The sequence below is a fragment of the Panthera leo genome, chromosome B3 (assembly GCF_018350215.1).
Source record: "Panthera leo isolate Ple1 chromosome B3, P.leo_Ple1_pat1.1, whole genome shotgun sequence".
Classification (NCBI taxonomy): domain Eukaryota; kingdom Metazoa; phylum Chordata; class Mammalia; order Carnivora; family Felidae; genus Panthera; species Panthera leo.
The window spans coordinates 71637903-71776398 of record NC_056684.1 but is presented as its reverse complement, the minus strand read 5'-3'; the positions used below and the strand labels follow the sequence as shown (position 1 = coordinate 71776398).

The 138496-nt window shown below is 38.3% G+C and overlaps 2 protein-coding genes and 1 pseudogene across 12 annotated transcripts; 2 read left to right on the top strand and 1 right to left on the bottom strand.

Annotated features, from left to right (window-relative positions):
• The first annotated feature begins 42220 nt into the window (after nucleotides 1-42220).
• Nucleotides 42221-96878, top strand: HNRNPC (heterogeneous nuclear ribonucleoprotein C). 11 transcript variants are annotated; one of them, XM_042942633.1, is made up of 11 exons: nucleotides 42222-42376; nucleotides 43000-43045; nucleotides 46405-46568; nucleotides 46899-46924; nucleotides 68911-69188; nucleotides 74637-74751; nucleotides 75350-75397; nucleotides 95192-95352; nucleotides 95893-96006; nucleotides 96249-96409; nucleotides 96509-96878. In XM_042942633.1, exons 5-11 carry the CDS (start codon nucleotides 68948-68950, stop codon nucleotides 96590-96592), a joined length of 924 nt encoding a protein of 307 aa, XP_042798567.1. In that variant the 5' UTR covers nucleotides 42222-42376; nucleotides 43000-43045; nucleotides 46405-46568; nucleotides 46899-46924; nucleotides 68911-68947; the 3' UTR covers nucleotides 96593-96878. The 11 variants fall into 11 exon arrangements, with proteins under 11 accessions (XP_042798574.1, XP_042798572.1, XP_042798567.1 ...); XM_042942640.1 differs by lacking the exon at nucleotides 46405-46568 and having other exon boundaries at nucleotides 42221-42376; nucleotides 74637-74712; nucleotides 96252-96409; XM_042942638.1 differs by lacking the exon at nucleotides 46405-46568 and having other exon boundaries at nucleotides 42221-42376; nucleotides 96252-96409.
• A 13869-nt stretch (nucleotides 96879-110747) lies between these two features.
• Nucleotides 110748-111077, bottom strand: LOC122221268 (annotated as a pseudogene).
• An 11785-nt stretch (nucleotides 111078-122862) lies between these two features.
• LOC122221267 (olfactory receptor 5AU1) lies at nucleotides 122863-123869 on the top strand. Its single transcript, XM_042940586.1, has one exon. It carries the CDS (start codon nucleotides 122878-122880, stop codon nucleotides 123811-123813), a length of 936 nt encoding a protein of 311 aa, XP_042796520.1. The 5' UTR covers nucleotides 122863-122877; the 3' UTR covers nucleotides 123814-123869.
• Nucleotides 123870-138496: the final 14627 nt, after the last annotated feature.

Genomic DNA, 138496 nt, shown 5'->3' with positions numbered 1-138496 from the left:
ACCATACACTTTTCCCCCAAAATTTATTATTTTTTTATTAAAAATTATTTTTAATGTTTATTTATTTTTGAGAGAGACAGAGCATGAGCAGGAGAGGGGCAGAGAAAGAGGGAGACACAGAATCTGAAGCAGACTCCAGGGTCTGAGCTGTCAGCACAGAGCCCGGCACGGGGTTTGAATTCACGAACCATGAGATCATGACCTGAACTGAAGTAGGATGGTCAACCAACTGAGCCACCCAGGCACCTCTAATTTTTATTTCTTTTTAGAGAGAGAGCATACAAGCAGGGGAGGGACAGAGAAAGAGAGAGAGAGAGAATCCCAAGGAGGCTTTATGCCCAGCGTGTGGAGCCCAGTGTGGAGCTTGATCTCATGACTATGAGATCATGACCTGAGCCAAAATCAAGAGTTGGAGGCTTAACTGACTGAGCCACCCAGGCATCCCTATCATTATTCATCTTCACGCTCAAACTGTCCCAGATTCAGCCAGTGTGAGCCCTTCCAGCTGGTTCTGGTGTCCTTTTAAAATATCTTCATGGGGGGCACCTGGGTGGTTCAGTCGGTTAAGTGTCTGACTTCTGCTCAGGTCATGTTATCACAGTCTGTGAGTTTGAGCCCCGCATCAGGCTCTGTGCTGACAGCTCAGAGCCTGGAGCCTGCTTTGGATTCTGTGTCTCCCTCTCTCTCTGCTCCTCCCCTGCTCATGCTCTGTCTCTGTCTCAAAAACAAATAAAAACATTTTTTGGGGCGCCTGGATGGCTCAATCGGTTAGGCATCCGACTTCAGCTCAGGTCATGATCTCGTGGTCCGTGAGTTCGAGCCCCGCATCGGGCTCTGGGCTGATGGCTCAGAGCCTGGAGCCTGCTTCCGATTCTGGGTCTCCCTCTCTCTCTGCCCCTCCCCCATTCATGCTCTCTCTCTGTCTCAAAAATAAATAAATGTTAGGGGCGCCTGGGTGGCTCAGTCGGTTAAGCATCCGACTTCGGCTCAGGTCATGATCTCACGGTCTGTGAGTTCGAGCCTCGCGTCGGGCTCTGTGCTGACAGCTTGGAGCCTGGAGCCTGCTTCCGATTCTGTGTCTCCCTCTCTCTCTGCCCCTCCCCTGCTCATGCTCTGTCTCTCTCTGTCTCAAAAATAAATAAAACATAATTTATTAAATAAATAAATAAAAATAAAAAAATAAATAAACGTTAAAGATTTTAAAATAAAAATAAATAAATAAAAACATTTTTTAAAAATTAAAAAAAATAAAATATCTTCATGGGAGCACTTCTTGATCTCAGGGTGTGAGTTCAAGCCCAATGTTCGGCATGGAGCTAACTTAAAAAAAAAAAAAAAGACAAAAAAACCTATCGGGGGGACCTGGCTGTCTCAGTTGGTAGAACATGTGACTCTTGATCCTGGGTCTTGAGTTCAAGCCCCACATTGGGTGTAGAGATTACTTAAAAACAAACAAACAAACAAACCAAAAACTAAGATCTGGGTGACATGAAAAGATATTCAACATCACTAATAATCAGGGAAATGCAAATTAAAGCCACAATGAGATATATCACCTTATATCTGTCAGAATGGCTAGTATCAAAAAGACAAGAAATATCAAGTGTCGGTGTAGATGTGGAGAAAAAGGAACCCTCATGCAACGTTGGTGGGAACACAAATTGATGTAGACACTGTGGAAAACAGTATGGAGTTATCTCAAAAAATTAAAAATAGAATTACCATATGATACAGTAATTCAGCTACTGGGTATTTACCATAAAAAAAACAAAAACACTAGTTTCAAAAGATATATGCACTTCTTATGTTTACTTCAGCATTATTTAGAATAGCCAAGATATGGGAACAATGCAGGGAGCCTGGGTAGCTCAGTCGGTTAAGTGTCCAACTCTTGATTTTGGCTTAGGTCATGATCCCAGGGTCATGGAATTGAGCCCCACACTGGGCTCTGTGCTGAGCGTGGAGCACACCGAGGATTCTTTCTCTCTCTCCCTCTGCCCCTTTTCCTAGCTCTAAAATTAAAAATAATAATAATAAGGAAACAACCCAAGATAGATGAATGGATAAAGGAGATGTGGTATGTATATAGGGGTGCCTGGGTGGCTCAGTCGGTTGACTGTCCAACTTCAGCTCAGGTCATGATCTTGTGGTTCATGAGTTCAGGCCCCATGTCAGGGCTCTGTGCTGACAGCTCAGAGCCTGGAGCCTGCTTTGAATTCTGTGTCTCTTCCTCTCTCTGCCCCTCCCTGTCTTGTGCTCTTTGTCTCTGTCTCTCTCTCAAAAAGAAATAAACATTTAAAAAAAAAAGATATGATATATACATTGGAATATTACTCAGCCATAAAAATAAGATCTTGCCATTTGTAACAACTTGGATGAGCCTAGAAGGTATTATTAATGACATAAGTCAGGTAAAGACAAATACAATATGATTTTACTTATATGTGCAATCCAAAAAAAAAAAAAAAAAAAGCAGTAACAAACCCATAAATACAGAGAACCAACTGGTGAGTGGAAGGGGTAGAAGGATGGGCAAAATGGAGGAAGGAGAGTGGGAGTTATGGAATGAATAAGTCACAGGGATGAAAGGTACAACATAGGGAATACAGTCAATGGTGTTGAATAGTGACAGATGGTAGCTACACTTGTAATGAGCACAGATAGTGTAAGTAAAGAGATCATGAATCACTATGCTGTACACCTAAAACTAATGAAACATTGTATGTCAACTATACTTCAATTAAAAAAAAAGTTTCTCAGGGCACCTGGGTGGCTCAGTCAGTTGAGTGTCCGACTTTGGCTCAGGTTATGATCTCACGGTTTGTGAGTTCAAGACCCATGTTGGGCTCTGTTCTGACAGCTCAGAGCCTTGGGCCTGCTTTGGATTCTGTGTTTCCTTTCTCTCTCTACCCCTCCCCTGCTTGTGCACACTCTCTCTCTCTCTCTCTCAGAAATAAACATTAAAAATTTTTTTAAAAAGTTTTTTTTCCTCCAAAGTATCTAAAATAAATTCAATATTGCTTAGAATGGAGGGAATAAAATAGATATAACTTCCAAACCAATGAACTTACAAAATAATGCAGCTGATTGCTAGGCCACTTAGCTTAATAGAAAAGAAAGTATGGTCACTAGGAAGAAAAAAATTTTTTAATGTTTATTTATTTTGAGAGAGAGTGTGTGTGAGCAAGAGAGGGGAAGAGAGGGAGAGAGAGAATCCCAAGCAGGCTCTACACTGTCAGCACAGAGCCCAATGTGGAGCTCAATCCCATGACACTGGGATCATGACCTGAGCCGAAAACAAGAGTAGGACACTTAATTCACTGAGCCACCCAGGAGCCCCCAAGGAAGACAATTTTTAACATGACCATAAGCCTTTATGAAAATCTACATTTATAACAAGCACGTTACTTCATTTACTTTTAACTATTACATAAATAACAGGAATAAAATTGGACACAGTTTATAATAAAACTTATAAAAATTTCTTTTTCCACAAAATCAATATGTAAATCCTTCATTCTGGCACCTTCTTCTGAATAAACATTAAGTTATTTTGGCTCTTTGGTCATGTGGATGGCCTCAAAATTGACTAGACTCTCTAGGTGGTTAATTCCTGCACAGGGTTTTCAGTCACTAATACTATGACTTTTCTGACTTTGAAAATTATTTCAGTCAGTTCGCATTTCAGTTCATGGAAGAGTTAAAGGTTTGAGAAGCACAAAATCCCCAGTTGTGCACTGCTAAAGAGCATTATGAACAAATAGATTTTTCCCTTATTAAAATATTATGATCCATTTAGCATCAGTAACTGAACAAGCTCTAGACATCTCTCATCTAGACATCTTTGTTACCTCCTGGCTTGACTAGGTCCTCCTTTTTTTTTTTTTTTTTAATTGAACATGTTTTATTGCTAATGTCTTACACAAATGAAAACCCAACCCAAAATTTATTGGATGTAGTTAAACACAGAGCTAATGGGTAAATTTATAGCTGTAAATGTCTGCATTCAAAAAGAAGATCTCAAATCAAACCTTGAGAAATTAGAAAAAGAAGAGGAAGCTAAACCCAAAGCAAGCAGAAGGAAGGAAAAAACAAAGAGTAGAGCAAGTATAAATCAAACAAGAAGCAGAAAAATAGTGAAAATTAATAAAACAAATATTGGTTCTTGGAGAGATAAACAAAGTTAACAAAACTTTAGCTAGACTGACCAAGATTTAAGAGAGAAGACTCAAATTGCTAAAATCAGGAATGAACAAAGTGACATCATACTAACTTAAAGAATGAAAAGAACTATATGGAAATACTACAAACAATTGTATGTCAACAAATTAGATAACACAGGTGCAGAGGACAGTTTCCTAGAAAGACACAAATTACTAAAATTGACTCAAGAGGAAACAGAAAACCTGAACAGACATATGAGACTGAATTTTTAATAAAAAACATTCCACCAAGAAAATCTCAAGCCCAGATGACTTCACTGATGAATTCTACCAAATATTTAAAGAAGAGTTAACATCAATCCTTCACAAAGCCTTCCAAAAAATAGAACAAGCAACACTTCCCAACTTATTACATGAGTTTGAAACCAAAGACATCACAAGAAAGAAAACATAGATCAGTATCTCTTATAACCACAGACACAAAATCCTCAACAAAAAAATATCAAACTGAATCAACCAACACATAAAAAGTCTTTTAACCAGGGGCACTTGGGTTGCTCAGTCAGTTGAACATATGGCTCAGGTCATGATCTCATGGTGTCTGAGTTTGAGTCCCACATCAGGCTCATTGCTGTCAGCATGGAGCCCAATTCAGATGCTCTGTTCACCCTCTCCCAGCCCCTCCCCGACTTGTGCTCTCTCTCTTTCAAAAATAAATAAAACATTAAAAAACAAAAAATGGCTGTTAATCATACCAAAAAGAATTTATCCCAGGAATACAGCTTGGTTTAAAATATGAAAAATCAATCTAATATGCCATATTAATATACTAAAAGACAAAACGACATCATATCAATGGTCACAGAAAAAAAATTGACAAATCCAACATCCTTTCATGATAAAAACATTCAATCAACTACTAATAGAAAGAAACTTCCTCAAACTGATAAGGGCAATCTACAAAAGACTCAGGGCTAAAATCATGCTTAACAGATCTAAAGCTCTCCCACTGAGATCAGGAAAATGACAAGGATGTCCATTCTTGCCACTTTATTTAACATTTTACTGGAGGTTCTATCCATGGAAATTAGGCATGAAAAAGAAAATACACCCAAATTAGAAAAGACAAAGTAAAACTATGTGTATTAACAGATAACATGATGATGTATATAGAAAATCCTAAGGAATCCACTAAAAAAAAAAAAGTTATTAGATGGGCACCTGGCTGGCTCAGTTGAATAAGCCTCCAATTCCGGATTTTGGCTCAGGTCATGATCTCACAGTTTGTGAGATTGAGCCCTGCCTTGGGCTCACAGTGTGGAGCCTGCTTGGGATTCTCTCTCTCTCTCCCTTCCTCTCTCTCTGCTCCTCCTCTGCTCATATGTGCACTCTCTCTGTCTCTGTCTCTCAAAATAAATAAACTTAAAAAAAAAACTACTAGAAGTAATATACGAGGTGAGTAAAGTTTTCAGGTGTAGGATCAATGCACAAGATTAATGATATTCCTATCTACTAAACAATCTGAAGACTAAATTAAGATAACAAATCAATTTACAATAGCATAAAAAAATAAATGGGGATAAATGTAACAGGTATAAAATTTGTACACTGAAATATATAAAACATCATTTAAAGGAATTAAAAATGTTTAAATAATTAGGAAGACATCCCGTGTTCATGGATTTAAAGACCTAATATTGATAAGATGGCAATATTTCCACAATTCATGTACAAATTAATGCAGTCCCTATCAAAATCCCAGTTTGCTTTTTTTCCCCCCCCACACATTGACGAGCTGATCCTAAAGTTCATATGGAAATTCAAGGAATACAGAATAGCTAAAATAACCTTGAAAAAGAACAAAGCTGTAGGATTCACACATCCTGATTTCAAAACTTACTACAAAGCTATAAGAATCAAGACAGCACAGGGGCACCTGGGTGGCTCAGTCGGTTAAGCATCTGACTTAGGCTCAGGTCGTGATCTCATGGTTCGTGAATTCAAGCCCTGCATTGGACTCTGTGCTGACAGCTCAGAGCCTGGAGCCTGCTTTGGATTCTGTGTGTCCCTCTCTCTCTCTGTCCCCCACCACCCCTGCCAGCCTGTTTGTTCTTTCTCTTTCTCTCTCTCTCTCTCTCAAAAATAAACAAACATTAAAAAATTGGATAAAGGATCTAAGGAGACATTCTTCCAAAGAAGCTAAACAAGTGAATGATAAATACATGAAAGATGTTCAGTGTGATTATTCATTAGGGAAGTGTAAATCAAAACCACAAAAGAATAAATTTTTAAAAACAACCTAAGAGGGGTGCCTGGGTGGCTCAGTTGGCTAAGTGTCTGATTCTTGGTTTGGGCTCAGGTCATGATATTGCAGTCCCTGAGATCAAGCCCTGCATCAGGCTCTGTGCTGACAGTGTGGAGCCTGCTTGGGATTCTCTCCCTCCCCTACTTGCACTGTCTCTATCTCTCTCAAAATCAATAAATAAGCATTAAAACACACACACACACACACACACACACACACACACACGAGATCACTTCAATAACAAGTGAGGATATGAAAAAATTGGAACTTTCATACATTGTTGGTAGGAACATAAAAGGGTACAACTGCTTTAAAAATAGTTTGGCAATTCTTCAAAACGTTAAACACAGAGCTACCATATGACCTAGCAATTCCACTTCTGGGTATATAAGAAAAATGAAAACATGTCCACCCAAAAATTTGTACACAAATGTTCATAGCAGCATTATTCATAACAGCCCCCAAGTGAAAATAATCCAAATGTTCATCAACCTATGAATATATAAACAAATGTGGTATGCCCATAAAATGAAATATTATTATGCAACAAAAAGGAATGGAGGTATTGATAAATGCTATAACATGGATGAACTTTGGAAACATGCTAAGTGAAAGAAGCCAGACACACAAAAAATATATGATTTCTTCTACACAAAATGTCCAGACCAGGCAAATGGATAGAGACTGAAAGCAGATGAGTGATTATGAGAGGCAGGCTGTGGGGACATGGGGACAGGGTTTCTTTTTTTTTAAGTTTATTTTGAGAAAGAGAGAGTACACAAGCACACAGGGGAGGAGCAGGGAGAGAGGGAGAGAGAGAATTCCAAGCAGGCCCTGTGCTGTTAGTGCAAAGCCTGAAGTGGGGCTTGAATTCATACTGTGAGACCATGATCTGAGCTGAAATCAAGAGTCTGACATAACCGCCTGAGCCACCCAGGTGCCCCAATAAAGGGTTTCTTTTTGGGGTAATTAAATGTTCTAAAATTAGTGGGTATGAATTCAAAACTATCAATATAGTAAAAATTACTGAATTGTACAATTTGAAAGAGTGAATTTTATGGCATGTAAATTATATCCCAATAAAACTGTAATGTGTAATACATACAACATACATTATATATGTATGATTATAAAAATGTTAATATATACATCTCACATATATAAATGAGGAAATAAATAGTTTGAAGAATAATGAAGTGTACACATACATACTAGCTGAAGAAACAGAACATTACTAATACACTAAGAACCCTCTGTAAGTTCCCACACATCCTATTCCCTTCTTCCCCCAGAGGTGACTATTATCATGAAGGCTATATCATTAGTAACTGCTGTATATTTCTTTTTTTAATTAATTTTTTAATGTTTATGTTTATAAGGTTTATTTAATGTTTATTTATGTTTATAATAAATGTTTATTTATTTAATGTTTTTTAATATTTATTTTGAAAGAGAGAGAGAGAGAGAAAGAGCAAGCACATGGGCAAGGGAGGGACAGAGACAAAGAATCCCAAGCAGGCTCTAAACTGGCAGATGCAGGGCTCAATCTCATGACTGTAAGATCATGACCTGAGCTGAAATCAAGAGTTGGATGCTTAACTGACTAAGCCACCCAGGCACACCTGCCTTACATATCTTTATAATTTTATAAAGGAAATTAGAGCCACGGGGCCAGCCTGGTGGGCCATAGATGCATGATTGTGAATTGGGAGAGATAAAATGGGCAACGTAGGCTTGGGTGGGAGGGATCCCCTTCTGTGAAGAGACAAAGGGAAGAGAAAGACAGGCTGGGGAAGTGTAGGACAGTATCTGGACAAGTGAAGAACCACAGACCAGGATGGACAAAGATCCAATCTCTAACTGCCGGGCTTTCTCCAGACTGGGGCCGGCTGCCCTGTTTGCACACCTGGGGAGGAAGGGAGCCAGCCCTGGGCTCAGTAACTAGTCCAGAGGAGTGGTCCGCAGTGGGGGAAAGCAATCCCCTCCTTGGAGTGCTGTAGGAAGAAGGTATATAACCTTTCAAAGTACAAAGACTGCCGGCGCCACCAGCCAGAGGCCATATATCTGCAGCGCAGAGCAGCACTTCCCCAGAACTAGGGCGCACAGAGCAGGACTCTTTAAGACATTGAGGTTTGAATCCCAGCTGAGCGCCAGGGAGGTGCGGGAGTGGGCGGAGCAAGACAAACTGCCTCATTCGCACCCCTGGCACTAGGAGGACGGCCTTAACACAGTGGCTTGGGACACCCGGTCCGTGGAGGAGAGACTTGGGTGTCGCTATTTTACTCCCCATCACCAACAAGGTGGGGCCTCAAGGAATGGACAGTGGGCCCACAGTGGAGGCGGACCCGCTTACACCAAACCACGCCCCTCCACGCCTGGTAATTTCGAATCTACTGGAGCAGGATTGATGATGACCAACCAGACAGCCCCTCCTCCAGGCCAGTGGTTTTACCAGTTCCAAGGCACCCAGCGGTTTTACATTTCCTGATTTAATTCTTGGACAATTCTTATTATATATACACATTTTTCTTTACCTTTCTTTCCTCCTTCTTATTTCTTCCCTCCTCTAGTCTGGTTATTCTGGTTGTTGGTTTGTTTAAGCAGACATATTTAATCTATTCTCTTTATACCTGTTCTGTATCTCCTTCTTTAATTCCCCGCTGCCCCCTCTCTCTGGATTAAGCTGTATAGTTTCTCTGCTGGATCAATTTTCTTTTCTTTTCTTTTTCCCTGCCCCTATCATTTCTCTCTTTGTATGGGAAAAGGCCTCTTCCATTAACAATGCTCCCACCCAGTGTTTTGCTGTAGCTGGTGTTTTGGGGTTTTTTTTTCTGTTTTTGTTTGTTTTCTTTTCCAGGGCTACTTCAACAGCAAGTCAAAGCGAACTGGTGGAGGGTCCAAAACAACACTACAAGTAAAGAGATAAAGGAACCAGAGTCACAACGACACAGAGCAAGTAACACACTCCGATAAACACCTAGTGAAAGGCCAGGCCTTAGACAATGTATGACCCCTCTTTAATATAGTAGTGCTTGCAGGTACAGGACACATAACAAGCTTTTAAAACACATAAGGGACAGAAAACTAGCCAAAATGACAAAATGGAAGAATTCTCATCAAAAGAAATTCCAGGAAGAAATGATAGCTAAATAATTGTTCACAACAGATATAAACAATATAACTGAACAAGATTTTAGAATAATAGTCATAAGATTAATTGCTGGGCTTGAAAAAATCATAGAAGACAGCAGAGAATCTATTGCTACAGAGATCAAGGAACTAAAAATTAGTCATGGTGAATTAAAAAAAAATTTTTTTTTAATGTTTATTTACTTTTGACAGAGAGAGCATGAGCAGGGGAGGGGCAGAGAGAGAGGGAAACACAGAATCGAAAGCAGGCTCCAGGCTCTGAGCTGCCAGCACAGAGCCCGACACAGGGCTCGAACTCACAGACCGCGAGATCATGACCTGAGCCGAAGTCAGACGCTCAACCGACTGAGCCACCCAGGTGCCCCAGTCATGATGAATTTAAAAATGTTGTCAATGAGGTGCAAAGTAAACTAGAGGTGGTGACAGTGAGGATTAAAGAGGAAAAAGAGGAAATAAGTGAAACAGAAGATAAAATTATGGAAAAAGAGGAAGCTGAGAAAAAGAGATAAAAAAATTCTAGAACATGAGGGGAGAATCAGAGAACTAAGTGATTCAATGAAATGTAATAATACCCACATCTTAGGAGTTTCAGAAGAAGAAGAGAGAGAGAAAGGGGCGGAAGGTGTACTTGAACAAATCATAGCTGAGAACTTCCCCAATCTGGGGAAGGAAACAGACATTGATATCTGCGAGGCACAGAGAACTCCCTTCAGACATAATAGGAATCATGCTTCTGCATGACATATCATAGTGAAACTGGTAAAATACAAATATAAAGGGAGAATTCTGAAAGCAGCTAGGAAAAAATGGGCCTTAATCTACAAGGACAGACACATAAGGGTGGTAAGCAGACCTATCTACTGAAACTTGGCAGGCCAGAAGGGAGTGGCAGGAAAAATTCAATGTGCTGAATAGGAAAAATATGTAGCCAAGAATCTTTTATCCAACAAGCCTGTCATTCAAAATAGAAGGAGAGATAAAGATTTTCCCAGACAAAAACTGAAGGAGTTCATCACCACTAAACCAGCCCTACAAGAGATCCTAATGGGGGCTCTGTGGGTGGAATGTTGCAAAGACCACAAATGACCAGAGACATCACTACAAGCATGAAGCCTACAGATAACACAATGACTCTAAATCCACATCTTTCAATAATAACATCAAATGTAAATGAACTAAATGCTCCAATAAAAAGACACAGGGTATCAGAATGGACAAAAAACAAGACCCATCTATTTGCTCTCTACAAGAGGCCTATTTTAGACCTGAGGACACCTTCAGATTGAAAGTGAGGGGATGGAGAACCATCTATCATGCTACTGGAAGTCAAAAGAAAGCTAGAGTAGCCATACTTATATCGGATAAACTAGATTTTAAACTAAAGTCTGTAACAAGAGATGAAGAAAGGCATTATAGCATAATTATGGAGTCTATCTTTCAAGAAGAGCTAATAATTATAAATGTTTATGCACCCAATTCGGTGGCACCCAAATATATAAAACAATTAATCACACACATAAGCAGTCTTATTAGTAAGAATGTGGTAATTGCCGGAGACTTTAATACTCCATTTACAACAATAGATAATCTACACAGAAAATCAATAAGGAAACAATGGCCCTGAATGATACACTGGACCAGATGGACTTGATAGATATATTAAGAGCTTTTCATCCTAAAGCAGCAGAATACACATTCTTCTTGAGTGCACATGGAACATTCTCCAAGATATATCACATACTGGGTCACAAAACAGCCCTCAATAAATATAAAAGAATTGAGATTATGCCATGCACATTTTCAGATCACAGTGCAATGAAACTTGAAATCAACCACAGGAAAAAATTTGGAAAACCTCCAAATGCATGGAGGTTAAAGAACATCCTACTAAAGAATGAATGGGTCAACCAGGCAATTAAAGAAGAAATTAAAAAATACATAGAAACAAATGAAAATGAAAACACAACAGTCCAAACCCTTTGGGATGCAGCAAAGGCAGTCCTAAGAGGAAAATACATTGCAACCCAGGCCTATTTCAAGAAACAAGAAAAATCCCAAATCCAAAGTCTAATAGTACACCTAAAGGAACTAGAAGCAGAACAACAAAGAAACCCCAAGACCAGCAGAAGAAGAGAAATAATAAAGATCAGAGCAGGAATAAACAATATAGAAAAAAAAAAAACAACAATAGTGGATCAGATCAATGAAACTAAGAGCTGTGTTTTGAAAAAATAAACAAAATTGATAAACCTCTAGCCAGGCTTCTCAAAAAGAAAAGAGAGAGGACCCAAATAGATAAAATCACAAAAATTGAATTATTACAACAAATCCCTCAGAAATACAAGCAATTATCAGGGAATACTATGAAAAATTATATGCCAACAAAATGGACAACCTGGAAGTAATGGAAAAATTCCTAAACACCCACACACTTCCAAAACTCAAATAGTAAAAAATAGAAAATTTGAACAGACCCATAACTAATGAAGAAGAAATTGAATCAGTCATCAAAAATCTCCCAACAAATAAGAGTCCTGGACCAGATGGCTTCCCTGGGGAATTCTACCTGACATTTAAAGAGATAAATGTCTGGTAGATAATACCTTTCCTTCTCAAGCTGTTCCAAAAAATAGAAAGGGAAGGAAAATGTCCAGACTTGTTCTATGAAGCCAGCATTACTTTGATTTCCAAACCAGACAGAGACCCAGCAAAAAAAAAGAGAACTACAGACCAATATCCCTGATGAGTATGGGTGCAAAAATTCTCAACAACATACTAGCAAATCGAATTCAACAGCATATAAAAAGAATTATTCACCATGATCAAGTGGGATTCATTCCTGGGCTGCAGGGCTGGTTCAGTTTTCACAAATCAATCAGTGTGATACATCACATTAATAAAAGAAAGGATAAGAACCATATGATCCTGTCAGTAGACACAGAAAAAGCATTTAGCAAAATACAGCATCCTTTCTTAATAAAAACCCTCAAGAAAGTTGGGATAGAAGGAACATACCTAAACATCATAAAAGTCATATATGAAAAGCCCACAGCTAATATCATCCTCAGTGGGGAAAACTGAGAGCTTCCCCCCCAGATCAGGAACATGACAGGGATGTCCGCTGTCACCACTGTTGTTTAACATAGTTTTGGAAGTCCTAGCATCAGCAATCAGACAACAAAATGAAATAAAAGGCATCAAAATTGGCAAAGAAGAAGTCAAACTTTCACTTTTCATGGACGACATGATATTCTAGATGGAAAACCCAAAAGACTCCACCAACAGGCTGCTAGAACTGATCCATGGATTCAGCAAAGTCGCAGGGTTCAAAATCAATGTACAGAAATTGGTTGCATTTCTATACACCAATAATGAAGCAACAGAAAAAGAAATCAAGAAATTGATCCCATTTACAATTGCACCAAGAACCATAAAATACCTAGGAATAAACCTAACCAAAGATGTAAAAGACCTGTATGCTGAAAACTATAGAAAACTTATGAAAGAAACTGAAGAAGATACAAAGAAATGGAAAAACATTCCATGCTCATGGATTTGAAGAATAAGTATTGTTAAAATGTCAATACTACCCAAAGCGATCTACACATTCAATGGAATCCCAATCAAAATTGGACCAGCATTCTTCTCAAAGCTAGAACAAGCAATCCTAAAATTTGTATGGAACCACAAAAGATCCCAAATAGCCAAAGTAATGTTGAAAAAGAAAACCAAAGTGGGAGGCGTCATAATCCCAGACTTTTGTCTCTACTACAAAGCTGTAATCATCAAGACAGCATGGTATTGGCACAAAAACAGACACATAGACCAATGGAATAGAATAGAAAACATAGAATTAGACCCACAAATTTATGGCCAAGTAATCTTTGACAAAGCAGGAAAGAGTATCCAATGGAAAAAAGACAGTCTCTTTAGCAAATTGTGCTGGGAGAACTGGACAGCAACATGCAGAACAATGAAACTAGACCACTTTCTTACATCATACACAAAAATAAACTCCAAATGGATTAAAGACCTAAATGTGAGACAGGATACCATCAAAACCCTAGAGAAGAAAGCAGGTGACAACTTCTTTGACCTCAGCTGCAGCAATTTCTTGCCTGACACATCTCCAAAGGCAAAAGAATTAAAAGCAAAAATGAACTATTGGGACCTCATCAAGATACAAATCTTCTGAACTGCAAAGGAAACAATCAACAAAACTAAAAGGCAACTGACGGAATGGGAAAAGGTATTTGCAAATGACATATCAGACAAAGGGCTAGAATCCAAAATCTATAAAGAACTCACCAACCTCCACACCTGAAAAACAAATAATCCAGTGAAGAAATGGGCAAAAGATATGAATAGACACTTTTCCAAAGAAGACATCCAGTTGGCCAACAGATACATGAAAAGATGCTCAACATCACTCATGATCAGGGAAATACAAATCAAAATCACACTGAGATACCACCTCATGCCAGTCAGAGTGGCTAAAATGAACAAATCAGGAGACTATAGATGCTGGTGAGGATGTGGAGAAACAGGAACCCTCTTGCGTTGCTGGTGGGAATGCAAACTGGTGCAGCCACTCTGGAAAACAGTGTGGAGGTTCCCCCAAAAATTAAAAATAGAGCTATCCTATAACCCAGCAATAGCACTACTAGGAATTTATCCAAAGGATACAGGAGTGCTGATGCATAGGGGCACATGTACCCCAATGTTTACAGCAGCACTTTCAACAATAGACAAAATATGGAAAGAGCCTAAATGTCCATCAACTGATGAATGTGGTTTATATATACAAAGGAATACTACTTGGCAATGAGAAAGAATGAAATCATGCCATTTGTAGCAACATGGATAGAGCTGGAAGGTATTATACTAAGTGAAATAAGTCAGTCAGATAAAGAGAGAGATCATATGTTTTCACTCATATGTGGATCTTGAGAAACAACAAAACCATGGGAGAGGGAAGGGGGAAAATAGTTACAAACAGAGAGGGAAGGAGGCAAACCATAAGAGACTCTTAAATACTGAGAACAAACTGAGGGTGGATGGGGGGTGGGGGAGAGGGGAAGATGGGTGATGGGCATTGAGGAGGGCACTTGTTGGGATGAGCACTGTGTGTTTTATATAAGCGATGAACACGAGAATCTACCCCCAAAAACCAAGAGCACACTTTGCATACTGTATATTAGCCAATTTGACAATAAATTATATTAAAAAATAAATAAAATAAATATGGAGAACAAACTGAGGGTTACTGGAGGGGTTGTGGGAGGGGGGATGGGATAAATGGGTAAGGGGCACTAAGGAATCTACTCCTGAAATCGTTGTACTATACGCTAATTTGGATGTAAATTAAAAAAAAACAAAATGAGGGTTGATGGGGGGTAGGAGGGAGGGGAGGGTGCGTGATGGGTATTGAGGAGGGCACCTTTTGGGATGAGCACTGGGTGTTGTATGGAAACCAATTTGACAATAAATTTCATATATTGAAAAAAATAAAATAAAACCATTTCCAAGGCAAAAAAAAAAAATTAAAAGGAAAGAAAAAAAAGTTAAAATTAATAAATAAATAAAAATTTGGAAAAAAAATAAAAGTGGCACAAACAGGAAAAAAAAGAGAGACTTTTATTATACATATATGTATATTATACATATATATTATACATACATTATACATATGTATGTTATACATATGTATACACATTATACATATATACATATTTTATTATACATATACATATTTTATTATACATATACGTATATATATATACACAAGGTGCACGGGCATGTGTGCATGCATACATACATACGTACAATGTATACATATATATACACACATACATACGATGTACATATATATATCTTTATTTATTCTTTAGAGAGAGACAGGGCGTGAGCAGGGGAGGGGCAGAGAGAGAGGGAGACACAGAATCCGAAGCAGGCTCCAGGCTCTGAGCGATCAGCCCAGAGCCCGACGTGGGGCTCAAACCCACAAAGAGCAAGATCATGACCTGAGCTGAAGTTGGACGCTCAACCAACTGAGCCACCCAGGCACCCAGAGACTTATTTTATTATAAAAAATACATTTGTTATTTCATTTTATGAATGCATATCAATGTATATTCATTTTCTGAACTATGGACATTCATGTTGTTTCCATTTTTTTGTCTTATGAATAACACTGCTATGAACATTCTGGTATAGGTCTCCTGGTACACATATGCAAAATTTTCTGCAAATTTTTTATCCAGAAGTAAAGTCTTACATTCAACTTTACTAGATAATGCCAAGCTTTCATCCAAAGTGACTGCATCATTCATACACCCATGGCAGTGGGTAAAGTGCCCTACCTTTGAAAAAAAAATATTTTTTTAAGCTGTCTTTCTTTCGAGAGAGACAGAGACAGCACGAGTGGGGAATGAGCAGAGAGAGATGGGGAGAGAGTGAATCCCAAGCAGGTGCCATGTTGTCAATGCAGAGACTGATGTGGGGCTTGAACTCACGAATTGTGAGATCATGACCTGAGCTGAAACCAAGAGTCAGACACTTAACCAACTGAGCCACCCAGGCACCCCTTTTTCTTAATGTTTATTTATTTATCTTGAGAAAGACAGTGAGAGCATGAGTAAGGGAGGGGTAGAGAGAGGGAGAGACAAAAAATCCCAAGCAGGCTCCACGCTGTCAGCGTAGAGCCCAATGAGGGGCTTGATCCCACAAACCACACCAACCATAAGATCATGACCTAAGCTGAAATCAAGAGTCAGACACTTAACTGACTGAGGTGCCCCTGAAAATTTTTTATAGAAGTAAAATCAAGTGAAAATAAAATCAATAGTAGCTATGATTAAGATTGAGGGGTGGGAGAGTAGGAACAAAGTTAACAAAAATATCTTAAGGTGTGTGTGTAAGCTCTTGTGGGCTGTGCTATTTCATCTCAAGTCGCCCACCTCTGCTCAGTGAGACTGAAGGACTAATTACATGGATAGAGGAATGAAACCATTCATTTGTTCTCAGCTTTTGTTGTGGTGGCATTTAGCTTTACCTCCTAAATCCACACAGTAAAACTTTTATTATAAGAATTAAGGAATAAAATTTTAAGAAGATTGAGGAAAAGAGTTAAGAGCAAAGCAGTCACTATGAAGGCTAGCAAGCTGCCCCACAATGACAGACTGAACATTGTTTTAACTCTAAAAGGTTTCCATCTTCAGGCACTGAATTTACCTTTTGATGCTGGTACCATCAGAGGTGTCCGTCTATGTCTGTACTAGGTCCTTTGATGTATTGTCCTCAGGAGATATGATGTCGTATCAGTTCCCAAGATATAGGACATCCCACAGGACACTGAAATAAAGGAAAAGTCCAGTCAATTATATGCAACTTTAGGATGTCTTCTGTAGGCTGTACTTAGGTTGTAGGAGGAATTTATCAACATCTTCATGATGGTACAAGACACACTAGCATTTTGCGGGGATGGTGTTGACCACTCTTTACTAAAGAGTAAGACTAAGTGGTGCCTGGCTGTTTCAGTCAGTAGAGCATGTGGCTCTTGATCTCAGGGTTGTGAGTTCAAGCCCCACATTGGGAATAGAGATTACTTAAAATAAAATAAAATGAAAAAAATACTTTGGGGTGCCTGGCTTGCTCAGTTGGTAAAGCATGCAACTATTGACCTCAGGGTTGTGAATTCAAGCCCCATGTTGGGTATGGAGTATATTAAAAAAAAAAAAAGAGTAAGATTAAGCATTCAGTAATAATGATGTTACTTACTTAAAATGAAATCAATTTTTCTGATTATAGAATTGATGCATATCATTTAGGGTCATTTTTTTAAGTGTCTGCTCATCCTGCAAGCCAATGATCACTGCTTTCTCTAAGAAATAAGCCTCTGACCCCGGCCTCCTGACTCCATTTATAGGGATTGACCCTCCAGTAACCAGTTTATACTCTATGATCCAGTACCCATTGTCACTGTTCATTGGACTAGGGGTAGACAACTGACCAAACTGGGCCAATCAGATTCTCTTTCTCAGGTGGTTGGAAATGGGACCAAGAGAGTTAAATTAGCCTCTTTGGATGGCTAGAACTATTATGTCAACTTGCAAGTTCTGGTATGGCCATATTCTGCTCTGTAGCCTGAGACATAGCATGAGTGGGGGAGGGGCAGAGAGAGAGGGAGACCCAGAATTCCAAGTAGGCTCCAGGCTCTGAGCTGTCAGCACAGAGCCTGACGCAGGGCCAGAACTCACGGACTGCAAGATCATGACCTGAGCCGAAGTCGGATGCTCAACCGACTGAGCAACCCAGGTGCCCCCAGAGTGACCTTTATAAAACAATCCAGGTCATAGCATTTCCTGATTAAAATTCCCTAATGGATTTACCTTACAATTAAAATAAAATCTAAACTCCTTACCATGGCTGACACAGCCCTCCACTATCTAACCATCTTCCTATTTCTCAGATCCATACCTTGAACATGACCTCCTCTAGCAAACCACACTCCTGGACACTGGCCTCCCCTCTGCTCCCACAACTGTCCAGCTCCTTGCCCTAAGCCCTCTGTACTTTAGAGTAATGCTCTTTCCCTTGCTCTTTACATGGCTGTTTCCATCTCATCCTTTAGTCTCTCAGCATCTTTTCCTCTGCCAAGAGGACTTTCTATGACCTTCATAACTAAAGTGAGCACTTCCTCAGTTATAGTCTGTTGTGTGTCCCTGTTTATTTCCCTTGTAACACTTACCATACTCAAAACTACCTCCATCTTTTATATTTATTGTCTGTCTCCTCTCAGTAAAATAGGAGGACGTTGAAGGCAGAAAATTGGTTTATTTTGTTTACCTCTATTTCCCAGTGCTCAAATAGCTCCTGGAACATAGAACGTTTCTAATAAATATATGTTGAATAAATGAATAGATGAATGAGTAAACAGATCAAGAAAGAGAATGACACTGAGCGGCTGAGATAAGTCAAAAAGTCCTGGAAGCTTTCTGTTCTTGATTCTAGTCTTTTACAAGGCCAGTCTCTGTTCTTGCTCTTAGGTTCTGGAGGAGAGTCCAATGTCCTGTACAAAAAATACCCACTTTTTGCTGAAGCTAGCTTGACTTGTCAACTAAAGAGGCTTGTTACAAGCTTACTTTGAACAGAGAATTGTAATAGAGAAATTCTGTCACTGGGAGAGAATATTGATATTTGTTGATCTACTTTCCAAACAATTTAACTTGAACTGGATCATTCATATTCCATTCTGTAATGTTTCATTTTTTTAAAACCATAATAAGTGGAGAACATTTTTCTAATGACATATTTTTAAATGAATCTATACAGATTTTATAGCATGCCTATTTTAAAGAAACTAAACAATCACCCAAAAGTTGATGTGTTTTCACAAGTTAGACAATAATCCTAAGATCAGGACAGAATGGAAGCAATCAAGGAAACCATTTTGTTTTAAAGTAAATCTCACATTTAAGTAGCTTTTCAAGTTTGCTAAATTATCTCGTCTTCCCAGCCTCCTATTGTAGAGAAGTAACATGAAGGAAAAGGTGAGGTGACTGCATTAGAGCCCTTGTTCTCTGGACCTAAAGCCATTTGTAAAAATATAACTGTAGTGGAAGATGAAATGCTGTAGTTCTTGGGGCGACTGGGTGGCTCAGTCAGTTAAGCGGCCGACTTTGGCTCAGGTCATGATCTCGCGGTCCGTGAGTTCAAGCCCTGTGTCGGGCTCTGTGCTGACAGCTCAGAGCCTGGAGCCTGTTTCAGATTCTGTGTCTCCCTCTTGCTGACCCTCCCCTGTTCATGCTCTGTCTCTCTCTGTCTCAAAAGTAAATAAAAACGTTAAAAAAAATTTTTAAAAAATAAAAAAATTTAAAAAAATAATAAAAAAAAGAAATGCTGTAGTTCTTTACTGAGTTCAGAGAAGACTGTCCTCATTTATGATCATTCCAAAATACACCACCAAAGACTTATAGCATGGTGGATCAACTGAAAAGTACCAAAATTAAAGTAAAAGAAGCTCCAATAAAGAAACACGGGTTCTCAGAATGCAGTAAAGAAAACCCAGGAGAGATGGTCAGTAGAGGTGTGATTAAAGGAACATCCAAATCCAATGAAGTCACCAGAGTTAATCTCTCAGGAAAAACGGATTGGAGAGGAGATGTAAGTAAGGAGGGTTTATCAGTTGTTTGAACCCAATGGAATGAAAAACTAAAAGAATTCCCTTGAAGTAATATTCAGAATTGCAGTGCACTGGGACAAAGGTAGGGTGAGGGAGAACAAAGAATAACCCTTTAACAGTGATAGATGCATGAAGCCAGCTCGATGACGCCAGCAATTAAAATTAAACAGCCAGCTCCTCTACCTCTGATTTTATCCTCATCTCTGATTAAATTTGGAGGGAATGAACTGTAAATAGTGGCTATAATCAAAAGTGTAAGAATAAGAAAGACATGGATTCACATCTGTCCTTTATGTGTGACCAGGGACAAGTTAGTTAACCTCTTTCCTTAGCTTCCTTATCTATAAAACAGGGATGAAATACTAACCTCATGTGGTTACAAGGATCCACGAAGATGATACCTATAAAAAGGGAAGCATAATGGTTGGCATTTAGTACAGGCTCCGAATTAGTGAAATGCTAGCCGTTTTGTTGTGTCCACTGAACTAATCTCTGGCCAATTGGTAAGTGTACATTGTATTTATCTGTATATGTTAATGATTTATATGATGGTATATGTAATTTTCTTGCGTGTTGACTAATAGGAGTCAGTTTTCTATAGTGCTTATATATCATGTCTCTCCTCACTAGTCCATAAGCTCTTTTGAGGACACCGCTGTATACAGAGTACTTAATACAGTGCCTGGTACATGCAAATGTATAATAATTTTTCAGCAGATATTATGACATTGGATTGTAGCAGAAATTGTTTCCCTTTCTGAAATTGTTTTTAATAATTTCACGAAGTTTTGTATTAATTCCCTTCCATACTCAAGAACATAGTGAAGTGAAAGCCACAGTGGTGTCTCCCACTTGAGTAGGAGAGGGGAGGGATAAGAAAAATTCAAAAATCAAGTGAAAAATCTGCTCCAAGGAAAAAAATAATCTGCTCAAAGGAATGCCAGTATCATTTCAGTAGCAATAGGAAAAGATGCTGCAAAAACATTCCCCTCTTTTAAAAATTAATGCATTAACTAGGTCTGCATGACAAAATATAGAAGTAGGATTTTAACTAGTTCAAATTGAATATGGATTGGGAATCCAAGTCTTCTCACATTATAAGGGACTAACTTTAGCAGGCCCCAAATAGTCAAGTCCCTGAAATGGGGGCTGCAGTTGGGCTCCTTTGAGTTGAAAGTCTGGAGGAAGGAAGAGACAAATTATGAAAATACCTTTATTTAAGTTTATTTATTTAAGTAATCCCTACACCAGGGGCGCGTGGGTGGCTTAGTCGGTTAAGCATCTGACTTTGGCTCAGGTCATGATCTCATGGTTTGTGGGTTTGAGCCCCATGTCAGGTTCTGTGCTGACAGCTCAGAGCCTGGAGCCTGCTTCGGATTCTGTGTCTCCCTCTCTCTCTCTGCCCCTTCCCTACTTGCATTCTGTCTGTCTCTCTCTCTCTCTCTCTCTCTCTCTCTCTCAAAAATAAACATTAAAAAAAATTTTTAAGTAATCCCTACACCCAATGTGGGGCTTGAACTCACAATCCTGATACCAAGAGCCACATGCTCCTCTGACTGAGCCAGCCAGTGCCCCAATAGACTTTTATTTATTTTTTAATATTTATTTATTTTGAGAGAGAGAGAGAGAGAGCATGCATGCAAGAGCGGGAGAGACAGAAAAAGAGAGAATCCCGAGCCCGACTTGGAGCTCGATCTCACACACTGTGAGATGATGACCTGAGCTGAAATCAAGAGTTGGATGTTGGGGCACCTGGGTGGCTCAGTCAGTTAAGCGTCCAACTTCAGCTCAGGTCATGATCTCATGGTTTGTGAGTTCCAGCCCCACATCAGGCCCTGTGCTGACAGCTCCGAACCTGGAGCCTGCTTCAGATTCTGTGTCTCCCTTTCTCTCTGCCCCTCCCCCACTCACACTTTGTCTCTCAAAAAGGAATAAATGTTTAAAAAAAAATTTTAAAAGAGTTGGATGCATAACCGACTGAGCCACATAGTCTCCACCACCTCCACAGACTCTTAAATACAATATTTTTACAGTGAGTGAGAGAACTCAGGAGGAGCTGATCTTTTACGTAAGAGGATAGAAACAAATGAGATGTGTAAGTATTGTGAAAGAAACTTGGAACAGAGATAAAGGGAGAAATGTACAGGCTCTGTAACTGTAGCATTTGTTGTATGAGTGCTCAGAAAAGATAACCGGAATTCCTGGAATTTGGATTGAACTTAATTTGACAAGTATTAACTGTGTGCCCATTTTGTGTAGTTGCTACAGGGAGAAGAAAAATTGAGCTCTTGCTCTTAGGAGATGAATAATTGAGACAAAAAATGAGAAAAGCACACACTTAACTAAGGCAAAATATAAAAAGTCAATCAGAGAAGAACAAAGCAAAATGAGAATGTAAAGAAGATTGAGATTCCCATTCACTTGAAGGATCAGATAAAGCTTTGTGGAATGGGGACTGTTGGTGTCTGGGAGAGATTTTGGCAGGTAGAGATAGAGTATCCGACACACAGAGGGCACTCTGAATAGTGTCAGGGGCGAGCAAAGAGCAGGGTGGTCTTGGACAGTAGTGGGTAGCTGTGCTGAGCTGGAGAAAGAGAGCTGTGGGAATTTAAGTGAAAGGAGGCATAGTTTGGAAGACCTTGCATAGAAGTCAGAGGAGTTTTATTCATTCTGCAGACATTTGGCAGCAATTATATATTTTGAGCACAAGAGCAGTAGGGTTAGAGCTGTGGCAGAGCTTTAGGAAGATTTCTCTGGTATTAGTGACTTAGTGAGACTGGCAGAGGGGAGGAAAGGGATACTTCTGTGGTTCAGACAAGTGGCCTTGAAATAGGAAGGAGGATGGCAGGGGGATGGAAGAGTGGGATGGATCACAAAGACACTGAGGGAGGAGAAAGAAAAGTCTTGCCAACTAGTTAGATGTGGAATGGAGTCAAGAGGGTGATAGGATTAAAGATGACCTAGTGACATGATGCCTGCATGCCTGGGAGACTGGCAGGATAATATCCAATGAATAAACTTATTTTACTGTTCTCAAAACTACCCTAGGCAAAGAAATGGGAGACTATGTGTATTACATATAAACTTACAGTTCTTGGGCGCCTGAGTGGCTCAGTCGGTTAAGCATTCGACTTCAGCTCAGGTCATAATCTCACAGTTTGTGGGTTTGAGCCCCACATCGGGCTCTGTGCTGACAGCTCAGAGCCTGGAGCCTGCTTTGGATTCTGTGTTTCCCTCTCTCTCTCTGCCCCTCCCTTGCTCACACTCTGTCTCTGTCTCTCTCTCTCTCAAAAATAAATAAACATTAAAAAAAAATTTTTTTTAACTTACAGTTCTTGCTTCCTCCAGAGAGTTCACTGTAAATTCTTTTCTGACTGTTCTGGTGTCCTCTGGTCCTCTAGAATCCTCTTGTCCTCCTGGCTCGTTAAGAGAGGAATTAATACAGTTCTGTTCAGCTATTAAGATATTAACCCTTTGTAGAACAGAGCTTGAAGGCTGTGCTTTTTCTCTATGCATGCTGTAGCTGAAGAAAGTATAGCTACCAGATTCCTTACCAGTTTCTCAACTAAAACCAAAACTGAAAACATTTATCTGATTTGAGATTAAACAGAAATTTGTTGGTATTGGGAAAATGATCTTTAAATCTCTTCCTAAAGGGCAACCGCAGTGGGAGAATTTCTGAATCCCTGAGATCTCTTTGAAGAGAACAAACCCTGCTCCATTGGTGGAATCAGTATCTGCTCAATCCACATATGCCATAAAGTAAAAGAATGTATATCTCCCATTTCAGTGTGATGATAGTTTCCAAACCAAACATTGGGCTGTGATTATGCAACAGAACTTGATATTTGAAAATAGATGTTCTTAAAAATTCTGCATGGGTGGTCATTGCATTCATACCATATATTAAGTGGTATACAGTCCCAATTGTCACATGAAATCCTCTCCTTCATGTACACTGTGTGTAGGCAATGGGAAATTCCATTCTGGTTACTGTCATGAAGTACAGGGATTCCTGAAAGAGTGAACTCATGATTAGTGGTCCTTGTGTAACTTCCCCTATATCCTATGAAGTAATTAATAATAAACTAAATTAAATTAAATTAAATTAAATTAAATTAAATTAAAAACGAAAGTGAGGGAGGAGCACCTGGGTGGCTCAGTCAGTTAAGCATCTGACTTTGGCTCAGGTCATGATCTCACAGTTGATGAGTTTGAGCCCATATCAGGCTCTGTGCTAGCAGCTCGGAGCCTGGAGCCTGCTTTGGATTCTGTGTCTCCCTCTCTCTCTGCCCCTCCCCTGCTCACACTCTGTCTCTCTCAAAAATAAACAAACATTAAAAAAATTTTTAATGAAAATGAGGGAGATAAATAGTAAGTATAGAAATAATCTAGAACAGGCGTGCCTGGGTGGCTCAGTAGGTTCAGCATCCAGCTCTTGGTTTCGGCTCAGGTCATGATCTCACTGTTCCTGAGTTCAAACCCCAAACTGGACTCTATGCTGAAGTGCTAGAGCCTGCTTGGGACTCTTTCTCTCCCTCCCTCTTTCTCTGCCCCTGCTCTGCTCTGTCTCTCTCTCAAAATAAATAAATAAACTTAAAAAAAAAGAAATGATCTGGAACACACGAATTTCCCAGTGAAAATAAGAAAATCAACAATGTTTTCCCAGGTTTTAAGTGACAGAATTAAAAACCGGCCTTTTCTGTACCTAAGATTGCTTCCTGCCCAAGCTATTTCACAATAAATCTTAGGTTTTCTCTCCTTTTTTGGATGATCTAACCAGAGATAATGCTGGGCAAAATTCTGAAGCAGGCCAAGTTTGTGTTTGGTGATTTTGCTCTTTTCTGTATCTCTGATTTTTGTTGTTTTTTAAAACATTTTCTCCTGCCCCTTTCAGGCAACCAGTTACCTCCTGCTTTTTTCCTTGATATCCTCATTACATCTTAGAGTGAATTTAGACCATGTGATATTTTTTTCACCAGGCTTAATGTACTTTTAAATGTGGAATGTGGGGCACATGGTGGCTCAGTCAGTTAAGCTTCTGACTTCAGCTCAGGTCATGATCTCGTGGGTCCTGAGTTTGAGCCCCGAATCGAGCTCTAATCTATGAGCTCACAGAGCTAAGCCCTCCTCAGATCCTCTGTCTCCCTCTCTCTTTGCCCCTCCCACACATGTTCTCTCTCTCTCTCTCTCTCTCTCTCTCTCTCAAAAATAAATAAATAAACATTAAAAAAAGTGGAATGTAAAGCCTTGTTGTTAAAGGAATCTCAGTCATCACAAAGGAGTTGGACAGACAACATTTTTCTCATTACAAAAGTACTGTGTCCATGGTAGACATGAACAGAAAAAGAAGAAACTGAAACATACTAATAATCCTATCACCCAAAGATAATCATTGTTATCACTTTAGTTTGTATATGTATAAAAGTATACATTATATTTAAAATAAAAATAGGATCTTTTTTAATATTTAAAAAATTCTAACTGCAATAAAATACACATAAAATTTACAGTCTTAACTGTTTTTAAAGGTACAGTTCAGTAGTGTTAAATAATGTTAAAAAACAAAATTTGAGTAAATTTTGAAGATCTTACTTATGAGGCGCCTGGGTGGCTCAAGTCCATTGAGCATCCAACTTCAGCTCAGGTCAGGTCATGACCTCGCAGTTCATGGGTTTGAGCCCTGCGTCGGGCATGCTGCTGTCAGTGCAAAGCCTGCTTCATATCCTCTGTCTCCCTCTCTGCTCCTCTCCTGTGCTCTCTCTCAAAAATAAATTTTTTAAAAAATATATCTATTTCATAGATGAAAATATGAACGCACTGTCCTGTTAATTTGCATTTCTTTGCTCTTTAATGTGAACTTTAAAAGTATTATTACTGTTTCTTTCTTTTTTAAAATATTTTTTTGAGTATACCGACACACAATGTTACATTAGTTTCAACGATACAACATAGTGATTCAACATCTCTATACCTTATGTTTACAAGTATAGCTACCATCTGTCATCATGCAAGGCTATTACAATACCATTAACTACATTCCCTATGTTGCACCTTCTTTTCATGTGACTTACTCATTCCATAACTGGAAACCTTCTTCTCAGAATTCCCTTCCCCCATTTAACCCATCCCTCCTATTTTATGTTTAAGAGTCCCTGATGTATTAAGGATACTAAATTTTTGCACGTTTCTGCTTGGGTTATTTATTTCTGTTTTAAGTGTAAGTATTTTGAAACAGATTTAAGAATGTATTCTTTAAAAGCACGGAGGGGCGCCTGGGTGGCTCAGTTAGTCAAGCGTTGGACTTTGGCTCAGGTCATGATTTCACAGTTCATGAGTTCCAGCCCCATTGGGGCTGTCTGCTGTCAGCACGGAACCTGCTTTGGATCCTCGGTCCCCTTCTCTCTCTGCCCCTCCCTTCTTTATTCTTTCTCTCTCACTCTCTCTCAAAAATAAACATTAATAAAAATAAAATCATGGAAAAGTTTTATGTACTAGATCTATGCTGTTCAAAACGGTACTCACTAAGCCACATGTGCTTATTAGGTACTTGGAAGTGTAGCTAATGTGACTAAGGGAATAAATCTTTAATGTTGTTTCCCTTTTTCCTTCCAGTTTCAAAAAATAACTTTATTGAGGTATAGTTTACACATGGCTACTTCATATGTAAAATACGATGTTTTTAAAACACTTTTTAAAAATATTTATTTTTGACAGAGAAAGAGTGCGAGTTGAGGAGGGAAAGAGAGAGAGGGAGACACAGAATCCAGAGCAGGCTCCAGAAGCTCTGAGCTGTCAGCACAGAGCCCGACGAGGGGCTCAAACGCATGGACTACGAGATTATGAGAAGTAAGATGCACAACCGACTGAGCCACCCAGGTGCCCCTACTTTATATTTAAATTCAAAGGGCACCTCACTGGCTCAGTCAGAAGAGCATGCAATTCTTGATCTCAGGATCTACTCCCCTGTCGGGAGTAGAGACTATTTACTTACATACATATATAAATAAGCTTTAATTTTAATTTTGAAAACTGATACGTGATTCAGTTATCAGAAACCTTACTCACACAGGCTTTATTTTACTTTTTTAAAAAAAATCTTTTAAATTTTTTTGTCTTTTGAGAGAGAGTGAGTGTGAGCGCACAAGCAGGGGAAGAGCAGAGAGAGGACGAGAGGGAATCCTAAGCAGGCTCCAGGCTGTCAGCACAGAGCCTGATGCATGCCTTGATCTCATGAACTGTGAAAGTATGACCTGAGCTGAAATCAAGAGTTGGATGCTTAACCAACTGAACCACCCAGATGCCCCACTTACTCATTGTTTCTTTTAAGTAGGCTTCACACTCAACATGGGGCTCCAACTCACAACCCTGAGAATAAAAGTGGGATGCTCTACTGGCTAAGCCAGCCAGGCACCCCACGCACACACTTTGTAAGTCTTTCTTTTTCTTTCGAGGACTCAAATAAAAGGGAAGGGAGTTTTGCCAATTTAAAAATTGAATTACTTCATTTTTTGGTGTTGGGTTGTATAAATTGTTTATATATTTTGGACACTAACCCAAACCGGATATGTCATTTGCAAACATCTTCTCCCATTCAGGAGACTGTATTTTATTGATTGTTTCCTTCACTGTGAAGAAGGCTTTTATTTTGATATAGTCCTAATAGTTTATTTTTGCTTTTGTTTCCCTTGCCTCAGAAGACAGATCTAGAAAGAAGTTGGTATAGTCAATGTCAAAGAGGCAGTTGTCTATGTTCTCCTCTAGGATATTTATGGTTCGAGGTCTCACATTTAGGCCTTTAACCCATTTTGAGTTTATTTTTGTGTATGGTGTAAGGAAGTGGTCCAGTTGCATTCTTTTGCATTTAGCTGTCCAGTTTTCTCAACACCGTTTAAGAAACAGTCTTCTTCCCATTGCATATTCTTGCCTGCTTTGTTGAAGATTAATTGACCATATAATTGTGGGTTTATTTCTAGGCTTTCTACTCTGTTCTATTGATCTAAGTGTCTATTTTCGTGCCAGTACCATACTATTTTGATTACTACAGTTTTGTAATGTAACTTAAAGAATAAGATTGTGATACCTCCACTTTGTTTTTCTAGATTGCTTTTGTTACCACAAAAACAGACACTCAGATCAATAGAACATAATAGAGAACCCAGAAATGGACGCACAAACATATGGCCAACTAATTGTTGACAAAGCAAGAAAGAACATCCAATGGAATAAAGACAGTCTCTTCAGCAAGTGGTTCTCGGAAAACTGGACAGTGACATGCAGAAAAATGAACCTGGACCACTTTCTTACACCATACACAAAAATAAACTCAAAATGGATGAAAGACCTAAATGTAAGACAGGAAGCCATAAAAATCCTCAAGGAGAAAGCAGGCAAAAACCTCTCTGACCTTGGCTGCAGCAACTTCTTACTCAACATGTCTCCAGAGGCAAGGGAAACAAAAGAAAAATGAACTATTGGGACCACATCAAAATAAAAAGCTTCTGCACAGTGAGGGAAACAATCAGCAAAACTAAAAGGCAACCGACAGAATGGGAGAAGATATTTGCAAACAACATATCAGATAAAAGACTAGTAACCGAAAATCTGTAAAGAACCTATCAAACTCAACACCCAAAAAACAAATAATCCAGTGAAGAAATGGGCAAAAGACATGAATAGACACTTCTCCAAAGAAGACATCCAGATGGCCAACCGACACATGAAAAAATGCTCAACATCACTCATCATCAGGGAAATACAAATCAAGACCACAATGAGATACCACCTCACACCTGCCAGAATGGCTAACATTAACAACTCAGGCAACAAAAGATGTTGGTGAGGATGCAGAGAAAGAGGATCTCTTTTGCATTGCTGGTGGGAATGCAAGCTGGTGCAGCCACTCTGGAAAACAGTATGGAGGTTCTTCAAAAAATTAAAAATAGAACTACCTTACAACCCAGCAATTGCACTACTAGGCATTTATCCAAGGGATACATGTATGCTGTTTCAAAGGGGCACATGCACCCCAATATTTACAGCAGCACTATCAACAATAGCCAAAGTATGGAAAGAGCCCAATTGTCCATCAATGGATGAACAGATAAAGAAGATGTGGTATATACATACACTGGAGTATTACTCAGCAATCAAAAAGGATGAAATCTTGCCATTTGCAACGTGGATGGAACTAGAGGGTATTATGCTAAGTGAAATTAGTCAGAGAAAAGACAAATATCAGATGACTTCACTCATATGAAGACTGTAAGACACAGAACATATGAACACAAGGGAAGGGAAGCAAAAGTAATATAAAAACAGGGAGGAGGACAAAACATAAGAGACTCTTAAATATGGAGAACAAACAGGGTTACTGAAGGAGTTGTGGGATGGGGGATGGGCTAAATGGTAAGGGGCATTAAGGAATCTACTCCTGAAATCATTGTTGCACTATAGACTAACTTGGATGTAAATTTAAAAAATTAAATTAAAAAAAAGGTTGCTTTTGTTATTCGGGGGCTTTTGTGGTTCTATACAAATTTAAGGATTGTTTGTTCTTGTTCTGTGAAAAAAGCTGTTGGTATTTTTATAGGGATTGCATTAAATGTGCAGATTGCTTTAGGTATTATGGACATTTTAACAATATTTGGTCTTCGAATTCATAAGCATGGAATGTCTTTCCATTTCTTGTTTCATCTTCAATTTATTTCATCTTTTTTTTTAAGTTTATTTATTTATTTTTGAGAGAGTGTGTTTTGGGGAGGGGCAGAGAGAGTCCCAAGCAGGCTCTGTGATCTCAGTGCAGAGCCCAATGTGGGGCTCTATCTCATGGACATTGATATCAGGACCAGAGCCTAAATCAAGAGTTGGATGTTTAACCAACTGAGCCACCCAGGTGCCCCCATCATTGTTTTATAGCTTTCAGAGTATAGGTCTTTCATCTCTTTGGTTAAGTTTATTCCTAGGTATTTTAGAAAGACAAATACCATATGATTTCACTTTGTGAAATCTGTGAGATTTAAGAAAGAGCAAACAAAGGGGAAAAAAAAAGAGACAAATCAAAAAACAGACTCTCAATTACAGAGAACAAACAGATGATTTCCATAGGGGAGGTGGATGTGAGGGATGGGTGAAATAGTGAAGGGAATTAAGAGTACACTTATCTTAATGGGCACTAATACATGGAACTATTGAATCACTATTTGTGCATCTGAAACTAATATAACACTGTATGTTGAGTACACTAGGATTAAATAAAAAATATTTTTAAAGGGAAGGAACTTTTTTTTTTAATTTTTTTTTAGCATTTATTTATTTTTGAGACAGAGAGAGACAAAGCATGAACGGGGGAGGGTCAGAGAGAGGGAGACACAGAATCTGAAACAGGCTCCAGGCTCTGAGCTGTCAGCACAGAGCCCGACGCGGGGCTCGAACTCACGGACCGTGAGATCATGACCTGGGCCGAAGTCGGCCGCTTAACCGACTGAGCCACCCAGGCGCCCCAGGAACTTTTTTTTTTAATGTAGTTTTGAGAGAAAGAGAGACAGAACGTGAGCAGGGGAGGGGCAGAGAGAGAGGGAGACACAGAATTTGAAGCAGGCTTCAGGCTCTGAGCTGTCAGCACAGAGCCCAACATGGGGCTTGAACTCACAAACTTGTGAGATTATGACCTGAGACAAACCAAGAGTCAGACACCTAGGGCCAAAACCAAGAGTCAGATGCCTAACTAAGTGAGCCACCCAGGCACCACAAAAAGGGAAGGGACTTTAATGATCTCTCCTCCATTGCTCAGATCTGCCAATTCAAATTCATGCTACCTTAATTATATATTTTATATATATATATATATATATATATATATATATATATATATATATATAATTATATATATAATATATAATGCCAAATTCAGCATTTTTTTCATTTTAAAATTTACCATTTTTTAACTCCTACTATTCTATTTTCACCACTCTTTAGAAAAGAGCAGCAGTCAGGGTTCTTTGGACAATGAAGAAGTGAGCAGGGGAGTGTGTTCTGAGGTTTTAGGCATCTGAGCATAAATGGAAGTGATGAAAATGGCAGGATTCTGGGGGTGGAGTTGTGGAATAGGTAGTACTCAAAGATAAGAGTACACATTCTATTGGAAATGTTCCTCAGGCATTAAGAGACATCTCTCAAACTGTGTTTTAAAAAATCCCTGGGTAAACTTTAAAGTGGTCAGTAGTGTGAAAGATAATTACTATGTAAAATATAATTTCATAACTGAAAGGATCTGGGCCAGTTCACATGGTATTTTTATAACATTTTGATGGGTGCTTACAAGGTTAATTTCTACTTTAATAGTAAAATAAGTACTAATGATGAAATGTAAGGCTTGTCAACTGAAATGTACTCTGTACGCTGTATAAAGATTAGCCTAATGAAACATTACCAGAGGATAAAATCTTGTGCTTCAGAGCCAGAAGGAGAACAGATGGCGAGTGTGTTTAAAGAAGGCTTAACCTACAAGAAACCAGATTCAGGTCATTGCTGGGATGAAAATTACAAGAGGAGCAAAGACGACAAAGGAAAAGATGGAGAAAAACATTTGGTAGGAGGGGAAAAAAACAAATTGAGGAAACAAAGAAATATAAAGTTTTTTTTTAAGGAAGTTTTTTAAGTGAAAATATTTTCACAATATCTCCTTGAAGAGGCGAAGGGCCTATATTACACAGGTTCCAAAGTACCCCATACTTATCTTTAGTAGCACTTAATGCAATTTACTATAAGTAATTAATTATTCACGTAACACTTGACTCTGTTCTGTAGGTCAGGAACCACAGCTATTTATTTATTTCTGTGTTCTTATGACCTGGCATAGTACTTGGCACAATGCTTATTACATAGCATGTACTTCATAAACATTTGTTGAATAAATGGATAGGATTTTTCCACCTTGGCAAACTATGAATAACTGTATAATGGTTGTATGCACACATTCAAGAATCAGACTTGCTAGCATCAGAATCTTAGTTCCAACAAAAACTGGCTGTGCCACCTCAGGCAAATTACATAACCTCTCTTTAGTTTCCTCATCTTTAAAACGGGGATGAGATGGTGCACCTGGGTTCAGGTCATGATCTCACAGCTCATGAGTTCGAGCCCCAAGTTGGGCTCTGTACTGACAGCACAGAGCCTGGGGCCTGCTTTGGATTCTGTGTCTCCTTCTCTCTCTGCCCCTCCCTCACACACTGTCTCTCTCTCTCTCAAAAATAAACAAACATTATTATTTTTTTTTTAAAGAAGGGGTACCTGAGCGGCTCAGTCAGTTAAGCGTCTGACTTTGGCTCAGGTCAGTAGCTCGTGGTTCATGAGTTCTCATGGTTCATGAGTTCAAGCCCTGCGGCGGGCTCTTTGCTCTGTGCAGAGCCTGGAGCCTGCTTCAGATCTGTCTCCCTCTCTTTGCCCCTCCCCCACTCCTTCTCTCTCTCTCTCTCTCTCTCTCTCTCTCCTCCTCCTCTCTCTCAAAAATAAACAAACATTAAAAAATAAAAAAATGGGGATAAGAAAATCACCAAATGAATTAATTTGTGTAAAACACTTAGAAAAGTACTTGACACATGGTATCTGTTCAATAAAAGTTATCTTTTATTATTTTAATTTGAAGTTGGCCAATGACACTCAAAATCAAATGCTACTCAACCTCAAAAACACTAAAGTGGATGTAATGATTCAAAATTTCTTTAATCTAACTTTTTCAAGCTTTATGAGTAAACACTTTTCCTTGTTTATTTTTTTAATTTTTAAGCTCAGGGTTTTGCCTGTTAAGAAAAAAGGTGAGGGTGCCTGGGTGGCTCAGTCAGTTAACCGTCTGACTTGGTTTCAGCTCAGGTCATAATCTCATAGTTTGTGAGTTCAAGCTCCACATTGGGCTCTGCGCTGAAAGCGTGGAGCCTGCTTGGGATTTCTTTCTTTCTCTCTCTCTCTCTCTCTCTCTAAATAAATAAATAAATAAATAAATAAATAAAGCATTAATACATTTTAAAAAAGGATAAAAACAAGTCCTTGATTACAGATTATGATAATATTTAGGTAAAAATAAATTCATACATACATTTTCTTTAATCTGTACAGAGACATACCAAATAATTAGGAATGGATGCTTTTAGAGGATGGATCAAATAAAAACTTTAACTTTTTCTGTATTTCAAAGTTTTACAAAAATTACATATTCTTAGAAAAAAGAAAAAAGCTTATTTCCATATGGAAAGCTTTAAAATAATAAGATAGGGGAGAAAACACTGGAAGCCTTAAGAAGGCATATATCCAACTAAAGTGACCAACAATTTTATCAGCATGCATGAAGTCTTTTTTGTAGAATTCAGAAGCCAGATCATCAATAATCTATTCACTGGAGTCTATATTCCAAATTCCCTTAGTATGATTTTACCCACTGCCAAAGCCATTTGCAATGAAAACAGAAATAGATATGACAAGATGCTATGACAGATAGTCAAGCCATCAATCTATAAAATTTTGTGATTCACACATACATACCAAGTACAAAATGAGGTCCATTAATAAAAGAATTACACAACAAAAGAGTGCTATCTTGTTATGGGGTAAATAATAACTGAAATGAGTTTGAGTAGGGGTACAAGGCTTGAGGACTAAAACTATGTTATATCTGGTTTTGTGATGTCAATACATTGAACACAGAAAACAAAAAATACATGAAGTACTGGTTGATTGAATAAGCAATTGAATCAATCATCATATATTCTTTAAAAGCATTAATTGGGACTTGAGTTCTGTTTTAAAAAATAGTTGGGCAACTATGTGGATGCAACTGGAGGGTATTATGCTAAGTGAAATTAGTCAGAGAAAGACAAAAATCATAGGACTTCATTCATATGAGGACTTTAAGACACAAAACAGATGAACATAAGGGAAGGGAAACAAAAATAATATAAAAACAGGGAGGGGGACAAAGCAAAAGAGACTCATAAATATGGGGAACAAACTGAGGGTTGCAGGAGGGGTTGTGGGAGGGGGAATGGGCTAAATGGGTAAGGAGCACTAAAGAATCTACTGAAATCATTGCTGCACTATATACTAATTCAGATGTAAATTTTAAAAAAATAAAAAATAAAGTTAAATTACAAAGTTAAAAAAAATAGTTGGGACTATGGGGAAAGAGAATGGCAATGTGGCCTGTTGGAGAAAAAGGACTGCAGGGGCTGCCTAGGCGTAGGGTCTTGTGGAGGGGATAACATTGACAGGTAAGGCGGGCTCAGTCAGGGAAGAGCTGTGAATGAAACAATGAAAATGTAGGACTGAAATAGAGAGCTATTATAGGATTTTAGTGTGGGAGTCACACAAAAAAAAGCAAATGCTTTTAGATGATTACCATGACAGTAATTTGCAGAATGAGCTTGGGGGACAGATTCAATGTGGGAGAAACAGAATGCAGCCAAAGAGGAAGGGTCTTGAAAGTGATGTGTAATATCTTTATCATATTTATTTTTCATATAGACTAAAGTTGCCTGTATAAGATACACTGTGAACAGTCAGAAAGGTTTCCAAATTAGTGTAAAGAATTATAAAGTAGTGTTAGGTAAATCAGGGAGCTCTGAAAGTTTAAACTTTTTTTTTAACGGTTATTTTTGAGAGACAGAAAGAGCATGAATGGGGGAGGAGCAGAAAGAGAGGGAGACACAGAATCCAAAGCAGGCTCCAGCCTTTGAGCTGTCAGCACAGAGCCTGACACAGGGCTCTAAACCACGAACCTGAGGTGAAGTCTCAACCAACTGAGCCACCAAGGCACCCCTCTGTGAAGTTTAAATTAAATGCTTTGTCTGGATTCTTCAGAGACCTTGTCCTCACTCTCCAGTGGGAAATGCTTATGACAACCTTGGATGATGGAGGATGCAGAGGAAGAGAAGCAATGATGATTGACTAGTAAATTCCTGTTTGACTTGTTGAATATAATAAGGTAGAGAAGTACAACGAGGGTATGTAATATGATAGACATAGAGTACAACATTCAGCTAATTACTTAGGTAAAAAGTAACTTAGGCATTTCACAGATGTTGCTGCTTTTCCTTTCTCCTCCTTCTTCTTGGCAGGTGGCTTGGAACTGGGAGGTGGGATGGTTGCAGGGGATATATTACTCTGATAATAACTCCAAGCCACATAAAGCCTTCCTCAAAGAGAATTACTTCTTGAATGGAAAACAAAAGTTCAGGGGCACCTGGGTGGCTCACTCGGTTAACTGTCCAACTTCACTTCAGGTCATGATCTCATGGCTCCTGGGTTTGACCCCCGTGTCAGGCTCTGTACTGACAGTTCAGAGCCTGGAGCCTGCATCAGGTTCTGTGTCTCCCTCTCTTTCTCTGCCCCTCTCCTGCTTGTACTCTGTCTCTCTCAAAAGTAAATAAACCAAAAAAAAAAAAAAAAAAAGGAAAGAAAAAAGTTTAGTTTTGTTTTCTCTTTAGCCCAAGGTAAGGAGTTACTACTTTGTTTCCTTACCTCTTCCCCAACTCTTCCTCCACTACTGGAGTCTGGCTCCTGGCTTGCTTTCTACTATTCACCACTACCAACAGAAGCATTCAACTTTAGAACTGTAAGGTGTTTAGAGTAAGCAGAAGAGATCAAGGGTGCTTCCTACTTTTCATCTCGCCTACCTAGGTTTACAAAGCTTTAAAACCAGAGTCATAAATATGTGTCTTCAGCAGAGTGCTTAGTAGTTTGCCTTGTATTATGCTATTTTTGCATTGTTTTCTCACCGTTAGTAAATTCTAAGTTACTTGGTGGAGGGACTGGTTGTCAATTCTTCCTGTATTTTCTAACTCTACCCCACCTAGCAAAGGGATGAACTCCTTGAAAACATAAATGGTCTCTTAAGTACTTCTCTTGCATCAAATAGAGTGGTTAATAAGTAGGTCGTGATAAAGATAATGCACTAAAACAGATTTCTGGTAAAATGAAAATAAGTAGGTTTTGTTAACATTTTATGGATGTATTTATTCTATGAGAACAATGAGTAATAAAACATGTTAGTGTTGTGAAAAAACAAAATTCAATTGAGTAAATTTGAAGATCTAATTGACTTCATTCAATGACTCATGAATCAGGCAGCACCATATCTAGCAAATAGAAAGGAGCTCCAAAGAATTATAGGAAGGAAAGGTTTTCCAAGGCAGAGAGAGGGTGAGATAAGGAAGACGTAATGGGGGGGGGGGGGGAGGATTATTTCAGACAAGGTCACCTTCCTATGGAGGACAAAAGGGTCTATTAGGCAGATTACCTCACTGGTGCTGATCAGGAAATTTCAGAGGGACTGGTTAAGATTACACTCCTGGAAGAGAATCAAACTGCAATTAGGTAAAGTATTAAGTTTCATTTTGGTAGTGTGGGCATAGCACAGGTGATTCCATCGGGGACTGTTGTTGCTTTTTAAACAGTGATTATTTTTATTTACTTAAATCAATAGTTACATGCATTGCAGACCAAGGAAGCCTCACAGCCTCTGGGTCCCTCTGAGTAAATGCTATATAAAATATATAATGAAGAAAAGACAGTCTACCTGTATGTCCTGGGAAAATAACAATTTCTCCTGATAAAGTTACTGATTAATACAAATTTCAAATACACTTTGTGTAAGATCCTGGCATATGCAGTAAGCCAGGGGAATACAGAGAGTAATATGAAACTCTGCTATCAAAAAAAAACTTACCAACCAAAAACAAAGCCCAAAGTTAATAAAAGGAGGGAAATAGCAAAGATCAAGGTGGAAATGAAATAGAGACTGAAAAAAAAAAAAAAAAAAAAAGCAATGAAACCAAAGCTGGTTCTTTATCAATTTTGTTTATCTTTTCAAACAGCCAGGAAAAAAAGAAAACTTTTTTTTTTTCAAGAAAAAGAAAAGAACTCAAATAAAATCAGAAATGAAAGAGAAGAAGCAACAACCAACATCAAAGAACAACAAAGGATTACAGTGAATGCTACAAAAACTTATATGCAAAAAATTGTACAACCTAGAAGAAACAGATAAATTCCTTAAAATATATAATTTTGCAAAACTGAATCAGGAAAAAATAGGAAATCTGGGCAGACTGATTACTAGTAATGAAATTGAGTCAGTATTCAAAAACCTCCCCAGAGGCCCCTGGGTGGCTCAGTTAAGTATCTGACTCAATTTCAGCTCAGGCATGATCTCATGGCTTGTGAGTTTGAGTCCCACATTGGGCTCCCTGCTTGGGATTCTCGCTCATATTCTCCTTCTCTCTCTCTCTCTCTCTCTCTCTCTCTCTCCCTCCCTCCCTCCCTCCCTTTCTTTCCCCTCCTCCCGTGCTCTCTCTCACAAAAAATAAAGAAAACAAAACCCTCCTCAAAACCAAATGTCCCTGACCCAGGGGCTTCACAGGTGAATTCTACAAAATGTTTAAAGAAGAGTTAATACCTATTTTTCTCAAGCTATTCCAAAAAAAAAAAAAAAAAAAAAGAAGAGGAAGGAAAACTTCCAAACTCAAGCCAGCATTACCCTGAGACCAAAACCAGAGAAAGACACCGCAAAAGAAAAAAAAAAAAAAAATACAGGCCAATATCCCTGATGAACATAGATGCAAAAATCATCCACAAAATATTAGCAATCCAAATTCAACCATACATTAAAAAAAAATCATTCACCACAATCAAGTAGGACTGTGGGCACAAGGATGGTGCAACATCCACAAATCAATCAACGTGATACATCACTATAACAACATGAAGGATTAAACCATATGATCATCTCAGTAGATGCAGAAAAAGCATTTGACAAAATTCAACATCCATTCATGACAAAAAATTCTCAACAAAATGGATTTAGAGGGAGCATACCTAAATATAATAAAGGACATATATGACGAAACCATAGCTAACATCATAAAGGACATATATGACAAAACCAGAGCTAACATCATATTTGATGCTGAAAAATTGAAAGCTTTTCCTCTAAGATTAGGAACAAGACAAGAATATCAATTCTCGGGGTGCCTGGGTGGCTCGGTCGGTTAAGTGTCCGACTTTGGCTCAGGTCATGATCTCGCGGTCCATGGGTTTGAGCCCCGCATCGGGCTCTGTGCTGACAGCTCAGAGCCTGGAGCCTGTTTCAGATTCTGTGTCTCTCTCTCTCTCCGACCCTCCCCTGTTCATGCTCTCTGTCTCAAAAATAAATAAATGTTAAAAAAAATTAAAGAATATCAATTCTCACCACTTTTATTCAACATTATACTGGAGTCCTAGCTGTGACAATCAGACAAGAGCTAAAAGGCATCCAAATTTGTGAGGAAGAAATAAAACTGTCCCTATTTGCAGATGACATGATACTACCTAGAGAAAACCCTAAAGACTCCACCAAAAAAGCTGTTAGAACAAATAAATTCAGCGATGCTGCAGGATACTAAGTTAAAAATACAGAAATCTGTCGCATTTCTACACACTAACAATGAACTAGCAGAAAGGAAATTAATAAAACAATCCCATTTATAATTGCACCAAAAAGAATAAAAGACCTAGGAATGAACTTACACAAGGAGGTTAAAGACCTATACTCTGAAAACTGTAAGACATTGATGAAAGAAATTGAAGACATAAACAAGTGGAAAGATATGCCATGATCATGGATTGGAAGAATTACCATTATTAAAATGTCCAATCTAGCCAAAGCAAACTATAGATGTAATGCAATCCTTATCAAAATACTAATAGTATTTTTCATAGACCTAGAACAAATAATCCAAAATTTGTATGGAACCACAAAAAACCCCAACTAGTCAAAGCAATCTTGAGAAAGAACAAAACTAGAGATATCACTATCCCAGATTTCAAGATATAGTACAAAGCTATAGCAATTGCAACAGTATAGTACTGACATAAAAACAGACACACAGATCAACGGAACAGAACAGAAAATTCCACAATGATCCCACGCGTATATGGTTGATTAGTCTATGACAAAGGAGGCAAGAATATACAATGGGAAAAAGACCATCTCTTTAATAAGTGGTACTGGGAAAACTGGACAGCAGTGTGCCAAAGAATGAAACTGGGCCATTTCCTTATACCGTACACAAAAATAAAATAAAAATGGATTAAAGACCTAAACATGAGACCTGAAACCATAAACCTCCTAAAAGAAAATACAAGCAGTAATCTTTTGGACACTGGCCTTAGCAACATATTTATGGATAATGTCTCCTCAGACAAGGGAAACAAAAGCAAAAGTAAACTATTTATACACCAAAATAAAAAACTTTTGCACAGCAAAGGAAACCATCAGCAAAAGAGGTAACCTATTGAATGGGAGGAGATATTTGTGCAATATATATCCAATAAGGAGTTAACATCTGAAATATAGAAAGAACTTATAGGGGTACCTGGCTGGCTCAGTCAATAGAACATGTGACTCTTGATCTCATGGTCTTGAGTTCAAGCCCTATGGTGGCCATGGAGTCTATTTAATTAAGAAAAAAAAAAAAAGAACTTAGCTCAACACTAAAAAAAATCCAATTAAAATTGGGCAGAGGACCTAAATATACATTTTTCCAAAGAAAACATACAGATGGCCAATGGACATGAAAAGATGTCCAACACACTAATCAGAGAAATGCAAATCAAAACCACAAAGAGATATCATTTCATACTTGTCAGAATGGCTAGTTTCAAAAGGACAAGAAGTAAGTGTTGGTGAGGATATGAAGAAAAGAAAACCCCCTGGGGTGCCTGGTCAGGGCAGGTCAAGATCTCAAGGATTCTGGGATCGAGCCTTGCCTTGTGTAGCACTCTGCTTTGTGCTGACAGTAAAGAACCTGCTTGGGATTTTCTCTCTCTGCCCCTCCCCCACTTGTGTGCGTGTTCTCTCTCTCTCTCTCTCTCTCTCTCTCTCAAAAATTAAACTTTTGTGATTTCACTACTGGGTATTTATCCCGAGAAAACAAAAACACTAATTGGAAAAGATCTATGCACCCCTATGTGTATTGCAGCATTATTTACAATGGCCAAGATATGGAAGTAACCTAAGTGTTCTTCAATAGATGAATGGATGAAGGTATATGTATGCATATACACACACAATGGAATATTTATAAGACATTAAAAAGAATGAGATCTTGTCATTTGTGACAACATGGCTGGGCCTACAGAGTATTATGCTAAGGGAAATACATCAGACAGAGAAGGCAAATATCATATGATTGCACTTATGTGTGGAATCTAAAAAATAAAAAATAGAAAGAGAATGATAAATACAGAGAACTGGTGATTGCCAGAGGGGAGGGAGTAGGTGGGATAGGTGAAATAGGTGAATGGGATTAAGAGATACAAACTTCCAGTTATAAAAGAAATAAGCCAGAGACTTGAAAAGTACAGCATAGTGAACACAGGCTACCATAATGGAAAAACATTGTTTGGTAACTATACTTATTGTGGGTGGTGAGCACAGCATAATGTATGGCACTGTCAAATCTCTAGGTTGTGCACCTGAAATGAATACATTGTCAATTATACTTCAATAATAAAAATTAAGAAAAACAAAACAAAACAAAACAACTTACCATCCGGGACAAGACTGTAAAATTAACCACAGCACTATGAGAGAGTTTCAAATGCAACCTCAGCTTGAGCTGAGGCTTCAAGCACTTGTAGGATGTTTTCCTCTGGTTACTTGTTTAAAGTTGACAATTTGGAAAATACAGAAAAGAACAAGTAAAACAAACAAACAACCCAACAAATAAAACAAAAAGTGCCTGTAATTCTCCCACCAGGAAGAGAACTATGTTAATAATTGAGTATGTTTTTTTACATGCTTAGATTTTGTTTCCAAATTTGCTTAAAAGCATATAGCCAAAAAATTCAAGCAGTATAACAAGGCATACCACTGAAAAAGATAAAGTCTGCTCCCCAAGGGCATGTTGAAATAAATTTCTAGATCCAAGATGGAGTCCCTCCTTCCAGGTGTACCCTATAAATTCTGCTTGACCGGAAACGCTATATACCCTGTTAGCCAATCCCCAAACGTCAAGCCAGCTCTGGCCTCTAAACTTGTTTCTTTTTCCTTGACCTTTCTAAATAAGGTCAGATATGCAACCCCAATCCTGTTTCTGAGTTTCCTCTTCTAATGCTACGTAAAAGTCGCCGTTGCCCAAACGTCCCTGGTAGACATTGCTTGTGAGGCACCGTATTCTCCCAATCCGTGGATTGTTTTCTCTTGAAGGAAAGACATCAAGCTAGTTAATAAATTGTTTTGTCATTTGACAGGTTAACAGCTAGCTTCATTGTGAATCTCTCTGCAATTCAGAATTAATTCAAAACTAATGCATAAAACTGCATTCACTTATACATTTACCCCTTAAGATGGATACAGATGAAATCACATTATCAGGTGTTCTGCATCCTCCTTTCCTTAACTGTGTAAAGAAATCTCCCCCATTCTTAGTAGAGCTGGAGCTATTTTGATTGCGTTCATGGCTGCTATAATATAACCAGAGGGACTGGCAGGCGGTAACCCCAGGGAGTAGGTGGTAGGCCATTTCAGGATGAGGGGACTTGAGGGACCAGATTTGGACGGTGAGAGGAGATGGAGGGGTAAGCCAATTTGGTTGGCACTAGGGTATCAGCAGGATGACTTGAGGCCAGAGGGTGGGCCTAGTATTCCAGGCCAGCACTTTGGACTTCTTTACTTTTTGTAGTGGAAAGGAATAAGGAAGTTAGTTGGTTTGGCTGAGATATGGGTAGTCTGAAGCAAGGCTTGACAGGCTGACAAGTGGAGCTGTCCAGGAAAGGGCTGACATTCGGGTCTAGAACTGAGAAGGGACTTGGGTTGGAAAAACTGCAGGGCTGGTTTGTTTTCGGCAGCCTGGTCCTCATTGCTCCCTTGCCTCTCTAAGAAAAGTCCTCTCTTTACCCACATTCGGTGGAGGATTCAGTAGGTGCGTCACCTTTTTCCTTGACCCGAGGCTAGGGCAGTTCATTCCAGCCTGCTATCTAAAAAAATCCCTCAATCCTTCCCCGCCCCCACGCCGCGGGAATTCCGAGATCTGGGCGGGCCTTCTACTTGGAGATCTAAGGAGCAGAGATAGGAGAATGCGGCCGCCAATCAGACCTCCCGGATACCCGGATGTGAAGCGGTGCGCGATACAAAGACGAGTTTCCACCCAGCGCTTCGTCAGGTACAGTGACCAATAAGCACTTCTCAGGTGATAAATGACAGGAAAAGTAGCCATTTGCAAACTAGTTTCTCCCACGCATGTGGAAATTCTCCCCAATAGTCTAACCCACTACTGGTTGTGATTGGGCAGCGTTGTGAAGAGCAGTAGAACTGTCTAATTAGAAGCGGGAGCGAGAAAAGTCGCAGCCAATAGCAGGATTCTCGGGAGCGGGGCGGGGGCTAGGCCTTCGCCTCGGCGGCAGAGGAGACTCGGGGGCCATTTTGTGAAGAGACGAAGACTGAGCGGTTGCGGCCGCGTTGTCGACCTCGAGCAGCAGTTGGCTTCTCCACGTAGAACTCGGGAGTAGGAGATTCAGAATCGAATCCCTTCTCCCTCCCCCCTCCTGGTAAGTGGAGGGGGCGGAAGCAGGGCAGGCGCTGGGTTCCTCCCGGAGCGCGAAGGGGTGCGGGAGAGAAGAGGGAACCCTACCCTCGGTAGAGTAACTAGGCCCCCATTTATTCAATTTGCGTTGGGCCATTAGGTTTTATGCAGGACAGAGTTTTATAGGCCTCAGCCCTTGCGTAGATTTAACCTGGTGTCCTCTGGGCCACGATCGGCAGGGGAAATGTCCTTTTTCTTTTTCGCTCTTTCTGTGTTAACGGCTGCTTCCTTTCATTTTCTACGACCATGAGGACTCCAGGAGAGATATGAAAGGGAAGATCGAGATGCTTCTTATTGCAGTGGAAGTTCCTGTAATGTCGATGCCTCCTGTTAAATTTAAAAATTGGGCGGGGGATGGGTAAGGGTTACCGAGTAAATCTTGTACCGCAAGCCTTTAAATTCTGGAGCGTGCCGCAGGGTATGAGTAGTAAATATAACAATAGATTTAACGTTTTGCCGATTACTTTTTTACACCTCTCTGAGCAATGGCGGACCTCGAAGTAGTTACTTTCAATTCTATTTTTAAAAAATTGTGATCGTTTGCATATTAACAGTAATAATTAAAGCTGGCTTACTTTTTATCTGCAGGTTACAAATCACTTGAAATATATAAGTTAGTGGAACTTTGCTTGAGGTAGGTACTACTATCTTTCTCAGACAGAAACTGAGGCTCTAGAGTGTCGGTTACTAGGGTCATACTAAATCAGTAGCGGAACTAAGGAATTTGACCACTAGGTTGGTTAGTCAAGTGGCTTTACCTAGCTATTCGAATAGTAGGTATTAAAAGTACTATATTTGAATCTTTACAAGAAACTAATTACAGCAACCACTAGCGGTAACTGGAAATTTCCAAACTGCACTTGGGGAAAATATTAGTTACGAGAATTGCAGCTGTTATTAATTTAACATTCTAAAATAAACTTAAAATTTGATTTTCAGGATATTCTGGCATTAATTCTCCCGAAATATCTAAATCTTTTTTATTAAGAAACTATTATAGTGCCTACTTTTTAGATCCTGAAATTTACTAAAAATGTTCACGAAATTTATAAAAATTACATAGGTTTCTAGGTATCACATTCACTTATCCAAGAAACCACTTTTTCTTAATACTCTGGGAAGGGGAAGATTTAGTTGATTTTATTTTTTATGATGTGTTAGAAAAACTTACTAAGCAAAATTTAAACCAATACTGCAGGGTAAATTCATCCTTCAGGAAACAGAAGGTAAAAGTACTTTTACCAGGAATAATGATGCATTTGTTAATTCCCTCACTCTGTAGATACTGTAATAGGGATTAAAAGCATTGCCCATTAAAAATGTAAACGTATATTAAATGGGCTTAAAACTAAAGTTTATCACTGCAGAACTGTTAGAAATGAGATAAGGGTAGTGATTGGTTAAGTCGTTGGCAAATAGAGAAATGTGAAGAATTAATATTTAATAGCAGTTATTGGTAAGAATTGAAATTAATTGAAGGGCTCTTTTCTTGCCTCGAGGTGTTAGAAATAGGGGGTTTCTTAGGATCAGCATGTACCAAAGAAGCAATTACTTTAGTATCCAGCTGGAAAGATTTGACCCCAGAATTCATGTCTGAAACAATTTTAGAGGTGTTTTTAGATTCGTAGGATTTAGTAGCACTTTCATATGGCTAAAGAGGAAGGGTTTAAGAAGGGTGACTAAGTTGCAGTTCTCCTGACCTTCTGGTGTTTCCCATGCCCGTAGCAGGGGAGTGCTTGGTGGTGGTTGCTGTTTTCTTCTGTAGAGAATTTAAACATTCCTTGTTATTTGTAATGAGGTCTTCACTGGGTTTCATATAGCATGCGACTTTGTTTTGAATGGGACTGCTGTAAGAACAAAAGTATAAATCCAAAATAGTTCATTATTGTAATATTAAAGATCACATTAAGTGGTTATTGTCTAAGGTGTTAACTGGGGAGTGACATAGTTAAGAGAACTAGACTTTATTCCTTATCTCCCCCACCCTCTTTATTGCGTTAGCAAATCATTTAAACCTTATGGCTTTCAGTTTTATACTTAACAAGGGGGCTTAGACATCTTACCTATTTTCATGTCTGATTTCTACTCGTCATTTGTTGTACGGAGGCTGAAAAGTGTACAGAAAGTTTTATTAAAAGCAGTTTTTGTATATTAGTAATTGTTTTCTACCTTACTAACATTTTTTTTGTCTTGAAAGCGTTGTTAATTATCTGGAGTGCATTACTCATGCTTAATAAGTATACTCATAGGGATCAGGGAAGATGATGATTTTGTACATATTAGATATATTAGAGAATTGGTGAGAACTGCTAGTACTATTAGTTGTTAGATGTAGTATAACTGCATGTATTTTCTTAGATAATAGAAAGCTGGGGTGTGTTAAGGGGAAAAGGATTACTGTACAGTTTTTTAATTCTCTTGGTGCAATTACTATGATAGGTTATGATCTTAGATTTATTTTATAGTGCTCATACCTAAAGGGGTACCAGTTAAGCTCTCATAGTGGTTCTTAAATGTGAACTGACATTAGAATTAGCGGGGGGAAGAACAGTTGAAATAGTTTTCAAGGCTCTCCACCACCAGAGTTTCTAATTAAGTCTGGTGTGGGCCCTGAGAATTTGCATTTCTAATAAGTGCCACTTGGTGCTGGTTCGCAACCCTCACTTTGAGAATAGTCCTTTAGAAGAAGGGATCCAAACCTCCCAGAGGTTGGACAAAGTATTCTCTAGGTATAATTAGGCACTAAAGTTATTTATTTATTTTTTTATGTGTTGATAGCTCATCTATTTAACATAACATTTTGGAAGACTTTCAGAATTGTGAATGCTTTTCATATTAACTTTTGTTTTCATAGTTTGTATAATTTTTTTTAAAAGATTTTATTTTTAATCTCTACACCCAATGTGGTGTTTTCAACCCACAGGCCTGAGATCGAGAGTCACATGCTCCTCTGACTGCGCCAGCCACACACCCCTGTAGTTTGTACAATTTAACACATCAGTCCAAGTATAAAAGTAACTTCCTTGTCATGCCTCAACTAGTCTGCTTTGAAAAAGTTAAAATTTTAGAGGTTTAGTACCTGTTCTGTTGCTGTAGTCATTGACACATAATTGATGTAAGGAACACTTTAAAAGCTCAGCATAAGATGTTTTAGTTTACTGACATTTGGCCGAATACTGAAATGTGAGGGCAACCAGTTCCTTATTTGCTCAGAAGACCTACAATCTAATTTCAAATCTTACCTGATGAAACAGCCAATCTGGTCATGTATGTTTCAGTGGGTGTTATGTATCAGATTCTTGGATTTCATATCTTGGAATTAGCCGTGTATACTGGCTTATAAACAGTGGGACCACAGAAACAAATTCCTCAAGGACCATAATTTATTTTTCACCTATTTTATGACATTAAATATTCAGTAGCTCTAATAATCTTGTCCGTCCTTTGTGGTTTTTCTATTGTCAGTGAGTGGAATGATGAGCTCCTTATTTATTTTTATGATGTGCTTCTTATTTAAAACATCTTTCCCCTTTTTGTAGAATCTACCAGGTCTTGTAGTTCGATCACTTACTAGTTTTGAGAATAGATACCATCTCTAGTATGTATCTTCGTGGTAGACCATTCCCCCTTCATAATCTTGATATTTGACTTATGCTCACTTCTTCATCTCTTTTGGCCTGGTTTTTCTATAATTTCCTTGCCCAAACTGCTGATGTTCAAGATGAACATTCAGTTGTAGATTTTTGTTTTTTTAGACCCTTTTGGGAATATAGGCATATATTTAGTAAATTTTAGTCACCTACTGATAATTGAAGAATTGTGAAGACAGTCACTGGAGGAGGGGATGGTTCTGTAGAGGCTTTCCCATCCCAGTGTAATGTTATGCTTTACCAAAATGTTTTAGATGCAGTGGACAGATGTTTCTGTCTTGGGGGTTTAGGGCACAACATTTCTGAGGAACTCTGACTCAATCTGTCCCTTCTCCTTTCACAGGGCAGCAAGGCGAACCCCATCCCTACTCACTGGAGCTCAGCTTTGATTTTTAACCTCCCTTCCCCACCCTTCCAGAACACACACATTCCCATTCCAAAACTGATTTTATAAAGACATTTTAAACATAATGATGCAACTTGGTGTGCACTACGGCAAATTTACAGGTGTTTTTTTTTTAATTGTTTCCAAAAACGGGCCTTGGATTTAAGATGTAATTTTTAAAATTTCTATTTCTATTTTTTCTGCAGCAGTTGGGTTAGAGGAGGAGGAGCCTTTTAGCCTCTCATAAACTGACCTCTCTACTTCCTCGTGTATTTTTAAGATTGATTGATGATGTGGAAAGGGCTTTGCTTGTCTGCTACTGAGAACTTTACCCTTGCGGTTTTTGTGGAAACTGCTTTTGGAGAAAGAAAAGAAATGAACTTTACTGACTTGACATTTTTGCACCTCCCGTTTTTCTAATCTGGGCTATTTTTATTTTTGTTTTTTTACAGTGAGATTTTTTTGATCTTCAGCTACAGTAAGTTATTCCAATTTTTTTTTTACATTTTTCCTGACTTTCCGCTGATTTCCTTTTTATTGTTGTTACTAGTTACTATTATTATTTATTATTATTATACTTATGATGGTGATGATGATGATGATGATGACACTGATGATTTTTAACCGGATTAAAATCGAGTTTTTCTGAATGTTCATAAGAATTTCTCCGGCCTCCTGATTGACTTTGGAGTTTTACATCTTGGGAGAGAAAGTGAAGGCATTAGCATTTTTAAGTGGATTGATCACATAAACCTTTTCTCTCCCAACCCCACCCTTGCCCTCATCCCCTTCCCCACGCTCGAAAGAATTTTACTGGCTGTTAAGTCTGTGACCTTATTTTTCCTGATCTTTAACTTAACTGTTTTAGAGCATCTCTGGACGTCTGTATTTTTAATTTTTTATTTTTGTTTTTTTATTTTTAATCTTTCATTTGTTAAATTTTTAAACTGTGCTGCAATAAAATGTGTGTGGTACTACTTAACACCTATAATGGTGATGGCATTTTCCCAGAAAGCCATCTTCCTCCTGTTTCCCTTGAAATCCCATCCTGCTTTTCCTGTACACTACTACCCCTCACAAACCACAAGCTGCAGCAACATGGATGCCCAGCCTGGAACAGCAGCAGCCAGGATGACCTGGAGCCAGGGGGGCCTTCGGAACAGATGCACACCCTTCCTGGGTGATGGTAAGAGGTGTGAGGTCCACTTGGTTTCATTGCAAAGACTAGGAAATACACCCCTTTAAGTCTAGTTGATACGGTGTAGGTGGTAGCTTCTGGAAATGTTTAGGTTGAGATTTTTGTGTATCTCAGATGTTTCCCAAGGGATGCCACCTCAGTTTTTTGTAAACTATGATGGAATTATGAGTTTGTAATTGGGCTGACTGAGAAATTTTGGTAATTGGAAAGAGCAGCTGAAGGTTATATATACTTTAGAATGAAAATGGCTTGTTTTTATTAGCAACAAGATGTGGACATACTACGTGTTTTTTTTCTTCCTTAGATTATTGCTAATTAGTGTCATTCGGAGTAATCTTCATTGCGTTGTGGATTGTATTCTGTTTATTCTTAATAAAATTTAACATGAATCAAGCTGTAAGAAACATCCTGTAATAATAAATGCTGTCTCACTGGGAGTTTTTTTAAAAAAGGATAGCTAGGCTTTTTAATCTCAGAAAGTGAAATCTAACCTGTATCCAAATTAGGAAAGATCTGGGGCTGACCTCTTTCAGTGATGACTTGGGACCCAGCTAAATGTTGGGGAATCTGGTGTGTTCCCAAGAGTACTAGGAAGGAATGAGAACCTAAAGACTTAAGAAATTTAGCATCGTCTAGTATTTTACTGACAACAGTGGAATATTTTGATAACTCACTTTAGAGTTGCTCTAGATTTTTAACTGAGGTTAAAAAGTAAATTGATTTTTAAACGCATTATTGAATGCTGTGTGGTACTAGGGTCATTAACATACATCCCTTGCTTGTACTAAAAGAATAAAGTCCGATTAAAGTGAACACTGAAGACATCCTCAAAGTAAACCAGAATGGGAGAAATTCTATGAACTGTACTGAGGTTACACGGAACAGGAATGGAAAATTTTAATAGGTCCAAGTACTATTGATGGCCTTTATTGTAGGAAAGCTATTTTTACCTGTTAACTCTCTGTCATTGTCATTGTGTGGTTTCTGTTCGCTATATGCTCTTTCCTGTTCATGCTACAAATTTATCTTGTGTTACAGTTTGGGAGATACAAAAAGGTGTAGTTCTTCAGGGACTCATAACCTTGTGAGGGAAATGGGTGAATGAGATGTCACCATGTGATTAAGAGGTAAACATAGATTCTATAAAAGGTATGCAAAAATGAGTACCTCATTGACTCTTAAAAGGTCAGGAAATGCTGCTTTAAAAAAAATTTTTTTTTTTAATGTTAGAGTGTGCAGGCAGGAGAGGGGCAGAGAGGGATAGAGATTCTGAAGCAGCCTCTTCCCTGATCGGGGCAGGGAGCCCGATGTAGGGCTCGAAATCACAAACCATGAGATCATGACCTGAGCCAAAGTCAGGTGCTCAACCAATCTGAGCTACCCATGTGCCCCAGTCAGGAAATGCTTCTAAGAGAAGGAACTGAAGTGAACCTTAGAATTAATAATGCCAGATTATAAAAATTTTAATGCCATGCCAGGGAGTTTTTATTTTATCCAAAACCATTGGTGAGCTATTGAGGTTTTAAACTGGGGAGTGAGATCAGATTTTCATTTTAGAAATGTAATAGTGTGGAAATGGCTTAGAGGAGGGTGAGATTAGAAGTAGGTGATAAGATACTCAAATACACAGAAAAATAATGAGCTGGCCTCTTCAAAAGCAGTGTAATTGGGATTAGAGAGGAGCTGATAGATGTTGGGTAAACAAAAGGAGCAGATTAGAGTTAAGAGTAGGAGAAAGCAATTTAAATACTGCTTTGTGAGGTAGACATTTGAGTGCTTATTCTGAAAATCACTGTTAGGCTGGGGCATATAGGGATGAACAAAACATTGTTCCCTAGCCCTCTTTGTTATTATAGATCATTGAGCATTTTATAATCTAGAAGGAAAAGAACAGAGTGAGATGATAGGAAGAGAACCAAATTTAGAGTATGGAGGTGGGAGGGTGCTGCCAGTGAGAGACCTTAAAGGAATTAGTGTTGAAATTAAGATCTGGAAGTGGATTATCCTACCTAAAAGCACAGATGATTGGGAGAAAAAACTTGGCTTCAGAGCAAGAAATAATTGGAAAGATAGGCAAGTACCAAGCATAGTATATAGGTCCTTGTAGGGCCACATTTAATATCTAGATTATTCTGGGAAGAAAAGGAGTCTTTTGAAGGAACTTGAGAATGCTGAGATCCTATTTCTTTGGAATTTCCTTCTGGCTATTGTATGGGGAATGTTAGTAATGAGGACAAAGTTCAAAGAGGACAATAAATTAGAAGAGTTACCAGAGTAGCCAATCAGAATGGTCACTATCTGGTTAATCTCTTAAAAAAAGCACATAATCCTACTTGCCCAGGTTTTTCAAATGAGTTTTTTTGGGGCATGTATTACTGAGCAGATGTAAGTAGTTTGAAGAGGGCAGGTTGATCAGATTGTAGGAATTAACTGGTTACTTCTCTGACAACCCCTTTGGTTCAGACATGATAGGATTGCTTCCCTATTTGAAAAGAAAAATGAAGTAGACACACAGTTTTTTCCTTTTGGAAGCGATAATATGGACACTTTACCATGTTTGTGTTCATCAGTGTTAAAATTCTTGTAACTTTTCTTAATTTATTTTAGAGGGGGAGGGGGCAGAGAGAAACTTAAGCAGGCTCCATGCTCAGCACAGAGCAGGGCTAGATCCCACGACCTTGGGGTCACGACCTGAGCCAAAGTCAAGAGTGAGATGCCTAACCAACTGAGCCACCCAGGCACAGGCACCCTTGTGTGAACTTTTAAAATCATGATTGTAATCTTTGTATAAGTATTCACATTTTGGAGATGAGAATATTGAAGCACAGAATTTTTAAAATTTGCCCAGTTAGACATACTTAGTAAATGGTGACACATGGGTTTAACTCAGGCAGTTAGGCCTACAGATTTCAACTCTTAATCATACTAGGTTGACCTTTACTTGACATATTGAAGTATTTATGGAAAACAAATCTTTATTGGGTTAAAGTTACCCTCACCTAATTGTGTTGGACCTCCATTTTTAAAGAGTTTCCAGCTAAATATCGTTACATATTTTAACTTATGTTAAATGGCATAATGAAGTGTCCAAGGTAATGAATTACTTAGATGTAGCTTTGTGGTATAATCTTATAAAATATTTGGATGTGACAGTATTCTTTTGAGGAAGTAAATATACTTTAAAAGTGAGTTTTAGTCAAATAAATATTTGTATTTATGGTTTAAAAAAATACACATCCTAGAGGGTTGTGTTGCCAAATCCAGCAGTCTTTTTAAGTCCTCATCACTGTTGGTATGATTTAACCAGTGGAGCCATTTTCCTCCTTGAAACGTTTTTTTACTTAGCTTTCTGGTTTTTGTTCTGTTTCTGGGTCATTTCATTCAGTCGGATGGTTTTCTATACCATTTATAAGCTAATTATTCCCATGGTTCCATCACCAGCCTCGGCCTCTTTTGAATGACTTGCCAATCTGTTTAACTGCCTGGCTGACTACTCCCTTTAAGTGTATCAACTTAAAAGTCCAAAGCTGGGCTCTTGCAATTCTCTCAAACCAGTGTTGACTGTTTCAGTTAATGAAACTCCAGTTTTTATGTCAGTTTAGGTCAGATGTTGGTTAGCCATCCTTATCTGTTTTCTCTCATACCTTACCTTTGGCCTTGTGAAATATACTGTCATTGCTTCCTTTAAAATACAAGAATTGACCCATACTGCCGTTCCTTGGTCCAGTTTCAAGCTGTCATTGTCTGGTGCACCATTGGAATAGGTTTAGGTTTTTTTTGCCCCTCCCACCAGTTGTAGCTGCATTGGTCCTACTGAAATGTAATGCTTGATAAATGTATTGCCTGAAGGAGTTTCTTCTTGAAACTCAACTAATAGCTCCCTATTTTCAGTGTTAAAAATTCACTGTGATTTAACAAAGTACATGATGTGTTGTGCTCCTCTTTACTGATAGTATACACACAGTATGCTCTAGCCACGTTGCCTCCTTACTGAGTCTTGAACACACTAGATGGTCCTGTCTCAGAGCCTTTCCTTGGAATGTTCTTCCCTGAGACATTCCTAAGATTAGGTTCCTCACTTCGCTCAAAGGTCATCTCACTGGTGTTTTCCCTCTCTTGGCCCTTCAGGCTTTCCCCCCACTAAATACTCGAGCACTTTTTGACAGCACACGTATTAAGAACTTTGTCTTCTACGTAAAGGTGTGAGAGAAATATCTGGAAAGCTACATGTGAAAAAACATTGATTACCTCTGGGCAAGGAGGGATTTAGGGTTGGAAGGAAGCTTGCTGTGTGCCTAGACTGAGGACTATAATGAGCAACACTATTTCGTTTCTAATTTAAAAACTTAACTCCTTTTGTAGAAATGCTTCAATTCTTCAGATTCTGTGACTGAAGTTAAATAGCTAAGGCCTATGGTAGGGGTTTAGTAAACAGTTTTGTAGTTAAGTTGAAATGCAGTTTTAAGATAGGTTTGGCTGGAGGCAACTGGGTGGGTCATCCAGTTAGGGGACTTGGGCTCAGGTCACTATCTCCTGTGGTTCAAGAATTTGAGCCCTGCACTGGTCTCTGCGCTGACAGCTCAGAGCCTGGAGCCTGCTTCATTCAGAATCTGTCTCCCCCTCTCTGTACCCCTCCCCCACTTGCATTCTGTCTCTCTCAAAAATAAATAACATTAGAAAAAAACTAAAGAAATAGGTTTGGCTGTGGTGGAATGAGTTGAATTGTAATTTGAGGACATGGGTTGTGTGTTTCCTGGAATGGGGCTGTAGACAAAATTTGGAAGAACTTTGTCATTTTCTTAAAAAGTTACTCTCCAGGAGTATGCATACATAGGCTTTTCAGAAAGTCATGTCATACATACAGCACATAACATTCAAGTAGAAAAAAATGTCTTAATGTGAATATAATATTAACATAAAATTAGATAATCTAAGAATTTTAATAGCTGCATACATTGCATACTTAAACAATATTTTACTTAAAACTATTATTTGGGGCACTTAGGTTCTTGCCATTTTTCCCTTTTATACACAATTGAACAGTCCTAAAACTAAAATTTTATAAGTGCTTTATATTTTTATATACATGTATGTGGATATTTGATGCTGTTTCAATTTTGTGAAAAATTCTTGAACTTACACAAAGAGGGATATAATCAGTTTCCATGAACTTGTTCCAGTTTTAACAGTCCTTGTGTAATCTTGTTTCACCTATACCTGCATCTACTCCCTCTGCTTCACATTATTTTGAAGTAAATCAAGGATTTACTTTTTTGCTTGGTCTTTCTGGACTTAGAGAAGCTCTTTTATTAGAGAAAAGTTTTTTGTTAATTTCAGTGAATCTTGGCATGGTTTTTCTCATAGGTGATAAAATTGAGTTCAGAGTAACAGAAGATGGTCATCTTATTGTCAGTTCTCAAATTTAGGTATAATCCCATGTTCTAGCTGCTTAGGTCTGAGTGATGGAGAATGTTGTAACTTTAATTCATTTCCTTATTAAAAATTATTTCCTTATAAAAAATTAAAATTTTATGACAAATTTTATCATCAGTTTGACAAACTCATTTGGTGACAGCCTGACTTCGATTGACTTGATTATTTACAGTCTGTTACATTAAGTGACTGTGATTATGTATATCTATTACTGTATAAAAACTAATACATTTGATTTGACAGCTGAGTGGTTCCCCAGATCCAGCTGGGGTGTAACATAAAAAAAAAAGGCACAGTATTGGTAAATACTTAAAAATCCTGATTATCCAAACACCTCTCTCCATGGTAGACTTTAAAAAATATATTTTGGGCACGCCTGGGTGGCTCAGTCAGTTGAACATCCAATTCTTGATTTTGGCTCAGGTCATGATCCCAGAGTTGTGGGATTGAGCCCCGTGTGGGCTCTGCATTGAACATGAAGCCTTCCTTTCTCTCTCTGCCTCCCCCCTGCCCCGACACGCTCTTTCTGTTTCTCTCTAAAAAAAATAAGTAAAATAAAACAGTATAAATTTTATAACTGAAAAGTATAATTTGTTGGAACTCAATTGCAAGATAAAAAAGAAATGAAATCTTGTGAATAAGTATCACTTTCTATTTGCTATTCAGAATATGGTCTATGCTCCAGCAGCAACATCATCATCATCATCATTGTCATCATCATCATCATCATAACCTGGAAGTTTCGTAGAAATACAGAATTTTATGCCCTATCCTAGAACTGATGGGCACATCAAAGAAAAGTACTGGTCTAGACCACTTGCATTCCCTTATTATTGCTTACTTGTGATGTAGACATTTTGATGGGCTTTGTGGCAAGAGGGTTTTTTGGTGTTTGAGGGGAAAGTTGGGGATCATGGTATGTGAATTTGCAGTAATACAATATAAAAAAAATGTAAAAATTGAAATAATGACTCATAAATAGGATTAAGAATCAAGTAATTCAGACGGGTAATTTGATAAATGGTAGATAATTAGTGGATACCACTGAAGCTAGTAATCAAATATTTGTTGGTGATAAATGATAGCTGAAAAGAGAAATGTTTGAAAAACATAATTTTGCCTATCAATGTGGATCCGTGACTATAATACTTAGGAACATTTTTACCTTTTCCCCACGTTTAAAGAGAATATTCAGACATACAAAACTACTGTATATTATATATATATACACATACACACATAGATTGCCATGCTACTGTTTTCTTTTGAGTGTTACTTACTGAACCACTTAAGGGAAATTGCTGATTTAAGACAGATCCCTAATATATAAAGCATTAATCTCAAGTATAAAGATACTGTTCTCTTGATCAAGAGTTCATGTGCACCTTAACCATTTTGTCACTATTATGCACATAGGTTCTCAGTGATACTAGAAATAAGTACTTCCTGTATTTTTTTTTTAAATTATTTTATATATTGCATGTGTCCTTGATGTTTTAGTGTTTGGTCAAGGTTTATTGACTTTACTGAAGTAACTGTGAAATGTCGCTCTTATTTCTTTTCCTGTGAAAAGCATTCTTTTACATAATCCTAATACTTGTTTGATAATTTTAGATTTGGGAACCTCTTTTTTTGAAATGGGTTGAAACATCCCCAGAATGGCACCAGGGTGGCTCATTAGGTTAAGCGTCCAACTTCAGCTCAGGTCATGAACTGTACTGTGACTTCAAGCTCCCATTGGGCTCTGTGCTGACAGCTCAGATTCTGTGTCTCCCTCTCTCTGTTCCTCTCCCACTTGCTCTCTCTCTCTCTCTCTCTCTCTCTCTCAAGAATAAGAAGATTTAAAAAAAAATTCCCAGAATGAGTAGATGTTTGTTGAAGGGGAGTTTTGCTATGTAGAAGCTAGTCTAGTTAATATGATAGGCTTATAACAGAGAAAGACAGATACCATATGTTTTCACTCTTTTGTGGATCCTGAGAAACTTAACAGAAACCCATGGGGGAGGGGAAGGAAAAAAAAAAGAGGTTACAGTGGGAGAGAGCCAAAGCATAAGAGACTCTTAAAAACTGAGAACAAACTGAGGGTTGATGGGGGATGGGAGGGAGAGGAGGGTAGGTGATGAGTATTGAAGAGGGTATCTTTTGGGATGAGCACTGGGTGTTGTATGGAAACCAGTTTGACAATAAATTTCATATATTAAAAAAAAAGAATATGATAGGCTTTGGGGCACCTGGGTGGTTCAGTAGGTTAAGGGTCGGACTCTTGATTTTGGTTCATGTCGTGATCTCGTGGTTCATGGGATGAGCCTTACATCAGGCTCTGTACAGCATGGAACCTGCTTGAGATTCTCTCCCCCTCCTCTGTCTCTTTTTCTCTCTCTCTCTGCCCCTCCCCCACTCTTGGGTGCGCCCTCTCTCTCACTCTCTCTCTCCCTCAGATCATTTTTTGTTTATTTTTTGTGAGAGAACAAGTGGGGATGGGGCAGAGAGAGAGAATCTCAAGCAGGCTCCACAGTGTCAGCACAGAGCTTGAAACCATGAACCAGATCATGACCTGAGCTGAAACCAAGAGCTAGACACTTAACCCACTGAGCCACCCAGGCACCCTTCTCTCAAAAATAAATGAAAGTAGCAGCCTTCCCTTTTTTAGGAAAAACAAACGGGATTGCCTGGGTGGCTCAGTTGGTTAAGCATCTGACTTCGGCTCAGGTCATGATTTCACATTTTGTGGGTTCAAGCCCTGTGTCAGGCTCTGCTGACAAGCTCAGCCTGGAACCTGCTTTTGATTCTGTGTCTCCCTCTCTGCCCTTCCCCCACTCATGCTCTGGCTCTCCCAAAAATAAATGAAAAAACACTTAAAAACAAGAACAATACAATACGCTTCTAAAATGCTGAGGTTTGCTTTTTTTCTTCTTTTATTTTTAAGTAATCTCTGCACCCAGCATGGGGCTTGTATCCACAACTCAGATCAAGTCACATGCTCTACCCACTGAGCCAGCCAGGCATTACCTAACCCCCTTATTTCCTTAAATCTGATGTAACTCTGACTGAAACTGACAGGTAACTATTTAATAATGCCAACAGTTGATAATGAAGGTTGAAATGTGGAGAGAAGTACCTGTCTCTGTTGGGACTACTAATGAGATACCTTGAATTTGTGAAACACAGTATCCAGTGAAAAATTTGGTTGAGAGATGCCCATTTTCTAAAATTGTATATAGTTTTGAATTGGTCTTTGTGGAAGGGAAGCACTCAACCATTACAACTGGTTTGTGGGGGGAGGGTGGGTTATAGAAATCTTTGCTTATTCTAGGCCAAGCTGTGCATTATAATCTTTGAATTGCAATGTTGCATTAAGCTATCTTTGCAGAACGACGAATTATGAAAGCAATATGGTTGTTGAAGAAAAATCAAGGAAAAAGTACTTAAAAAATTAAGAATATTACTGCATCCTGAGATGTCTAATACTTAGTAATTTAGATAACTTCTACAGTTGACCTTTGAACAACATGGATTTGAATTGTATGGTTCGATTTACATGTGGGTTTTTAAAATATAAATGCAAGCATTTATAAAATATAAATGCATTATATTTATATATATTTTTATATATTATTTATAACGCAAGGGATTATAAGATATAAATGTAAGCATTTTTCTTAGGATTTAAAAAAACTTTTTTTTTTAGGATTTAAAAAAACTTTTTTTTTTAGTATTTATTTTTGAGAGAGACAGAGACAGAATGCAAGTGGATTAGGGGCAGAGAGAGAGGGAGACACAGAATGGGAAGCAGGCTCCAGGCTCTGAGCTGTTAGCACAGAGCCTGACACGGGGCTCGAACTCACGAGCCATGAAATCATGACCTGAGCCAAAGTCGGATGCTCAACTGACTGAGCCACACAGGCGCCCCTTTTCTTAGGATTTTCGTAACTTTTTTCCTTATTTTTAAGGAGCATGTGAGCGGGGGATGGGGGGAGGTAGAGAATCTCAATCTCTCTTAATTACAATTAATTCTTAATTGTAAGAATGCAGTATATAACATACACAGAATACGTGTTAATAAACTTATTGGTAAGGCTTCCAGTCAGCAGTTTTTGGGGAGTCCAGTTCCGTTTGGCTTTTTTATTGCACAGTGGGGACGTTGGTGCCCCTTGCCTCCTGTGTTGTTCATGGGACAGCTGTATATCATGTGTGCTCCTTAGCATCTTGAACATCTCTCAATGTCAGTACGTTGTCATTTTTAAACAATTGTTGCTGCTTGTATTAATCAGATTGATGTACTGAAATTCATTAATCCAGTCCTATATTGTCAGGCACTTATTTTCTAATTTTTCACTGTTAATATGTCCAAATCCTTGTTTGCTTCAGATGAGTTCTCAAAAGTGAGATTGAGCCAAAGAATGTGTACAGGTTTAAGGCTTTTGATAAAAAAAAGTCCCATTGTCCGCTGAAAATAATGGAACCAATTCATAGAAAAAATGTATAAATATGACCATTCCAAGTTTAAAATATTTTTGCTTATTTGGTAAATGAAGTATGGTAATTGATTTCATTTATGTTTTCATTTTAGTGATGTTGAATTAAAAAAATCTCCTTAAACCTTTAGTAGTACTTGCTAATAACCTGTTTGTGTCCTTGGCCCATTTTTTTGTTGTTGTTGGTATTTACCAATAATAGTAAATGATGTAGTAGTAGCAGCAGCTGCAGCAGCAACACTTCCTGTGTGCCAAGCACCATGTCAATGTTTTCTGTACTTTGTTTATGCCTCCTACCTCACCAATGAGACAAATACTATCAATGATACTGATTTTACTGTTGAAATAGCTGGTTTTTGGAGGAATTGGCTTCTCAAAGGGGTTGACCTTGAAAGTGAAACAAGTCTGTCTGACCCTAGTCTCAGAGCTCTTGATCATTAGGATGTATTCTTTTCATGCATTTTTGTGTATGTTACTAAGAACTTGAATTGTGGACAAATAGACATTATGGTTTTTTGTAACTTTTATTTTTCGTTATTTTTGTATTTTAGTGTGGGAATGTGTTGTATTTTTATGTTCTATTTAGGAAGTTTTCGTTAGTCACTATTGCAAGTGAAATTTGGTCATGGTGGCCATGGCTTGAACTTGTGGGGATACATATCTTCCATTTTGGTTTAAAAAAATTTTTTTTTTGAAAACAGTGTTTACCTAAACTTTTAATTTGCAATTTTTAAAGTTATTGACTCTGGTCCTGTTCAAAACTAAACCAGGATAGGGCTGATCAGAATACAGAAAATACGCAGAAGCACTTGTCAGTTGAGATTGACTTTTGGTTGTCATTGTTTTAAAACTAATGTGACATAGAAAAAATCTTGTGCTATCGAAGGAAAATTGTGTTAATCTTATTAAACTTCTCTAAATGATTTGGGCAAGATTCCTCAGGGTATGTTGAACAAATCAGTGAAGGATATGTAATTGTAAGTGACTGTTAATATTTTAATACTTAAAATCTGAATCTGACACTTCAGGCTGGAACAAGGGTCATTGAAATAGGTCTAAAAAGGATGAGGGGCGCCTGGGTGGCTCAGTCGGTTAAGCAGCCGACTTTAGCTCAGGTCATGATCTCGCGGTCCGTGAGTTCGAGCCCTGTGTCGGGCTCTCTGCTGACAGCTCAGAGCCTGGAGCCTGCTTCGAATTCTGTGTCTCCCTCTCTCTGACCCTCCCCCATTCATGCTCTGTCTCTCTCTGTCTCAAAAATAAATAAACGTTAAAAAAAAAAAATTTAAAAAAATGAAGAGGATGAAATGGTATTCGAAGTGTAAGATGTAAAAAGACCCAACTCTATAGTCGTACAAATAGGAAGTTAGCATTATATTAATGAGTAAGAATTAGGTTTTACTTTATGAATTCTGCATATGTTGACAAGACAAAAGTTAGCAGAAGCACTAGCATCTGGATAGCATCCAGAGTGTATTCCATTCTTGAAAGAGCAACCAAATTTGGGCTGCTACTGTGTTCAAAGGGACATTGACAGATTAAATTGTTGCATGGGACTTCTTTCTTATTTTCACAGATGGTGAGGATAGATAACACTTTGAATAAGATGATTTATGTTAAAAAGAAAATTTTAATGCTAATGAAGAGACAAGGGAAGAAGGAACTAAAGAAATTAGTTAAAAGCCAATTAGGTTTTAGAGTTGAGTATCTTTAAATTGTGGATTCCTTGACTTTGGTGGCAGTTCAAGAAGCTAGATAGATTATTAGTGAGTGAGCAAGGATGTTGTTAGGGGATTTTAACATGCTCTGAAGAATTGTGAAGCTGTTGAACTACATGATTTAGTTTTTTCATCTTAGAGATTCTGGGAATATTTTTAAAACCTACAGTTTAAAATTTGTTGTATTACGTTACCTATTTATACTTTGACAGGAACAATCTTATAAAAATGTTTATTAAAATTTGAAGGAAACGTAAAGAAAATACTTAAAGCATCAGCAAAGATAATCACTATTAATATTTGCTATCTTGGTCCATTTTTCTGTCTCTTAGCTATGGGTGTACCTGTACATCTCTATTTTTTTCGTATGTATTTTATATATTTATAGGTTTTTAGCAATGTGGAATTGTTACCATATGTATTTTTAGAGCATTTATATTGTAAGTGTTTTTCGCTTAGTTTTCTACAACATGCTTTTATTAGGGGGTTATCTAATGTTTTTTGTTATAGGGATCTATAAAAATTACAGGCGTCGAAGTTTCTCATTTTCAGTTCCAAATAGGATGGCCTGAAATTAATTTAACATTGTCACTTGGTTAATTAATGCAAGTATATAGACCTACCCGTTGCTTGGCACTTAACTTTAATTAAGAATTTTCAGGGGCGCCTGGGCGGCTCAGTCGGTTGAGCTTTCGACTTCGGCTCGGGTCATGATCTGGCGGCTCGTGAGTTCTAGCCCCGCATCGGGCTCTTTGCTGACAGTTCAGGGCCTGGAGCCTGCTTCATATTCTGGGTCTCCCTCTCTCTCTGCCCCTCTCCGGCTCATGCTGTCTCTCTCTTTCAAAAATAAACATTAAACAATTTTTTTAAAAATAATAAAGTATTTTCAAAGGAACCTATAGAAACATGTACTGGTTTACTTAGCTATAGCAGAGGAAATGCCATTTCTCTTCCAATTGGATGATCATTGATCATTGTTATATTAGTAAATCTAAGAAAAATGTAATTTTGCTATTTTCTGGGAACTTGTTAAAGTGTGTGACCCTGTATATATCATTTTCCCATTTGCCTAAACTAGCTTTAAGAAACTTTGGAACAGGTAATATTACACATGTGAAATACACCATCTGTGTTCCCGCCTTGTGCTTGGTTCTGGTAGCTGCTTCCTAGATTGCCATGTTTGTTCTCTATATGCGTTTTTTTCCCCCTCCTGAATAATTTTAAAATTCTAGGCATGATACTTCACTTAGGAACTTGAACGTGGCTGCACCTTGTAAGAAGAAAGATAGTATGTATCATCACATAATTATCAAAATAATATATAATATTCAATATTCTCTTGTGTACAGTCCATAATAAAATTCTCTAGTTGTTACCAAAAAATGTTCCCTATCCAGTCAAGGTTCATACATTGCTTTCTTAATCTAGGAAAGTCCTTCCTTTTCCCTATTTTGTATGTATGTATGTATTTTTGAGGAGTTTCAATCAGTTGTATTGTTGTATAATGTCTCTACAAACTTGAAATTGATTGTTTCCGTATGTATAGGTTCAAGTATTTTACCAAGAATATTGCATAGGTGATGGTGTTTGTTACATCAGCAGGCATATGTCAGATCAGTTGGTTTAAGTTGTGGCATTTATGTCTCCATTGTAAAAGTACATTTTTCTGTTAAAATAGTATTCTTTTTGGTAATACTTTGAGATCATGTAAATCCTGTTCTACTCAACAAGCTTTTGCCCAGTGATTTTAGCATACATCAATAGTTGTCTGAATCAATTCTTAAATTGATGTAATCTTTACCACTCTAACAGTTTTAAGAAGTATCTTTAAAATTTTTCATTTCAGTATGTTTTTCTTTAAAACATTTGATTGATTTTAAATGATTTGTTTTGAGTTTCCTGCCTTTTATTTTCTCTTCATACTTTTTGGGACTGTTGCATGTTTTGTGTTGAGGTTTTGACAATTGCATATATAATTTTTTACATTTAAATTTTGACCCATTTATAATTTATTTTGGTGTACTGAGTTTGTTTTTAGATGGCTGTGTGCTACCATTTATTGAATTATCTATTTCTCCCTATAATTTATAATATCTTGAGTATTCTTAGTTTAATTCTTAGACATAGCAGTTAGAATAGCTTATCTAAAAATGGCTAGCGTCCCTTTTTGTGACCTGAAAATGCCCTAAAAATAAAGTATACTGTTCTTTTTGCAGACAGATGGACAGTTCATTGTTGACCAGAGGGAAATAATTGAATGCAATAAAGATAACAGGCAGAGAACAAAGAAAAGGGGCCAGATTGGGTAAGAGGGAACCAAGAGGGACAAGTGATTTATAAAGGGGCAAAATAAGAGCTTAGAATTGTTAAAGGAGGACAATTTAGTACAGATGATGACACTCTAATTGGGCAGAGAAATTTATAGTATCGGAAAAAGAAACTTTGTCAAGAAGTTGTGAAAGGCGGTGTGAAGTAGAAAATCTTTACACTCCAGATTTAGTCATGTATTTTTAAAAATGCCAACTCCTTGCTGCCATCTAGTGATACTTTGCTTTTTATATTGAAAGAAAGATGGGAAATAACATTAGTCATGTATCTAATTTGAATTGGATGTATAGGGTAGTTAAAGGGTAATAAAGAAAATTTTAAGGCAGAGTTCTGAATTTTCTAGTTTGAGGCAAGTTATTTTTCTTAGTATGATTTGACATCTGATAAGCCATACAGATGTTGTCTTTGATTTATTTTTTTTCTGGAGTAAAAGGTAATGTGCTATGAGCAAGTTTAAACGTGATTAGTCTAGGTGTATAGGGTAAGCAGGTAGAGGTTTAGCTGAAATTTTTTTTTTGAGCAGCTGGCAAAAGTTTTTTAGAATATAAGATGGGAAAGGAAGAAAATAGTATGAAAGCTCTCTTTACAGAGAGGGGACATTCAAAAGTGAGGATTGGCTGAAATCTTAAGTAGAAACCTTACTGCTTGTGTACTTAACTTTCTGCTGCTGGGATTTTTGTTTGTAGTAAACATGCCTAAATATTACTACTGTGATACTAAACACAGTCTGAATGAGTGGCACAGTTTTGTCAAGCATTTATCTTTCCAGTCCTTTTCCACTAAAGGTACATTTCTGGTGTCCCAGACATAAAAGCAAGGGAGCTAAAGTCTTGGTTCCATTTATAAATTTGTTTTGGGCCAGCTCCCAACAAAGTCAAGGACCTTCATAACCTATGTTTTTGGGCCATTTGAAACTCTTCATAATCAGAGAGTGTAATCTGAATCTCCCCTTGCTGCCCCTCTTCCCAGCAGAATTTACTTGACATTTAATGTGAACTTGAGAGATGGAGTAGTCATTAATAAACATCTCCCAAATTTTTAGATTGGCAGTCCCAAGTTAGGTTGGTCTCAAGAGGGCAAAGAATCGGGATAGTGCAAACCTGAGAATGAACAGTTGAAATAAAATTTGACAGATTTGTTTGCATTCCAAACAGATGGAGATTTTATTTACCTTTTTTTTTTGGTTTTAGGATATAATTGGAATGGCAAGAGTGTGAATAAAAACATTTCTATATCCACAAGTCTTAAATATTTGTCCATCACTGCCACTAAAATCTCTTGGTTTTATTGCTTTAGCATAAAGCCTATGATCAGACACATAGATCCTTTGGTGTAATGCAATAAAGGTAACTGAGTAGTCCTAGTTTAGATTTACTTACCAGATAAAACACACCTTAGATTCTTTGATGGGATAAAAATATATATGTAAAGTATGTAGTATGCAAACACCTGCGTGCATGTGCATCTGTGCTAGTTTTGAGTGCTACAACCCAGATAACCTTTAGGAAAATGTTCATTCTTTCCTTCCATTGTATTTACTGTGTTCGAATTCTGCTCTTCTGGAAACCAGATCTATTTAAATCTTCAGCAGTGAATTACACAGGATGCAGAGTATCCAGGGAACATAATCATTTCAGAAGTCTACCCTGTTCATTTTACTTTTTCTTTTTATATAAATTGTTTTAAATGTTTTTATTCATTTTTGACAGAGACAGCATGAGTGGGGGAGGGGCAGAGAGGGAGAGACAGAATGGGAAGCAGGCTCCAGGCTCGGAGCTGTCAGCAGAGCCCGATGTGGGGCTTAAGCTCACGGACTGTGAGATTGTGACCTGAGCCAAAGTCAGACACTCAACCAACTGAACCACCCAGGCGCCCCTCATTTTACTCTTTGAAACCAATTTTAGGAAAGAACCTTTTTTATTCTGTGTAACTTTTATTTACTTAGATGTTTAAGAAAGAATGAATTTGACTTAGAAATGAGTTCTGTGGGGCGCCTGGCTGGCTCAGTTGGAAGAACATGCGACTCTTGATTTTTGGATTGTCCGTTCAAGCCCCACATGGTGTATAGAGATTACTTACTTCCCTACCTACATACATAAACTTTAAAAAAAATTTTTTTTCTGGTAACGCCTGAAACTAATACAACACTATATGCTAACTAACTAGAAATAAAACTTTAAAAAAATGATTTCTCTGAGAACACTTTAAAAAATTTTTTTTTAAGTTTATTTTTGAGAGAAAGACAGGGCATGAGTGGGGCAGAGAGACAATTCAAAGCAGGCTCCTGGCTCTGAGCTGTCAGCACAGAACCCCATGTGGGGCTCGAACCCACAGGCCGTGAGATCATGACCTGAGCTGAAGTTGGGATGCCTAACTGACTGAGCCACCCAGGAGCCCCTCTCTGAGAAAACTTTAAGGATGTTACTAGACTAATTTCATCTATGAGGAATTACGGAACATTTAGAATGTGCTAGCAACTTCTGGTTGTCAGAAAAATGGGAGAAGTTGTGGAATTTATAAACTAGCTTGAGGAACTAGACTATGAAGGTCATAAGCATTAACCGAAAGCAGAGTACCCACAGGACAACATTTTAAAATATTACTGCTTTATCTTTTGTAAGCATGTGACTTTTATGTGAATAGTTTATATGTGCTTCCTTTTACCATACAGTTATATATGCTGCTTTTCAACCTAAACATTTAATCATAATTCCCCACATTATTTAAAGTAATTGCCAGATTTTTCTCTTTAAGTTTTTTGTTTGTTTTTGTTGAATCTCTACACCCAATGAGGGGCTCAGGCTCAACCCTGGGATCCACAGTTGCATGCTTTCCCCCACTGAGCCAGCCAGGCACACCTAAAGTGATGTGCAGATTAGTCTAAAGACTGCTATTGCTGGTAATTAGAATGCTGAGTTAAAAATTAAAACTCTGCTGTACAAAAATGCATGTAGAATATAACATGCTATAGATATTTGTAAGGTAAAAAAGCAAAAGTTAAATTGTTCTGCAACTGCTTTTATACTGAAATCTGATGTATGTCTTGAAGACTGTAGCATTTGGATCTGATTATTAAACTAGGCAGCACTTCCACCCATATCTTCTTGCCTAGCACTTATTTTTAAAAAGCTAGGAGAAATCTGCCCAATGAGGAAAAATTACTCAAGTGTAAACCTTTATGACCCATAATGTAGCCTCAAATAAATTCATTTACATCTGTTCCATTTCTGTTAGGCCGAGAAAAATAATTAGGAAGCAAAACTTCTAATGACTAAAGTCCATAAAAATACAACTCTGCCAACAAGGTTTACACCTTGGAATGACCTGTGACAGCTGAGAAGTAAATGAAACATATTTAAGGAAAGAAAATGCAGTGATAAAATTTCATACCCAGCAAAACTGACAAGTATAGACCGCATAGGCCAGCTGTTAGTAACATGTAAGAACTGAGAAACTATTCTCATGAATTCTGAGTAATACGTTAGAGATAAACCTGAGATACTATAATTTTAAGTCATGGTAGAATTTAAGCAGTAATGTCACAAAAAAGACGTGTGTGTGTGTAATTGCACTAAGAGTATGAAATTATGGGAAATCCAGACTGGGAAACTTGAGGTTGAATACCCTGTACTCTTCAAAGAAGTTGTTTTGAGTTAAAGGGATGGAAGGGGAACATATCTAAAAGAAGTCATAAAAGACACATCAAATTCACTTTAATGGGTAAGACTACTAACTAGGGATATACATCAACATGATAGAACTATTTTGAAAAGAAAGTGATTATGGCACACCTGGGTAGCTCAGTCCTTTGAGCATCTGACTTTTGATCTCAGTTCAGGTCTTGATTTGAGGATTTTGAGTTCGGGCCCTGCTTAGGGCTCTGTGCTGGGCTTGAAGCCTTCTTCCCAAAAAAAAAAAAAAAAAAAAGGCGATAGTTAACTTTTGGAGGTTGGAAAGAGATTGAGAATGGAATGGTGCACATAGAGGGCTTCTTAGTTTTGAGATTTTGTAGAGGCTCTGGTACCTAGAGATTTTTACAATAGTGCCTTGTACTCACCCACACTTGGAACAGGAAACACACTCTGTTTCAACTGCTTTTCTTAAAATTGGTTCCCTTGGCTATCCAGTAAATGGATATTTGGGGATTCTTCAATTCCTGAGTCTATTTCCCCCATGTGGGCTGTTGCATGGGCCGTTGGCTTCCTTACCAGCCTGGCATTTTGGCATTTTCATTGGGGTACCTTGACACTAAAGCTCACTATCTAGTTGCTTTTATCTGGGGATTCAGAAAGATCAAAAACTATGCTCTGCTGTTGGTGCTTTCTTTTGAGAATCTGTTTTTTCCCAGTAGTTTCTTTGCATTTGGGATATTGGTCACTATCCACCCCTACCTCCCCAACAGAGATTTCAGGGGTAAGGTACCTTAAGGATTTAGAGGTAGGGTGAAAGGTGAACTGAGATAATTTGTATTTGTGAAATTTGTAAAATTTTGGGGAATCTGTTCCTCTCTTCAATTTTTTTTTTTTTTTTTTTTTAATGTTTGTTTATATCTGAGAGACAGACACAGAATCTGAAACAGGCTCTAGGCTCTAAGGTGTCAGCCTAGAGCCCTACATGGGGCTCAAACCCACGAGCTATGAGATCCTGACCCAAGCCAAAGTTGGATGCTTAACTGACTGAGCCACCCGGGGCCCTTTCAATAAAATATTAAACAGTAGTATTACTAGAGTGTAAACTCTGAGGAATTATAGCTGTTGCTGTTTTTCCTCTGAAGTAGCCTTGGTAGCTCGTACTTCTCAGATACATGTTCAGTGAAAAAATGTATTTATTTGTACTAACCTTTTTTTTTTTAGGAAGATGTGTTTCTCCTTGAACCAGGATTAATGAATCTTTGTGGGTTCATTTGTCTTTACTATTGCTCATAATTTGATTAAATCCTTACAGTGAGTATGGGCATTGAAAGCTATGCCATTGACTTTAGCCAAGCCTTTGAAGTTGAGGTCAATATATTATTTTTCTGTTAACAATTCATGATTCTTGTAGCAAATTTAGAAACCATATATAATCACCTAAAAGATAAAATCATATTCTTAAATTCAGAGATGGCACCCAAATTTACCACCTTCTTATTTGTGTCTGGATGTTTCTTTACTGGCCTTTCCAAATGGAGTTGCTTAAGAATTAATCCGTAATGCCCAGTGGCATTCTTTATATATAATGAATTCTATATTTCTAGATTGGTACAAGCTATATACCTACCATCTTTGTGAAAATTGGAAAAACAGTCATATAAGTCCATTTGTTTTGTGGTTCCAAGGAGTATATTTGAAGCAGGCATTAATGTCCATTGTTTGGTGGTTTACCCTCTTGTTCAGTATACTGATAGCATGTAGAACCATCCTCTTTCCCCTTACAGGTAATTTCTAATTAAACCCAGGAAGATTTTTTCCTGTATTTATTATTATTTACCATAACATGTAGAATATATGTTTGTTTTTCATGAAAAACATTTGTAGAAACCTGGCTTAAGTTGTCCCCATTTACAATAATAGGAAACTTTAATAGCCAGCAGTAACATTTGAAACCAGTTACGCCTTTCATTTCATTTTTGTTTTTGGTGTTCTAAGGCTTTCTGGCACTCACACTTAGAGTTGAAAATGTGTTCACGACTCTCACGACTGCTGTTTGATAAATTTTTATTGCTTAGTCTTAAAATTTAAGAACTGCTTAAAAAGCTATAATTTAGAAACCAAAATCAAATAAAGACAATTTCTTGAATTTTAGAATGGCTAGGAGGGAAAAATGGTTTTGGCAGCTTTAAAATCAGTACTGTTTGTGGGGCGCCTGGGTGGCTCAGTCGGTTAAGCGTCCGACTTTGGCTCAGGTCATGATCTCATGGTTTGTGAGTTCAAGCCCAGCATCAGGCTCTGTGCTGACAGCTCGAGGCCTGGAGCCTGCTTCTGATTCTGTGTCTCCTCCTCTCTCTGCCCCTCCCCCACCGGTGCTCTGTCTCTATCAAAAATAAATAAATGTAAAAAAAATTAAAACAGAAATCAGTACTGTTTGAAAAGACTAGGTGTTTTAAGGGTCAGAATATTAGTGGTCCAAAAAAAAAATACCAGTGGTCTGTATAAATGATATTGTACTATTTTGTTAACATACATATATAGAATATATTTTTACATAATCCATGAGAACTAGTTTGTCATGATTTCTCCTGAGGATTAGAAAGACACTGATAACTGATTTGAGTTTCAAAAGGATGAATAGGGAAAAATTAATCTTAAGAATGTTACTCTAAATCTAAAGTGGGTTCATCTTCAGTTTGGTAGTTGGAGTGGGAAGGGGCAGCAGATAAAAAAGCTTAAAGAATGTCAAAACTTTTCTCACATAAAAAAAGACCTAAGATGGTAGTATCATGAATCTCCATGTAATTGTGATTGAACCTTTATAACATACATAAAGATAATTTTTGTTTTGAAAAAGTCTGAGGAAAGTAGTTTTCTTGGTCCCCTTTTGATTCATGCAGTGTTCTACTTACTAGTTTTATCATCATCATCATCTAGTAGTAAATGTCCCAACTGTATTTTGTAGATTATCACATAAAAAGTAAAGTAGGTCAAGAGTCAGTACATTGTGTAAAGTGTTAGTACTGATACTGGAGATACCTCTGGCATATTATAAGTCAATTGAAGTACCTGGAAATAGTTCCAGAGTGAATGAGTTGGGTCTATATATTGCTTTAGTATAATAAGGTTAATTATATTTGAGGGTGTCAGCTGCCCACATTTATCTAGCTAAAGAATGGTTGTTTGTGGGCAGAATTCAGAGTTTTATATATCTTTGGAATAGTTGAGACTCGTTTTAGTAATAGCACTGTGCAAGAAGGTGGAGTTCTTTATACGTGGCAAGGAATGGTTAGGTTAGTATGAGGGGTAAGGTTAGAAATCTGAGAAGTTTGTAGTAGAAGGCTTAAGGATTTCAAATTTGCTTCAGGACTTTAGAACAGAGATGGTCACTTATAATTAATAATGTCCGTGATTGTGTTACTAGTAGTCTCTGAAGAGGACCCCCCCCCCCCCCCCCCGCCCCTCATGGGATAGACTTGGGGAAGAGAGAGCTAAATTTTTATAAGAATACATATATTCAGGAGCTCTCCTCTCTAAAACAGTCAGATAACTTGCTGCTATGACAACCCTTTTGGTTGACTGATACTCTAGTCACAGTGGTTCAAAATAAAGCGTAGAAAGTTTCATCGAGGAGTATTTTGTTTTTATCTCCTTTTCACCTGAACGCATTTTTTTTTTCCTTCCAGCTTTTCGGCTTTGTGAACAACCATATCATCAAAGACCATGGCAAGCAATGTTACCAACAAGACAGATCCTCGCTCCATGAACTCCCGTGTATTCATCGGGAATCTCAACACTCTTGTGGTCAAGAAATCTGATGTGGAGGCAATCTTCTCAAAATATGGCAAAATTGTGGGTTGCTCTGTTCATAAGGGCTTTGCCTTCGTTCAGTATGTTAATGAGAGAAACGCCCGGGCTGCTGTGGCAGGAGAGGATGGAAGAATGATTGCTGGCCAGGTTTTAGGTAAGATCTGGGTTGAATTAATTTTTTCATTGATTGTATAATTCACATACCGGTCATTTTTCTTTTTTTTTAATGTTCATTAGTTTTGAGAGAGAAACAGAGACCCATGTGCATGTAGGGTACTGGTAGAGCAAATCCCAAGCAGGCTACATGCTGATAGCGTGGAGCCTGACACAAGGCTCAGTCTCACAAACTGATGTCATGACCTCATGAGCTGTAGTCAAGAGTTGGACTCAACCAACTGAGGCACCCAGGTGCCCCCAGATCTAGATTTTTCTATTCAAGCTTCTGTTTTTCTTTCCCTTTTCCACTAAGCTAACAGTCAAAAAATGTTAGGGTTGTAGGTATAATTGGCTAAGGATTTTATTCCATTTTGTGTAGCAGAGTTTGGATAAGCTTCAGTTGGCAGTCTTGAGTAAGATCAGGAGAGTAGGAATGACGTTACATAAGGAACAGTTGCTGCCTAATGGCTGTGTCCTACCATTCACAGAAGGGATGAGGTGAAGACAATATAGCTTAGTCATTCTTGAGCTGTGGAGTCGGGTGCTTGGCTCTGCATTGGCGATTCATAACTGTGTATTGGGCAGTCTGCATAGCTTGGCTGAGCCTTAAATTTTCTTAGTTTTTAAAAACTGTACCTCAGAATTTATTATCTATTCTTACCTGAGGTAATAGTACTTTGGTGTTATCAGGAATTTGTCTTAGTTGAGATGATTCATGAGAAGCTTCAAGTATAGTCTAGCATGTTACACTTAATAAAAGGTACTTATTATTAAATATATTTCAGCATTAGCAGCACAAAGTGGTTTTGTCGTAGGTGTTAGTTTTCCCAATAAGTGTCTGCTCTGATCTAGCATGTTCAGATATTTTAGAATGAGATTTAAGCCCTATTTAATAATAGTTTATATTCTAAACTTCAGAAGATTTCATTACATATTAAGACTTAGCACATAAGTCTTACAGAATTTCATCTCCTTGAATAGTTTTCTAACAACTTACCAGTTGCTAAGATTTGCTGTCAGAATCATAGTAATTTTATATAGCTTATATTTTCTTGGGTGTGAATAATATTAGGGAAGTTGAAGGGTTCAGTAAGAGAAGTCAATTTCTCTCTTTTTTTTTTTTTATTAATAAAAAGGAATAAGCACATATATTTTGAATGCCACATAATGGCTAGTGGCATTGTTGATACTGTGGTTATCAATTTAACAATTATTTAGGTTTATAAAGTTTATAGCAATTCATAATTGAGAACTTAGTTTTCTGATGATTCCTGTAGAGGCTTATTTAAGTTTTCATTTTGTTTTCAGCATTTTCAGGACTTTGTATTCAGTTGTATAATGTGCAAATTTGAATTCCAATTTAAACATTTTAACTTCTAACTGCCTTCCTCTCCAGGTTGGAGTGGGTTCTTTCCTCCTTAAGTGTATTCATGTTGGTGATTTTCCCTCTAATACTAGATAAAACTTGAGCATTTCATAATGATTGTAGCATTTAATAAATACTTTATATCGTGATTTATTGTAAAGTTTCAACAGCTTTTTAGACTATTTTGGATGTTTATGGTTTTTCAGTGGCTATTTCATGAAAGCCCTTTGATTTTAGAATAAAAGTTTAGTGTAATTTGTATTTCATTTGTAAACCCTTTTCAAATGCTGTTTTAGAAATCTTAACCACAATGGATTGGGAAGGAGAAATATTAGAAGTTAGAGAACCTTGTAATCCTTGCTATTGAAGATAAAAGTAACAGTTTTAATTGAGAATACATAAGAAATTTCCATACCCACTTGTCCTATATTCAAACTATAGGAAAACTCAAAGTATAGGAAAACTTTGATACCTGTAAAATGGGTGTGGTGGCAAAAGTGAACTAAAACAGTTTTCCATCATAAAATGAAGTCAGGTTTTTTTTATGATACTTGTTTATTTTTTAACGGTCATGGAAATTTACTAATACAAAAATAGAAGAGTTTAATGAGCATGTGTGTATGTCCATCTCACCTGTCTTACCAACCAGATACCAACATTTGACTAATCTTGTTTTCGTCTGTTGTTTCTTTTTTTTCCCTTTTTTCTCTTAAATTTTGTTAGAGTCGAGTCTCTTTTTAAGACTCCAACATATATTTAGCAGACTGGGACTTTTAAACCACACTGCCCTTATCACATACCAAAATAAAGCCTCCTAGAAATTCCTTAATGCCATCAAATATTCATTCCATGTTTAGATTTCTTCCTTTAGAGTCTGAAACTTTTATTGTTATTATTTTTAATGTTTATTTTGAGAGAGAGAAACAGTGTGAGTGGGGTAAAAGGGCAGAGAGAGAGGGAGACACACAATTCAAAGCAGGCCCCAGGCTCTGAGCTGTCATGTCAGCAGCAGAACCCCACTCAAACCCATGAACCTCGCGAGATCAGTGACCTGAGCCAAAGTTGGATGCTTAACTGACTGTGCTTTCCAAGCATCCCTGGTCCCCTGGTTGCAAACTTTTTTTTTTAAGTTTTTGTTTTGTGGTTTGTGTGTTTTTATTTTTTATTTATTTTTTGTTTACTTTTTATTTTTTTGAGAGAGAGCTAGGGGTAAGGGCAGAGAGAGGTGGGGACAGGATCTGAAGCAGGCTCCGCGCTGAAAGCAGAAAGCCTGATGTGGGACCAAACCCACGAACTGTGAGTTCATTAACTGAGCAGGGATAAAAGTCGGACATTTAACTGACTGAGCCATTCAGGTGCCCCTCAAACTTTTTTTTTAAATAACTTGATTAATTCAAATCAAGATCCAGTTCATGTCTGTATGTGTGTTTGATTAATTCCCTCTTAGATGTTTTTAAATCTGAGTTTTCCTGTCCTTCCAATTTAAAAAATGTATGACATTTAATTTGTTGAAGAAAATGTGTTCCACACTGTGTACTGATTGATTCTTTGTGGTGTCATTTAATTGTTTTCTACCTCTGTTTTGTGTAATACTGCTACATCTAGAGCAGTGCTGTCCAATAGATGTATAAGAGAATATATACTTAAAACACATCTGAATTCAGACTAGCAGCTTACTTCCTTAGACTGCAGATCTAGAGGCTTGATATTGATAAAATTCAGATACTATTTATTTTGGTGAAAATATTATACGGACCGTGTTCTGTGTTTTATATTATACCACATCAGGTGACCTAATATGGTCCCATTTTTAGTGATGTTAAGGATAATTTGTGGGTTCTGAGTTTACATCCTGACACATCAATGATAAGGTTTCCCATCAGTTTTTAACTTTAATGGTGATTATCCATTGATGATCATTGCCTACGTATTTCATTAGGGCTTGCAAAATAATTTTTCTAAACTGCTATGTAGCAATCATTAAATATAATCATTGCTTAATAATATAAACTCTTATATTTTAGCTTTTTTTATTTTTGTTTTTTTCATTTTTTTTAACATTTATTTTTTGAGAGAGTGAGAACACGGGAGCAGGGAGGGGCAGAGAAAGAGGGAGACACAGAATCTGAACGAGGCTCCAGGCTCTGAACTCAAGAGCTGTGAGATCATGACCTGAACCAATGTCAGACACTTAACCCACTGACCCACACAGGCACCCCTAGCCTTTTTTTTTTTTTTTTAAAAAGAAAGCTCTAGGGGTGCCTGGATGACTCTGTGAAACCTCCAACTTCTTAATCTCTGCTCAGGTCATGATCTCATGGTCGTGAGTTTGAGCCCTGTATTGGGCTCTGGGTTGACAGTGTGGAGTCTGCTTAGGATTCTTTCTCTGTTCTCTCAAAGTGGATAAATAAAAAAGTAAGCTCTGTTCTATGCCCAGCATGGGTTGAAGAACTCGCAACCCCAAGTACAAAAGTTGCATGCTCTACCAACTGAGCTAGCCAGGCATCCCCATAAACTTATAAATTGATACATTTTCGTGCATTGCAGATCATTCCTTAGAGCTTAAAATATTTCTTCTGTGGCCAGTGGATCACCTTCAAATTGGTTCCTATGTCCTTGAGATCTTACTCTTGTAATATTTTATTGCATCCTTAACTTTCTGGCATCACAAGATATTTCAGGTCATCTGATAGATTTCTTGACCTAAATCTCGATTTGCCCCTTTTTTCTAGGAGCCTTGGCTCCTTTAAATGGCACTTAACATAGAAACCATGATCTGTACACTGAGAGTGTTTATTATTGTTGAATTTTTAATAGCTTCTGTCTAGTTTCAGCGGGAAAAATAGGAGCACCTTGGTTTTTAGAAAACAAAACATAATTTTATGCATTGTGCCACAGTTTTAAAATAACTACGCCTATTAGGTTTTGTTTTCTGTTTTTTTTTTTTTTTTTTACCAAAATTAAGATTATTAAATGCAATTTTAGCTTTTAGTTTCTTTTTATTAGTATATATCCTATTATGGATATCAACACAGTACTATAGTTTAAATCATCACTTGAAATAATTCTTCTATAAGGTTGTGTAATTAGCATGATACATAGTTTATTGTATTTGTTTTAGAAAATTTTTAAAAACTACATTCTCAACAACAAATGTTAAAAATTAAAAATGAGTTTAGTGAACTAAGAACTGAAGATTATTCATAAATGTAGTGGTGCTCAGCAGATAGTGTACTGAAATTCTGTTTTTCAATTGGTCATTTGATGAACTGAGTTTTGGAGAGCTGGTTTTTGGCAAATGTATTCTTATTAGAATAAGAAAGCAATCATTAATTCTTTTGTTTGTTAGACAGTGGGTAACGGTAAACAGCTGGCCATGTTGGAATATGTGTTTTAAAAATGACGAGGCATATGGAAACTAGGGCTTTTCCTTTGTTCCCTTACTTCCCTTTTCTTTTTGTTCATGTAACAGTTGCTCAGCAGTTTAGTCTGCATAATATGTTTTTTTTTAATGTTTATTTTGAGAGAGAGAGAGTGCAAGCTGGGAAAGGGTAGAGAGAATCCCAGGCAGGCTCTACGCCCAGCACAGAGCCAAAGTAAAGAGTTCGACACTTACCCAGTTGAGCAACTCTACGTGCCCCTGCATAGTATTTCTTAACCAATTTTTATTCATCTTTACAGCTGATTCTGTTTGTAAGGGGAATGAAAATCTGAGGGCACCATACTCCATATTCATGAATTGCTGTATATTTTATGTCTCTGAGGTCACTCACTCATTCCTAATATATGCTCTGAATAGTGAGTTTCAGTGGCAGTTGAGGGTAGAAGGTACCAAAGACAAACCTAATGCTTTATGTATAATGAATACTTTGTTACAGAACAGAGGACAAAGGAATGAAAGACTAAGTCTTAGCCTTATAAAAATTCATGAGCCCCTTTTATCTAAGGAAAGATGAGATACAGTGTTAGTCCTTTGTTGACTTATATACTGTGTACGCATTTTAAAACTGTAGTTTAAGATATACCCTACCCCACCCAGAGTTGTCATTAAAGTTTTTGTCTTTGTTTTTGCTTTTTCAGATATTAATCTGGCTGCAGAGCCAAAAGTGAACCGAGGAAAAGCAGGTGTGAAACGATCTGCAGCGGAGATGTACGGGTCAGTACCAGAACACCCTTCTCCGTCCCCTCTACTCAGGTCCGGAACTTTATTATTTATAACTGCATTGTGTCCATCAGTGGGCATCTTCTCTATCTGTTTTCTGGATGTGGGGAGGGTTAACTGTAGTATGTTTTATCTGTGTAAAAGTGATGCTTTATTAATCTTGTATTAGTATACCTCCTTTTCGCCCATTTCCCAGAGAATTATTAGAATTCCCTGAGGTTTTTACTTACTAAAGAGCAGTTTGATATTTTTAACATAAAATGAAATCCTTCAAGAGGAATTGTTTAGTTTAAGAAGCTGGGAAATAAGAAAGGGAAGGAGGGTAGCATAAGAATGTTTGGTTTATTGTTGTATTTTTCAGTGTTCCTGTATTAGCTGTTAATGTTGTATGTTGAAATTGTAGCATACGTATGTGCCTAAATTTGCAAATTGGCTGCTGCATGTCCAGTGGCCTCTAAAATGATTGAAATTTTAGTGATTTGTTTGAATGATTGGATATTATTCCATGCTAATCTCTTGATCTGTTTGTTATGATTGGTTTTGCATGGTTTTTGTTTTTGTTTTTCCCATCTACTGTTGTAAATTTACATCAGCAGCTCCAAATTAATCCTTTTTGGTATTTGTTTTTCAGCTCCTCTTTTGACTTGGACTATGACTTTCAACGAGATTATTATGACAGGTATGTTAAAGGTGTTTTGTTTTGTCTATTCTGGTTAAAAGCCATTTAAGTAAGAATCATTTTATTTTTCAATTTTGTAACAAACATTCCCTTTTGTAGTAATGAGCAATAAGCAGGTTGTCAGAGTCCCCCCTTTATAAACAAAATGAAAAATACTTTCTTACAAATTGTCAGAGGTAGATGAGGGTGGTGTTTTTGTTAGTTTCAAAGAATCAGTTTATATATGGTCTGGGCATATGGGGACATGTCCAGTGTTTTGTTTGAATATGGTCTGGGCATATGGGGACATGTCCAGTGTTTTGTTTGAATATGTATGCCAGATAGAGAAGTAAGGATCCATTGACTGCTCAATGAGGAAATAGAACTTAATTAGCATTTCCATGCTCTCTTCATTTTGTCCCTGTCACATACTTGTCATTTGGCTTTGCTTTGTAGGGGATTACAACAATTTTTTTTTTTTTTTTTTTAAGATCCCTAAGTCTCCCTTGAGTAAACCAACTAATACAAAACAGGATACAGTGAGCATACGTAAACGAATTAATAATATGCACTCCAGACACCTGTGTTGTTAGCTAAATCGGTTGAGCATTCGACTCTTGATCTCCACTCAGGTCATGACCTCATGGTTCATGGGATTGAGCCCTGTGTGATGCTCTTTGCTGACCGCTTAAACTTAAAAAAAAAAAAATCCTCTCCTTGAAGGACATTTTAAGAATTTGTGTTAGGAGGTAAAAGGTGTTGAAGACTTGCAGACTGGGGATGGTGGTAACACCTTTCTAAAAGACAAGGAGGTTGGAATAATGGTTGGAGAGTGTGTGGGTGTGTGCGTGCACGTGCATGGGCACATACCTTTAGAAAAGCAATATTATTTTGTTGGAGCATGCTGAGAAATAGGAATATATGTGGATAGGCATAGGTTATGGAAGGTTATGAATGATTTAGACCTGCTGATACAGGAATTAGTTCTTGGAATGATATAATACACAAAAGATATCAGTATCATACTAGCATTCTGATAACAGTTTTCATTAACATTAAAAAAATACTAGTTTTATTTGGTTTCCTGCTTTTAAAATTATGTATCATATGGAAGTGTATGGTGTATGCTGATACATTGGGCTTGATCTAGTATAAATTTTTCTTTGGTGTTTTTCATCTTAGGATTTCAGTATTCCAATGATTAGTATAATGTTATTAATATATAAGAAAATTAATTAAATTTCTGCTTTGGGAGTAAAAGTAATAGCTTTATTGATTTGGGAATAGCTTTTTTTTCACACATGAAAAACTTTTGAACTGAGTTGATGAGTCATGCTAAGGCAGTTGGGTAAAGGATTATCAAGTCAGCCAGTAAACACCTGTGTAAAGATCTGAGCGTGTATGTTTTTTCTGTTTGAGAAATATATGGGCTGCGGTAAGCTAGTCATTAATAGGCCAAAAAGAATTAAGAATGGAAACATAGTTTGGGCCTACATTGTTAAAAGTGTTTGAATGCCATATTAAAATTGTGTGAGTATTCTTTGTGCATCATCAGTATGGCTATTTCATTTGTCCTTCGTGATTTCTTCATATTTTTATGTCTATTTATGTTTGAACACATGTTTTGAAAACCATGATTATTTTCATATTTTGGAAATACTAAAATACAAAAGATGGCAGTTGAGAGATCTGGGCATCTCTTTGCTCCTAAAAATGTGATCATTGGTTGGGTGACTTCAAGGGACAGAGAGAGACCTAATGAGTTTATCTGAAGCAGCTGCCCTTTACTCTCTTAAAAAAATACTCATGCCCAACTATACCTGTAGGGATTCTTATACATATGGTCTAGATAGATGCTTGAGTGTTGGTGTATTTTTCTTAATGCTTCTCAAGAGATTTTGATGTCAAAGGGTTGAGAATCCTTGATTAAAGAATGAGGAAGTAGTTTTGTTTCTTTGATTCTTAACCCTATTTCTTTGTCTATGAATCTCTTTAGAAAAATTCTAATACATTTATATATGTATGTATAATTTCTGGGGTATCCTGGACTCTGGCACAAAAAACTCCTGTTTTAAATTTAGTATATAGAGAATTAACGTGTACAATCCTAACTTCATGACAGTAGTCCTCTAAAGTTTTACTTTTAGTTGTCTTGGTGAGGCAGCAAAACATTGACCATTTCTATCATGCCACTGTAAGTATGTTTGGAAAAGATTTTTTTGAGTGAGGAATTTTGGATGAGTTAAGGTATCAACAGCAAGGAATAGTAAGGAAATTTAGATGTTTGCAGAAATACCTTCAAATTTCTTGCCACTGCTCTTTGATCCTAAAAATTAGTGGCGGTGCCACTGTTGACCTCATTCTTCAGTTTTTCAAGAGGCGAGAGAATACCTTTAATTACTCTGGTGTATTTGCCTGGTATTAATAGAGTGTCAGTGAAGAGTAATATTTTCTTCCATTCTAATCTCAGCCAATGGAAAAAGCCTTATGATGACTGATGGAGCAGCCAGGTAGTAGCTGGTAAAGAGCGGATTCAAGTATAGTACTGAGGTCTATAATGAGAAAATAAATTTAGTCAGGCATAGAGAAACTAGTCAGGAAAATTGCATTAGAAAATCTCACTGAGGGGCGCCTGGGTGGCTCAGTTGATTAAGCGTCCGACTTCTATTCAGGTTATGATCTTGCAGACCATGAGTTTGGGCCCCATGTCAAGCTGCGTTTTGACAGCTCAGAACCTAGAGCCTGCTTCAGATTCTCCCTCTCTCAAAACTTAAAATAAGGATTAAAAAAAATTTTTTTTTAAATCACACTGAGAAGTCATTTTGAAGATACTTATTTGGAAAGTTAAGATTTGTATTAATTGTCATAACAACATAGTGGTCCTAAATCAACTATGTTGGATTCTTTATTGAAATAGGTTATTGATAATGGCTCTGAGATGAGCTGAAAGCTCTGAATCTTCCTATGTAAATGGGTTAAATCAGTGTTTATTTAAACCTTTTAGTCATACCTTTAAGAACATAAGATTCACACAAATATTTCAAGACCTAAAATTGGCATTTCTTAATTATCTAGCTTTCTGGGATCTTGAGTTCTACTTATTTTTATGGTAGAGAGGTAGCTGATCTGGAGCCTATAAAAAAAGAACAATTGAAGAATCCAAAGACCTAATATTTAGCAAAGAAATTTTTGACTGAAGTCCTATGTAATCTCAAGTTTCTTATCCCTAATATGGAAATAATCTTACTAATAGAGTTGCTATGAAGACTAATGGAAACATGAAAGACTAGAAATTGCATTATAAATGTGATGATTCGCAAATATCATAACTGTTTACAACCAATCAATAGAATTCCCAGTCTTTAGAGCATGAGGATTCATTCCTGTTAATTATCAAGATCTTCACATTTCTTATATGCAAAGTTGCTGCAAGTTACACTTCTGGATTATCAGAACGAAGGGAATTGTGGATACCCCTCCAATCCTCTTCCCCAGAAAACTAACATCTCTAGCATACTCCAGTTCTCTTCAGGTGTGACAACCGTCTTCTCAACTTTAATGCATATTGAAATGCTTAGTATTTTCTAGTGTTTTCTGGACCTCTTTTTAATGGTTAAAAGATTGCTTTTATAAACATAATCACACCACCATACTTATAATAATATTAATCTCATCAGTTTTTCATAGATCTCATTTTGTGGGTTATACTTTGTGTTAAGCATGTTTCAGTCCCACCTGTATTTGTGAATTGGTGGATAGATCTGCAGGCTTGATCAGATTTCAGGTTCTATCTTCTTTTTCTTTCTCACCCCCCGTTCCCCGCGGCCCCCCCCCCCCCCCCCCCCCCCCCGAGGGAGTATGTTGGGAGTAGTGGGGAAGGAGCCCAGAATACTTCATAGAGGTATTGTGCACTTTAATCATTAACCTGATTTGGCAGAAATTTTAAGAATACAGGAGGCATTGGGTGTTTTATAAGAAGAAACACTTTAGATATCAGGAAATAGGTAATTAACACTTTTGTTAGAATTAGAGTCACTTGGTTTTTATTGTTTTGAGAGCCCTCTCCTACCTGTGTTGTATTTTGTTCGGGGATGCGTGATCAAGACCCAAGGATTGTAAAATACTTTATCTTTAAAACTGGAGGGCAATCAAACTTTAAAACTCAAACCAAGTTACTTATATTTTAGTATTTTGTCTCCTGAGGGAGACAACAGGATCAAATTCTGTAGCCTTAATGCTGCCACCTGCACTGCAGTAATATTACTGATTTTAATTCAGGGTGTGGGTGGAAAAATACAAAACTGTTACCTGTGATCATTTTTTTTTTTTTTAACATTTATTTTTGAGAGACAAAGCACCAACGGGGGAGGGGCAGAGAGAAAGGGAGACACAGGCTTCAGGCACCGAGCTGTCAGCACAGAGCCCGATGTGGGGCTTGAACTCACGGACTGCGAGATCATGCCCTGAGCTGAAGTCGGACGCTGAACCAACTGAGCCACCCAGGCACCCCTACCTGTGATCATTAAAGCTTACTGTAGTGTGAATGAATTCTTAGTACATTTTTTGCTGTTGGCATAACAGGAATGCTGCTGTTCTTCCAACGTTAACTACATGTATTTTGTTAATATTTTAGCATTTTTACAGTTATCAGATTTTGCTTTTTTTTTTTTTTTTTTTTTTTTTTTTTTTGAGAGAGTGAGAGCACAGTCGGGGAAATCAAGAGTTGGATGGTTTACTGAAGTGAGCCACTCAGGCACCCCCAGATTTTTCATCATTAAGATGAAATTATTATTATTATTATTAGTTTTTTTTCCCCAAAAGTTACCTCTTTCATTAGGTAGGTCTGAATATTCGGTCTGTCTTTTGTTCTTAAGACCATTCCTAATTTTATAGGTTTTGGAAGTTTGGGGATGAATTTTTAACATAAAATGACTGATATATGTGGAACTACCATTTTAGATAGATGTATTAATGTTTGACAGACACTGTCAACTGTTTCATGTATGCTGTAAACTCTATTATACATAGTTTAGAATTACCTAGAAATTCATTAACCAACACATTTTTCTGGTAGGATAGAAGCCCAAAAGTAGCTTTTTGTTTTAGGATGACTATTCGTGGGCTTCTATGTATAAAACAAAGGGAATTACATAAGTCTCGCCTGTGTGCAGAACATACTATTTGTTGATTTTGAAAGCCTGAAAACCTGGGGGTGCCTGGGTGACTCAGTTGAGTAAGCTTCTGACTTCAGGTCATGATCACACAGTCTATGAGTTCAAGCCCCACTCGGAGCCTGGACCCTGCTTCGGATTCTGTGTCTCTCTCCCTCCCTCTCTGCCCCTCCCCCCCGTTGCATTTTGTCTCAAAAAAAAAAAATCAACATTTAAAAAAAAAGTTTTTTTAATCCTGAGAACCTGTAAGATTCTAGCAGAGATCCAGTTTTTGTTGTGTCCTGTTGAGAATCATGTTGCTTTTAGGAAAATTGTTGCTAAAGGACTCCTTATGTGAGCAGTTGCTTTGAAATACTTAGAAGTGATTTTTCAAATTCTTTAAGTTTTATTTATTTACATAATCTCTACACCCAACATGGGGCTCGAACTCACAACTCTAGGATCAAGAGTTGCGTGCTCTTCCGACTGAGCCAGCCAGATGCCCTGCTTTTTAGTTTCTTAAAATTTATTTTTAATTTTAAGGTTTACATTTGTGTCACAAAGATTTAGTGTTTCCTTAAGTATAAAACTGTATCCATTTTTTGAAAAATTCTGGAATTCTTTAGATTTTCATCAGTTGTAGTCCCACTTTTCTTTCCCTTACAAGATCCCTGATGAAATTATTCTGGAATTACATAGTGGTAATGATTGCAGAAGTTTGTGTGTGGAGGGTGTTTTTTCTATGGTATGTGAATCATATGTTAATATAAATTGGAAAAAAAATTACTCCATTATGGACAGCCAAGTAATTCTTTCTCAGTCATTTCTTCTATAGAAACTTGGGAGCACAGAAAGCAATAAGGGTTTATTAGGTTTGACAATAGGCTACAGTATAAAAGTGAAGACACAATAAACCTAGTAGCAAAAGATATGGTAATAAGTAACTTATCACACATTACGTATGGGCCATGAATAATAATGTAAATAGTGTATAAGTGACTGGACTGTAAAAGTTCTTACATGAGAGCTTTTTCAGAGTGCTAATACTGCTTCATATCTAAATATATTAAGTAAATATGCCATCGCACCATGAATAGAAAGAGGAATGGAGTATATCAACTCACATCAAATACAACACATGGATGACAAGCAGTATGTTATCCAATGAAGAAGCTATTGTAGGAAGCACAATATTATACACTGAAGACAGTGATGTGGAATTAATATTGGCTGCTATGTGTCCTGCATTTGTATAGGATTGTGTCATAGAAAGACGAGTTGTGTTTCCGAGTTGTGTTTCCCGTTGTGGAGCTCTGAGCTCTCTTCACATTTAAAGATCCCCAGGTAGTTTCACAAAGTGCTATTTTTGAACTTACCTTTGATACTAAGTATCAAAGGTTTTGAGGCAGATAGAGTAAAGGTACAGTGGTAAATATCCCTGGTTGTATTTGGAGAAATAGCCTGGTATAATTGGAAAGAGTGGTTGTTGTAAAAGCCTTTTATGGTCTATTAGGGAGTTGTGTCCTGCAGGTAGAGAGGTCTTAGAAACTGCTTCATGGATAGAAAAGAGAAAGTGGAGGGAAAAAAAAGATGTATTAAGTAGTTAACATTGTAAATGTTGGAATGGAGAAGGATGTACAGGAATTTCTGGGGTAGACTGGTCTTGGTATAATTTATTGAGTTTAAAGTTAAATGTTTTGTAGGGAGAAAAAATGATGTATAGCAGAGATCTTTTATGACTACAGTTATACCATTAAAGGTTAAATGAAAGGGATGTTGGAGGGTTTGAGTTGTTTGAATTTTGGGGAACAATTTTACTGTTAATACTTATGTTAGAGCTCTTTTTTAGGAACGTATCCTGGTAGACTGTAGAACAGCAGTTGAGGTGAAGTACAGTTGTTAGGGGAGTTTCCTTTGAAATGCAAGACAGGTGAAAGCGGCTAACAATCATATTAAACTAATATTTACCCCTTTTTTGTTCTAAGCACCCAGTTTTAGGTTTTGGTTAGTAAGTTAAAGAAATACTGACTACAGGAGCACCCAGATGGCTCAGTAGGTTAAGCGGCAACTCCGCTCAAGTCATTATCTCCTGGTCTATGGGTACAAGCCCAGATTGGGCCCTGTGCTGACAGCTCAGCCTGGAGCCTGCTTCAGATTCTGTGCCTTTGTCCCTCTCTGCACCTCCTCTGCTGCTGCTCTGGGGTCTCTGTCTCTCTCAAAAATAAATCAACATTTAAAAAAAAGAAATACTACAGATTAAAGGATACTTCCACCCCCCATGTTCTTGGGATTAGTGGGGCTGTCATCCTGCCTCCCTCCCTTCCATTTTTCTGATATTCCTGAGTAACACTAGACCTGAAGGAAGAACTCCTGAAATATTTTAGGTTTTGAAGAACTGATTTAGACCATCTGCTTGGACAGGCATGTGATTCAGAGATAAGAGGGTTCTTAGCTACTTGGAAAAGCTAAGGGACACCTCTGTAGATGTGATTTTAAGCATAAGGTGAAATTTTGCATTTGCTAAGAGCCCTTCTGTTGGTTTTATCTTTTGCATGGAAACCTCATTGCCAGGAAGATTTTAGTTGAGGACATCAATTAGTACAAGTATACTCTCAACATAAACCTGCTATTACTGACTTAAAATTTTGACAGTATATTCTTTATTTCACTTCACTTTCATTTCGGGTTGTTGATGTTTATTGTGTCTTGGACTCTTACTAACTAGGTGGGAGGTATTTCTTTTGCAGGGGAAGCATTTGACTTGGTCAGAGAATCTGCTATATGGCTCTGAATTAAGTGGTGTTCTGGTTATGACCTCTAATGCAAAATTAGCCACTGCTGTTTTAGGATTCTACTTCATGATATTCTTAATCCAGGTAGATTTTGTCAAGCTCCTTGACATCAGTTTTTTTTTCTTTTTTAAAATGTAGCTTTATTGAGACAGATGTATAATATATAACATTATAAAATTCATTTTAACGTGTATAATTCAATTCAGTATATCTAGAGTTGTGCAGTCACGATCATGATTTAATTTTAGAACATTGCATCACCCCAAAAATAAACACCTTACTTATTATCAGTCATATCTATTCTATCCCTAGGCCTGCCAACTACTAATCCATTTTCTATCTATAGATTTGCCTATTCTGCACATTTCATATCAATAGATTCATATAATATTTGTCTTTTATGGCTGGTTTCTTATACTTTATACTTCATAATTCATCTATATTTTACCATTTGTTAGTACATCATTCCTTTTTATATTCCATTTTTATGGGTGATAACCACATTTGGTTTACCCATTCATCAGTTGCTGAATAATTTGATATGTTTCTACATTTTGAATAATGCTTTTGTGGACATTTGTATGTACATTTTTGCATAGACATGTGTTTTCATCTGTCTTGGGTATATACTAAGAGTAGAATTGCTGGCTGTGATGGTATTTCGTTTTTAACCTTTTGAGGAACCTGCCATACTATCTTTTCAAAGCAGCTGTAACATTTTGCATTCCTGTCAGCCATGTATAAAGGTTGCACTTTTCACATCCTTGCCAACACTTACTTTATTACCTGTCCTTGTTTTTTAACTATAGTAGTTCAAGTTTGAATAATGTTATCCCGTTGTGGTTTTGATTTGCATTTTCTTAAAAACTAATGACGTTGAGGGGCACCTGGCTGGCTTGGTCAAAAGAAAGAGCACACGACTCTTGATCTCGGGTTGTGAGTCCATGCCTCACATTAGATGTAGTGTTTACTAAAAAAAAAAAAATAAAAAATTATGGTGAGTAATCATGGGCTTATTGGATATCTATTTTTAGAAAAATGTATTCAGATCTTTTGCTTATTTTTATATTGAGTTTACTTACTGAGTTGTAAGGCTTCGTATATTAAAGATACAAGTCTTGATACAACATCCAATACTGACATTTTTGATATTTATTACTTTTTTTATAGTTTCACGATTCTGCTTTGTGATCACAGGAGATGTGTTAACTACGGTTTTATACAAAGAACCTTTAGGTTTATTTAGTTTGAGATAGAGCAGGAGAGGGACAGGAAGAGAGGGAGGTGTAGAGTATCCCAAACAGTCCCTGTGCTGTCAGCGCAGAGCCCAACACAGGGCTCGATCTCAAAAACGGTGAGATCGTGACCTGAGCTGAAATCAAGAGTCACTCTGGTACCCCACAAATGAATTTTGAGCAGTGTTTCAATATGAGAATTGTAATGACTGAGGACTGCTCTTCAGGCAGGAAGTTAGAGAACCCAGACTGCAGTTTTGAAATAAAGCTACAAGGAATTTGAAGGAATATCCAGGAAATCAGTCTTTCAGGGAAAGAAAGAGAGGGTACCCGTTGATACATAGGATAAGATGATAATTTAATCTCCTCTTAAAGACTGTAATCCCAGGAATAAGAGGAAAAGGTCCACCAAATATAGTTTGACTTATTCAGGCAGATCAACTTTTTTCCCAGGACTTTATTACTTTATAGTAATAAATGTGTTACTATTGTGAGATTGATGGGGCTTAAGAAGGGAAATAGGTTAATATTGTAAAAAACATATATAATTGCAAGACAAAGTTACCACTGGAATTTTTTTGAGGGTGAATTCCTTAACAGCAGGTATGACCTGATAGTCTCATCACATCCCATTATAGGCACAGGATCTGATATTTATTTTGGGGTAGATTATTTAGCTTTTCCAATAGTTTTCATACAGCTGGGGGAAAAGCAGATTAGTGCTTTTGGCTTTCCAGCTATAAAGATAGGTTTGATTTGTTGCGTGCTGATAGTGTGATTTGTGACAAATCTTTCCTAGAGTCTAGTTTAGGAGAGGCATTGTTGTGTTCACCAGGGATACTATAGTGGAAAATAAATCGTCTCAGAGAAGGTAGGTTGAACACATAAAAGCATGTTAAGGCATCTTTAGCTTTTATGAAATGAGATGAGAAGGCAGTGGGGAGAGTTGAACTGAGGAGTGAGAGGATCTTACTTGTATTGTAACAGGATTAGTCTGATTATAGATAATAAGTGGCTGATAGAATTATCTAGATAAACAATCATTTGGGAAAGGACCCTGGGAGGTAGACTTGGAAATGGTAAGTAGTAGTTGAATTTTGAAGTTAATAAAGACCAATTCACTTACACATCACTGTGAAGGCTAAGAGAGGAATCCGATGTCACCAAAGTTTGGCCTGCACAACTAGCGACTTGGAATTTGCAGAAATCGTGATAGAAGAACATAGGGGAAACTAGGTTGAGGAGTGACTATCACAGATTGGCCAGTGACATCTTTATTATTGAGAGATGTTATATAGGCAGTTGTTTATGTGGAGACATAGTAGTTGTCTGCTCATAGGTCACAAAACCACAATACTGGGTGAGTAGAGACAGAAAATAGAGATCATTAGAGCACTGCAACTATTAAAAACTAGGGAGATGAGGAGTGAGTACAAGTGATTGAAAAATGCCATAAAAAGCTGGGGCGTCTGGGTGGCTCAGTTGGTTAAGTGTCCGACTGCAGCTCAGGTCATGATCTTGGGGTTTGTGGGTTCGAGCCCCACGTTGGGCTCTGTGCTGACAGCTTGGAGCCTGGAGCCTGCTTCGGATTCTGTGTCTCCGTCTCTGCCTCTCCCCCACTTGTGCTCTGTCTCTATCAAAAATAAAGAAAATGTAAAAAAAAAAAAAAAATTTTAAAAAGCTGGACAAAAACCAGAAGCATGAAGTGTCCCAGCTGTGTGAATATGTATTAAAAGAGTAGAAGGATGAACTACAAATGTTAAGTAATATGAAGATTGAGAAATGCGGCGATCATTGGTGACTTGACAAGGGTAGGTTTGGGTAATGGTAGGGGCAGAAATTTTACAAAGAGGTTCGAGAATGGAAAGAAATTGAAGACCTCAATAGGATACCTTTTTATATATAGCAGAATTTACTCTTTCAGTGTATAATTTTTAACAAACATAGTATCTTCAAGTTACAGTATCTACCAGGATATCAAGATACAGATAGGTCATGCTTCTCACAAATTCACCATGAAACTCTTTTTCTAGTCAGTTTCTCCACCCTATTCCTAGCAACCACAAGTCTGTTCTCAGACAACTCCTTAAAGGAAATCTCATTGTAAGTAAAAGAAGTGTACCCTTTGACCTGGATGTAAATTGTGAATATAGGAATGAGTGGTCTTACATGTTCTTAACATACAGTTTATAAACAATATTTGTCATAAATACTGTTTTGTAATTTCAGCTTTATTAAAAAAAAATTTGACAACACCTACAGTTTATTACCTTTGGGAAAGACCCAAAGTGATATGTGGGGAAGTATATGTGTTAACATTATGACAAATGAATAATGTTGTAATTTTGGCGGAAATTGTGTCAATTAAAGATGGTCACCTGGATATAAAGCTTCATAATCAGAAGCAAAGACAGATTAAAATTTTTTTTCTTAACATAGTCTTGGATCCAGTACTGTTTCTGAAAGGATTGATCAAAGCAACCTACATATTGCTCAGATTATTTTTCATTTAGAAAGTTTTGAGATGAATTTTCAAATTGTCTTTCCTGGAAACCTCTGGTTTTGTGTTAACAGCTTTCCAAATGAATTTGTCAAGACAAATCACTGTAATTTTAAGATGCAACTTTTTACTTTTTTTAATATATAAAACTGGATGCATCCTGAAATGAGTATGTGCAATTAATTTTTTTCCTTCTCTTTGAGAGATGCAAATAAATCAGTCAAGCAATTTTTAATCAAATGTATCTTTGAATTTACAAAAATACTCGTAAGTGTTAAACCAACAATTCTTTGTGAAAGAAGGTTGTAGAGCCAGTTGTTCATTGACAACTTTGGTTCTACGTATACAGGGGCTGTCTATGTATATGTCTATATTGTAAGCAGGAATGCATGTGGTGGTCTCAACCTTGATCATTGTTCTTTGGGTAGTGTTCTTTAAAAAAAAAAAGGTAGTTAGGTAATCTTCGTTTTCCTTTAATTACAAAATTTTTTTTTTTTTTTTAAGTTTTTAACGTTTATTTATTTTGAGAGAGAGTGCATACCTGCGTGAGCAGGGGAAGGATAGAGAGGAGAATCCCAAGCAGGCTGATAGTGTCAGTGGGGAAACTGTTTGGGGATTGATCCCTTGGGGCTTGATTCCAGGACTAGGAGATCATGACCTGAGTACAAATCAAGAGTTGGACCCTTAACCCACTGAGCCACCCAGCCATTATATATGAAATGATCCTGTGCAGCATACTGGTTTGTCCTTCAGTCCCTTTACCATTCATATGAGTAGGGCTTGCTGTTTTTCCACTGTCCTACAAATCTGTATCCTTAATGGGCGCAACATGAAGAAAGTTAAGGAATACAAAGTACAACCATGCAAATTTATATTGGTAATTGGCACTCTAAACATAAATTGTATTAGGGAAACAAATTTAACAGTTGCATTCACTTCAGTCCTTCTCTGAAGAAGACTCAACTAAGGCAGCATATTTGTGGAGAAACTACTTGCTACCAAGGTTTAGAAATTGTCTCTCACTGGGCCTCCTGGGTGGCTCAGTTGGGTAAGCATCTGACTCTTGACTTTGGCTCAGGTAATGTTCTCACAGTTCGTTAGTTCAAGCCCCACATTAGGCTCTACACTGACAGTGCAGAAGAGCCTGCTTGAGATTTCATTCTCTCTCTCTCTCTCTCAAAATAAAGACACATAAAAATGATTGTAAAATTATCTTACTTTAGAAATAAAACAAGTTATAAAAATTTAGCTAGTTGATTTATTTTTAGGGACAAAAGCAAGTATTCTTACAACATGAAAGGTTTTTTGGGATCTGTTTTTGGTATGACATAGTTTCATATTTACATTTTAATGTAAATCTTAATTAAACACGTTACAGAGACATTTTTAAGCCCCCCCATTTCTTACATAAAGCAAAGTCAGTGGCATACTCATGTATTTATTTAAGTTTGTTTATTCTTGAGAGAGAGGGAGAGAGAAAGAGAATCCCTTGCAGGCTCCGCACTGTTAGCACGGGGCTCGAACCCACCAACTGTTGAGATCATGACATAAGCTGAAGTCCAATGCTTAACCAGCTAAGCCACCCAGGCGCCGTATCAGTAGCCTACTCATAAGTCTTTGAGATTTAAATAAACATATACTATTGAAATTACATTAGGATGAACTTAAAAAAGTTTTTTTTCCTAAATTCTTAAATTCTAGTTGGTTAAACACAGTGTAATACTGGTTTCCGGAGTAAAATTTAGTAATTCATTACTTACATATAACATCCAGTGCTCGTAACAAGTACCCTCGATACTCCTCACCCATTTAGCCTACCCCCCAAACTCTGCCTCCATTAGCCCTCAGTTTGTTCTCTATTGTTATAAAGTTTGCCTCCCTCTTTTTTTCCCCCCTTTCCACGTGTTCATCTTTTTTCCCTAAATTCCACATGAGTGAAATCATATGATATTTCTCTTTCTCTGACGGTCTCTGTCCATGTCATTGCAATGATTTCATTTTTTTGTTTATTTTGAGAGAGAACACACGTGGATGAGGGGTAGAGAGAGGAAGAGAAAGAATCCCAGGCAGGCTTCCCGCTGTCAGTGTGGAGCCCAGCACGGGGCTCAGTCTCTTGGTTCGTGAGATCATGACCTGGGCCAAAATCAGAAGTCAGACACTTAAGGGCGCCTGGGTGGCTCAGTCGGTTAAGCGTCCAACTTAAGCTCAGGTCACCAACTCGCAGTCTGTGAGTTCGAGCCCCGCGTTGGGCTCTGGGCTGATGGCTCAGAGCCTGGAGCTGTTTCAGATTCTGTGTCTCCCTCTCTCTCTGCCCCTCCCCTGTTCATGCTCTGTCTCTCTCTGTCCCAAAAATAAATAAACGTTAAAAAAAATTTTTTTTAATAAAAAAAAAGTCAGACACTTAACTGAGTGCTCACACCAAGACACCCCAGATTTTTTGATGGCTGAGTAATATTCCAGTGTGTATGTGTACCACATTTTTATTGATTCATCAGTCATTGGACACTTGGGCTCTTTCCATAGTTTGGCTATTGTTGATAATGCTACTATAAACATCAGGGTGCATGTACCCCTTCGAATTTGTATTTTTGCATTCTTTGGAAAAATACGTATTAGTGCAATTGCTGAATTTTAAGGTATTTCTATTTTTAACTTTTTGAGGAACGTCCTTACTGGTTTCTAGAGTGGCTGCACCAGTTTGCATTTCCACCAGCAGTGTAAAAGGGTTCCCCATTTTCCACATCTTCACCAACATCTTTCGTTTCCTGTGTAGTTAATTTTAGCCATTCTGACAGGTGTGAGTTTGTACCTCATTGTGGTTTTGATTTGTATTTCCCTGATGATGAGTGATGTTGAATATCTTTTCACGTGTTTGTTAGCCATTAGGATGTTGAGTAAAAATTTTGGTTTTTAGTTATTTGTGTACATGTAAAATGAATTTTATACTAGTGTTTAATTGTGCATTTAAGGTAGCTTGATTATGTTAATTCTAGCACATTAAAAATGAATAACATGATTTTATTTTATTTATTTTTTAATAACATGATTTTAAAAGTCTGAGGGGTTGCACTATCTGTAGTCAAGTGAAAAAGTTTTGGTAGTCTTAAGGATAATGGAAAATAGTTAATCTAAATCATTCAAATATGTTTTCATAGAAGCTCTTTTTTTTAATTTTTTTTTTAACGTTTATTTTTGAGACAGAGACAGAGCATGAACGGGGGAGGGGCAGAGAGAGAGGGAGACACAGAATCGGAAGCAGGCTCCAGTTTCTGAGCCATCAGCCCAGAGCCCGACGCGGGGCTCGAACTCACGGACCTTGAGATCATGACCTGAGCCGAAGTCGGACTCTCAACCGACTGAGCCACCCAGGCGCCCCCATAGAAGCTTTTATAAAAAGTGGGAAACAGAGGTGCCTGGATGGCTTAGTTGGTCAAGTGTCTAACTTAAGCTCACTCAGGTCATGATCTTATGGTTCATGAGTTTGAGCCCTGGGTAGGTCTCTGCTGACATCTTGGAACCTGCTTCAGATTCTGTGTTTCCCTCTCTATCTGACCCTCCCCTGCTTGCTTGGGTGCTCTCAAAGTAAAACATTTAAAAATTTTTAAGAAAAAAAGTGAGAAATATTCTTTTCTAATTCTCAAAGATACCAATTGCTGAAGGCTTTGGTTCTTGAATAGTTCTTAAGATTCTGGTATTCATTAGTATCAGTCGTCTTGTGTAGTGCAACGCTTAGCTTCAGTCTACACAATCCAAAGATAAAGTAAAATTTGTAAAGTCCTTTTCTACAAAACCATACAGAATGTAATGTAAGGTGTGTATTCTGAAGGTTTACCCTGGATAAATCGTTGGGAAACCTGTAGTTAAAGTTGTAGATTGTCATAGGAGAGTACACTAACAAGAATCAAACTCAGGACAGTTAATAGGTCTTCACTTAGGGCTTTAGTTTAAAAAAATTAAGTGAATTGTTAGTGTGCTAGTTTCTGTGTAGAGTCATCGTGGGTACAGAGTTTGAGGTATCTGTCATCGACTAGTAATTACTGGAACTAGGATGGAAAAAATCTGCTCTTTTGGCTCTTAAACTCTATACATATTTGCTATTGTGTCACATTGATTTCTATGGTTTCATCTAGATCTATCCAATAGATTACTTCTATTTATTCATCAGGATTTTGTTCCTGTCACTTTCTTAAGATCATGCCTTTTGTATAACATGGATTGTACATAATTTCCCCTGTATTTCTCTAAATTAAAGCACGTTTTCAGGTGTCTGGCTAGCTTATTCAGTGGAGCGTTATGACTCTTGGGCTCATGATTTTGAGCTCCATGTGTGGTGTAGATTACCTAAAAAAATTTTTTTTTTTAGTGAATTAGAGCACATTTCTTAGAAATGAGCAGTCATTTTAGATTTGGTCCTGATTAGCTTAAATAGAATGGAAGATTCCTCTTGTTTCTGCCTCAGTGATTTTTCACCTTATTGGGAATAGGTACATTTGTAGAATTTTAGCAGTTTCAGAGATGCTTACACATTCCAAAGCCCAAACAACATGGTAGCCTATAAAATCAATCCTAGGAAAATCAAAGGTAAGCAGGAAGAAACACCATCTTGAAATCCCATTATAGATCATAATGAAGCAGAAGAAAATACCTAACACTTGAATGACTTTTTTAACATATTTGTGGGCCTAAGCTATCTGGCAGTTATTTCCAGAATTGATAATTTGATAATTAATATTAACTTAAACCATCATTTTTAATCTATCTAAATTTTTAAGACCTGAAGGCAGGTATGGTACATTAAACAAATAAATTCAGGAGAATATAGATATTTACTAATATATTCTAGTTGTTTCTGCTTTGATAGTGATTGAAATTTAATACTATTAATCAGGGTTTTTGAGACCCAAAGATCACTTTTACATCTAGACATTTAATAAGCTTGACTCTGTAAACTTTATTTATTTAAGATTTTTATTTTTAAGTAATCTCTACATCCAACGTGGGCTTGAACTTAACCCCAAAATCAAGAGTCACACGCTAGACTAAGCCAGCCAGGCGCCTCTATAAACTTTTATTTTTATTTTATTTCTTTAAAGTTTATTTATTTTGAAAGAGCAAGAGCGAGCAGGAGAGGGGCAGAGAGAGAGAGAGAGAGAGAGAGAGAATCCCAAACAGACTCCGTGCTGCCAGCACAGAGCTGGCTGGACCTGGGGCCATGCATGACCTGAGCCATGACCTGAGCCAAAACCAAAAGTCTGACGCTTAACCAACTGAGCCACCCAGGCACCTCTGTAAACTTCTAAAGTTTATTTATTTATTTTTGAGAGAGTAGGGAAGGCCAAAGAGAGAGAATCCCAGCCTAGAGCCCAATCCAGGGCTTGAACTCATGAAAGGAGATGATGGATGACCTGTGCCCAAATCAAGAGTCAAGACACTTAACTAACTGAGCCACCCAGGCATCCCTAAACTTTTATTTTTAATAGATGACTTGTTAGGCGTATGTTTTGCTTAGAGATTAGGACAGAGTTCCTTTGTCTTATCTGTTCAGATAATTAGCTGGCTCATGTGTGATCAGAAGTGATTTAGGGTTGTTTTTTTTTTTTTACGGCATTTTAATTACCTTTTTATTCTGGCTAGATTTTATACCAACACTTAATGTCCAGATTTCTGGTTTATGGGGCAGTCATAACCCGTTTAGGGTTTCTAGTGCTTTTTCCTTTGGTAATAGTGAAACTTGTGTGAAGGCTTTTTAAGGACGTGGGCTTTTATCAATTATCAGTAGGGGATCAGCACATGATGTTCATCTTAATAAGGTTTTCTTGTGGGGAAAATGGTTACTTAAATTTGTAGCTGGTTTTTGAAGGTGTCATACTCAGCTTTGTATTTCCTATCCCTTTGACCTTGAGGGTTATAGTAGGTATGGTTTTCTCCTCATGTTTTCAGTCATACACTTTGAGATTTTACAAGGAAGGTCTACTTAAACTTCTTCCTTAGAGTTTTTCAAGAGTTCATTTTTGTTTGAGTAGCAGTTAAGTTCCATGGCACTAAAAGCCATTCAGCACTAACAGTTTATCTTCCAAAATACACTTTTGTTCTGAAAATTGGAGCATTTGACTTGAAAACTGCATTTCTTGCCTTATTTTCATTATGACGATTTACCTGCGTTGAGTGAAATTGTGTATTTCCAGTGAGGTGAAGTATAAGGAATGTGAACTGGCAAGGTCATTGGTTTGGAGACTTGTGCCAATGACAGTGAGTGGGTTGGTTAGGAGGGGTAGGTTAGATCTCTAAATCCAACAGGATTGGACCATGAGTTGTTCCATGCCCAAAGATATGGATTAACTCACCATCATTGACTGAAACTGCTTTTAAAGTATCTTCTTCCTCATTAACAAATTTGTCTACTGAGCAACAACCTCTGTAGAAGCACCAATACCTCCCTACCTTCTAAATCATACATTTTCTTATTTCCTGGAGCTCAAACATAAAAGTGATCCTTAAGGGGTGCCTGAGTGGCTCAATCAGTTGAGCATCCCACTCTTGGTTTCAGCTCAGGTCATGATCCCAGGGTCTTGGGATTGAGCCCTGCACTGGGCTCTGCACTAAGTGTGGAGCCTGCTTAAGATTCTCTCTCCCACTCGTCTTCTTTCACACTCACGTTCTCTCTCGAATAAAAAATTGTTTTTGATAGAGCTTAAAAACAAGAATTATGAGCACTTCAATAACTCTTAACATCATTTTTCACTTGGCAAATCAATAACTGCTGTGTTTCAAGGGTGGTCTTGACTGAAAACTGCTTAAGTGAAAATTTAGTTGTGCCCTCACTTGTTTGGCAATGTACATGTGCTCTTTCTTAATATAGGAAAATGTTCCTGTGATAGCTACTCCTAGGAAAAACTAAAATACTACTATGTTAAAGTATAATGGAAACATTTTATATTAAATTGGGTTGAGGAGAAGAGAATTCTCTGAAAGACCATATAAAATCACTGTTTTCACTACCAGGAGGATTGAAACCTTAGAGATTTCAGAGATTAGCCACAAATGAAGTATATTAGAGGGAGAGTCCACATATATGAATTACATAATTTTAATACATCACATTTGCTCCTTAAAACTTTGGAAGTTAGGCAGAGCAGCACTTGGTGGGTAGTTTTCGTAGAAAACTGGGCCTTGAAATTAAGTTAGTTACTAAAAAGGTGCAGAACTAGAATTATAAGATTTTTTTCCCTACTGCTATGTCTTACCTTCTTATGCTGCCACAGTATTTTGTAAAAATGACATGGAATGTAGAGATTTTCTAAAACTGATACCCATGGAAGAAGCTTTTTGTTGTGCTTTGAATTTTCTCTTTACAAATTGTAGAGCCATACTTCCCCAGTGGAAGAACCAACTGAGCAACCAGTGTCTGTATTTGAGAGCTGAATGCATGCTGGGCATTGGATTTAGGCACTAGTGAATAGCAAATAAGACAGACAATATTCTCCATCTTGTTGTAACTATGAGTACATCTTATGTTTAAATGTTGTTAGAATTAATCATGGCTTTTTATACACAGCAAACACATTTGAGTGGCTCTTTGTTTTTATAGTCCTAAGCTGGTTAATCTTGGCAGTTTTATGTGGTTCAGTCTGTTATCACAAACTAGTTAGCAGTAATGATTTATCTGTATAATTCTGTGGATAATAAAAATCAGGGATTTAGCTAACAGTAAATATACCACTGTTGGCAGACACCAGTAATTGCAATCCCTTCTTGTGAGAACTTTATTTGGGATTGTTTTTGTTTGTTTTTTGAGTTATATATTATGTGTTGTGTTACTATGTATTGTAACACGTATAAAAAGAGATCAATATAGACTATTCATTATAAAAAGCAGTGCTTTATTGATACTGCCCTAGTACAAAGGAGGCTTTTATGTCCATCCCTTAAGATCAACCAACTATCCTTGGGTATGCATCTTCTTGAAGTAGCTGCAGTATTCAAAGCAGTAAAGAAGAAAGGTTTGAAGTGGACTTTTGAATGAAATTAGCCAAAAGAAACAAATAGACAGTGAATATTATTCTTGTATAAGATCACTGTTGGGTCTTGCTGACTTAATTTTAGTTGTGAAGGAATTCTGTTTTCTTTTTATCCAATAGGATGTATAGTTACCCGGCACGCGTTCCTCCTCCTCCTCCTATTGCTCGGGCTGTGGTTCCCTCAAAACGCCAGCGTGTATCAGGAAACACCTCACGAAGAGGCAAAAGTGGCTTTAATTCTAAGAGTGGACAGCGAGGATCTTCGTCCAAGTCTGGAAAGTGTATGTATTACTGCAGTTTTGTGATTCTGCTATTTTCTTGTGTTGAAATAGGGAAATTAGTGCAGCCAGTAGTCAATTTTTATACAAATAGCTCCGCATTATCAAAACAGTGGAAGAGGAGAAGGTAGTGGTTCAGGGGCCAATTTAGACTGCCTTCTATAAGTTACATAAATTACAAGGCCTTGGTAATTTGAAAAAAGTTGCTAGACTTTAGGGAGCTAACTAAGCATTTATAAATTTATGAAATGTGTAGGTCAGTAAAAACAGTACAAAAAATGCTTTCAAATATAATGGAGGTCTTTAGCGGGCCTACAAAAGTAAGATTCTACTGCTAAGTGAGCAGGCACATTAGATTTAGTTTTTAGCTACCAGCTATAAAACCGAGGGTCCCCACATTACCGGGAGAATATGGTCCTGGCTCCATTTCTCTCCAGTGATCTTCTGTTGGCTACGGCCATATGATTTAGCTGGGGATGAATTTGGCAACTGGCAGCTTTCTGGTATAGTTGATTCTAATCTAGAGTTTCGTTTGTATTAAAGTGAAAGGCGATGACCTTCAGACCATTAAGAAGGAGTTGACCCAGATAAAGCAAAAAGTGGATTCTCTACTGGAAAGCCTGGAAAAAATTGAGAAAGAACAGAGCAAACAAGGAGGTAAATGGTTTTCCTGCTTGTTGGGTATAAAGTTGGGTTAGCCACCTAAGATAGTTCAAGGTATATGTTGGAGTAGTGGGATATAAAGCAATTGAATATGAAACTTGGGGAGTTTGAATTGGGAAGGGCATTTGTGTGGGAGGATTTAGGTTTGTGCTGCAGTTCTGTGATCATTAGTGGGGATTGTCTACATCCTGTGGACATTACTTGCCCCTAGACAGACTTGTCCTTCTCATCCCCAGTAGAGATGAAGAATGATAAGTCAGAAGAGGAGCAGAGCAGCAGCTCCCTGAAGAAAGATGAGACTAATGTGAAGATGGAGTCTGAGGGGGGTGCAGATGACTCTGCTGAGGAGGGGGACCTACTGGATGATGATGATAATGAAGATCGGGGGGATGACCAGGTGAAAACCACGGGAAAGGAAAGAAAGAGGTGGTGGAGGGGGGATCAGGGACACATGGAGTGCCTCTAACTCCATCCTGTTTGTGTCTGTTTCTCACAGCTGGAGTTGATCAAGGATGATGAAAAAGAGGCTGAGGAAGGAGAGGATGACAGAGACAGCGCCAATGGCGAGGATGACTCTTAAGCACATAGTGGGGTTTAGAAATCTTGTCCCATTATTTCTTTACCTAGGCGCTTGTCTAAGATCAAAATTTTCACCAGATCCTCTCCCCTAGTATCTTCAGCACATGCTCACTGTTCTCCCCATCCTTGTCCTTCCCATGTTCATTAATTCATATTGCCCTGCGCCTAGTCCCATTTTCACTTCCTTTGACGCTCCTAGTAGTTATGTTAAGTCTTACCCTGTAATTTTTGCTTTTAATTTTGATACCTCTTTATGACTTAACAATAAAAAGGATGTGTGGTTTTTATCAACTGTCTCCAAAATAATCTCTTGTTATGCAGGGAGTGCAGTTATTTCCATTCATACATGAGCTCAGTAGTTGCTTCCCTAACTGCAAAGGCAATCGCTTTAGTTGAGTAGCACCTGAGAGAGCTTTGAGTTAGAGGTATGTGTGTTATACCCCACATAAGAGTGCTTATGTGGGGATGTTCAACACAAATGTAACAATGTATTTTTGTGAATGAGAGTTGGCATGTCAAATGCATCCTCTAGAAAAATTAGTGTAATAGTCTTAAGATTTGTTTTCTAAAGTTGATACTGTGGGTTATTTTTGTGAACAGCCTGATGTTTGGGACCCTTTTTTCTCAAAATAAACAAGTCCTTATTAAACCAGGAATTTGGAGAAAAAAAAGAACCTGGTTTTTTATTTTTGTAGTTGATAATTGTTTACTTCCAATTCTTTGTTTCACAGCGGCTTCCACAAAACCCTTAAAATGTACTAAATATATTTTTCTTTGAGTCATAGTCATTATGCATACCAACATACATTACTCAAACGATGTATCATTGGGGTGGGTATTGTGTTAAGGAGACAAGTTACTTAAATTCTTTTGCAGAATGGCTCTTCTTTCCAAATGAAAAGGTTTGGGAACTACATTAAGCCTTTTCATCAATGTTTTGTGGTCCAGTTGGCACCTTTTTTGAGATTTTTGTTGTGTGCTAAATTGTTTTCTCCTTAAATAGATGAGGCTCAGACATGTCAAGATTTTTGGAAAATTGAAACAACTGGAGAACGAAGTTTCTTTTTTCTCCCATTTTATCCTTTTAATTGATATAGTCCCAGTTGCTTTCTGGATTGAGTCTATGCCTCACTGTTACTAAAAATAGGAAAGCTCTTTCTTTACTTCTCTTCTATAGTATATAATAACCTTGCAAGGTTGCTGAGAACATGTATTTTACTTTAAATTGGTTTAATCCCTGTAAGTAATTTTTGCGCCTTTGCCAATATGATTAATTGTTGTGATTTTTAGTCACGATACTAATTAGCACCCAAACTTCTAAGGACAGATTTATTAAACAGCTTCTAGATTTGTGATGTTTGCCTAATCCTGAAAGGTCCATTTTATTTATGTTTTATACTTCAGTTTCCAGCCGAACAGGACAAAAACATGGTTAGTTTAGACTACTATCATTCACACAAACCTTGGGTTCCCCAGAAAAGTTGTTGCAACAAGGCATTTGTATCCAGCCTACTAGGAGAAGTCCTGTCCTATTTATTAGAATTCCATAAATCATTTTATGTAACAGGTGACAAAGCAGAAAAGAAGGAAGAGCTGAACTATGGACTACCTTTGGACCTCATGTCCACAGTATGAAAGTAGCTTTTTACCCACCCTGTTTCTGATCTGACATGATTTCATGTTACACAAACTCCCTTTCGGCACATAACTCCCAACAAGAAAATAAATTGGATGCTTAGAAGAAAGGGACACGGTTCTAAGATGTTAATAAAACCTGTTTAAGGTTATAATGTTAGCCATCAGTACTTAAAAGGTAATAGACTAGTCAGGCCAGGCCTAAAAATACCCACTTTTATAATTTCGTATGAAACCATATATTGAAAGAAACTGCAGAAAGCTTAGAGAAATGATCATATGCTGTTAGAAAACATATACACATAGGGTTATTGATACAATGCCAAGAGACCTCTAGTTTATCTTGATGGGGAAGAATCATTTCATACTTGAAGATCCTCTTAGAACTAAGAACAATACTGTAGAATTCTATAGTCATAGGTGTACTCTTTTAATACTTTGAAATTGAGGCTCCAAGGCCAAAACTGTACAAAAGTAAAGGAAACATGATTGAAATAGCATATAGTTCTACATCTTGCAATCTGATGAAATGGATAGATGACAAACTTTTTTTTAAAAAAAGAGAGGCCATCGTCTTACCACCGATCTAATGAAGGTTTATAGTCACTATTACGTTACTTAACTTTGGGCCCCAGGAAAGAGATTGGAGTAGTTTTAATAGAAATCTAGGCAGAGCAAGTGGTGGGCTTTGTTAGCAGTGCAGGTAAGGATGAAAAGCTTGAGTTTCAGACTCAGCTAATTGTTTAGAGGGAATTCTGGGTAACAACAATCTCAAATTCCAGGACCTTAAAGCTATTCAGTAGAAGATTTAAAACAGTAAAATATGGTGATGTATTTGTTGGGTATAAAATTCAGAATAATGTTTTCCTTTTTTCCCCCAATATGCCAAGAAATAGAAAAAATAGCTTGGAAGCTTTTAAGAATGGTTTCCAGCCAGGAATTGATTAAGAAGGTAGATGACTTAAAATGAAATCTTTGAAACTTTTTTTTTTTTAATGAGTTTTAATTTTTTTTAGAACAAGCAGGGGAAGGAAGAGGGTGAGAGAGGATCCCAAGCAGGCTCCACACCCAGTCTGGACCCCAGTGTGGGGCTCTATCTCATGACTAAAATCAAGAGTTAGATGATTAACTGAGCCCCCTAGGCTTTGAAACATACCTGATACCCAATTTTTAATGGAGAAACTTCTTTGGAGTTGACTGGCTAAGGTAGTTTCAAGTTTCATCTGAAAACTGCAAGGATTGTTAGTACTATTCAATACTTGTTTTAAAGCCTCTGTTTTACAGAGGGAACTAGGCATAACAAAATAGGAAAATGTAAACAAGAACAACAGGATTATGGTAAATTGGAACCAGGGAATAAACAAGTCAAATGAATATTAAAAATGTAATGGAAGGAATAGAAAAATAGGCATCATTCCAGCCATACAGTAACCAGAAGATCCAAAAAAGGAGTCTACTGGATGACTTCTAGCAATAGGTTTATTCAAAAGAATAAGTAGCTAGGAGAAGCAAAGCCCATGGATATGATATGCAAAGTAAAGAAACAGAACTGATGAGACATGGTTTTAGACTACCAAATGAGGTATGTTATGGAAGTAGTTGGGAAATAGGAAATAGCTGTGTATTTAATGAGATCAATTGAAAGCTATACTTAGTTCTGAGCACATGTAGCTGACCTGTGACAGCATTGACTAATGATGAACTAATGAATATTATTTTTAGGAAAACCAGAAAGCCTCATCATTGTGGCCTAGGAGAATGAAGGATTTAGCCATATCCGTTGACCTTTTTATTGAATGTGAGGGAAATTCAGCTGCACCAGTGTCAAATGGGGTTTGAGTTTCTGGACCCTGGTTCAGATCACACCAAAAATTGCAATTCAGTGGAGTTCTAGATAGATTTAAGGAAAAAAGACACTGTGATGAGTTGAAGCCAGTTAACAATAGTAGACACACAGATAAGACATAAAATGAGAGCGACCAGTAAATGAGCTACATATAATATGCAGAGTATGGGCTGGTAAGTAACTATAAAGAACTTCATTTGCCTTATCAATGCTGAATCTCATAGAGAACAGGTATCATTTACACTGTGTTTGACAAATGGGGCATTATGTTGGAGAATTTTTAGTGTTTGGAAAGACCTTAGGATAAAGTGAAAATCTGCCCAGCTAAACTGTACAGAAAAGGCTAGATTTTAGATATATATGTGACTGGGATGACAATTCCAAATATTTAGAGGGGTGACTAAAGTAGGAGTGTTGGAAAATACCTATTTGAATTTTAATCAAATTAGTCCTAATAAAGAAGGCCTCAAAACAATATATGGTTCATAAGTAATTTTCAAGTTAATCCAAAAACTTAAAATCCCAATTTGGAAAAGCAAAACCTGTTTAAAGCCCTGTTGAGAGCTAGTCAGCCTCCCCCACCCCGCACTTAAGTCAGAACTACAATAGAAAGAAGGGACAGTATAATGGAGTGCGAAAAGGCAAAGCAGTTACATAATAGAAGCCCAAGATTTGATTGTGCAAAATGACTCCTGCAGGCTGGCCTCTTCACAAACAGTTTTAAAATAATTATTAGTTGAGTGGATCTCAACCTTGGTTGTGCATTAAAATTACCAAGGGAGCTTTTAAAATCCTGACACCCAGGTGTACATTCCAGACCAATTAAATCTCTTCAGTTGGGACTTAAGTGGATTAAGAGAAGTGCTTACAGTAAGAAAGTATGGTGGCAACGCATTATTTTAAAAAATGAAAGTGTCAGGTGAAAGGGTGAGAGTGTACCTGCATTGAAATCTATGGCCAAAGTATAGAAAGCACTGAAGAGGGGGAGGTGTCTGGGTAGGGTTATAAATTGAGAAAAGCTACGGCTGGAAGAGAGACACATGTTAAAGTAAGCCCAATTTTATCCATCCACCATTCTTAAAGCTATTGCACTGTCCAGTAGAGCTTTCTGTAATGGAATTATTTCATAATGCATTGACCAATATGCTAGCCCTGTGGCTGCCACCCTTGAAATGTAGGTAGTGTGACTAATTGGATTCTAATTTTTACTTTTATTTTTTATTAGCACAATGCAGGGGATGGGCAGAGGGAGAGAAAGCAAGAATCTTAAGGGGCTTGATCCCACAACCCTGAGACCATGACCTGAGCTGAAGTCAGAGTCGGATGCTCAACCAACTGAGCCACCCAGGCGCCCCAAATTTTATTCATTTTTAATTTAAGTTTAAATAGCCACAGGTAGCATGTGGCCAGTTTATTGGATAGTGTAGTGCTAGAGAATACTGAGCAGTTTTCAAACAAGTACAGATGACTTAGTGAACAAATGTGACTTTACAAGTTGTTTCATGCCCTGAGTTCATTGAAGACATTTCTAGGCCCTAGGCCCTACAGTATTCAAGAGTATGAGGACATCCACAGCTACAAGTTTAGTCTGCCAACTTCATTAAGCAATGCTTCTCGCAAGATATAATCTTGTCAGGGGGGCCCAAGGCATCCATCCAAGCATGATGCTGGGCAAGCATTTAACACAGTCTTACTGATTTTCACACAATCCCATTGTATTAGATTATATAATCCAATATATATACAGGATTATATTCCGTATACATATGGAAGTAATTCTGTGTTTCAGAGAGTTTCGGATTAAGTGCCTTGTTGAATGCCCCATAATTATGTTAGCACCAACATTTCAACCTGTGATCTGACTTGACCGAGGATTTTGGACCTTAGGAGAGAAAATGGTATCTTTGAGCTTACATCCTGAATCCCAAAAACTGACACCTGTTACCAAACCAGGATAACAGACTTTAGGATCCCAGCACTCTCTTTCTTAAATTTAACAAAAGAAGAAAAACATCCTTACAATTTTTCTCTCGATTCTGTACACTGAATACTAGGAGGGATTCATAGACGTAACAATTATAATAACACATCTTATTGAAAAACACCTAAGAATATAGTCTCTCTCACCCGTTTTCCTTAGCTCTTCCTGGGTAACCCAGAGGCACTATTTTAAACTATTCTATCTCAAGCAACAAACTTAACAAATATCTTGTAAAAATTATTTTCTTCAGGATAACACTCTGATTATACAACTTTGACCCTGTATCTTTATGCCTGCAAGGTCCATTAGAAGCACCTGGCAGTGTCATTGCAAGAGTGTCCTTTAAAAAAGGCTTGATCTTTACCCCAAAAGATTTATTAATGTGAAAGGGTGTTCAGTGACACAGGTTGAGGTACTGCTGCAAACTTACAAGCCACAATAATGAGTTTCTGGTGTGAATTTGGGACATAAGGAGCCCCCCACCCCCACCCCAGGCAAAAGTTTGAGCCTGAGAATCTACCTGTCAAGTTCAATGACTCACAAACCCCGTGCCCATTTCCAGCTTGGTTAACAGCTTTACTAGTTCCCATCCAGACTTAAAAAATCTTCCTATGGATCATAAAGTCTTGGAGTCTGATAACCTTTTGCCTATTTTTTCCCTGCCCTAAAGGATACTTGCTTTAGAGAGAGATGAGACACTTAAAGACCCTCTTGGCCCTCCTGGAGGGATTTACCAGAGGGCTTGTAGTGGAGCCAGGTGGTCTGCTAGATGAGCTAGAGCCAGCTGCCAGCCCACCCTCTCTCACAGTATTCCTCTCCCTACTCAGAACCCATGCTACTACATTTTGTTAGTTTCCTCATCCAGTCAAACCTGCCCTTTCCCCAGAACTTTATGTGGACTCCACAGAAGCTGTTCTATAGTGGCAGCTAGGTCATTCACAGGGTCCTGGAAGCTGCCGGGGTGTAGTTGCCAGAAGGTTGTCTGCTTAACTGCTGGAAATACTGCAGTGGTCTGCTCTGTCCTTAGCAGGTCCTTCATCCTGGACTGACCCTCAGCGTTTTTCCAGCTAGATTCTCAGTGTCTTGGGAAGGAGGAGCAGCTCTTAGAATCTACTCCCTTGTAGGAAGTCTAGAAGCATCCTCACTTGCTCGCTGTTACTTGACCACCTGTGGAGATAGCTTCAGTGTTTGCTGTCAGTGTTTTCATTCCCTCTCACCTGGGCAAACAATCCTGATTCATTCCCCTGGTGGGACCCAGTAACTACCTGGCTACATACCCAGGGCCTTGCCATCTCCCTACCTCTCTGAAGCTTAACCTGTCTTGTCCTCTTAAGCACTCGCCTAAGTGTAAGGATACACATCTTCCCTTTTAAAATATTAACCCTCCAGCACAGTCCCTCACTTTGTGAAGGAGTCTGCAGTCTTCACACAAATGGCTCAAAGGTTTATTTTCCTTAGATCTCTACAGACCTTGGGAGGCTTTGTCTCGGCTTTGGTGTATCTGAGGAGTCCTGTTTTAACTTTTCCCACACAAGACGGCAGCCTCCTGCCTGCCCTTTATACACTCGTTTTTCTTGCCTTCCTTGCAATGCCCGTTGGATGTCAGTGGTTTCATTACCACATTTCCCCACTCCTGCCCTCTTGCAACTTTGGTAGTCTTCAGTCCTCCCCCTGAGGAATAGTTGTACTTGACTTCAGAATAACAGCAGCTTCAGAATCTCCTAGGCACAATTCAGTTGCAACATGATCACATACCACTTTTCCTAAGAAGAAATAGGCTAGTGAAACAAAAATAACCAAGTTTAACAAAATGCATATCCCTGTATCCAGCTGAGGTAAACACATGGTTCTATTTGCTGTTTAGAAATAAATGCCATATTTTATTGCTACTGGTAAAACTCATGTGCCTCATAAATGTCTGTTCAATCCGTTTTACTTTCTCTCCACCTTCACCTACCATCATTCCAGTCCAAGCTACCATCACCTTGCCTCTGGTTTACTGCAGTACCCTCTTGTATACCCACAGCCACTGTGATCCTTTTCCAGTCACTTCCGCACAACAGCCATAGCGATCTTTTCAAAACACACCTATAATCATGGCACTTCTTGGTTTAAAAGCTCTTCTGGCTTCACTTGCCTTACGATAACGGTAAAACTTCTTACAGTCTACACAGGCATAAATGGTCTTCCCTTGACCATCTGTCCAGCCTCTCTACCGTGTGCTTCCTTACCTACCTTGTCCAAATTTTCTTTTGTGCCTCTTACTCCCCATGGTCACTCCCCACACCTTTGTCCATTTGGGTCCCTAGTTAACTTCTTTTCATCCTTAGAGTTCAACTCAAGTGTTGCTTCCTCCAGGAATCCTCCCCTGCCTTTCTTAAGTAGACCAGTAGGCTCTCAGAGAACCAGTAATCTCTTTGTAGCACAAATTACAGTCACACTCATCAATGTGTATGATTTCTTAATTAATACGGCTTTCTTATTAGAGTGGCACTCAGTGAGAGCAGGAACCACATCTGTTACTGTTCACCAATATATCTCAAGTGTTTCACTGTGTCTGAAACTTAGAAATAGGCTCAATGAATGAAAACGGAAAGTGAAAGGTGAAGTGGGGGAAGGTTAGCTCTGGTTAGGGAAGTATTGGAAACACAGCCTGAATGCCAAGCAAGGTTGAAGAACTGACTGTACAACACACCTGAAGGAATGTTGTAATGCCTTGGGCCTGTTCCAAGGAGATGCATTCTTGCAGGTGAATTTCAGTGCCCCTGCTTTCATTGTAATATTTCACAATCCTTTCCCTGTGCCTCCAGTAAATCCCTAATAATCCATATCTGGTTGCCAAGGATATGAGAGAGTGCATTATCCAAGAAAGATGCATATGCTCATTGAAATTAACCTCTTTTAATACCTGTAAGTCCAGTTTCCCTTACAAAGACCACTGTACCCTTAATGAGTTGCTCTCTGACCCCTCAACACCTGTATTCTTTAATTTTTTAAACTATACATATATAAAATGCATGCATTTTAAGCATACAGCTTCATGAGGATTTACAAAATGAACATGCCTGTTTAATTAAACACCACCTTGATCAGGATATGGAACATTACCAGCACCCCAGAAGCAACCTTCATGCCCCCTCCAACCATTACCCCACTAGGTAACCACTATTTTGACTTCTATCACCATAGATAGGTGTTGTTTGTGAACTATACATAGATGGAATAGTACTGTTGAAGTTTGGGCTCCCCTGGGAGAAACACTTGGATGTAGTTTGTGTGGGGAATGACTCCAGGAGACATGACTCCTGAGGAAGTGGAAGAGTGAGACAGTTAAGAAGAAAACGCCAATATAAAGGTGTGTTACTGAGATCAGGTACATAATGTTCAGAGTTTTCTGAAGGATGGGGGAACAGGAGGCTGGAATATTTATCCACTGGCTCCTGTTCCCCATTGACAGAGGGATGCCACAGCAGGGGTTCACTTCTCTGCAATTTTGGGCTGTAACTGATCTTAATCAGCTCCAACAGCATTGAAGGACATTTGGATTGTTTTGGTTTGAGTAATATTGCCATGAACATTCTTGTACCTGTCTTATGAGAACACATGTACACATTTGTACATATTTCTGTTGGGTATATATATAATCGGGTGGTATTGGGGCATAGGTTATGTGTGTATGCAGCTTTAATAGATATTGCCAAACAGCTTTCCAATGTGATTGTACTAACTGATATTTTCACTAGCTGTAAATGAAATTTTTCGTTGCTCCACATCCTTATCAGCACTTGGTATTGTTAGTCCTTATTCTAGTTTTTTTTAATGAGTGTGAGTGTGCCTCAGTTTGCTCTTTGGTAAACTTTTTATTGTATAATTTACATACAGAAAAGTGCACAAATCATGTGTACAGCTGTTACTTGTCACACACTGAACACACTCACAAAAAATAGCAAGAAATCAAGAATTGAAAAATCACCAGCACTACAGAAGTCCCATGCATGCATGCCCTCTTCTGGCAACTTATCCCACCATCCCAAAGGACATCTATTATCCTGACACCATAGATTCTTTTTGGCTGTTTTTGAGCTTCAAATAAGTGAAATAATATATTATGTGGGGTTTTTTTTTTGTCTATCTTCTTTGAGTCAACATTATGTCTTTTCAATTCATCTATATTGTTGCATGTTGTAGGTGGTTCGTTCATACTGTTGTATAATATTACATTATACAAATATACTGCAATTTATTCATTCTGTGAGTAGGCATTTAGACTGTTTTCAGTTTGGGCTATTATGAATAAAGCTGCTATGAACATCCTAGAGCATGTCTTTTTTTGAACAAATGTGTCTATTTCTGCTGGGTATAAAACTAAGAATGAAATCACTAGAATAAAGAATATTATCCCATACCCTTGCCTATCTGCTATTTTCCAATTTTAGCCATTCTAGTAGGTATCCTAGCAGTGTCACATTAATTTTTTTCCCCCTTGGGGCTCCTGGGTGGCTCAGTCTGTTAAGCATCCAACTCTTGATTTCAGTCTTGATCTCATGGTTCATGGGTTCAACCCTCGCATCGGGCTCTGCACTGACAGTGTAGAGGCTGCTTGGGATTCTGTCTCTCCTCTCTGCCTCTCTCCCACTCACACTCTCTCTCTAAATAAATAAACATTAAAAAATATTTAATTTTTTTTTTCTTAATTTTTTTTTTCTTTCCTTTTTAAAAAATCAGCTTCTAGAGGCACCTGGCTAGCTCAGTCAGAAGAGCATGTGACTCTTGATCTCAGGGCCCAGAGTTCAGGACCCATGTTGGGTATAGAGATTATTTAAATAAATAAAGGTTTAAGAAAAAATAAGCTTCTAATGTTGGAGTAACATTTGGTTTACAGAAAAGTTGCAAAGAGTACAGAGAGCTTTTTGTCTACCCACCCTCCAGTTTTGCCTAATGTTAACATCTTAATGCTACTATGGTACATTTTTCAAAATTAAGAAACCAACACTGGCACATTACTATTAAACTCCAGACCTTATTCAGATTTCAGCAGTTACTACATTCACTCATGTTGGTGGTGGGGGGCGGTTCTGCACAATTTTATCACCTGTATGATTCATGTAATCACCACCACATTCAATATGCAGAACTGTCCCATCACCACAAAAGAACTCTTATACTATTTGTCATTGTACTGTGTCCCCCATCCTCCTACAACTGTTCCTATCCCTTGTAAACCACTAATCTGTTCTTCATCACTATAATTTTGCCATTTCAAGAAGTTCTATAAATGACATCATACTATGTAACCTTTTGAGAAGGGCTGTCCCACAGACACCCACAGCACAGTGCCCTCGAATTTCATCCAAGTTGTTACATGTAACAATAGTTTGTTCTTTTTTATTGCTGTGGATGTACCAATTTGTTTAACCCATTCATCTGTCGAAGGACATTTGCAATGCTTCCAGTTTGGGGCTATTACAAATAAAAGTTGCTATAAATATTTGTGTATCAGTTTTTGTGGACATAAGCTTTCATTTCTCTGGGATAAATGCCCAGGGGTGTGGTGATTGATGAGTGGCATGGTAAGTATATGTTTAATCTTATGAGAAATTGCTAAACTATTTCCCAGAGTTGCTGTGTTATTTTACATTCCCACCAACAAGTACAAGAGATTTAGTTTCTCTGCATTCTTGGCAAGATTTGAGATTGTCACTACTTGCTTTTTTAAAAAAGTAATCTCTATACCCAATGTGGGCTTCAACTCAACCCTGAGAGTAAGAGTCACATGCTCCACTGACTCAGTCAGACGACCCAGGATTGTTGCTAGTTTTTATTTTCACTTTTTTTTCAGGCTTATTTACTTATTATGAAAGAGACAAAGACAGCATGAGCATGGGAGGGGGAGGGGGGGGGGAGAGAGAGAGAGAGAGAGAGAGAGAGAGAGACAGAATCCCAGGCAGGATCCGCACCTCAGTGCAGAGCCCAATGCGGGGCTCAAACTCACAAAACCTGAGCTGAAACCAAAATTTGGACGTTTCACCGACTGACCCACCCAGGTGCCCCTATTTTCACTTTTTCAATAGGTATGTAGTGGGGATTTGTTTTCATTTTTTTGTAGTTTTTGTTTACTTGTTTGCATTTCCCTAATGGCTATGATATTGACCATCTTTTCACGTGGTTTTCTGCCATCCACATACCCTCTTTGGTGAATTGTCTGTGAATGGCTTTTTTCTATGTTATAATTGGGTTTTTTTTTTTTTTACACTGCTGAATCTTGAGGGGTGCCTGGTTGGCTCAGTCAGTAAAGCATGTGCCTCTTGATCTCAGTCATGAGTTCAAGCCCCACACTGGGTACAGAGCTTACTTAAAAAAAGAAACTTCTGAGGGGTGCCTCTGTGTCTCCCTCTCTATGCCCCTCCCCTACTTGTGTGTGTGCACTCTCTTGCTCTCTCTCTCTCTCTCTCTCTCTCTCTCAAAAATAAACTTAAAAAAAAGAAACTGCTGAGTTTGGGGAGTTATTTATATATTCTAGAGACAGATCCTTTGTCAAATGGTTTGCAAATATTTCCTCTCATTCTGTAATTTTTTTATCTTTTTATTATTTTATTCTATATTATTTTATTTTAAGTTTACATCCAAGTTAGCTAATAGTGCAATAATGATTTCAGGAGTAGATTCCAGTGATTCATCCCCTATGTATAACAACCAGTGCTCATCCCAAGTGTCTTCCTTAATGCCCCTTACCCATTTAGCCCATTCTCCCACCCACAAGCCCTTCAGCAACCCTCAGTTTGTTCTCCATACTTAAGAGTCTCTTATGTTTTGTCCCCCTCCTTGTTTTTATATTATTTTTGCTTCCCTTCCCTTATGTTCATCTGTTTTGTCTCTTAAAGCCCTCATATGAGTGAAGTCATATGATATTTGTCTTTGACTATTTTCGCTTAGCACAATACCCTCTAGTTCCATCCACATAGCTGCAAACATCAAGATTTCATTCTTTTTGATTGCCGAGTAATACTCCATTGTATATATATATACCATGTCTTGTTTGACCGTGCTGCTCTCAACATTTGAGTGCATGTGTCCCTTTGAAACAGCATACCTGTATCCCTTGGATAAATACCTAGTAGTGCAATTGCTGGGTTATAGAGGAGTTCTATTTTTAATTTTCTGAGGAACCTCCATACTGTTTTCCAGAATGGCTGCACCAGTTTGCATTCCCACCAGCAGTGCAAAAGAGATCCTCCTTCTCCGCATCCTTGCCAACATCTGTTGTTGCCTGAGTTGTTAGTGTTAGCCATTCTGGCAGGTGTAAGGTGGTATCTCATTGTGGTTTTGATTTGTATTTCCCTGATGATGAGTGATGTTGAGCATTTTTCATGTGTCTGCTAGCCATCTGGATGTCTTCTTTGGAGAAGTGACTATACACGTCTTTTGTCCATTTCTTCACTGGATTATTTGTTTTTTTGGGTGTTGAGTTTGATCTTTATAGATTTTGGATACTAACGCTTTATCTGATATGTCGTTTGCAAATATCTTCTCCCATTCTGTCAGTTGCCTTTTAGTTTTGCTGATTGTTTCCTTTGCTGTGCAGAAGCTTTTTATTTTGATGAGGTCCCAATGATTCATTTTTGCTTTGGTTTCCCTTGCCTCTGGAGACGTGTTGAGTAAGAAGTTGCTGCAGCCGAGGTCAAAGAGGTCTTTGCCTGTTTTTCCCCTCTAGGACTTCTAGGATTTTGATGGCTTCCGGTTTTACATTTAGGTCTTTCATCCATTTTGAGTTTATTTTTGTGTATGGTGTAAGAAAGTGGTCCAGGTTCATTTTTCTGCATGTCGCTGTCCAGTTTTCCGAGCACGATTTGCTGAAGAGACTGTCTTTATTCCACTGGATATTCTTTCTTGCTTTGTCAATAATTAGTTGGCCATATGTTTGTGGGTCCATTTCTGGGTTCTCTGTTCTGTTCCATTGATCTGAGTGTCTGTTTTTGTGCCAGTACTATACTGTCTCGATGATTACAGCTCTGTAATATATCTTGAGGTCTGGGATTGTGATGCCTCTTGCTTTGGTTTTCTTCTTTAGGATTGCTTTAGCTATTTGGGGTCTTTTCTGATTCCATACAAATTTTAGGATTGTTTGTTCTAGCTCTGTGAAGATTGCTGGTGTTTTTGTTTTGTTTTGTTTTGTTTTGATAGAGGTTGTGTTTGTTTTTTCATCTTAACAGAGCCTTTTGTAGAGCAAATGTTTTTAAATTTGATGAAGTCCAGTTTATCAATTTTTGTCTTCTATGGATCATGCTTTTTTAAAAAAAATTTTTGAGAGAGAGAGAGCACTAGTAAGGGAGGGGCAGAAAGAGGGAGACACATAATCCAAAGCAAGCTCCAGGCTCTGAGCTGCCAGTAGAGCCCAACGTGAGGCTCGAACTCACCAACAGTGAAATCATGACCTGGGCTGAAGTTGGATACTTAACTGACTGAGCCACCCAGGCACCCCAATCATGCTTTTAAGTGTCATTTCTAATAACTCTTTACCAAGAACTAGGTCCTGATGATTTTCTCCTATGTTTTCTCTGATAAACTTTATAGTTTTATCATTTACATTTTTTGACTATTATGAACGTTTATTTAGCAAAAAAAAAAAAAAAAAAAAAAGTTCAATAAGAAAATGCATAGCCTGATTTGTATTTTGTAGTAAAACAGGTGCTAGGAGAGGGGACATGTGGAAGCAGTTGGTTTCTTCCGGTAAACACACCCATTGTTTATATTTGTCCCAAGACTTCTAACATGATAATACTATTTCTTTGAATTACCACCATTCCAATATTGTTCTGTTGCCCACTAGTGCCATCTCCACACACTGATCTATCACAAGATTCGTAAAGGGATCGAACCCCAGCAATATTCCTTGGACATCTGCCACCATTTAATTTCAATGATAATTTCTTGTCTATAAATTTTTCCAACACGGGAGCGTGAGCTTTGCTCATGGTGTCTACCTCAAAGATGCCTCCTCATTTACGTTTTTTAAGTTTATTTATATTGAGAGAGAGGGCACACGTGCGCGCACACATACATGAACGCGCAGCAGGAGAGGGACAAAGAGAGGGAGACAGGGAATCCCTAGCAGGCTCCATGCTGTCAGTGCAGACTCACAAACTGTGAGATCATTACCTGAGCCAAAACCCAGAGTCGGACACATAACCGACTGAACCATCCAGGCACCCCTCTTTTACATTTATGATCCACTTTGTTATTTTTTGTATAAGATGTAGGGTTTAGATTGAAGTTTTTTTTTTTAATTTATTTTTTACCTATGGTTATTCAATTGCTCCAGCACCATTTGTTGAAAAGACTATCATTCTACCAGTGACTTGCTTTTGCACCTTTGTCAAAAATCAATTGGGCATATTTGTGTAAGTTCCATTTCTGGGTTCTCTATTTTGTCCCATTGATCAATGTATTTATCCACCTGTCCATACCATGTTTTTGTTAACTGTAAAATTGGGTAAAACTGTCTTAAAATTGGTTAGAATGATTCCTTCCACTTTATTCTTTTATTTTTATATCTTGATCTTGTATCTTGCAGCCTCACTGAACTCTTATTCTAGGAGTTTTGTTGGTTAATTTGTTGGTAGCTTCTTTGAGAAAAGAAATTTCTCAGTTCACTGAGAATTTTGTGGATTCATCTGCCTAGATAGTCATGTCAACTGGAAAAAGGGATAGTTATAATTCTTCCTTTCCAGTACGGATGCCTTTGGTTTCCTTTTCTTTCATTCTTACACTGGCTAGGATTTCTAGTACAATGATGTATAAGGATGGTAAGAGCAGATATCCTGCCTTGTTCCTACTTTTAAAGGGAAAAGTATTCAGTCTTTTACCATAAGTATGATGTTAGCTGTAGGTTTTATTAGGCTAATTTTCCTCTACTCCTAACTTTTTGAGAAGTTGTTTTTTTCCTCCCATGAATGAGTGTTGAATTTTGTCAAGTGTTTTTTGTGTGTTAGATGATATTGTGTGACTTTCTTCTTTAGCCTATTAATATGGTGGATTTATTGACTGCTTTCCAAATGTTGAACCAATCTTGCATCCCTAGAATCAATCCCAGCCATGGTGCATAATTCTTTTTATATACATGGTTAGATTTTGTTTGCTAATATTTTGTTGCAGACTTTTGTGTCTATATTCATGAGGGGTGTGTGTGTGTGTGTGTGTGTTGTTCTGGTTTTTGGTTTGGGTTTGGTGTGCTTTGGTATCATGGTAATACTGGCTCCATTAAATGATTTGGAAAGGATTCTATTTTCTTGAAGAGATTATGTAGAACTGGTGTAATTCTTTTCTAAACATTTGGTGGAACTAGCCACTGAAACCATCTAGATCTAGAGATTTATTTGTAAGGATTTTTAAAACTAGGAACCCAATTACCTATTATCTATTTTGTATTGAGCGATTTTTATAATTTTTTTTTATTTTTTAGGAATTGATCCATCTTATCTAAGTTGTTGAATTTGGGTAGAGTTGTTTGACCTATGCTCTTATGATTCTTTTCATGTCTGTGGGCTCTGTAGTGATTATCTACTGTTTCAATCTTGATATTGGTAACTTGTGTCTTTTTAATTTGTCAGTCTTGATAGAGGTTTATTAAGATGGTTGATTTGTTCAAAGAGCCACATTTTGTTCAGATTTTTCTAGTTTTCTATTTTCAATTTCATTTTTTCTGCTCTTAATTATTCCCCTTCTTTTTTATTTTTTTAATATTATTTTTTAAATTTACATCCAAATTAGTTAGCATATAGTGCAACAATGATTTCAGGAGTAGATTGCTTAATGCCCCTTACCCATTTAGCCCATCCCCCCTCCCACAACCCCTCCTGTAACCCTCAGTTTGTTCTCCATATTTATGAGTCTCTTTTGTTTTGTCCCCCTCCCTGTCTTTGTATTATTTTTGTTTCCCTTCCCTTATGTTCATCTGTTTTGTATCTTAAAGTCCTCATATGAGTGAAGTCATATGATATCTGCCTTTCTCTGACTAATTTCGCTTAGCATTTTGACCTGAGCTGAAGTCAGACCCTCTAGTTCCATCCACGTAGTTGCAAGCGGCAAGATTTCATTCTTTTTAATTGCCAAGTAATACTCCATTGTATATGTGTGTGTGTGTGTGTGTATATATACATATATATATATATATATATGTATATATGTATATATGTATATATGTATATATATACCACATCTTATTTATGCATTCATCCATCAGTGGACATTTGGGCTCTTGCCATACTTTGGCTATTGTTGATAGTGCTGCTATAAACTTGGGAGTGCAAGTGTCCCTTTGAAACAGCATACTTGTATCCCTTGGATAAATACCTAGTAGTGCAATTGCTGGGTCATAGGGTATTTCTATTTTTGTTTTTTTGAGGAACCTTCATACTGTTTTCCAGAGTGGCTGCACCAGCTTGCATTCCCACCATCAATGCAAAAGAGATCCTCTTTCTCCGCATCATCACCAACATCTGTTGTTGCCCGAGTTGTTAATGTTAGCCATTCTGGCAGGTGTAAGGTGGTATCTCATTGTGGTTTTGATTTGTATTTCCCTGATGATGAGTGATGTTGAGCATTTTTTCATGTGTCAGTTGGCCATCTGGATGTCTTCTTTGGAGAAGTGTCTATTCATGTCTTTTGTCCATTTCTTCAATGGATTATTTGTTTTTTGGGTGTTGAGTTTGATAAGTTCTTTATAGATTTTGGATACTAACCCTTTATCTGATATGTCGTTTGCAAATATCTTCTCCCATTCCGTTGGTTGCCTTTTAGTTTTGCTGGTTGTTTCCTTTGCTGTGCAGAAGCTTTTTATTTTGATGAGGTCCCAATGGTTCATTTTTGCTTTGGTTTCCCTTGCCTCTGGAGACGTGTTGAGTAAGAAGTTGCTGCAGCTGAGGTCAGGGAGGTTTTTGCCTGCTTTTTCTTCAAGGATTTTGATGGCTTCCTGTCTTACATTTAGGTCTTTCATCCGTTTTGAGTTTATTTTTTTAATCTTTATTTATTTTTGAGAAAGAGACAGCATGTGAGCAGGGGGAGAGCAGAAAGAGAGGGAGACACAGAATCCAAAGCAGGCTCCAGGCTTTGAGATGTCAGCACAGAGCCTAAGGTGATGCTCGAACTCATGATCTATGAGATCATGACCTGAGCTGAAGTCAGACGCTTAACTGACTGAGCCACCCAGGTGCTCCAGTTTTGAGTTTATTTTTATGTATGGTGTTAGAAAGTGGTCCAGGTTCATTTTTCTGCATGTCGCTGTCCAGTTTTCCCAGCACCAATTGCTGAAGAGACTGTCTTTATTCCATTGGATATTCTTTCCTGCTTTGTCAAAGCTTAGTTGGCCATATGTATGTGGGTCCATTTCTGGGTTCTCTATTCCTTTCCATTGATCTGAGCGTCTGTTTTTATGCCAGCACCATACTGTCTTGATGATTACAGCTTTGTAATACATCTTGAAGTCCGGGATTGTGATGCCTCCTGCTTTGGTTTTCTTTTTCAAGATTACATTGGCTATTTGGGGTCTTTTCTGGTTTCATACAAATGTTAGTATTGTTTGTTCTAGCTCTGTGAAGAATGCTGGTGTTATTTTGACAGGGATTACATTGAATATATAGATTGCTTTGGGTAGTATTGACATTTTAACAATATTTGTTCTTCCTATCCAGGAGCATGGAATCTTTTTCCATTTTTTGTATTTTCTTCAATTTCTTTCATAAGCTTTCTATAGTTTTAAGTGTATAGATTTTTCCCCTCTATGGTTACATTTATTCCTAGGTATTTTATGGGTTTGGGTGCAATTGTAAATGGGATTGATTCCTTGATTTCTCTTTCTGTTGCTTCATTGTTGGTGTATAGGAATGCAACCGATTTCTGTGCATTTGGTTTTTTGGTGGAATGTTTGGGGTTTTCCATATAGAGTATCATGTCATCTGTGAAGAGTGAAAGTTTGACTTCCTCCTGGCCAATTTGGATGCCTTTTATTTCTTTGTGTTTTCTGTTGAGGCTAAGACTTCCAATACTATGTTGAATAACAGTGGTGAGAGTGGACATCCCTATCTTTTTCCTGACCTTAGGGGGAAAGCTCTCAGTTTTTCCCCATATAATTTCCCTTCTTCTGCTTGCTTTGGGCTTGTTTTGCTCTTTTTTAGTTTCTTAAAATATAAGCATTTATTACTATAAATGTATTTTTCTGCTCTGCTTTAGCTGTTTCCCACAAATTTTAATAAGTTGTATTTTAATTTTTATTCAGTTCAATGTAATTTTGATTCTCCTTGAGACTTCTTTTTTATCCATAAATTATTCATATTTGTTTTGTTTAAAGTTCAGGTGTTTGCATATTTTCCTATTTCCTGTTCTCTTATTTATTTCTGGTTTGTTGCAATTATGATTAGAGGACATATTCTGTACTATTTCGATTATTTTGTTTGTTTGATTTATTTGAGAAAGAGAGAGAGTGAGAACAGGAGTGGGGGAGAATGGCAGGGAGGAGAGAGAGAAAGAGAGAGAGAGAGAGAGAGAGAGAGAGAGAGAGAGAGAGAATATCCTAAGCAGGCTCCATGCTCAGCATGGAGCCCAACATGAGGCTTGATCCCATGCCCCTGGGATCATGACCTGAGCCAAAATCAAGAGTTGGACACTTAACTGACTGAGCCACCAGACACCTCTCAAGTATTTTAGAGTTGCTGGAGTTTGTTTTATGACCCAGGATATGATCCATCTTGGTGTATGTTCGGATGCTTAAAAAGTATGCCTACTCTGTTGTTTAGTGGAGTGCTGTATAAATTTCAATAAGATCCTATTGGCTGATGGTGTGATCCAGATTTTCCATATCTTTTTTTTTTTTTTTTTAAGTAGGCACTAAGCCCAAGGTGGTGGTCAAACTCATGACCTTCAGATCAAGAGTTACATGCTCTACCAACTGAGCCAGCAAGGTGTCCCTCCATGTCCATGTTTATAATCTAGTAGATATATACAGTGTTTAGAGAGGGATATTGAAATTTCCAACTATGATTGTGGACTTATCTACTTATTTCATATCTATCAGATTTTGATTTGTGCATTTGGACCTCTATTGTTTGGTCCATACCTATTTAGGATTTAAAGTTAACACTAACAAATGGCAAGTGGGAAACGTAAAACTTAAGGCATTCTCAGGACAACATTGTCTCAAGATGAAGTTGAAGAAGACAGTAAATTTTGTTAAGACCATATAAAGATACAGGATGCCTGGGTGGCTTAGTCAGTTAAGCATCCAACCCTTGATTTCAGCTCAGGTCATGATCTCATGGTTTGTGAGTTCAAGTCCCACATTGGGCTCTGCACTAACAGTGCAGAGCCTGCTTGGGATTCTCTCTCTCCCTCTCACTTTGCCCCTCCCCTGCTCGCTCTCCCTCTCAAAATAAATAAATAAGCTGAAAAAATAATAACAAATTTTTTTTATCTTAAAAGAAAAAAAAAGACCATATAAAGATCCAAGGTGGTGGTACCTCAGAGATTAGTTCAGTCAAACAATAGGGTTTCTAAAAAGCTCACAGGTATTGTGCCTCAGCAGTCTCAGCAGAGGCTCAAGGAAGAGAGTTATCTCAACGACATGTATTAATGCGATTTTTGTCTAGCAGAAAAATCCTAGTAAGATTCAGAGAAGTTTTTAAGAGAATAATAGTGGCAGAACCACTACCAGCTTGAGCTGTAGAACAGTAGAAAATAAAACGAAGTGTTTTGATTCGCCAAACTTCTTCAGCCAGGAAGCAAACCACAAAAACTACTCAGCCACAAACACAGGCTAGTTTTCATATATAGGAGAGTTCAGTGAGCAGAACCGTGATCTCAGAGGTGGAGCCAGGAACCACAGAGAATTTCCCAGGACTTGAATCCTAATCAAGGAATTGCCAACAAGTGCTTACTGGCTTTCAGAATTTCTATGACTCAATGACTTTTGTGTGCCTAACTTCCCTTACCCCCCATCTTTATTCTATAGTAGTTATCCCATCTCTGTCCTGCCATTATATGTTGTGAGTGTAGAAGCCAGATGTAACTTGTGTGTTTAGTTCATCAGTCTTATGACTGAGAGGAATTGTACAGGAGAAATGCTGTGTAACTCTACCTAATGAATTTCTCCATACCTGTACCTGATTTGGATGATGTGATCATGGACTTGAGCTAACACTGTAATGAGATGTGACTGTGGAGGGCCTTGAGAGCAGATGAGTGTATTTTGCATGTAAGGTGGACATGAATCATTGAGGGCCAGAGGGCAGACTGTGATAGCCAGTCTTCAAGATGGCCCCAAAGATTTTCACGTCCTGGTATTGATACCTCTGTGTTGTCCACTCCCACAGTGAATAGGGCCAACCTGTGTAACCAATAGGATATTGTGGAAATTACAGTATATCACTCCCAAGTAGCATAAAATAAATTTATTGATTTAACTAAGTTGGGGGAGAATTTGTTGTATGGCAATAGGTAACTAACCCAGTGATCAACCAATTTACTTACATATCATTATAAACTCATGGGTTTAAGCATATCTGATAGACTGCTAAATATTATTGTTAAATACTTAAGGATAGCTACTAATAGAAAGAGAAGAATCAGTGGAAGGGGGAAAAGTACACTGAAAAACAAAGAGGGGCACTTGGGACTCATTCAGTTGAAAGTCTGACTTTGGCTCAGGTCATGATCTCAGTTTGTGAGTTAGAGTCTTGCATTGGGCTTCCTGCTGTCAGTGTGGATCCTGCTTCAGATCCTCTGCCCCCTACTCTCTCTGCTCCTCCCTCACTTGCATGCATGCTCTCTCTCTTTCTCAAACATAAAAATAAACCTTAAAAAACTAAATAAAAGTTAACCCAAAAGGAAATAAAAATAAGGTCAGAGAATGGGAGAGGGAAGCAAATAGGAAAAAGTATGATAAATAGAAAAATCAAGGTGAGATGTAAAAATAAATTCAATGTATATCAAAAAGCCCCCAAAACTAAAAAAAAAAAAAAAAAAAAAAGCCAAAAACCAAAACCCCCCAATCTCAGCAACATAAAGACAGAGATACTCTGAATGGCTAAAAGAAAAAATTCCAGATATATGATGTTTACAAAGGCCACACCTAAAACTTTGAGTGTTGGTTCTCAAAATGATTTTAATGAGTGACAAGCCAACAGACTCAAATAAAGGACACAACTTCCTTAACCATAAATAAAGGATATGAGAAATGAATTGAATGATACCTGCATAGAGAAGACACAGAAGCACTCTATCAATGGGACAAGTATCCCTGGCTTTCAGGTCTCCATTAAGGTATTCAGCTACCTATGATAGCATCTGATTGGGGTGAGGATCTTACCCCATTCTTCACAAAGTTGCCTTTGAGGGGGTTTGTTTGATTTTTGCCTAGTCCATACCAGCTTTTCTGGTAAAGCCTGAAAACATTCCTGAATGTTTACTGTGTGACAAGGTACATCTGAAATCAGTTTTCCAGGCATATCATCATCCTAGAAAGACCCAGATTTCAGGTCTGCTTGGGGAAATTCTGCAAATATAATGGCACAGAAAAGTTGCAAATAAAAAGAGTAAAGATAATGAAAAAGATATACCATTCTAGTAGTAATCAAAACTGTAGTGACAGTTTTTCTATCAGAAAAAGTGTATTTCACAGCAAAAAGTATCAGCAGGCACAAAGAAAGTAATTTTATAATAAGTGGGTAAATTTATCAAGAGGACATAACAATCTTAAATGTTTATTTACCTAATAAAGAAACTTCAAAATATCTGAAGCAAAAGTAAAGAACAATAAGGAAAAATAAACAAACTCACAATTATAGTTAGAGATTTCAATATACTCCCGTTTCAATCCTTGACTGAACAAGTAGGCAGAAAATCCGAAAGGATATAGTAGACTTGAACAACTCTATCAAGTAAGCTGACCTGATTATTATAGAACACTCTACCCAAGAACAGCAGAATATACATTCTTTTCAAGTGAACATGGAGTGTTCACCAAGATGGAACATATTCTGGGCCATAAAATGAGTCACAATAAATTCACAGGCATTCAAGTTATACAAAGTATGTTCTTTGACCACATGCTACTAAATTAGAAATCAATAATGGGAAGATCCCTGGAAAATCCCCAAATATTTGGAAACTAGTATACATCTTTAATTTTACTATGATCTTGGGCAGGAAGGTCCTCAGCCATAGTCTAGGTTACAGTGTACATTGGTAAAATGGCATACAAGAACACCAAGAATACTTCGTCTTCCACTGTACTGGAAGTACAGATAATAATTACATAAGAGTTAAGTTTAGGGTCAATAGAGAACAGTCTTTGGGGGCTAATGATGAACATATTGGTAGGGATCTCGTGTGGATCCATTCTCTCCATTCCCAGTTTCCCAATCACCTTATTATTCCTCAGGATAGAGGCTCTTGGAGAGGTTACTAACTTTGCCAACACATTAATGGGTCTACCTGGGGCCAATTATTCTCACTTCCTCAGCTGCCTCCTAAACCCTCATCGGTGAACACATCATCCTCCCCAGCTGTGAGCTACTAGGCTGCCCAGGGGAAGGGATATCTCTCCTCAGGACAGCATCAGTTGAGGGGATGCCTTGGGGAACAGGGCTGTCTTCCTCCCATCACCACGTGAGAGGTTAAATTCAGTAGCATCTCTGATCTCCAGATTCAGTCTATGTACCCAGTAAATCTGGTTTTGTCTTTATGGTTTTTCTACTGAAGACTTGTGTTCTGACCCCCAGAGCAATAACAGCTTTGCCATCAAGTCATATGCTTTACTTGAAATAAAGTATTTGCTTAAGAACATGTCAAGCAACTTTGAAGGAGGAAATTCTTCTGGTGTTTGATTATCATCAGGTAATACTTCGATTTCTGGAAATTGATGACTATTGATACACATTTAGGAAGAAAATGACCAAGACAACTATCCTACCCACGGGCTGATTTTCCAGGACACAGAGGATTCCAGTAGGTTAGAAAAGGATATTTATATGTGGCTCAGGAGGATCTGTCTGTTCCTGCAGGCATCCCATGGTTTAGTGTTTCTTGAAGTGTGGTTCAGAGATCACCTGTTTCAGAATCACCAGATTTGGGCCCACAGGATCAAATTTTCTGAGGTTGGGACCTGGATCTGCACATATAGCAAGCTCCTCCAGTGAACCTTGGGAAGGGCAGCTTAATGTTTAAGAACCACTGTTTGGGATCATCATTGCTCAAAGAGACCCACTAGCTGCTTCCTTTGGCAGCCTTTTCTCTATCTGTGCTCCTGCTCTGCTGCTATCCCAGGGAGGAGGGCAAAGAGGCAAGAGTAAATAAAGCCTCTTGCCTACTCCTCCCTCACCTACAGGCCCAAGGTATTGGTTCTCACTCCTAGACACTCCCCTCCCCAGCCTATTTCCATATGATAAGACCATCCTTAAGTTTTCTTCCTAGTTTTCATTCACAGGTACAAACTGTAGCCAACAGAAATAGAGGGTATTCCAGCATCCTTTGAAAAACTGTCAGAGATGTCAATTTCTTCACAATCCCTCGCTTGGTGTACTCTCTATGTTCAGAGTAATTTTGAATTTAGTGCAGAGTGGAGAAGAGAGATAAGAGGGGAAAGCAGAGGGGAAGAGAGAGAGTGGACTTAAAGCGAGTAACAAACCTGGAGCCTCTGATCAGCTATCCCTTGTATTACCTACCACCCTACCCCATCCCATCCCACCTCTGGACCTCATCTATGCTCTCCTGATAATTGGTCACATTCCTACTTGACTTAGCTTTTGTCCATCCTTTTAATCAGAGAATCAGGGATACTTGACCAGTTACCCACACTGAAACAGTCTATTGAGGAAAGATGCAAAGCTGGATCTCAAGAAGTCCTATTCCACTCTTAACAACCACTTCTCTACTTCCTTGAAGTTCCTGTAAGTTATTCCATCCTGAGATTTTTACTCACTTCTCTGAAGTCCTTGTAATTTGCCTTGAAGCTGGGTTGGCTTTGAAACCAATGGAGCCAGTGACATTTGCAACCCAAATCTAGGGCTGCGCACATCCTTGAAATAATGCGGTGTATTACAAACTAGCAGCTATTGGGTTAAGAATGGCTGAATGTTACACCTCAGTGACATCAAATCAATCACGGAGTTATGCTCCATGTGCTTTAAAAGAAGTTACCAATGCTCTGTGTTCAAATTTGCCCTCTTATATTTTGAGCATCCCAGCTTTAGTAGAGTGTGTGACCTCTTTGGGCATTACAATGCTTTCTTGTCACCATTCACAGTACTCTATCAATGGCCACAGTGCCTTCATTACCTACTTGACAGTCAAAGTTAGTTGTTCATATGTTTAGAATCTTCTCCTGCCCTGGTAGTTTGATGATTCTGGGAACTTTGCTAGTGGGATAAACTAGAATCTTTGCCTGCTGAATTCAGCTCTCCTCTCCCGAATCCTCCTAATATCTTCCATGGTGTCATTCACATACACTCCTCAGGGCAGGAGGAGGGGGCTCACTTACGCACTTTTCTGTCTTACCCAATTACATCTGGCTTCAAAGTCTTCACAGCTGAGTGTCCTCACCTAAGACCATAGAGCTCTTAAATGACTTAACTGACTCCAGAACCCAAAGGTAATTCAGGAACATGGTGGCAGAGCAGCCAATGGAGGGGAAAATAGTATGGTGTTTATTTAGGTAGTGCATCCATGGCCTCGTTCATTCTCTGAGTAGGAAAGGCATTTTATTTACAGAGCTTTACAGAGCTGTTCCTTCCCCTCTGGCTCCAATGGCTTCTCAGTCCAGGATGAACCTGTTTCCTGGCAATGACTGGTGACTTTGTAAAGGATGCTCCCAAGAACAAAGTCTCAGTTTGCTCTTCAGAGCCCTACATCATCCCCATGTCTCCACATCCCCAACCCTCATCACTGTTAGAACTCACAGTAGGGTTTGGCTTGTGCCAAGTTCACAGAGGCAATTTTATAGCTGAGCCAAGAAATCACCCCTAACTCCCCTAGAATATTCAGGATCCTCTGAAGGCCTGTTCAGTCACTCCTGCTTAGTACAAGTGTCTCTGTCTTGTATTGTTTGGTGGTGGGTTGCTTGCCAAATTTTGTCATTGTTTCATTTTATTTATCATATTTAGTTATGTGCTAGGTCTGTCTCTCTTGTGAGAATAATCAAAGCTAACGTTCTTTGAACTTTCTTAGCCTGCCAGGCTTTGTTCAAGTGCCTTTGCATGGATTAGTTCATTGGATTCTTTCAACAGTCTTTTAAGATTAGTGCCATTATCCCTATTTTACAGATGAGAAAACTGAAATCAGAGAGGTTAAGTAACATTCCCAAGGTTACACAGCTAGTTAGTGGTGAGGTCCCAGCATGGAAACTTGGCAGTCTGATGCCAGAGCCTGAGTGCTTTAACACAAAATATACTATCTCTAGAATATAAGCTCCCTAAAGTCAGACACTTTTGTATTGCTGACAAGAAGAACACAGAGCTAAGCATATGGAAGACTGTCAACAAATATTTGGTAAGTAACTGCTTCATTATTGAGAACTTCTTAAGGTCGCTGAGAGACCAAATGGTATATGTTGCTTTTCTATTTTTCATTGCTGCTCTAGTAATGCTTACAGACTATCCAATCAACCAAGTGGAGAAGACCCTCTCTATGACCGAGTTCCAGCTACAAAGGACTTTTTCAGTGAGACCAGTCTTCAGAAGGCTGTACTTAGCCAAAGCAGAACTAAATCCAGTGAGAGCCCCTGAGGGTTCCACATCATTTCTGGTGGTCCCCTCTTTACACACCAGGGCACTGGAGAAATATGGAAGGGGCAAACCTGAGCCAAGAGATTGAGTTTGAGCTCTTGGGCCTCACCAGGGACCCCCAACTCCAGAGGTTGCTCTTCATGGTATTCCTGGGCATGTACACCATCACTCTGCTGGGAAATCTGATCATGTTCCTTCTGATTCACATGAGCACCCCTCTGCATACACCTATGTACTCTCTCCTGAAGAGCCTCTCCTTCTTGGACTTCTGTTACTCCTCCACGGTTGTCCCTCAGACCCTGGTGAACTTCTTGGCCAAGAGGAAGGTGATTTCCTATTTTGGCTGCATGGCTCAGATGTTCTTCTATGCAGGTTTTGCCACCAGCGAGTGCTATCTCATTGCTGCCATGGCCTATGACCGCTATGCTGCTATTTGTAACCCCCTACTCTACCCACTCACTATGTCTCCTGAGATCTGCCTGTCTCTCATTGTGGGCTCCTACAGTGCAGGATTTCTCAATTCTCTTATCCACACAAGCTGTATCTTTAGTCTGAAATTCTGTGGTGCCCATGTGGTCACTCACTTCTTCTGTGATGGACCACCTATCTTGTCTCTGTCTTGTGTGGACACCTCGCTGTGTGAGATCTTGCTTTTCATTTTTGCTGGTTTCAACCTTTTGAGCTGCACCCTCACCATCTTGGTCTCCTACCTCCTAATCCTCATCACCATCCTGAGAATGAACTCAGCCCAGTACAGGTTCAAGGCCTTTTCCACCTGTGCTTCCCACCTCACTGCTGTGTGCCTCTTCTATGGCACAACACTTTTTATGTACCTGCGCCCCAGGTCCAGCTACTCCTTGACTCAAGACCGCATGGTGGCCGTGATCTACACAGTGGTAATCCCAATGTTGAACCCCCTTATTTATTCTTTGAGAAACAAAGATGTGAAGGAAGCTTTAAGAAAGGTTTGGGGCAGGAAAATAATGGAATGATCTTCTCAACTCATTACCACATCCTTCCTTCCTTCTTTCTTTCCTTCCTTCCTTTCTTCCCTCCTCCCTTCCTTCCTTCCTCCCTCCCTCCCTTCCTGTCTCTTTCTCTCTTTCCCACATACCTTTAGAAAGCCAAGGGAGGGAGTCTAGGTGGCTCAGCTAATAAGCATCTGACTTTGGCTCAGGTCATGGTCTCATGGTTTGTGAGTCCAGGTTCCACATCAAGCACCCTGCTTCTGGTGAGCCCCACTTCTCTTTCTCTTTCTCTCTCTGGCTCTTGTGGGATTCTCTCTCTCTGCCGCTCACTCACCTGCTCTCTCTCTCTCTCTCTCTCTCTCAAAAAAAAAAAAAAGCAAGCAAGCAAGCCAAGGGAACTTTACCAGTTGGGAGTTGTGGTGCCAACCTGTGCACATTTGCTCACTCCCTGCTATGAATGACCGGCATACACTCTGGTCAGCCGGTGCTTCTGCATCTACCTTCCACACAAAGAATTGTTGATATCATAGAGACTAAACACAGCTGAGGGTGTCAGCTTGTTGCATAATTGGACCACTGGCAAGACTTAGTCATGACTTTGTTCAGATGCTTCACTCATATTTCCATGTGTGAGTACTTTATTATTAGAAACTGATGTTTATATTCCTCATAATAAATCTCTCCTTAACTAAGTTGAAGACTTTGACTCCTCCCCTCCTTTACCATCTCCTCTTTGTAAAAACTGACTTTTTTTTTAATGTTTTAGTTTTGAGAGACAGAGACAGAATGTGAGTGGGGGAGGGGCAAAGAGAGAGGGAGACACAGAATCTGAAACAGGCTCCAGGCTCTAAGCTGTCAGCACAGAGCCCCACGCAGGGCTCGAACCCATGAGCTGTGACATCATGACCTAAGCTGAAGTCAGACACTTAACCGACTTAGCCACCCAGGAGCCCCAAATGTATAGATTGTACGAATTCCAGTTGTACTAAATGTATAGATTTGTTTGGGAGAATTCACATCTTTAGGATACTGAATTTTTTTATGAACATGCTTTATCCTTGTACTTATTAGGTTTCTTTAGTGTCTTTTATTAATGCTTTATGACTTTGTTCATAATTTCTCCCTATCCAGAGACCTCATATCTTTGCTTATCTATGTAACTTATATCTAGTATTTTTTAAAGTTTATTTACTTCAAGAAAAAGAGAGCATAAGCATGGGAGGGGCAGAGAGAGAATCCCAAGAGGCTCCATGCTGTCAGCCTCAGAGCCTATTCTGGGGGCAATGGGGAGAAGGAGGGGCCAGCTCCTCTTACCTGTTTCATGCAAACCCATCCAGAAATATTCTATGCATCTCTGGGAAATCACACCCCCAACACACACTCAAAAATGATAATATTGTATACCCGGTGCTCAGCATCCAGATTTTTTCATTTAACAACATGTATGGATTGTTTTAAATGCTTATTTATTTTAGAGAGAGACAGACAGAGCACAAGTGGGGGAGGGGCAGAGAGAGCAGGAGACATAGAATCTGAAGCAGGCTCTAGAATCCAAGTTGTCAGCACAGAGCCTGATGTGAGGCTTGAACTCATGAACCATGAGATTATGACCTGAGCCTAAGTTGAATGCTTAACCAACTCAGCCACCCAGGTTCCCCTAACAATGTATCTGTTTTAAAACCTAGTCCAGAGCCCAGATGGCAGAACAGCATGGAAGTTGTGTGTGTGTGTGTGTGTGTGTGTGTGTGTGTGTCTTGCATCCATGAAATACACCCAGATCAACACTAAACCATCCTGAACACCTAGAGAACTGATATGAGGATTAACACAACAATCTGCACAACCTGAACCACAGAAATCAGCAGGTATGCAGCGCAGAGAGGTGAACTGGAGAGAAGCTGCAGGGGCAGGGGGCTGTTTTTGCATGCAGATCGAGGATGGAGACGCCAGGGAGATTACAGGAAAATCACCTCCCTCAAAATCAGCTGGAGAGAAAGTGGAAAAGTGGAAACAGCCGCAGGGACCGAAAAGGGAGAAAGGAGAAAGGAGAGGGTTTAAGTTCCATTAAGACTCTATAAACGGGGAGTGCAGAGCCTGAAACTCCACAGCTCAATACCTGGTGGTGCTCTGGTGGGAAGGGCGAATCCCCAGGAGCAGAGTGAAGTCCAATGGTCTTCAGGCCACATGGGGAGAGGCGGTTCCCCTGCTTGGAGGACATCTGGTAGATGTGTGGCCCCCCACACGAAAAGGCCCCAGGGGGTCTGGGAGAACAACCACATTCACCGGTGCTGGAACAAGGTCGTTGGCGGTGAAGCCTGGCGCCAGATGCGTGTTGTGATTTTCCATAATCCCTGAAATGCTGCTGCTACACGATCGCGTGAACTTTTTCTGGGGCGGGCTGGAGTCCAGCCTCAGCCTCTGGGCATCAGCAGCAGCACAGTCCCATAAATGTTCCTGGGTGCAGCCGGCACTGGCCATTGCTCGTTGACACCCTTCTACAGAGGGGCAGAACGGGTTAAAACCGCAGTCCCTCAGAAGTGAGGGGTCGGGAAACACAGCCGCATCTGAGATAAAACTCAGGAGCGAGGTGCTGCCTAGCAACCTGACGGCTTGGTCATGGACAGTGTAAAAGCGGGGAGTGGACGAAAGCCGGAGACAAAGGACAGGTGTGCGATTGCTGGTCGGGGAGAACGGAGTTCAAATACTAGAGACGGGGTAGTTGGGTGACGCCATTTTGACCACTCCCGCGCATGCGCATACGCACCTACAAGCACCGCAACAATCCGCCCCAGTAAGCTAAGCAGCGCCATCTAGTGGAGAATGGAGCTGTTACACTAAGCCCAACCCAACTGGGCCAACCTCTCTTCGGAACACGTCTCTCCGCCTGCTTCATTTACAGACTATAAAGTGCTTCATAGTTTGACTTCTAGGGGAAAACAATGTAATTTCAATCGTATTTAAGTCTGTTCGCTGGTCTGTCTATTCAATTTTTGTTTTTTGTTTTTCTTTTTCATTTCTTTTCTTTTTCTTTAATGCAGAAAGAGAAAATATTTATTTCTGTTTTTGATTTTTATTAAAAATATTTTTCCTTAGGGGCACCGGGGTGGCTCAGTCGGTTGAGCGTCTGACTTTGGCTCAGGTCACAATCTCACAGTTTGTAAGTTCAAGCCCCACGTCAGGCTCTGTGCTGACAGCTTGGAGCCTGGAGCCTGCTTTGGATTCTGTGTCTCCCTCTCTCCCTGACCCTCCCTTGCTCATGCTCTGTCTCTCTCTCTGTCAAAAATAAACAAACATTTAAAAAATTTTTTTTTATATTTTTCTTTAAATTTTTTCTACTATAGTTTTTACTTTTTTTGTAAATTTTTCAAATTCTATTTTCCTTCCATCATTTCATTTTATTCTATTTCTTTGTATTCCTTTTTTCAAATTTTCAAAAGTTTTCCTTTTTTTAAATTCCTTTTTCTTTAATCTATCAAGCTCCTTTCAACACCCAGACCAAAACACACCTAGGATCTAGAATCATTTTATTTGATTTGTGTGTGTGTGTGTGTGTGTTGTTTCTAATTTTTTTACCTTATTAATTCCTTTTCTTCCTTCAAAATGATGAAATGAAGGAATTCACCCCAAAAGAAAGAGCAGGAAGAAACAACAGCCAGGGACTTAATCAACACAGATACAAGCAAGATGTCTGAACAAAATTTAGAATCATGATAATAAGAATACGAGCTGGGATCGAAAATAGATTAGAATCCCCTTCTGAGGAGATAAAAGAAGTAAAAGCTAGTCAGGATGAAATAAAAAATGCTATAACTAAGCTGCAATCACAGATGGATGCTGCAGCGGCAAGGATGGATGAGGCAGAGCAGAGAATCAGCAATATAGACGACAAAGTTACGGAGAATAATGAAGCAGAAAAAAAAGAGGAGGACTAAGGCAAAAGAGCATGATTTAAGAATCAGAGAAATCAGTGACTCATTAAAAAGGAACAATATCAGAATCATAGGGGGTCCCAGTAGATGAAGAGAAGAAAAAAGGGTAGAAGGGTTATGTGAGCAAATCATAGTGGAAAACTTTCCTAACCTGGGGAAAGACACAGACATCAAAATCCAGGAAGCACAGAGGACTCCCATTAGATTCAACAAAAACCAACCATCAACAAGGCATATCATAGTCAAATTCACAAAATACTCTGGCAAGGAGAGAATCATGAAAGCAGCAAGGGAAAGAAAGTCCTTAACCTACAAGGGAAGACAGATCAAGTTTGCAGCAGACCTATCCACAGAAACTTGGCAGGACAGAAAGGAGTGGCAGGATATATTCAATGTGCTGACTCAGAAAAATATGCAGCCAAGAATTCTTTATCCAGTAAGGCTGCCATTCAAAATAGAAGGAGAGATTAAAAGTTTCCCAGACAAACAAAAATTAAAGGAGTTTGTGACCACTAAACCAGCCCTGCAAGAAATTTTAAGGGGAAATCTCTGAGGGGAGAAAAGAAAAAAAAAAGACCAAAAGAAACAAAGACTAGAAAGTACCAGAGAAAACCCTGAGGAACTCCAACTCTACAAGAAACATAATGGCAATAAATTCATATCTTTCAGTACTCACTCTAAATGTCAATGGACTAAATGCTCCAATCAAAAGACATAGGGTAACAGGATGGATAAGAAAACAAGACCCAACTATATGCTGTTTACAAGAGACCAAGTTTAGACCTAACGACACCTTCAGATTGAAAGTAAGGGGGTGGAGAAGCATCTATGATGCTAATGGTCGACAAAAGAAAGCCAGAGTAGCCATACATATATCAGTCAATCTAGACTTTAAAATAAAGACTGTAACAAGAGATGAAGAAGGGCATTACATCATAATCAAGGGGTCTATCCACCAAGAAGATCTAACAATTGTAAACATTTATGCTCCAAATGTGAAACACCCAAATATATAAATCAATTAATCACTAACATAAAGAAACTCATTGATAATACCATAACAGTAGGGAACTTCAACACCCCACTTACAACAATGGGCAAACCATCTAAACAGAAAATCAACAAGGAAACAATGACTTTGAATGACACACTGGACCAGATGGACTTAACAGATATATTCAGAACATTTCATCCTAAAGCAGTGGAACACATATTTTTCTCCAGTGCACATGGTACATTCTCCAGAATAGATCACATACTGGGACACAAATTAGCCTTCAACAAATACAAAAAGATTGAGATCATACTGTGAATATTTTCAGACCACAACACTATGAAACTCAAGATCAACCACAAGAAAAAATTTGGAAATGTAACAAATACTTGGAGACTAAAGAACATTCTACTAAAGAATGAATGGGCTAACCAAGAAGTTAAAGAGGAAATTAAAAAGTACATGGAAGCCAATGAAAATGATAACACCACAGCCCAAAACCTTTGAAATACACCAAAGGTAGTCATAAGAGGGAAGTATATAGCAATCCAGGCCTTTCTAAAGAAGGAAGAAAGGTCTCAGATACACAACCTAACCTTACACCTTAAAGAGTTGGAAAAAGAACAGCAAATAAACCCCAAACCAGCAGAAAATGGGAAATAATAAAGATTAGAGCAGAAATCAAAACAAAACAAAACAAAAAACCCAGTAGAACAGATCAATGAAACCAAAAGCTGATTCTTTGAAAGAATCAACAAAATTGATAAACCACTAGCCAGTTTGATCAAAAAGGGAAAGGAAAGGACCCAAATAAATAAAATCAAGAATGAAAGAGGAAAGATCACAACCTACACAGCAGAAATAAAAACAATAATAAGAGAATATTATGAGCAATTATATGCCCAATAAAATGAGCAATCTGAAAGAAATGGACAAATTCCTAGACATATATAAACTACCAAACCTGAAACAGGAAGAAATAGAAAATTTTAACAGACCCATAACCAGTAAAGAAATCAAACTGGGAATCAAAAATCTCCCAAAAAGATTCTCCAGGGCCAGATGGCTTTCCAGGGGAATTCTACCAAACATTTAAGGAAGAGTTAACACCTATTCTCTTGAAGCACTTCCAAAAAATAGAAATGGAAGGAAAACTTCCAAACTCTTTCTATGAAGCTAGCATTACCTTGATTCCATAACTAGACAAAGACGACACTAAAAAGGAGAACTATAGACCAATTTCCCTGATGAACATGGACGCAAAATCCTCAACAAGATACTAGCCAACCAGATCCAAAAACACATTAAAATAATAATTCACCACGACCAAGTGGGATTTATACCTAGGATGCAGGGCTGGTTCAATATCTGCAAAACAATCAATGTGATTCATCACATCAATAAAAGAAAGGACAAGAACCACATGATCCTCTCAATAGATGCAGAGAAAGCATTTGACAAACACACTATCTTTTCTTGATAAAAACCCTCAAGAAACTAGGGATAGAAGGATCATACTTCAAGATCATAAAAGCCATTTATGAAAGACCCAACGCTATCAATGGGCAAAAACTGAGAGCTTTCCCCCCAAGGTCAGGAACAAGACGGGGATGTCCACTCTCACCACTGTTATTCAACATAATGCTGGAAGTCTTAGCCTCAACAGACAACACAAAGAAATAAAAGGCATCCAAATAGGCCAGGAGGAGGTCAAATTTTCACTGTTCGCAGATGACATGTTACTCTATATGGAAATCCCAAATGATTCCACCAAAAAGCTACTAGAACTGATCCATGGATTCAGCGAAGTTGCAGGATATAAAATCAATGCACAGAAATCGGTTGCATTCCTATACACCAACAATGAAGCAACAGAAAGAGAAATCAAGGAATCAATCCCATTTACAGTTGCACCAAAAGCCATAGAATACCTAGGAATAAATCTAACCATAGAGGTGAAAAATCTATACACTGAAAACTATAGAAAGCTTATGAAAGAAATTGAAGACACAAAAAAATGGAAAAATACTTCATGCTCCTAGATAGGAAGAACAAATATTTTTAAAATGTCAATACTACCCAAAGCACTCTACATATTCAATGTAATCCCTATCAAAATAACACCAGCATTCTTCACAGAGCTAGAACAAACAATACCAACATTTGTATGAAACCAGAAAAGACCCCAAATAGCCAATGTAATCTTGAAAAAGAAAACCAAAGCAGGAGGCATCACAATCCCGGACTTCAAGATGTATTACAAAGCTGTAATCATCAAGACAGTATGGTACTGGCACAAAAACAGACACTCAGACCAATGGAACAGAATAGAGAACCCATAAATGGACCCACAAACATATGGCCAACTAATTGTTGACAAAGCAAGAAAGAATATCCAATGGAATAAAGACAGTCTCTTCAGCAACTGGTGCTCGGAAAACTGGACAGTGACATGCAGAAGAATGAACCTGGACCACTTTCTTACACCATACACAAAAATAAACTCAAAATGGACGAAAGACCTAAATGTAAGACAGGAAGCTATCAAAATCCTTGGAGAAAGCAGGCAAGAACCTCCTTCACCTCGGCCACAGCAACTTCTTACTCAACAAAACTCCAGAGGCAAGGGAAACAAAAGCAAAAGTGAACTATTGAGACCTCCTCAAAATAAAAACTTCTGCACAGCAAAGGAAACAATCAGCAAAACTAAAAGGCAACCAATGGAATGGGAGAAGATATTTGCAAATGACATATTGCATAAAGGATTCATATCTAAAATCTATAAAGAACTTTTCAAACTCAACACCCAAAAAACAAATAATCCAGTGAAGAAATGGGCAAAAGACATGTATAGACACTTCTCCAAAGAAGACATCCAGATGGCCAACCAACACATGAAAAAATGCTCAACATCACTCATCATCAGGAAAATACAAATTAAAACCACAATGAGATATCACCTCACACCAGTCAGAATGGCTAACATTAACAACTCAGGCAACAACAGATGTTGGTAAGGATGTGGAGAAAGAGGATCTCTTCTGCGCTGCTGGTGGGAATCCAAACTGGTGCAGCCACTCTGGAAAACAGTATGAAGTTCCCCAAAATACTAAAAATAGAAATACCCTACGACCCAGCAATTGCACTATGTGGTATTTATCCAAGGGATACAGATATGCTGTTTCAAAGGGGCACATGCACCCCAGTGTTTATAGCAGCACTATCAACAATAGCCAAAGTATGGAAAGAGCCCAAATGTCCATTGACTGAAGAATGGATAAGGAAGAAGTGGTATACACACACACACACACACACACACACACACACACACACACACACAATGGAGTATTACTCGGCAATCAAAAAGAATGAAATCTTGCCATTTGCAACTATGTGGATGGAACTAGAGGGTATTATGTAAGCAAAATTAGCCAGAGAAAGATAAACATCATATGACTTCACTCATATTAGGACTTTAAGATACAAAACAGATGAACATAAAGGAAGGGAAATATAAATAATATAAAAACAGAGATGGGGACAAAACAAGAGAGACTCTTAAATATGGAGAACAAACTGAGGGTTACTGGAGGGGTTGTGGGAGGGGTGATGGGCTAAATGGGTAAGGGGCATTAAGGAATATACTCCTGAAATCACTGTTGCACTATATGCTAACTAACTTGGATGTAAATTTAAAAAATAAATTAAATTAAAAATAAATAAATAAGTAAATAAATAAATAATTAAAATAAAACCTAGTCCATATTAGTCGTTATAGATCTCTTGTTCTTTTTTATAATTTCATTGTTTGGATATCCCATCATTTATTTTATCAGCTCCCTCTTTCATGGATATTTAGGTTGTTGCAAATCTTTTGCCATTACAAACAATGCTGGGAGATATGCAGTTCCTGACCAAAAAGTATATACACTTTAAGTTTTGGTAGTTATTGCCAAATGGCCTTCCTAAAAAGTTGAAGAACCAATTTATTTATTGTTTTTTTAATTTTTTTAAGTTTATTTTGAGAAGGAGTGCATGTGCACATGAGTGAGAGAGCGCAGAGAGAGAAGGAGAAAGAGAATCCCAAGCAGGCTGTACACTGTCAGCACAGAGCCCGACACAGGGCTCCATCCCATGAACTGTGAGATCACGACCTGAGCTGAAACCAAGAGTCGAATGCTTAACCAGCTGAGCCACTCAGGTACCCCTTGAAGAACCAATGTATATACCCATCAGCAATGAATTAGAGTGCCTGTTTCCATTCACAGTTTATGCTCTAGAAATATGACCTATTTGAATATCCCAGAGTACACCATGCTTCCTCAAATCTTTTTTCTTGGCCTCATACTTGTGTTCTTTGCCTGTAATATTTTCCTTCCCTTTGCTTTCTTGGGAAAATCCTACACATTCTTCAAGTTCTTTACTCAAATGTCACCTTTCTGTGAAGGCTCCTTTTGCCAAGGACCCTATACTCTCAATAACCTTGTACATATCTCTATTAAGGGATGTGATTATCATCATTTACGATATTATAATTATAATAAAATAATGTTTATTCTCTACTAGAATGTAGTGACAATTTCTTTTCACTTTTATTTCTAGTATATAACACCATGTCTGGCTTAACCACCCAAGTATTTGTTGAGTTAATTAAGATGAATCTGAATCAACAATGCATTCCAGATCCCTTCCCAGGGTGCTAATTATTGCATCGATGACAGTAAATCAGACTTCTATAAGTTGCGCAGTTTGGAGGTTAAAAACATCTCTATGCCAATCCCTCCTTTCAATAACAGTGTAGTAACCTCCTCCAATAACTATGGGAACATTAGCTCAGGTTGCTGGCTCTTTCCTCTAAAATCAGTCCTGAAGAAAATATAAAGAGGAAAACACAGGATCCAGGAATGAACCACCATAACTACACCCTCTATGAGACACTGCTGGGGAAGCCACAGTGTCTTGAACTGGAATGTGTGCAAAGAGATGGGAGAAGATGAGGGGGAAGAGAGTAATAGAGTCAGCAGGCTATGCTCTGGGAAGCAGTGAGAGATTAGGTGGAGAAAAGCCTCCTAAAGTCTGCTCTCTGGTACAAACTTTCCGTTAGAAAATAAAATAAGTCATGGGGCACCTGGGTGGCTCAGTCTGTTAAGTGTCCGACTCTTGATTTCAGCTCAGGTCAGGATCTCACGGTTTGTGAGTATGAGCTTTGCACCAATTCCTGCTTGGGATTCTCTCTCTCTCCCATTCTCTCTCTGCCCCTCCCACACATTCTCTCTCTCAAAATAAATAAATAAACTTTAAAACATAAAATAAAATAAATCACAGAGAGGAAAAAAAAAAGTACAGCAGAAGAAACATAGTCAATAATACGGTGATAAGGTTGTATGGTGACTGCACTTACTGTGGTGAGCACAGAGTAATGTATAGACTTGTTGAATCATTATGTTGCACACCTGGAATGAATATAACATTGTATGTCAGCTATAGTCCAATAATAAATTTTAGAATATTTGCTTGCTAAAAAAAAAACTCTCTCTTGTCTTTTTGCAGGGTTGTTTTGAGATAGACAATCATTCCTGCCCCTTCACAGCAACATGCTAGACCGTTGAGGGTGGTACTCATGGGGCTGTCTCTAAGAACTGCACAATACTCCATGATTTTATCTGTTATTCTGTTATCCATTCTACCAGGGCTGCACACCAGTTTGCCTCCAAATTCCCTGCTACTATTCTAGTCCTTCAAATTCTTTCTTTCTTTCTTTCTTTTAATGTTTTATTTACAGTAAAACCTTGGATTGCAAATGACTTGTTCCCCGAGTGTTCCACAAGAGGAGCAAACATTTTTAATAAATTTTAACTTGATAAATGAGCAATGTCTTGCAATACAAGTAGTATGTGATGTCAAACGTCACATGGTCACAACTGAGCCAATGGTTCTTGAAATTGGCTTTGATATACAAGTGCTTTGGATTACAAACATGTTTCCTGAGTGAATTATGCTCATAAAACAAGGTTTTACTGTATTTTTGACAGAGAGAGAGAGAGCACAAGCAGGGTTGACCACGGAGAGAGGGCAACAGAGGATGCAAAGCAGGCTCTGAGCTGATAGTACTGAGCCTGATGCAGGGGTCCAACCCATGAACTGAAAGATCATGACCTGAGCTCAAATTGTCTCTCATCTGACTGAGCCACTCAGGTGCCCCTCAAGTTATTTCATTTTCTGTTTAATTCAGCCAGTTAGTTTCTGATATTTGTAACTATTAACCCTGACTGTTAGTGGAAACAAGTCTGGAAGGAAGGAAAGAGTTAGGAGGTCATTATTATAAACCAGGTGATGACGGTGTGGGGAAGAATGTTGGAGGAATAAGAGATTATTGGATTGGGAATATATTTTGGATATAAAGGAGACAGAATTTTCTAAAGGATTGGATAAGGAAGAGGAAGAAAATAAGGTAACCAAGGATGACTCCTAGGTTTTTGGCTAGCACAGCTCTGTGATTGGTAGTGCCATTTAATTGAAATGGGAAAGACCGAGGGAGAACGTTTTCCTAAGGGTAGAAATTGGAAGTTCTGCTTTGGTCATGCTCCACTCCAGATTCCTGTTAGACGTCCATGCGGAGATGATATACGAGCCTGGGGTTCTACACAGAATCACATCTGGAGCTACAAGCTTATGGGATCAGCAGCAAATAGAGTATTTAAAGTCATAGGACTGGATGGAATCATTAGGGAAATCGTATATATAAAGAAGATGGCCATGAAATGAAGCCCGAGGCAACTGATATTTAGATATTGGGAAGAGAAGGAGGATCCAGAAAATTTAATATTAGATATGAAAAGATAGAAATAATTAGTGAACTTGACAAAGGCATTTTCATACAGTTGTGTGGAGAAAAGCCCGGGCTTTACTTCCTTTTTCCCTCCCTCCAACTTTCTCTTTCTTCCTACCTGGAATGCAGATAAAATGCCTGACGCTACTGTAGCCCTGTTGGATCGTTATATGCACTTGAGAATGGAAGTTTTGTGCTAAAGATCTCGGAGCAGGAAGACAAAGGGCTCCTGGGTCCCTAGTGACAACATGGAACCATACTATCTACCTCTGAGCCTCCATCACATAAAGGAACACAAAACTTACCTTTTTAAAAAAAATGTTTATTTATTTTGAGAGAGAGAGAGAGAGAGAGTGCATGTGCGAACAGGGAGGGGCAAAGAGAGAGGGAGAGAGAATCCCAAGCAGGATCTGTGCTGTCAGGACAGAGCCCGACATGGGACTCGATCCCACAAACTGTGAGATCATGACTGAAATCATGAGTCAGACACTTAACCAACTGAGTCACCCAGGCGCCCCAAACCTTATTTTATATATGACTCCAATTTAGGCTTCCTGTTATATGAGACTAATCCTAATTCACACTGACATAGGAGAGCAAAGAAAAGAGGCAATATCCCTACAGAAACAAAGTTATTTAAAAAAAGGGGGGGAGATACTATAACATATTTCTAGGCTGATAGGAATAATTATACAGAGGAAGAAAAGATGATGTAGAAGAGAGAAGGTATAATTAGAGGAGCAAAGCAAGTGAGGAAGGAAAAGGGGTTGGAGTCCCATACACAGATGAGGGGATTGGCCTGAGATTGTATAAGGAGAGAAGACAGACAAGTACAGGCCCAGGCAGTTTGATAGCTTTGGTGAGGAAGAGGAAGTAGTTTTCAACTGGATTCTTCTATTTTCTCAATAAAATATGAAGTGAGTCATGAAGTTACTTTAATAATAGTTTATCCGTAAAATGGAGATAATAGTGCTTGCTTCCAAGGGTTAATGTTCATGTATTTAGGTCACATACAGTATATAGGTCATGGCTAGGTTTGCTGTACTGAAATCTCCAGGAGGCCTAATTGCACAGCAAGAAATGACACTCGAGGGGTGACTGGGTGGCTCAGTCAGTTAAGTGTCCAACTTCGGCTCAGGTCATGATCTCACGGTTTGTGAGTTCGAGTGCCGCATTGGGCTCACTGCTGTCAGTACAGAGCCAGCTTTAGATCCTTTGTCCTCCTCTCTCTGTCCCTCCCCCCTCATGCTTGTGCTCTTTCTCTCTCTCTCTCGAAAATAAATAAACATTGGAAATAAAAAAAAAAAAGAAATGACACTTGGAATGCTTGAAATGACACTTGGAAGCTAATGCTTCCTATGGATTTTGTGACTAGGTTATATTTCTAGGGCATAGAATGGATTATATGAACCTGGAACTCAGGTGTTAGTTGGGGTGATGAGCCCTGACATTTTCTCCCAAGGTTCAAAATGGAAGAAAGTTCTGTTGTTCCTGGCCCTTACGGTTGAGGTCACTGAACTTTGGGCACAGCCCCATGAGAAACAAGGGAAGGTCTGGGAATCTGCTCCAACTTTTTCCTCATTCTCTCATCCTCAAGGTCCTTGAACTTTGGCCAACCCTCATTGTCTGTTCTAGTCTAAGTGGTCACTTTGTAATTTGTATTATCATCTGAGTTGACGTAATTTGTTGGGGAAAATAAGTGACTGAAATAGTGCACCAAATCAGTTAGGTCTTTTATCAACCCTCCCTTCCAGTTCTCATAAAGTTCTCTCATGCTTAGAGGCCATATAGAAAAAGTCACACCGGATGTGAGAATCCTTAGTCAGCAGTGTGGCATTCTAGCCAACTCAACCCTGCAGTGGACTGGGAACTCTGCCTCCCCCGATTGACCGTTCCTACCTAATATTAGATGAAAACCTGTCTCCAGATTAGCTTTGAACCACTGGTATCTAGTCTACTTCTGGAGTCACACCGGTCTTCTTATATGGTGATCACTTTCATCTCTGCAAGTTTTCTTTGCAGGCTAAACAACCACTAAGCCAGTGTTTTTCAATATGTGGTTAGTGGATATTTTACTTCAGAATCAACTTTACAGCTTAAAAAAAAGAAAATTCTTGAGTCCTAACTTCTAAAGACTGAATTGCTATCTCTTGGGGTAAAGCCCCAGAATTTGCACTTAAAAAAAATTTTTTTTTAACATTTATTTTTGAGAGACAGAACATGAACAGGGGAGGGGCAGAGAAAGCCGGAGACACAGAATCCTAAATAAGCTCCAGGCTCTGAGCTGGCAACACAGAGCCGGATGCCTGGCTCAAACTCGCAAACTCCGAGATCATGACCTGACCTGAGATCATGACCTGACCTGAAGTTGGATGCTTAACCAACTGAGCCACCCAGGCGCCCCCAGAATTTGCACTTTTAATTAATTTAGCAATGGATTCCATGCACTCTGATGTTTTAGGACCATTGCACTAAAATCCATGAGCCAAGGGACCATGCTACTCTTGTCCACCACTGTAATCTCCACACCCGGCACAATACGTGCAATGTAGTACTCAACAATTATCGAATGAATGAATGAATGAATGAGTGAGTGAATGAATGAAGGAGTGAGTGAATGAGTGAATGAATGAATTACAGCAAGAGGCTGTAATTATTCCTTCAGAAACCACGTTCCCTTTACCTTATGTCGGGCAATGGTTCTCAAACATTTTGATGTCAGGATCCCAAAGAACTTGCCTTAGAAAATCCCAGAAAAATGCAAGACTTTACAAACACATATTCTATTGGCCATTAAAGTGGATGACGTCATCGCACTTCCTGTAGCCTCTGGAAAACTCTAGGTACTCATAAAAGAATGAGAAAAAAAATATTAGGGTTATTATGAAAATAGTTTTGACCTCAAGGATTTCCTGAAAGGACTACTTTTAGTGAATGACTGCTGGAAGGGATGTT

What these genes read in the sequence shown, in the direction of transcription:
- HNRNPC (XM_042942635.1), top strand. Translation starts at nt 68,948, where the DNA reads ATGGCAAGCAATGTTACCAACAAGACAGATCCTCGCTCCATGAACTCC. An exon ending in TCTCCGTCCCCTCTACTCAG is followed by an intron (nt 74,752 to 75,349) that starts GTCCGGAACTTT and finishes TTTGTTTTTCAG; the next exon opens with CTCCTCTTTTGACTTGGACT. An exon ending in CAACGAGATTATTATGACAG is followed by an intron (nt 75,398 to 95,191) that starts GTATGTTAAAGG and finishes TTTATCCAATAG; the next exon opens with GATGTATAGTTACCCGGCAC.
- LOC122221267 (XM_042940586.1), top strand. Translation starts at nt 122,878, where the DNA reads ATGGAAGGGGCAAACCTGAGCCAAGAGATTGAGTTTGAGCTCTTGGGC.